We start from the raw sequence: 144,179 nt of genomic DNA on the forward strand, positions 1-144,179 counted from the left end.
TGTCAATATGTGGTAAATTAGCTCATATTTTCAACGTATTTCTGCATGTATACTATTACATTTGTTATCACATAAATTTGTATATTTTTAAATGTTCAATCATTAATCTCCTAATGTATTTATGAGTATATTCTTTTAAAATTTTTTCTTTATTCTTGAGAATTTCATACATGTATAAAGTAGAAATATGGTTATATCTATCCCATTCCCTTTGTTCCCATCTCTTTTTCAACATGCCTCTGCCCAGCTTCTAATTTCATGTCTTTTTTAATTTTTGATAGCCCACTAATTCTAGTGTTGCCCATATGTGCAAGAATGTGGGAACATCGATTGGAACATGGGAAATTTACCCGTGAACATATCTTCACTAAAGAATGATTCTCTCTTGCCAGTACTTGTCCCCAGACAGTGGCTCATCAGTAAGGGACCTGGAGATTCTCCACCCTGTATTTTTGCCAGAATTTTAGTTGCTTCGATTTTGTGCAGGTAACGACAGCTCTTGTGAGACAAGGAGTGTGTATATATGTTTTAATTTATATACATTATAGTTTTCTTCTCTTTTTCCTATGTTTGATTATGATGCAAGATTATTATGGAATAATTTCAGTGTAAAGTTTCAATACATTTTAAAACGTGCTGATTTATTTATATATCATGCATATAAATTTTCTGCCTGTAAACTATTCTGAAATTTCTTCATATAATTCACATTTCTTTAGAGTTATTTTCTGGTTTTTAATAGATAAAGTCTCATTTTCACTTTACTTTAATGTTTCTAGCTAAATTAATAATCTATTGTACTATAAAAATTGTCAATAATTATGTGTATTTATAGCATTATAATCATTGTCAAAAAGAAAACATACAGCTTTTCTGATAATGTTCATGAATGGGGGATTTTTGTCTGGGAAGTGTTATGGATATTTGTTTACATTGCAAAGATATGTCTTTGCCACGGTGCCTTTGAATTGGTTTAATAAAGAGCTGGATGGTCAATAGTTACGAAGAAGGTATAGACAGGATTTCCAGGCAGAGAGAGAGAGAGAGATAAGGAAGTGAAGAACAAATTGGAGGTACAGAATGAAAGAAAGGTTAAAAAGCCACGTGGTATAACATAGATTTAAAAATATGGGTTAATTTAAGTTATAAGGGCTAGTTAGGAACAAGCCTAAGCTATAGGCCCAATCATCCTAATTAATACATTTCCGTGTCATTATTTGGGACCTGGCTGGTGGGTCAGAGAAAGACTTGTTTTAGAAAAGTGTGTATGATTGTGATTTCTAGGATCAATTGTGGAAAATAAAGATGTTTCTAAGGGTGATAAAGAGAAAGAAGTTAGCATAGAGAGAGAACGAGATGTAAAAATCTTTGAGGAATGGGAATTCATCTTTAAAACTTTCTGTCCTGTGTGTTGGTCTTTTTCTGTGATTTCACCATTTGAAAATATTTATTTATTCTAGTGTGTGTGTGTGTGTGTGTGTATGTATGTGTGTATATGTGTGTACATGTGTGTGCCACTGTGTTTCTGTGGAGGTGAGAGTTTTCTCCTTCTACCATTCCAAGGAGTCAAACTCAGGGCATCAGTCTTGGCTACAAACACCTTTACTCACTGATCCACGTCATTAACCTGATTTCACCCTTTGTTTCAGCATTAAAATAAAGCAATTTCCATATTTGAGAAAGAAATGTCAATTCTGTGTTTACTTGATAGAAACTTGAACTTTAGATCCCAGAACAATCATAAATCACAGGACTTTCATTTGGTCAATTCCTGGGTTTCAGCCTCTCCTCTAACATAATATTTTATTTATGTAAATGTAGGCCTTTCCCCAGTGTCACCCCAATCCAGAAGAATTTATTGTGTTCAGAATAAAGTGATTTTAGCATATCCATCACCTCAAAAATTTATTTCTTTGTCACAAGAGCATTTCAACTCCTCTTTTCTAGTTATTGTGAAATACACACTATGATATTATTGACTACAGTATTGCACTTGTCCTTCTATAATATAGAATGCCTAAAATCATTCCTATGTGCCATTCTATGGCCATTGGTCATTGTTCTCATCATTCTACCCTGCTGTTCCATACAAGCCTCTGATTGCCATGACTTTACTGTGAATGCCTACAGATCAACCTTTTTAGACTTCTCAGATGTGTGAGATCATGAGGCATTTGTCTTTTTGTGCTTTGATTATAATTTCACACGCTTAAACTCTACTTTATTAAAAAAATAAATATTTGGCCTATAATTCTACCTCTGGGTATACACAGAGAATTGAAAACAGTTGTTTAAGCCAAAAGTTGTTCATGAATATTTATACAATATTATTCATAATTTTAGCCTGCAGGTGGAAACAACTAAATGTCAAGCAGTGGATAAATATCCAAACAAAGCGTGATATAGCAACACAATAGAATGGGATTCAGCTATAAAATTACTGATGTATATTATACCATGGTTAAGTCCTGAAACTCTTACTGCATGGTTCTGTTGGTATGAAATGTCCTCAGTGAATATACGAACAGGGGCTGGAGCAGTGACTCAGTGATTAAAAAGAGCACTGGCTACTCTTCCAGAGGACCCAGGTTCAATGCCCAGGACTGTGATATCTTCTTCTGGCCTCTGTAGGCACCAGGTATGCACATGATGTACAGGCATATATGCAGGCAAAACATCCATATGCATAAAATAAATATTTAAACTAGACATATAATAGATAAGTGGCTGCTTGTATTTGTAGAAGAAGCAATAAATAACTAAAAGGTAAGAGTGTTTCCTTATAGTCATGAAAGTGTTAAAAATGAACTGTATAGTTATGGTTGCACTTTTTGCAAGTATATTAAAACCTTGGATTTATACACTTTAAAGAGGTGTAATATAAAGTGAATGGTTCCAAAATATAATGTTTGAGAAAAAAGCTAGCTTTGATTCCTGACATCTTAAATACAACTTCTCGGGCCCACCATAGTAAAGTTTTCAAAATGATCACAAGGGCTACTAGAGGAGGGCAGAGATCTTTGTCCATCGCATTTACCTGTCATTTAGTGGACAGTACATCCCTATTAGGAACTCTTCAGTATTTAAAAAAAGTATCCAGTGGAATGTAAGCTTCAGGGTGATGTGAATTTCATGTTTTCTTCAATGCCATTTTCTGTTGATCTTGAGCAATGACTGTCTAGCACAAGAAAGTCACTCAGAATTTGTGAAATGAACGTACTGTTTTTTTCTGACTTAAATTCAGTAGAAACTAGTGTGTTCAGTATTCATCCACATAGAAAATGGAGGGAGAGAAAATTACTTGAAAATAAAGCAACTGATAATGAATACAACCTGACGTTTTCCAAACCGCTTAACAATGAAAGGAATTGACCGAAGGGATAGTAAGTTTGGCTCCATTCACTGAAACTAAACTGCCATCATCATGTTAAGATTTATGCTTCCCCTACAGACAGTCACACACACAGAGAAAAAGAGGCACACAGGACACTTAAAGATATCCATGCATTGTGAAGGTGGAAGTGCATTAATAGTGGTCCAGGTGACTGTTTAAACAATTCCTGAGCAATGACCAGACCAATAGATGTGCTAACATGGAAAGTGTCAATTTCAAGGAACCTCAACCCTAGATGAAGAACTCCAGGCATGTAAGGAATGCTGAGAATGGGAGAAGCAGTCTTCTGCAGGGAAGAGCTTCCAAATTGATTATCCAATGCCTGGTGATCAGCCCTGAAAACATACATATAAGCAACACCATACAGACTGAGTGTGTTTCCATATTTAGGAATGTATACATGTATATGCAAAAAGTAGGTGAAGAAATAGAGACCATGGATCTGAGAGAAAGCGGGGGGCCATATATGGGAAGTGTCGCATAGAGGAAAGGGAAGGGAAGGAATGCTATAGTTATATTTTTTAAACTGCAGTAGCTCTGTAGCTTGAGGACACAACCATGAAATAAATAAACAAATTCCTTTCCATTTCATAGCTCATGTTGCTGTGAGATTAGTGAAATGCAATAAACAAATAAGAAATAAAATATAGAGTATGAGAAACGGTTTAATTTGGAGGCCAGTGACAGTAGAAGCATGAAACTGGAATCGAAAGCAGTAGATTTCCATCAGCACTCTGCTCTCTTAAAAGCTGTGTGGGGAGGCCACAGTAGGGAAAATTAGTTGACAGGTACAAAATTACTGTCAGATAAGACGAATCATTTTTAGCATTCTATATCACAGCACGGTGACTATAGTTAATAACTTCACTGTATGCTTGAAAACAAGAAAAGGTCCTAAATGTTCTCATTACAAACAAATGCTAAATACCTGAGCCAGTGCATAACAATGATCTCTATCCGATCACTGCACATTGTATGCATGTTTAGAAATGTAACACTACAGCCTCGAAATATGAACAATTATTATGTGCCCGTTAAAAACAGAATAAAACTTGAAAACCCAAATGAGCAAAAAGACCTTTTTAAAACTGCTGTGTGTGAGCAAGGACAAGCAAGAAATATAGTCAAGCAAAACACCCATGATTTTGAGAGCAGCATTTAGCACTTAAGTTAATGCTTTCCTGTAGGCCACAAGTCAAAATTACAAATGGAGAAAACACCAGGAGTTGCTTCTGTTACCTGCAATCCAAATCCATTAAATCCATTCCCTATGCTTTTAGGCACTTAGAGTTATGTTGAATATTTCTGATATAATTCTTATAAGGGCATAAAGCAAACTGTTTTTGAAAACAGGCAAAAGCTTCCCAGACCAATCTCTCTCTCTCTCTCGCTAGTTCAATAGAAATACAGTTGGCACACCTCTCACTGAATTTGAGGAATGTACCATGCATATACTAAAAATGGCAAAAGACACAATTAACTTTAAGGATATCAGGGTGAGGTATATGAAAGGTATGGAGGGAGGAGAGGGAAGGGAGAAGTTTTGTAATTTAATTACAATCTCAAAAATATAGTGTCCCTAGGAGTCATTTTATTGCTACATTTCTTTAGCAGAACAATGAACAGTGTACTTGTTTTTCCCCTAGGTCCATGGCCTATCTAGTCTTGGGTTCTAGGCTACCCATGCAGTGTCAGACATATGAGCCTTAAATCCAATCAGTGATTGGCTACTCCCACAACTTTTCTAGCACAGTTGCACCAGTAACTCTTACAGCTAGGTCACCATTGTAGATCATAGGGTTTGTTGCTGGGTTGATGATTACCTTTCTCCCCTGACAGTGTGCTAGGTGTCTTTCAGTGCCATGAACTAATGTCGGTAGAGGTGAAGCCTCTAGCCAGACACCAGCTCAACTTCCCTGAGTTCAATGGGATATGTAAGTGTTGTCAGCAATCGGAGCTGTGCTAGCTAGTTTTATGTCAATGTGATACAAGCTAGAGTCCCTGGAGAGGAGGATGCTCCAATTGAGAAAATGCCTTTACCTACTGAGCCATCTTGCTGACCCTAAAAATTACTTTTGACAAGAACTGTTTCATCTTTTTCTTGATGATAAGGAAAGCAACAGCAGTACTAGCAGCAGTGTGTATCAGTGAAGGAGTCCTTTAGCTGGCAACGGCCACAGTCATGTTAACAGGTTGCAATGCTACTCATTTCCAGTCAGTCCTATGCTTGAGAGTATGCAAGTTTCCTGTGGTTAAGCCAAGATGTGGCAGGAAGTTGTATTTATATATGACAGTTACCAACTATTTAAAAAACAAAACCCATGGGGACAAAAACATGTTCCTCCAAATCAACACCTTTTATTTTCTGTTGTTAACCAGTATTTATTGAAGGAATTCAAGATGGAAGGCAGATAGGTTAAAAATCCAAAAATACACAAGATCCATATTTCATAATCAGTTATGTGTAACCAAAAACAAAATTGTAAGTACAAAAAAGGGGGAGCAAGATTAACAGGAGAGGCCTGAAGAAGTCTACCTACCTGTATTGTTCACATATAGGCAGTGGGAAGTGTTGTTTTACTGCACCAGTTAGAATGGTAGTTAGTGAAAATGTTTACCAAAAAGCCATAGCTGTCAAGGATAAGTATAGTATTCAATAAGAAGAAAAAAAATGGAAGCACTATGGTTAGCCTCCAAGAGTCTTCTTTAAAAAACAACAGATGTTTTAACATGCCAGTTTACTGTCCTCCTGCATTGTACGGAGATTCTCAGTTTCTTAGGATTCTGTTGGATACTTCTTTCTGGCAAGGAATGATAATCTGCATTCTATAGATCAGGAAATGAAGAACTCCAAGCACGGATTAAAAGTAAGGAACCTTTTATTCATGCAAATCTTGTCTCTTATTTTACATAGCAAAGAAGGAAATGTCAAGAGGATGTGTGAGATATACAAGGGCAGGGATAGTCTTTGCTGAGTCTTGAATAAATGCTACCTTTACAACCCCATTAATGCAAAACACTAGGGTTACTTTTAACCTCGTCTACAAACTTTGAATTTTTAATATGTGGACAGTGTTTACATAGAAATTTATCATTTGCCTCTGAAAAATATGAGTGCAAAGACCATTTTGTGAAAATTAAGAACACAGCATAAGAAAACATGATTTCTAAGCTCAATATTTAAGTTTAGTGCAATCACCAAAGCGATACTACTTTCATATAGGACAACATTTTTGCTGATGGATTATATATATCCAAACCATGCAGATTGAGAATGGTAGGTTGCCTAGTTTCCTGTTCAAGAACTATTTGATAAATTTCAGAGTCCCAGTATAAATATTCTCCACTAAGTTCTCAAAATAAACATGCCTGAAGACAAAAGGATCTTTGTTCCCTGTTGAGACAATCCATTTTCACACACTGGGAAAAGAAACGATTTGGCAGAAAGGCATGAGTACAGGCTGTTATTTTAAAGTGAAGAGGTGAGTGTGTGCATGGAAACACAATTTACTCTGTCGTTTAAAAAGATGAGAGTATACACTGAGAAAGACAGAGAGTGCTGATTTCATTACCTTTTGGCACAATGGTGCCCACGTTCTCTCACTATGCACTCAGTTATTTCAAATCCTGGAGGGCTCTATCTCTAAGTGGTCAGGTTTGGCTCACAAACTCCATCTTCATCTGCATTGTGGTTCTGTTGAGAATACCAAATTTCTCAGACAGTATAATCCACTTTGGCTTCCATCCAGTCAACCTACATCATGAGGTTCTGGGCATATGTGTGATTGTAGGGTAGGGAGACAAGGGGCAGTGGTTGCTTATACAGCGGTGGCAGGATGTTCCCTTCATTGGTGACTGCAAAAAGAGCCAATTTTGACTGTGGCCTTTCTCAGCATAGTGTTTTCATAGACTGTATATTGTATCTTTATTATTATATATGCATGTATTTAATATTTATTATATGTACGAATAAGTACTAAATTAACACACAGAAAGAGATTACTGCTAAGTAGCAAAATTCCTGCCTGAAATGATTCTAAAGGAGATTATCAGAGGAACTACACAATGTGCCCAGAAAACACTAAGCCTTTAAGAAATTTTCCTAGCTGGGCCTGGTAGTACATTTCTGTAATCCCAGAATTTGGCGGGAGGATGCCATCCTAGGCTTTGTGGGCCTCTGTCTAAAAAAATAAAGAAGGAGTGGGGGGGGGGCTGACAGAAAATAAATGCTACACTACTAAAGAAAATTTGAAAATATGCACACAAGAAATGTTGTGCACAAACATTTACATCACTTACAAGCTTTTGTGCTGTTTTTAAAGCAGTTGTTTCCTGCTGATATTTGGAAGAAGAAAGGACACTTGTACCATTTTGTTTTATTATATGAAGGATTACCTCATCTGATTCTTTTCACCTCAGTTTAGTGTTATAGAAGCACACACACATTTCATATATATGGAGAAATGTAGTTACCATGTGTGTAGGCATCCGTAAATGCGAATTTATGTTTCAAAGAGGAAAAGTGGAAGGAGCAAAGGGGTCCTTGAATACATACTGCATTCAGACCCTGGAGCCATTATTTATTAACAAGTAAAATATCATTTTCACTTCCAGTCTTCTCTGTCCATATGAAAAGTTTCAAATGTTTTTAGTGTTATTCATTACATACATACGTACGTACATACATACATACATACATACATACATACATACATACATACATACATAGGTTTACAAGATTATGGCTTTCCGTTGCAGCAAAGGCAGGGTATGGAGATCTTTGCCACCTGCTGGTCAAATCTAAAACTACATTTCTGAGTATCTGCTGTGGAAAGGTTTGGGAAGAAGGCAAAGGGGTCTGGGCCTGGCCCACCAGTTTTCTAGAAGCATGAATGTCACAGCCAGGCACTTCTACAGGGAAGGTTGCGGCCTGGATCGCTAAGCTCCTGGAAGGAAATTCCACCTGTGTTTCAGATGAAGAGAATTGGGCCAGGGCGTGTGTCTGTCAGCATTTGGATGTTCATAGTTAAGTATTTGGTGGGCTAGCTTTTCCTTCTCCTCCTCCCTTAGCTTAGGGACTATGAATTTCTTTACCAGATGGTAGTCTTGTATGAAACTGAAAGGCTCAGGGTTTAAGAACCCTTATTGCTCTTCCAGGTTCAACTCCCATCAATCACAAGAAGGCTCAGAGCCATCTCTAACTCCAGTTCCAAGGCATCTGTTACCCTCTTCCGGCATCCTTGGGTACTCTACCCACGCCAGACACTTAACTTGGACACAGGCAAAACTTACACACACTTTTAAAAAATCTTTTAAAAATGGGATAAGATCATAACAAAACCTTCCCTCCTTCCTCGCTTCTCTAAATCACGAACCTAGTACATTTTTTAAATTGAAAATTTAAAGTAGCATTCAAACTAATGGTTTTCATTATGGCATTTTCATACACAGTTTGTTTATATTTGCTCCTTCCTCCTTTTCCCTACTTTCCTCTTGCTGTTCCCCTCCCCTTAAACGTCTCTGCTCTGCTTTCATATCATATGGGTTCCTTAACCTTCTCTTTTATCCCCACTTCTTTAAGATTTCTTCCTTTCAATAACCCCCATCTCCAATGTCATGAGTGACAACCCCAATATATGCACATATATGTTAATTGAAATCTGGGATTCATATATGGGAAACAACATGTGGTGTTTGTGTTTCTGTAACAAAATGATTCCTGGTTGCATCCATTTCTGCAAAGGCCATCGCTTCAGTTTCCTTCATGACTGAGTTCAATGGCAGTGTCTATTGGTGACTTTCTAGGATGCTTCTATTTCTTAGCTATTGTGGACAGTGAAGCAGTAAGCATGGACATGCAAGTGTTTCTGTGGTAAGACTTGAAGTCCCTTGCATATTGAAATCCCTAGGAGTGGTAGAACTGGATAATATTGTAGTTCTATTTTTAGACAAAGGAAATATATGACTGTAACTGAAAAATGTCAAACAATAAAGATATCATGTGAAAAATGAAAATATCCTGTCTACTTCCTCATCCCACGCTGAGGTATGTTCTGTAAAATGTGTTTTTCTTCATAAAAGACATTTTTTTCTGAAAATATATGTGGGAATACATATGTATAGCTTTGTAAAGATATGGCAACACTAATCCTTACATGCAATTTATTGTTTTGAGAATAAAATTATTTTCAGTTTAATTTATCCTGACTTTTATCCATCTAGCATCACAGGTATACTAGCATTCTTATAGTTTTCTATGAGACGTAAAATGCTTGTTTTCTTTCTCAGTTTATATATAAAGTGCTTTCTGAAGAATATTTGAACAATGTCTTTCTATTTTCATATATCTTTTAGATTTTGTCACCAACTTTTATGATGAAGAAATCAATCCAGTTGATTGGAACAGTTCTGAAGACTTAGAGGAGGTAAACACTGCTACTTTTTGGGAAGATTTGAGCTTAAAAAAAATCCAAATACCAGCAAGACAACACAGTAGGAAATTATTGTGTTTCACAGACCTTGGTCTGCCTTTTACAGCTTAGCTCTGGGGGAAGGGCTAGCTTTCTTACTTTCTGTAGTTTTAGGCTTTCTCATTTCTAATTAAGGGACTTTATTTCTTGCCTTGCATGTTTATCATCATGATTAGAGGAAATGCAGTATAAAATTCTCCAGATACAAGGCTAGCTTAGACAAATCAATTTCCCATGTCAGTTTCCCACTATCTGAAACTAGTACTTACACTTGGATTGTCCACGGCATCAGAAAGTGAGAATATTCATGTCTCCTTGCCCAGAAGGCTGTTATTCATCGGACATGATGAATAGCCTGATGGCCTTTTGCAGTGCCTGCGCAGTTCAGAAAACACAGGGTCCACCCTAAACCCTTATCATGAGCTTGTTAATTTACAGAACCTGTATTTTTTGGGTGGCATCTCATGTAGTCAGTCTATAGAACCCATCTTTATGGGTGATGTCATGTGTAGTTTATAAAGATGTAGTCACATCTTAAGCATTGTGCACATGACATTGTGTTGCACATGGGGTTATGTTAATCATCGCTAGGAAAAATTTTCACCAAATTGTGTTGTGCTTAAATATGCCCAAAATAAACTACCTGTGGTCAGGCTTTCAAAGTTTGAATCAATGCCAGCTACTTAGCTGTGTTGAATCAAACTGCCTTCTTGCCTCCTGTAGATCGTTATTCTGCTGGCTGTGGTGGTTGCAGAGACACCACAGAACAGAACTGAGAGAATGAATAGAATATGGATTTATTAGAGTAGCCTACAGGCTGAATTCCAGGTAGTCTGACAAAGGCTGTTTCCTGACAGAAAAGTCAAGCAAGAATCCAGTAGTTGTTCAATCCATGAGACAAGTCCCAACCCGGTGCCGAGTCCCAGGCAACTTCAAGTGAGCTGCTGGGCTGCAGTCTACATTGGAATCCTGAAGAAGGAAGGCCTAACTCCAGTGAAGGAACACCTCAGCAGCAGGCTAGATGAACTTGCTGGTGAGAGCGAGGGCAAGCAGCCAAAAGCAAAAGTTTCCTTTTTTCATGTCCTTTTATGCACGTGCCACCAGAAGGTGGGGCCCAGATTTAGGCAGATCTTTACACTTCAGATGATATTTTAAAAATCCATTACATACACAGCCAGCTGCTTGTGTTTGAGTTGATTTCAGATGCAGTTAAGTTGATAACCAAGATTAATCATCACACATGGAAATAAGGGTTATTCTTTCCAAGCTTAGAACTGATTATCAATAAAATGGAAGCATAGTGTTTTCTTCACACAGCTGTCTGGGAAATGAGAAACCATGGGAAACTTCAGCAGGACTATCTCTCTCCACTCACCATTCTTTTTCTTGTAGCTGAGATGGGTGTACCAGAAAGTAACTGAGAGAGCAAGAGCAAAAGATCAAGTACAGTACGGACTGTAGCAACAGGGAGGTAAGGGTGTGCAGAATTTCTTGTTATATTAGCCACAGCAACTATCTGATCTTGTAGGATGAGTTACCTTAAGGGCTTGGGAGGAGGACAGAAAATCCACACACTATTTCCAACCATTTAATTTACTTTCCTGTCTTTGTTATTTTTGCCTTATATAATATTTTGTAAGAGAAAAAAGACTCTAAAGAAGTATAACAGAGAGATCATTTGAACCCAGGGGCAGCACAGGGGATCCAATCCTAACAGCAGATTTGCAAGACGTAAGACTGAATCAGTAATTTGTATACTGATGGTCATCTCATCATTGCCCATTGAGAAATCACTTCCTCAGAAATAGAAGTATCTACTTTTGTGTGTATATACCAAAGTACAGAAAATATAGCTTAGCAAAAATATGTCAATTAAGCATGAGATGGCAGGACTGCTGGTTAATCTTATTTTTCTTTATTGACATGCACTGTCACATCAGGTTTGTGTCTTAATTGATAAGGAGTACTAGGTTAGGGGATCGAGTGAAAAGAGTAGATGTTGAATATCAGCCAGTGCTGTGCCAGGTGATTGAACAATGTCTGTACATTTTAGATTTTTGATCCCATGGTTCCATTACACCCCATAACCTCATCATCTTTGGCCTAAGTTGCCTACCCCCACCAAGACTGTCAGCACAGCATAGCTCTCTAAGGACCTTAGAAAGGATCACCAGTGTCAGAATCATCTAGGAGCTTGCTAGAAAATGTGAATTCTTGGGCTTCATCCCCCCTGCGATTGTGATGACAGCTAAAGTCGAAGACTTAGTCTCCAGAACATAAAAATTATATAGTGAATTCAGCTAGTTAATTTTTCATTAAGAAATCAATCAGTTTTATTCCACATACTCAGATTTGGTCCCTTTAACAAGAACATTTTTTTTTTTCTTGCAAGATTGGCTGTTTGAGCCCTCTGGTGACCATATTAAGAATTGCACTATGACTGTCAAATTAGCAAGAGATTTAAAAAGGAGGGGAAGAGAGAACACTGGCCTCCCTGGAATTCCACAGGAGACTGTTTTAGCGTGTTATGCAGCAGATGAAATGCTGATTCTCACTGTCACCAGGGACATTAAATCACACGATAGAATATTTCCTTATGATTCCCTCTTAAACCAGATATGCATATGATTTATACACATACTATTTTATGTAAAGTCCTCTTTACATTACAGTATACTTAACATAGCTTAATGTACAGAAATATTTTTGGAGCATTAATTTTTGTGAGTGTGGCGAATGTGTGGTGTGTGGTGTATGCAGAGGCCATAGTGGAACATTGGTGTCTTTCTATTACTCTACATCTGTTGTCTTGAGCCAAGATCTCTCACCAAAACAAACTGGTTGATCTGGCTAGGTGGGCTCACCTGTGATGTCTCTACTTTGAAATACTGTGGTTCTGACTGTCTTTGCCCCTCCCCCAATGCTGGTGTTGCAGGTGTACCCAGACATACTTGCCTTTTTATGTGGGTGCTAGGGATTCAAACTTAAGACCTTGTGCACGAGCAACAAGAGCTCTTATCCACTGAACTATTGTGCTTTCTTCCCAGCCTCTTGCCATATTCGTTTTATAAATAAACAACAATTGGTTTGTCTTATGCTAACATAGTTTATCCTAATGATTTTGCTAATTAAGAACTTTTGACCCTTGAAAACATTAGAAAAATTAATAGAGGCATTAACTTGTGTATTCTTTCTTACTATGATCTGTCTCACAATAATCACTCCATAAGATGGAAATGTTCTCCAGCTATGTGTGGGCTTGTTAATATTTTTAAACACAACATATGTCTATTCATATGCAAATAAATATGTGTTCTTTAAAAGTCATGTTGAAAATGATGTTCTATATCTTGCTTATATAGATGCCTGGAAGCTTTTGATTATATTTCTTTAATGTTTGTTCATGCAAGCAATTTTACATATGTCAATGGCCAATCCTTTTTCTTGTTTGAATTACCTGTTGGTATATATGAACATGATTCTTTCCATCAGAAGTCTATCTATGTTGGACAGATAAATGTCTAAAGACAGTGCTTCAATGACTGGACTTAACATCGATGGTCCTTAATGCTTTCAGGGCAGAGATACAAACTAACACCTACTGCTAATTATCAGATCCCAGCTCCAGTCCTAGGAGCATTACATTTGTTCATATTGTGACCTCTTTGCCTTCACCACAGTCAGTTGCATCATCTAGCTCCTCGAGACTCTGATAAGACTGGAGGCCCTTAAATACAGCGCTTAGTTTTTGTGCATGTTTGTGTGGGTGCACATATGTGTACATTTGTGCATGGGAATGGAGACTATAGCTCAACCTCAGGTGACATTCTTTAGAAGCCATCTACTTTGTTTTGTTTGGTTGGTTTTTTAATATATGCAACATAGTTCTGTATTAATTATTTGGGAATTTCACATCATGCACCCCAATCCCACTCACCTCTCAGTCTCTCCATATCTGCCCCTCACCATTGTAGTATCCCTGCTCAAAAGAAAATCCTCTCAAAATTAATTAAAAACAAATCCAACAAACAAACAAACAACTCACCTCACTCCTTCATCTTTCTTGCCTGTCCAACCCCATCTTCACTCGTCCTAATTGCATTGGGAGCTGCAATGTGTCACATAGTAAACACTTGTGTCCAATCAGTCCCACCTGCATATGTTCATTTCAATGAGAAATTAGTCTGGTTCAAGAACTACAGCCTCACACACACCATCATCACCGGACCCTTACGGAAACTCTACTTGGATAATCTGCTCTTGTCTCAAATCACAGATATTCTGTACTTATCATCCCACATGCTCCAGCAGTTCATAAATGGGATGGATGTTATGGTGGGCCAACCCAAGGCCCAGGATGTGGGTCTGGGTGGTAGATGACCTGGTCAGTACAATACCCTGGTACTGCCCCCTTCGAGTGAGAGGCAGAGCCAACTCTCCCACACCCCTAGTGAGGGCTGGAACGAGCTCTCTTATGCCAGCTCTCCCATTCCCCTGTTAAGGGGTGTGACTGTCTCTCCCTAATGTGTGTGTGGGAAGCTCCCCCATGAAGGAGGGGACCAGCTCTCCTACTGCAGTGGCTAGTGAGGGGCAGGGCAAGCTCTCCTTTGGCCAGTGAACATGGCCTTCATATTTCAATAAAAAACGGTTTTTATGGCCCCTGTGGTAACATGGGCCATGGAGGTCAACATAGACCCTGGCTGTGATAGGACCAAGGACCCATACGTGGCCTTTGGTAAGCCACCCATCCACCTAAACCTGCAGCCACAAAAACTGAGAATAGTGGATGAGACAGAGGTGGGTCAGAAGCTCTACTTTCCACTACATCCTGTTGCCTTCTTAATTCAGTAAATGCTTATTATCTATTTCTGAGCAAATACAACTTTTGGAGAAAAACCTCATTATGATGTGAATTAAATGCTCACAAGCATTAAGGTACATGGAAACAGTAACAGCTATGTATGTTTCCTAGAGACTCAATGAAATTTGTCTGGCTTTTGATTTGCTTCCCTTCCTGCATGGTCTCCTGAAAGCACGTATTCTTAGGATAGAATGGTCTGCTCACAGCTACTTTATTATGGTATGTCATCTAGATAGCCCTTGGTCATGCCATACCTGGAAGATCTCCTTGAGTTGCAACCCACTGAAAGGGAGTAAGGTACATCTTGTCCAAGTGCTAAATTAACAGAGCATAATCATGCTTTTCTAATATTCTCTGGTTGACTTCTTAATCTTTGTGGCAGAAATCTCTCCTACATGGTGGAGACACCAGGAGATGGGGTCCTAGTCTTCCTGATTTCACTTACAGTGTTTACCATGCAATTTCCTGCTCCCTGCCCTCCATAAAAACTAAGCAGCCTTGGTATTAGGTTAATCCAGTGTCTCCTGAATTAAAATAATGGAACTTCAAATTCACTATGGTAGCATTCACTTCAATGATCTAGCAAATGGATACTCTACTTGATCTTTTAACAGTAAAAAATAATATAATAATAATGAGTTACTTATTAGATCATTGGGGAACATAAGAATACAAATATGACTTTTCAAAACCTAGTGATAGAATTTAGCTTTTCCATGAAATGGTTATCCTGAGTTAAGGGCCGAAGCCTCTAGCCACTTGTCAATAATGGATTACTCACAGCAAATAAGTGGCTGCCAGGAAGAAAATCATGCAGGCACTTGAAAATATTTTAATGAGAAAACATGCTTTGAAAACAGATTTAGCTGAACCATACTTCTCAGTTCAAGTAAGCATCAATTTAGATTCATCAGTCCTCTGTTTTGTTTTTACACTCTGTTCCATTCTACAGAGCATGATCACTAAATGATTAAAAACCCACTTCATTTGAAATGCTTTAAATAAAAATTGCAAATCAAGCCCAGACACTGAAAGCATTATGGTCTCACAAATGCATGTCAAAAACAGTGCCATGAAGGCGCATTCAAATAGTAGTGCTTTGGGGAAATGAAGCAAAAATGGCTATGGCAAACATGGCTCCTGCCACAGACTATATGGATGAGTGAAGGCTCTTCCTCACCCCCTACCCCACCTCTGGAACTCAAGGCCAAGCCAGATCCCTGCCCTACCGAGAGAAACTCAGAAAAGAGTGTCTGTGAGAATGGCTGTATTTCTGGTAAAGGCACCCCAGCGCATCTGTAACTTCTGTTATCATAACCTTTTAAAGACTAGGGTTGTTGAAGGTCAATTCAAGAGGGCAGTGGCCACTGGCACTTGTGGAACTACGGAGCCGCTTGTAGTGTTGGTCCTTAGTAACATGGTTGGACTTGCAGCATGGAGCCACCACTGCTATGGAGCTGCCCTCGGGCCCCAGGCATGATGTTCATACTGAGTGAGCAGACTAGGCTGCCTTCACTGAGAGAAGGGAGATGTGCTGTATATGATCCATATAGTCGGCCAGTGCTGGCATCTGTGGTCTAGGCTGCCATTACAGGCTGGGTTGATGCCCAAGGACCTTCCTGTTACTGGAGACCATATGGATATCTGTAATCCACCATGCTCCTGTTGGGGGGCCATTTTGATGTTAGTGGTCTGTGTTCGATTGGAGGCCATGTTGATGCCTGTGGGTCTGTGTGGGGCCCTGAGTCATGTTAGTGTCTGTAGTCCAAGATGCTGCCAGGAGCCGTGTTGATGTCCCTCCTCTAAGATGCCTCTGGGATCCATACTAATGTCCATAGTTTGTGTTACTACCAGGAGCCATGTTGACATCAATGTTCTGTGCTGCTGCTGGAGGCCATGGTGGTGTCTGTGTCCACACTACCAACAGAGGACATGTGGCTGTCTGTGGCCTGAAGCCATGTTGATGTCTGTGGTCCATGCTACCACTTGAGACCATATTAATGCTCTTGTTCTATACTATCACCAGAGGACAAGAGAATGTCAGTGACCTGGGCTGTCACCTGAGACCATGTTGCCTGTATGTAGCCTGAGTTCCCGGCTGAGACCATATTGATGTCCATGGTCTGTCCTGACACCAGGGCCCATGAATATGCCTGTGGTCTGCCCTGCCACAGGGAGTCATGCTAGTGTTTGTGGTCTGTGCTGCTACGTGGGGCCTTGTTGATGTCTATGATCTGTGCTGCTACCAAAGACCATGTGGATATCTGTGATCATGGGCTGTCATAGGAGATGATGTTGATGTCTGCCGTCTCTGAAGCTACTGGAGGCCATGTTGATGTCTGTGACTTGTGCTGCTTCCAGAGGTCATGATGAAGTGCATGGTCCATGAGGCTGCCAGTACCATGTGGATGTCTGTGACCCATGCAGCTGGAGGAAACCATGTGGAAGTCCATGATCCATGCTACCACTTGCTATTGTGGGCAAGGAAGCATCTGTTGCAGTGGTATGTATGACTGCAGACTTTTAATTGAGAATTAAACATTGAAGGCTTTTGAAACAACCTCTCCCTGCACCAAAGGGGGGAAAATCTAGACAGGAAGGCATTAAGGAGAGACCATAAACATTGTGATGCTCAAGTGTAGCTGTCCATAGTTGTTGGCTTTTGGCAGGGGCATGTGAAAGGATTCAGTTACTTTTAAGGGGCTTCCCAGTGAGAGTTTGATCATGCTCCAATGAGTACAGGGGCAACACAAATTGTACTTGATATATTTTCTTTATTCCTTTACTTTTTTGGCAGGGGGTGCACAAGGGTGGGAAGGTGGACCTGGGAGGAATGGGAAGTGAGTGTGATTGGAATGCACTGTATGAAATTGCCAAATAATCAATAAAAATATTATGTTGGAAAAATAGTAATGCTGTTTTTATATAATTTATATGTACTATGCAAATGCTTGTCCAACAAATGATATTTTAGACAGAAAAAAGTACAAGCAGTGCCACTTACTATTATTCATTCATCTGCTGCTGTAGAAATGGTTATTACGAAGTAAGGGAGATATCAGTGTAGAACATGACACCTATAATATAGGTACATTGGCTAACTGAGCTCTCCACTCCTGGTTTCCACAGTGGTACAAGAGACAGTACCTCAAGTTCTCCATCCTGGTGTATCTGGCAAACCTAGTCCATGAAACTGACCTAGAAGAGTACCTGCTTCATGTCTAGGATTTCTGCTTTTTGGGACCCCTGTTCTGTATCCACCTGCAGCACCCTGGATATGAAGTATGGGAAAATAATACAAAGGACACTGTACCCAAAGACAAAGCTGAACACCAGCAGTCATTCCTACAGGTCCACCTCAGCAAAATTCATCCTGGATTATCCTACTGTGTCAGTATAGATTCAGCACCTCCTTGAGGACCATGTTAGCTCCCTCCCCCTGCCCTAATACATGCTATTTATTATTAATGTCATATTGATGTACATTCACTTGATATTATGTGTAACAGTAAAACAAAGAGGTATTTATTTAGATGTAAAGGCAAAATTATTCTAAAAGCATGGAGTTGACCTCTATATATAATGTTGTTCTTTATCTGTTTCATGTACTATTAGAGTTCATTTAGCATTTTATCACTTATAATATCATTAGGTATGTTTTCAAACCTTTACTTGAAATTTACATTACATTTTGATTTTTGGCCAATTTCTCTGTCAAGATACATAGAAATATTAACCCAATAGCTGCAAAGCCAATTGTGAGGAGATACTTCCCCAAACCTTTTTTTTTAAAAATCTTTTCACAATACCTGTATCCTGATCTCAATAATGTTCACAATGAAAATATCTTGAATACCTGTAAAGATCAAATTAAATAAACAACCCACTGGTTACAGTCCTGTGTAAATGGCAATACACAATTTTTGTAAGTTTCTTTCCAGAGACAGCAATGTATCTGATTTTCCATGTCTTACTTTTTCATTTCAAGGATCACTTCAACTATGTGGTGCATACCAACAGGCCTCCTGGAACAAAGTTTCCTTCCTATAGTCAGTATCATGTTGAGAGTATCATTGTGGACATAATCCTAGAGAGTTGCAAACACCTGTTCTTGATTTTTGCAAGCCCATCATGTAAAAAGGGATGTTGAGTGGTGTTGTATTATTATTCCCATTTAACAGAGCATCATTGATACACAGAGCTATGTATGCTCTGTGATGCTGAAATTTCACCACTCCTGTAGCATGCAAATATATGTACATGTCTTTTATGACTGTACTTTTAGGTCTTCTTTCTGATAGAATAAGCTAAGCAGCACTAACATTAGTCATTTCTATGTTGCAAGATGAACTGAGGAGTTTTGGAAAAGAAGAAACACATTTAATTTTATTTTAGAGGGTTTCCAGGACCCTTATATCCCTTCTAGTTTCCAACAAAGCCTTTAAAAGGGGTGCAGAAAGGAAAACAAAACTGTATCCACATCTATATTGAACAAGTACAGGATCTTGGAGGAGTCCTTTTTCCTGAAATGGCCTTATCACTAACACTAGAAGACACCAAACAAAAAAAGGATAGCACATAGGCTTTAAGATGAGATCCTTGTGGATTTGATCTAGAGAGCCACAGACTAGTTGGGGGTTTCATAGTCTTAAATAATCCATTTTCCTTCTTGGAGTCTCATCAATTCTGTAAAGTAAGTATGTATTGAATTTATGATAAAGAAACCTCACCAAAACTCCATTTTGTTTTAAATAAGAATTGGAACAGTATCTGCCCTTTGAGCTTTTGGAGGAAATTGAATGATGGCATTAAAAGGATTCAGAGTGCTGCCTGGCACATATAGTGAGTAGCAACATTCACTGTGATTATTATTACACCTTGAAGCCATTCAAAGGGTGAGTCATATGGGTGAGCTTTGCATTGCCAGGCAATGTAATTATTCTGTCTGTTCTGGTGCAGTCCCTGTTTGGAACAGACTAGAAGGCATACAGATGAAAAGAAGAGCGTAGAAAGCTGTTTAGCAGACTCTGATAGCATCATTCAGTATGAACTAGATGTGGCATTTCCCTGTCAGTGCATTCAAATGCTTGGTCCAAGAAATGGGACAGGTACAGCCATGTGTTTAACAAAATGATTTAACATTAAAATAAAAAGAGGACAAGGTAGCATAATACTGCATACATATCACCACTCTTCAAAATGACCAGGTAGCAAGCACATAATATATCAGCATGCACATAATTCATGCTCATATTTAAGCAATCAAAAAAAAAAACCCAAGGGAATGAAACAGCAAAATGTTCTTCTTTTCCTCAGTTATGGTGAGATTGCTGGTTGTTGACACTTCCATATTTGCAATTAACTGCATTTCAATCATTTGGTAAAATGGGTATGCACTAGATTTATGAAATAAAGCCTTCAGTCTTTAAAATAATTGCTATCTATCAGATATACTAAAGGTACAATTGCTACAGAAATGTGTAAAATGAAGTTGCAAGTGCTCAGTACTTGGGATAATAAATTTGACAAACGCATTGAATTCACCCCTTGAATTGCGTGTTGTCATTCCTTTACCTACTGATGTAACTCAGTGGGAAAAAAATCTTGAAATTTGCAGACAAATGGATGGAACTAGAAGAAACCATTCTGAATGAGGTAACCCACTCACAAAAAGACAAACATGGTATGTACTCACTCATATACGGACTTTAGACATATAGCAAAGGATTACCAGCCTACAATCCACACCACCAGAAAAGCTAGGAAACAAGGAGGACCCTAAAAGAGACATGCATGGTCCCTCAGAGAAGGGGACAGGTACAAATTGGGAGCATGGAGGGAGGGGAGTTAGGAGGCAGAGGAGAGGTGGACATGATGGAACAGAAAGGTTGAGCCAGGGAAAGAATAGAGGAGAGCAAGAAAAGAGATACCACAATAGAGGGAGCCATTATAGGTTCTACGAGAAATCTGGCACTAGGAAAATATCCAGAGATCTACAAGGATGACCACCACTAGCAATCTAAGCAATAGTGGAGATGCTACCTTAAATGACCTTCCCCAATGAGATTGATGACTACCTCATATTCCATCCGAGCACCTTCATCCAGTAGCTGATGGAAGCAGAAGCAGACACCCACAGCTAAACAGAATCGAACTCCTGGAATCCAGTTACAGAAAGGGAGGAATGATGAGCAAAGGGGTCAAGACTAAGCTGGAGAAACCCACAGAAACAGCTGAGCTGAACAAGGGGGAGCTCATGGACTCCAGTCTGATACCTGGGAAACCAGCATAGGAACGACCCAGACCCCCTGAATGTGGGTGTTAGTTAGGAGGACTGGGCAGTCTATCGGGCCTCTGGTAGTCAATCAGTATTTATCCCTAGCCTAGGAATGGACTTTGGGAGCCTGTTACACACAGAGGGATACTCTCTCAGCCTAGACACATTGGGGAGGGCCTAGGCTCTGCTCCAAATGACATGACAGACTTTGAAGACTCCTCATGGAAGGTCTCACCCTCTCTGGGGAGCAAAAAGGGAATGGACTGGAGCTTGGTGGGGGGTGCAGTGGAGGAAGTAAGGGTGTGGGAACTTGGATTGACATGTAAAAGAAGCTTGTTTCAAATGTAAACTAAAAATTTATCAAAAAACGAGGTATTCATATTTTGATTTATATTTACACGATGAATAAAAGTATCTCCAAATAGTTTATGTGTAATTTCATACTGTATGTGCTCTGAGACAGCACTTAATGATTTAAGATTGTGCTTTCCGATTTATAGACAATTTGATTTTTATATTTAGGGCATTTGTTGTCGCTGGTACAAATAATTCCCCTGTAAGAATGTAGCATGATTCCAAACCAGGCTCAATCTTCCTGGTCGCACATGTTTTCCTTTCCTCCCCCTCTTTTTCTCCTACTTCTCTATCCATTCGCTGCCCCCCCCCACTTCCCCTGAGCTCTGGGGGACTTGTCCCTTCCTGGTTCTGTGAGGGACTTTATATGAATCTCTTAGAATACACCTTGTATCCTAGTTCCTCTGGTGGTGTGAATTATAGGCTGGTGATCCTTTGATCTAGGTTTAAAATCCATATATGAGAGAGTACATACTGTGTTCCTCCTTTTGTGACTGGGTCACTTCATTCAGGATGGTTTCTTCAAGTGCCATCCACTTGCCTGTGAATTTCAAGATACCATTATTTTTTTCTGCAGAGTAGTATTCCATTGTGTAGATGTGCCACATCTTCATTAACCATTCTTCAATTGAGGGGCATCTAGGTTGCTTCCAGGTTCTTGCTATTACAAATAGTGCTGCTATGAACATAGTTGAACAGATGATTTTGTTGCATGGATGTGAATCCTTTGGGTATATGCCTAAGAGGGGGATTGCTGGATACTGTGGTAAACTAATTCCCATTTTCCTGAGGAACTGCCATTCTGATTTCCAAAATGGCTGTATGAGTTTGCACTCCCCACTCCCACCAGCAGTGGAGGAGTGTTCCCGTTTCTCCACATCCTCTCCAACATGAGTCATCATTGGTGTTTCTAATTTTAGCCATTCTGGCAGGAATAAAAAATGCTTTGACTCCAAAATTTAAGTTCAAGGACAAGTTACTGGGGAAAAGGATTTCTATTTTTGTTTCCACAGAAAATGAAAAGATGTGGATTCCTTCCAGACTAATGTGGTTTGATCAAGCCAGACTACCTGAAACAGAGTACCAGGTGATCCTACATTCAAAACAGCTGGACAAAGCAGCCTTACAGACTACAGCCAGGATTTCTGAATCTTCTTCGAATCCCCCATGACAGCACCCCTTACCAGCAGGAAGTAGTTTGGAAAGAACGACGCCCAAATTCCCAAATATTGTCTATAAATGTTTGTTTTCATTTAAATGGACTTGGTTATATAAAATAAAAAAAGAAGAAAAAAAGAATGTACCATGATATATTTTCTAAATTCTAAGTATTTATTGCATTAATTAAATGTAAAGTTGGGGTGGCCCCACCGTAGTAGGTGTATAGAGTTCAGAGGACAGCTTGGAGGAATGAGTTCTTTTCTTCCATCATGTGGACTTAGGGAATCAAACTCAGGTAATTAGCATTGGGTAAACAATCTGCCCATGAAGCCCATCCTTTTAAAATTTATCGTTTTATTTCTTAATTCTCTATTTCTGTATCTGTCTCTCTCTCTCTATTGTGTGTGTGTGTGTGTGTGTGTGTGTGTGTGTGTGTGTGTGTGTGTGCGAGTGTGTGTTAGGGTTTTTATTGCTATAACAATACACCAGGACCAAAAAGCAAGTTTGGGAGGATGTGGTTTATTTGGCTGACACTTCCATAGCACTGAAGGAAATCAGGACAGAATGCAAACAGGAACCTGGAGGCAAGAGCTGATGCAGAGGCCATGAGTGATGCTTACTGGCTTGCTTCATGGCTGCCACAGTCAGCTTTTTTATAGAACCAAGGACCACAAGCCCAGGCATGGTACCACCACCATGGGCTGGACCCTCCCCCATTGATCGCTAATTGAGAAAATGTCTTACAGCTGGATCTCATGGAGGCATTTCCTCAACTGACCTCAACTGAAGCTCCTTTCTCTCTGATGACTCTAGTTTGTGTCAAGTTGACCCAAAACCAGATGGTTGTGTCTGTCTCTGTGTGTGTCTGTGATTTATGCATGTGTGCGCAATCACCCATGTGTGCTTATGCAGGGCCCAGAGGAAGATATAGATGTATTGGTCTTAAGAAAGGATGTCGTCATTGAAGTAGAGCTGTTTTCTTGATTGGCTGATGGCCGGCAATCCATAGTAATACTCTTGTCTCTAATTCTCCAGCCTCTATTGAGGTTATAAACAAGCACAGCTGCACCCAGCACTGCTTATGTGGATGCCAGAGCTTTGAAATGCAAAGCATGTGCTCTTACCCACTGAGCTATCTCTCCAGCCCTATGTCGTTTGACAACTGTTGCTAAAGATTTGGATTTTCACTAGTGTTTCTTTCAAGAATAATATTAAAATTAAAACATTACAGATTAGTCCATGTACTCAACATGGTATGTTCTTAAGCTTCTTGCTCCTCAGAGTGTTGGCTAAAAATTAGCAATTTAAGCATCATAGCATGGTGTTTTAGTCAGTATTTTCAAGAGCATCAAATCAATAAGAAGGACATGTGTGCATTTATACAATTATGTCTTTTAAGGAATATGTTTAGACAATAATAGAGCCTGATAAAAATCTATAGGGAAGGCTGACTGGGCAAAGATCCAACTGAGAATTGCACCTGCAATCTGAAGGTAACTTGCTAGCAGAATTCTTTCCTTAACAGAGGTCAGCCAGTTTTTACCTCTCTGACAGCCTTTAATTGGTGGGTTGGCTCATCTATATTATTGAGGCTGATATACTTAAATAAGGTCTAGAGATTTAAATGCTAATCTCATCTGAAATTACCCTTGTAGAAATATTTAAAATGTTTGATCAAATATCTTATTACTGTATCCCATCCAATTTGATGTACAAAACCATCAGGCTTTGATCCTATTATAAATGTAGGTTTTAAAAGATCATGCCACTCACCCCTTCCAAACCCCAGAAATCATTCCTTTTTACCACATGGTCACATTTCTTTGATACAGCTTAAGGTGCCCTGGTCATTGTCTCTCCACTTCATTTTTTTTTTTTTACTATTATTCAACCCTTGCCTGTGTTTGCCTCCCTCCCAGCCTAACAGCAATATGTTTCACAGGAATGTCATTTTTAAACTTCAGTAGCATCACTGAGTTAGTGAGTATGGGGAATATAAGAAGTAGATACCACATGACCCAACAGTCCTTTAGATTTACACTCAACGGAAATGAAATCAAAACCCTGAGATGATACCAACAGTACATGTTCAAAGCAACATTGCTTGTAATAGCCAGATAGGGAATCACAAATAAATGGATAAAGAAGATGTGTGTTAGCTGGGCATGGTGACTCACACCTGTAATCCCAGTTCATTTTATTTTTTTCAGTACTTTCTATGCTATGTTATATACCAAATTACATTTGCACTCACTGTAACAGGATCCTGTTGTATCCTTGGCCTTTCAAATATATGTTATCTTTCTTTTTAGACAGACATGAGTTTGTGCAAAGTGTAAAAGAAATGGACTGTCTTTTCTAAGAAAGAGTTAAATACGACAAAATTCCATTGCATTAATTTTTTTTTCTTATATAAAGAAGCTGCTTGGCAGAAATTCAAATTCACTCAGGGTCATTACTTCTTGAAATCAAAACATGTGGTTGGGTTTCAGTTCTCCCTAGAATCTGCAAATTGTATAAGAATGTGAGAATGTGACACACAGGACCCACTTTCTCTTAGAAATAAAAACCTGGCGAAGGCTCCCCTCACTGGGTATGCTTGCCTGATTGATTTGGCAGAGCTATGTACCCTTCTGCATTGGGGCCTACAAAGAGCTCTGCCTTTCAACTCTAATGTCTAACCAAAGAAAGAAAGAAAGGAAGGAAGGAAGAAAGAAAGAAAAAGAAAGAAAGAAAGAAAGGAAGAAAGAAAGAAAGAAGTAGACACATACTCATCTGTTCCTCCCCTTTCCTCCAGTGACCTAGGGAGAGGAGTGGTCCCACAGTCACTGAATTAGTTTCAGGTTCTTGTGGAACTTCTGGTGACCTCCACATAGCCCCACAGAGCCCGTACTAACAAAGATCTATGCCTCGTTGGAGGAGTCAGTTTGTCCTCAGAATCAAACAGGGTTCATGGTGGTGAAAAGGAGGAAGGGAACAGGAAGTTCAACCTGATTAGAGGGAGGAACTTGGGTCTTCCAGTGGGACAGGCAGGACCTGGTGATAACCGATTGGACACTTCTGTTTCTATGGCCTTCTAGATAGGACTGCTGGGGAATTATTAAGATGCTTTGTTGTGATGGTACAGGAGCTCCTAGGAAGTCACTGTGAGAGCAAAGTCTTTCTAAATTAAAGACACACTTGCCTGTCAGTGCATCCTCCTAACCTCATATGATTGGTCACATTTTGGGTGGAAGCTGGGGTACTAAGGACTAAGATACCATTTTTCTTCATTAGGAATGGACAGTGTCAAATTTTCGTGGTTTTTGTTTGAAGTTTGTGTTCTTGGATGTGGTCACTGAGGGGACAAAGTGTTCACATGCAGCCACAGGCTTTCTACAGAACAGGGCTTATAGAGCAGTGGCATCACAAGGGCCAGGGGATGTGATCATTCTGGGTCAAATAGAATTCACATTTGCAAAACTAGCACGGGTGTAGTGCTAAGTGAGACAGAAAAGGACACAGCATAACTGCCTCTGGAGCCTCTTCGTCATAGACATTCCTAGGTCATATTGAGGTAGGGGTTAGTCCACTTCTACCCTCACAGGAAACCTCTGTAAGACATGTCCCCCATTCAAGGTGTCCATGACCTTGATGTCTTTGTATGTGATGAGCTGAAAGGTATTGGGGTGACATAGGGGAAGTATCGTCTTGGAAACATGCCCATTTGAGTTTCATAACCCATAGCCCCAGCAATTCACACATTCTATGAACTGGTGTGTTCTCAAGCCCAGAAAATATGGCTGGACCTTCCTTGCTATGGCTGCTCTTTGCTGCTTTCAGAAGATCCTACACTCATACTATCATTACATAAATCAACAACATTGTGTCAACTAGCTTTCTGTCAAATTGAAACATGCTAGAGTCATTTTAGAAGAGGGAATATCAATTGGAGAAATGCACCCACCAAACTGGCCTATGGGGATATTTTCTTGGTGTGGGAGTGCCCTGGGCTGAGGTGCTTTAAGAAATCAAGCTGAGCAAACCATAGGAAGCAAGCCAGTAAGGCGCAATCTTCCATGGTTTCAGCTTCAATTCCTGCTTCAAGACTCCTGCCTTCACTTATGTTGGGAGATTTTCTCCATCTAATCTCAGTCCCACTGGACTGTTTGTTTTTGTTTTTGTTTTTTCTACCCAGTCGGGTCCCTGCGGTTGCTATGAAATAGCCATTCTGAGACTTATTATCTATTTCTAATTTTTGGTCATTAGCTTAGGCGTTTTACTGGTAGGTCTTTCTTAATTATTAACCCATAAATATTAATCTGTGTATCTTCATGTAGCCTTATCTTACAGCAGAAAGCCAGGGCATGCTATCTTCTCAGCAGCTACATGGCATCTGTCTGCCTCTGCCTATTGCCTCTCTCTATCCTTGTTTGGATTTCCTGCCTGCCTTAATCCTGCCGGCCCATTGGTCAAAACAACTTTACTCATCAAGCAGTAAGAGAAACATATATTCACAGCACACTGAAGGACATCCCCATCACACTTCCTTCAAAGATTGTGATGTGCAAGTGCAAGCCAGACAAACCCATTCCTTCCCAAGTGGCTTTTTGTTATGGTGTTTTATCCCAACAATAAACTATAATCAAGGCATACATGTTTAGGATGAGACAGAAATGGCCACTGAAAATCCTACCAAAAAAGTAGAGTAAGTGGTTACATACAGTTCCATTTCAATAACTGGTGCAAATGAAATGGGTATTAAAGGGTACCACCTCTACTATGGTTCAATGTATATGAAACTTATACACACAAATTAATGTATGGATCGGATAAAATGTTTCATACAGCACTAAGAAATATTTATGCATATCAATATTTATGCTGGCTCAGCAGTTAGAAGCCCTGGCTGCTCTTCCAGAAGATCTGGGTTCAATTCCCAGTACCCCGTGGATTACAACCATGTATAACTCTAGTCACAGCTTTTGGGGGCATTGCACATATGTGGCACATAGCTATACATGTAGGCAGAACACCCATATTCATAAAGTGAAAATAAAGGAAAAAACCCTGGTGTATAGAAATAGCTATTGTATCCACACCCCACCATCCACCTTCCTAGGAAAACATGCATGTTATGTCATTAAATTCTTCCAAGTAAGAACTTCTCCTATATATATATATATATACACACACACACATACATACATACATACATACATACATACATACATACATATTTCTTTTGGTGGGGGGCTCCACCCAGGTCCCAAATAAATACACAGAGGCTTATTTCTTATGAATGTCCAGCTTTAGCTTGGCTTATTTCTAGCCAGCTTTTCTTAAATTATCCAGTCTACCTTTTGCTTCTGGGCTTTTTACCTTTCTCTATTTCTGTTTACTTTTACTTCTTACTCCATGACATACTGGGTAGCCTCCTCTCTTTGTTCTCTTGCTCCTTCCTCCTTTCAGATTCTCCTCCCATTTATTCTCTCTGCCTATCCTTTCTCTTGCCTAGCTATTGGCCATTCAGCTCTTTATTAGATCAATCAGGTATTTTAGACAGGCAAATAACACAGATTCACAGAGTTAAACAAATGCAACACATTAGTTGGCATTATTCTTTATGCAATAAAAACTATCCCCTCAGATCATATTGTCTTGAAATTCATGTTCTATCACATAACTATGTAAATTCACATAAAAGCTGAAAAATGTTAACTAGTGGGTAATTACATTAAACACAATAAAGTGCTGCAAGCATAACTTGTCCATGTGTAGGACTGCATCTGTCATAATTTATAAGCATGTAAGTGGAAAACCTTGTACCACTATTAGTTGAATTCCAAAAAGTGTGCCCGTTTATTGTTTAAAGCACAAGCATTACAGAAATGGAGGAAATCAGTGAGGCAAGAAACAAATTTTTCAGATTTCTCATTTTTAACACATGCCTAGAATTTGCCTAGAAGCATTTTCTAATTGTCTCTCTTTGTGAAGGGTCCCACAGAACTTTCCAAAAAGTGAGACTATGCGCCCTGTCATTTGGTAATGAAAATCAATGTCTGAAGGCCCTCCCCTGAGAACATGGACATGAGTACCCTGAGAGCAATGCTTCTAACAGACAGGCTACCTCTCCTGATCTCCAGCAGGGCCTAATTTCATAAGCTCCTTGTACAGGTCCTTCCAGAATGCAAGGAGGAAAAAGACAAAAAGGAAACATGGAGAGAGCTGTGAAAAGATCCACTTGCCACCCACCTGCATGCAAATCAAAATGTATCATGGTGCAGTGTAGCAGGCTTTCTTGGACTACCAGGCCCCAAATCACAACATGGATACTTATGAGTGTTTGGCCACTAGCTCTTATAACTTACTCTAACCCATTTCTCTTCATCTATGTTTTGCTTTGGGGTTTATACCTTTCTTTCACTCTCTATGTCCTACTCTGTGTCTGGCTGGCTGGCAGCTGCCTGGCTGTCTGACCCTCTTTTTCTCCCTCCTCTCTTCTTCCTACTTATTCTCTCTGCTTGGCAGCTCTGCCTACCCTCTCCTGCCTAGCTATTGGCTGTTGAGCTTTTTATTACACAAATCAGGTGCCTTAGGCAGGCAAGGTGAAACAGTAACACATCTTTACACAACTAAACATATATCCTAACATCATTAAACAAATGCAGCATAAACGAATGTAACAGATCTTTGTCTAGTTAAAGTAATATTCCACAACAGTGCAGACCGTGAAGATATTCAAATGCTGGAAAGGAGATGTAAAGTGAAGTGTAACATTTCACCACAGCCTCACTATCCTAGAGGCACCTCTTCAAAACCCAGGTCACATAATGGTTCTACAGGCCAATTGACAAAGTCTCTGGACTCCAGAGCATAATCACCACAAATAGTACACATGCTTTGCATGACGATTTATTCACAAAGTTTTCACGGAAGCAAACCTTATGGATATGCTTAGGACCAGCCAGAGGTGGAAGTGGTAGAAGTTTAGGAATGAAAGTCCTTTTGGTTCTGGCACCTCTGGCTCTTGGCTGAGGCAGGAGAAAAGTAATTCAGGACACAATGTGCAACGTGAAGTAATTCTTTATTATGAAAACAAACCCATATCTTTAGAGGAAAGCAGAGAAATCATCGCTCCTGGGGTGGCTGTGTTATCTAATTTTTGTGTTAAATTTGGGTTTTTGGTCAGACAGGCCTCTAACCCAGGCATGGGAGAGGTCTTATAACCAAAGAGAAATAATGTGTATGAGGCCGAATACCATATCCACAGGAGCAGCTTAGAATATTTATTTGAAGAATTCCTTCGGGATCTTGTTCTCATTCTGCAGGGAAAAAATTAGAATGTCAAAAGAGTCCTGAAATTGATCCCCAGGCTACCCAGACTCCATCTTGCTGACAGCACAGTGACATCCATCATTTACCCACTTGATACTCAGACCCTACCTGGAGAATAGTGAAGATCTCGGCAGCTTTGGTGTAGTCCCATCCATTGTCTTCAAGACACCTGGAGTGACAGAAATAACATGATCAGCTTAATAGAGTCAGAAAATGAAATGTCTTTGACAAGATCCAACACTGCTTCTGAGAAATGCCCTATATGGAGTAGAAATCAAGGGAACATATATCAGCATAGCAAAGGCTTTAAACAATAACCTTATAGCCAACAACATACTAAACAGAGAAAAACTAAAGGCATTGTCACTAAGATCAATGGAATAAGACACGGACGTCCCCTCTTTCCACCTCATTTCAATACAGTGCTTGAATTTTTATCTGGAGCTGAAAGAGAAGGAGCTAAAGCAGATAGATACATTTAGGAAAGGAAAAATGAAAAGAGTCTATTTGTAGATGATATGATTCTATACCTAGGGGTATACCCTAATAATTTGGCCACAACATAGTTTTGAATTAATAAATACTTCCAGCAAAGAGGTAACATATCAAATCAACAAACATTCTTAGCCTTTCAACATACCAATGACAATCATTGAGATAAAAATCAGTGACATAATTTCTGAGAAACAAATCATGAAAATAATTCCATTAACAATAGCCTAAAAAATAACTTGGAGTGTAGCCAACCAAGGAAATTAAATACTTGTACAATGAAAACTTAAGAACTTAAGAACTACAGAAAACAATAGAGGAAGAAATTAGAAGTTGTAAAATCTTCCTATACTTATAGGTCATAAAAATAGTATTGTGAAACATCTATTCTGAAAAATTTTCTACCAATTCAATACAATCCCAATAAAACTTGCAACTCTATTCTTTACAGAAATAAGAAAAGCAATCCAAATATTCATATGGAGACGCAAAAGCCCCTGCATAACTAAACCAATTCTGAGCAATAAGAATACTGCTGGAGGTATTACCATACTTGATTTCAAGTTATAGTAAAAGAATCATAGTAATACCTCCATGACTGCATAGTACAGGACTAGAGCCCGCACGCAGTTCTCAGGTGATAGAGAAGAAAGCTGTGGCCCACCACCAGCTGTGTCAACATCTTCCCTGTCCCATTATCTTGAAAAATAAAATAAATTAAAAAAATAAAAGGCCACGGAGCCTGCTGGTCATAAAAAGAAAGAAAAATCCCTACAGGTGTGCTAACCAATCTTGCCTAAATAGATGACAGTTATTATTCATTTTGTACTCTGCGACTCTCTGTAACCTTAGAAATCTTGTGAACTGAGACTAGTGGTCTCAAGCCTCCCTTCCCCTGTTCCCTTTTCAAAACACTTCACAATTGTAAACAGTGGCCTTATTCTTCTGATAGAGTGAGGTCCCAACCAGTTTGGTTCTTAGCAATAAAAAACTTTTGCTTTTGCAGTTGGGGGTCACTTCCTTGGAGGTTGAGACGGTAGGCATAACAAACCTTCTAGAAGAAAAAGCAGCAGTATACTACAGGGTATAGGTATGAGTATAAGGACTTTCTGACTGGCAACAATTGACAAATGGAACTTTATAAAATTAAAAGTTTCTGTAGAGAAAGAAAGCTGTCAAATGAGTGAAGAGACAGCCTATAGAAAAAGGAGAAATTATTTGTCAGCTACATATCTGACAGAGAATTAGTAACAAAAATAAACACAGCATAGTAACAACAAAACTCAAAACCAACCAACCAAACAAACAAACAAAATACCCAAAACAAAACAAACACAAAAACCCCCTGAAATCAAGAAAACAATCCAATCCCAATAAATATGTGCTTTGGGACTGAATATAAAGTTCTCAAAATAAATACTAATGGCTAATGCATACTTTAAAAAGTGTTCCCTTACGATTAGCCACAAGGGAAATGCAAATTAAAACTATTTTCAGGGTCCATTTCACCTCAGCCAAAATAATTATTATGAATAAAATAATGAAATGACAGCAGGTTAAGTTGAAAGGGAACTTTTATTCAGTCACTGCTAGTGAGAATGTAGACTGATGTGGGCACCATAGAAATCAGTGTGGATATTTCTCACAAAATGAAAAATATAAATTCTGCATGTTCCAGTTATGCTACCCTAACCATATCATAAATCACCCTACAACAGAATACCTGTACATCCACATTCATAATAGCTCTATTCACAGTAGCTGGGAAATGGAATCATCTACTGATAATGAAAATGTGCTACATATACACAATGGTAGTTGGATGTAGAAGACTGATGTGACCCAGAAAGACAAATTCTGTATGTGTTCTCTCCTAAGTTTGAATTTGATTTCTGTATTTAATTTTGAGTACCTATAGAGACCAGAAAGACAAAAAAGGAGCCATACAGGGACACAAAATGGGGAAAAATAGTAAAACAAAATGGTTATGAAAATACAAGAGAATACTGGCTATGAAAATGCTTAAATGGGGTTGAGGTAGGGGTACTGGGGAAATACAGATAGGAAATTAATTAAAACTAGGATGCAGGGATAAAACCAGAAATCTACTACTTTATAGACTAAATATATAAGTTTTTGTTTTTTAATTTTTAATAGATTTATTATTTTATGTATATGAGTATTTTGCCTGCATGTATGCATGTACATTATATGCATGCTTGGTGCCTAAGAAGTCCAGAAGAGGACATCTGATTCCCTGGATTAGAGTTAGATAGTTTTGAAGTGTCACATGTGAAGGGTTCCAAGCAGACCCGAACATGGCAAACATGGCACTACCAAGTTTTGCCTTTTGCTTTTCTCCTTTTTGCTAAACTGCTAGATTGCCTTCCTAAAGCTAGCCACCAAGGTCTATTCTCTAATTAGCCTCTGACTCATTCCTGAGACTGATTACCAAGGTCCAGCTATCAAAACATCAAAAGATGAGTAATCAAAATCCATTATGTTGATTCACCTAATTAAAATAATCAAAACATACCAACACATTCTAGCTCATTCTAATACTGATCTCTCCATTGTCCCTCTTATATGAACACTTGCAAAGCTGTTTTGCTGCTGTTTCTGCCTGATTCATATACAGCTACATTGTCTTTTTGCCGTACTTAATAAAGGGTCTCTTTGAATTTGTTTTGTGCTTGGAAACTGGCATTTGGGTGTGGTCTGTGCCTAATTAGGGTCCTGGGGGGAGCACTCCACAGAACTCAGGTACCTTCAATGGGGTACTGTGAGCAAAATCTTGGTCCTCTGGATGAGGACTTCAACATACAACAAGTGCTCTTAACTGCTGAGTTCTTCTCTAGCCCCTCATTTCAAAATTATAAGCCAAAACACAAATATAAACCACAGGGAATGGAGACACACTTCATGGATAGTGTTGTGTAGTAGTTTCATAACAGATTAACACCTTTCATTTTGGAGGGATGCTCATTAAGACACAAAATGTTAAAAGGGAAACAAACCAATGGATGTTTTAAGACAAGGGGATCTTGTGGACTCCACCACCCCAAGTTCATGTTAGCATGTCTATTATTATTGTCCTTGTTCACCTCATGTTTAGATAGTCATGTTGGCGAGACATTATGGGCACAGCCTCTGATATTCCTGACACAATATCATAGGTAAACTCTCCATTCTGTTGGCTCTTAAAATCTTTCTGCCCCCCCCCATTCTGCAATGATCTCGGAGTCAGCTAAGTAATGCTTAGGGAGGAAGGAAGAAATAGTCTTCTCCAGGGAAAAGCATACATGAACTGTTTATGCAATACCAAATGATCACCTTTGAGATAATAAACATTCAAGTAACATACAGAATGAGCAGGTTGTATTTATGTATTAAGAACACACACGCACACACACACACACACACACACACACACACACACACACACGGCAACAGCAACAATTAATGAAAAAGAATGTCATGAATTTGAAAGAGAATAAGGAGTAGTACATGCAATGGTTTGGAGGGAAGAAAGGGAAGAAGCAATGATGTAGTTATATTATAATCTCAAAAATTAAAATAGTTTTTAAAAAATGTGAAACCTTTCATAAATGGTTCAATAGCTTCAGAAAGTCACAGAAACTGACTAGATTCACTAGCCCTCTTCCTTCCCTAGCAGTAAGGACTGCCAAGAGACTCTCAGACCAGTTGAGCTGCCTAGAAGTCTAGCTGAGGAACCTGGAAGCAGCAGAGATGAGCAAAGCTGCCCAGACGGAAGCTCACACTTACAAAGAACACTTATCAGCCTCTTAAGCTAGAGTATGCAGTACACTCTAGCTTTCCTGCTTTTGTAAACTGTCACCTATGCTGCTATGGGTTTTGTTGATGCAGCTGTCCAGTCTTTTATGCCGAGTAACCCCTTTACATGTGTTCTTGTTCTTGTTTAAGTAATGCCAATAAAACTCACCATTTAACCAAGTTGGACTTCAGTGGTATCAGTACTTTGGATTGTCGATTCCCTATCTGGGGTGAGTTGACATTTGTTTACAGCTCCCCATTAATAGTGTCACACAACAGGTAGCTCCTCCCTGAAGTCATAGGCTTTTAGATTGCAAACCCTGGTGCCAGGTGCACAATACCTCCTATAAGTTGCTCACCAGAGAAATCTTAGAAGCAGCCAAAAGAATACAGATACCTAAAACATTGTGCTGTACCCATAGATCAGTGTCATGCTCAGCAATCATCAGAGAAGCCTCCTACTGAAGTAGAAGAAATAATTACAGAGACCCGCAACTGAACAATGTGCAGATGGAGATATCTTGGAACACTTAGCCCTAAATGGGAGGGCATCCATCCAGAACACTGTGGAAGAAAAAGTGATTTTCCATATACAAGATATACCACATGAATATTACAGTGTTTTAAATCCTGTAAAGATATCAGTATAGATTAGGATATGCTTTCCTGGGCCCACTTTGGGGAGGGGAAATAAATATCCTAATTATTTTTCTAATTGCCCGCAAAGTCCCATTATTTACTTGATCTCCCACCCCACACATTTTTTTGCACACCCAGTACTTACTTCTGAGACCAGTTAAGTTTCATTCCAGACTGCATAGAGAACGACTTCACCATTTCTTGCTGCTCTTCAGAGAGTGGAGGCTTGGAAGAAGTGTCGGCTGGTGGCAATGAAATGAAGGCATTTTGGATCTCTCTGGGGCTGGCATTCCTCACAATCAGCTCGTCATTTAGGATGCATATTCTGGAGGAAAAATAGACACTCAGACAAGTCAAGAAATGGACTTGCCTACATTACCAATGCCAATCTTACAATAACGACCAATCACTAACCAGACTGTTTCCACATTCCATCTATGCCTGGTTCCCAACATCCTTGTCTGCTTTTCTCTGTCCATCCCATTTGAAGTTCAACTTTTAAAGACTAGCTTAACTAGATTTGTGAATACAACCTCAATGTATTTACCCTGCATAACAAATCAGAGATTTGTTGTTTAATCAGAGATAAGCCCAATGTCTTGGCCAATGGCATAGCATGTAAATATCCTATCATGAAAGAACATAGTATTCTGGCCTCAAAATCTACACACTCAACCAGTAAGCTAAACTATTGGCTACTTGTTGGCTTTCTATAGTACTGAGAATATGCTGAGAATGGCACCATCATATTGTCACGTTGCTGGCTTTGGGCAGGGACAGGAATTTCCAAAAGCAACACAGCACTGACCTTGAATTGCTATAATGGGTAGCGATGAAGATCCTCGTGAAGGCACGAATACAACCTTGGCATTTTCCTTCCACTTGAAGGACAAGAAACAATAATGCTTTTTTTTAGAATAGCACCTTATTTACATACTCAAACAGCATTCCCAAGCCAGGTTTTTATGCTGAAGGGGCCAGGACCAGTCAGTTGTTGTCTCTGAGTCAGGATAGTATGGCAGGAATGGGGAGAGAAGCAACAATAATAATTCACTCCCATTTGATGTGGCCCCTACCACATTTTAGACCCTGTGAAAAAAATAACTTCCAGTGTTTGATGGGTCTTTTTCATATCTGTCACAGAGATGAACTTAATTAGTCACATTTTACAAGTAGAGAACTGGAGATGTTAAGAAACTGGCCCAAAGTTACAGAGTATGGAATTGGAATGAGAATCAACAAACTCTATAGCTGGTGTCCCTTGCCTGTGAGCTATGAGAGAGAAAGGCACAGACTCAAGTCAGATTGGGATGGTTTGAGACAGCAGAACAGAGGAGGGTATGGAGGAAAAGTGCAGAATGAGAGAATCTGGAAGACTTCTCAGGGGTGCCCATCCAGGGGAGGAACCAAAGGGGACCTAGAGAGAAAGTTTTACAAACACTCACCTTCTTTGAAGAACCCATTGACAGAAAAACAGAGCATTATGTCCTGAAAGGGAAGATGGTATAAGTATGAATTCAGGCTCTTACATACCTCCATTTTTCTGGGTATGGCCTACAGAAGGCCCAGATACTCACTGTGTGTAAACACAAGTCCACCCAGAAAGAGCAGAAATCATGCTGAGTTTTGGGTAACAAACTAAGAGAGTCCACGATGTCCTGTTTTGTGTGCTTCAGCAATCGCATTCGCATATCTACAGAGGAGTGAAGAAGCAAAGATCAGGGGCATGATACAACCTGTTCATTGCCCCCCCCCCCATTTTTCTCTTTACTCCCTCACTCTGCCCAGTCTTCTCCATCACACTTACATGAGTCTTGCAGTTTCTTTATATCTCTGTTATATTTGAAATACTCTTCCAGGTTGCTCCTAGGAGAAAAGAGGAACAGAATTCTATGTTCCACCTAATATAGGAATTTCCTAGAGAGAGGCACATGACTCCAGAACAGAGTTAGAGCTGTGATACGTACATGTCTGGGTCATTGAAGTTGAAAGGGATGGCCAGGGAGAAGCAGGCCTCATCATGGTAAGCATCAAGGAGACGAAATCGATCTCCATTATCATAAAACAAGTAGTATCTAGTAAGGGTAAGGAGCATAAAATAAGGGAACAGCTTATTTCTGTGTTCTGAACCCTAAGTGAGATCTAAAATTTCCTGTTGGAAAATGTGATAAGGCAGTCCAGCATGGCTCAGCTTCCCCCCACTTTCTTGTAGTCCAAGGGGTACTTACTCCTTCAGAAACCGTAGAACTAGATTTTTTATGACTTCAGAATCTGTACGTGTTTCCTGAAATAGAAAGTAATTTCAGACTATAATCTAATGAAGTTTCTTTTGCAACATCACATATCTTTCTTTGTCCCTTTTCACCTTGCATAACTGGGGAACTTCTATGTCCATTTGTGCTGGTAATATTAGCTCCTTGCCATCCTGGGGAAAAGATGAAAAGGTTAGCAATACACTGGGTAAATGGCACTGAATGTCTAAGAAGATTCAGAGACCCAAAGGGAAAAAGGCCAGAGGCAGGGTTTTAATTGACCCTGAAATTGACCCAGGGTGATACAATGAGCCTCTGTTTGATGGAGTTGTGGAAATCTCTATTGTATGGAACATTTGTGTGACTGTGTTGCTTATGGATACTTTCACATGGAAAATATTGATTTTTTCAGGAATCCACATAATCTAAAATGAATGACAGTCTGATACAAACATGTAATCTACATGAAAAAATAGCAAGTTTTAGCGCAGGTGTGAAGATAATTTATGAGAGGAAGCTAAGACAATGTTGAAGTAGGAACTTACCAGGCGCAACAACTTGGGAAATAGGTCCCTTATCGCACTGTCCAAAAACCAAAAGAAGTGATTAGCAGTTCAAGTTTAACAAGCTTTTCTTCCTTTTGGGGCACCTATTTATTTTCATCCCTCTTTCTTTCCCAGAGTAGCCCAGGATCCATGGCCTTTTCCTCTCCTTGCCTATATTGTTTTCCTCAGAGTACCCACAGAAGAATCTGCAGGGAGCAAGGCACTGGGTAGGAGTCCAGGGCTCTGCCACCTTGTTAGGTATCCAGTTTTCTACAGGATGCTGAAACAGGGACTGAGGAAAGTAAGCTCGGGACTCAAGAAACAGGAAGGTGGGGAAGTGGCAACAGAAATGAAGTTGAAGGTGGGAGATGTCAGGGAGACATAAAAGGGTAGAGGCAAAATAGAAGATACCCAAAGGGAATGGGAGATGATCTGTCTGGCCTGGTGTTAGAGGTCAGGGAGTGGGTAGGTAGGTAGGTTAGTTTCTAGTTAAGTAGAGACAGATGGAGGGAGGATTAGAGGCCTCTGGAAGACTGTTTTTCTGTCTCTTTAACCTCTTCTGCTTTCAGCTCCCTAGTGGTATCCCACTTCTGGATCCTTGATCTAGCAAGTTCATCATATTTCCCTTCAAGGAGAGTAGCACTCCCAAAATGGCACAGAGAAAGTAATGTCCATGTCAGCATTACCCATGGTCTCAACTCTCAGTTTAGAGCAGTACAGCCTTCAGGGAAGCCTGGAACAAATCAGGGATAGTTCAGGAACAGGAACAGAAGGCTCCTCTCAGGACAGGAGAGGATTAGTGGTGTGATTTGGATGTCAAGTGGGAGGGTTCTGGAGGAGTCTGGATGCTCTGACAAGTGTAAAACCACCCAGACTAGGTGAAAGGTAGAAGGTAGGGAAGAAAGAAGGGATTTATGAGAGCACAGTCAAACATATAGAGAAGGCAGAGCCTATCTTCCTCTTAGAGGATCAGAAGTACCTACTTTTGCAGAAGTGCATATTAAGAGTAGTGCAAGCCACAAGGTGGTCACTAAAGGGAATGGTGCTTGTGATGGTTAGTTCTGGTTGTGGACTTGACCTAAAATAGAATCACCTGAGTAGGGAGTCTCAGTGAGGAACTGTCTAGACTAGGTTGACCTGTGACATGCCTTCAAGGGATGAGGTGAGAAGTCCCTCCCAGAACATAGATGGCACCATTTCACTAGCTAGGCTTTGGACTGAAGGAAAAGAAATCATGAGCTGAGCACTAGTATACATTTATGAATGCATTGCCCTCTCTTCTTGGCTGTGCATGTGATATGATTAGTTCCTTCAAGTTCTTATCACATTAACTTGGAAGCAATGATGAACCATAACCTGCAACTTAAGCCAAATAAGCTGTTTATCCCTTAAGTTGATTTTGACAGTGTATTTTATCACAGCAATGAGAAACAAAACTATGACACTAGCAATGAAGGGGGAAAAGACTCAGCAGGTATTATGTACCTTATATACTCAGATTGATCCGAGAAGTGGTTGCAGAAGGGGTTCCCTTCTAGCCACAACTCTTCCAGATTTAGTTCCTTCACCTTCTCCAACTCCAAAATTGATTTCAGCTGATAAGGATGGGAAAGAATAGGTAAAATTTTCCCAAGGAAAGAGAAACCTTGCAGCCCAGTAACTGCATCTTCCACCCTCCTTCATAAGTGTCTACCTACTGCTTTACCATAACCCCCCCAGTGTGCACTACCACATACACACAACCCAACCCACATCTGGCTCCCCTTCTCACTTTATTTTTGGAGAGGTTCAGAATCTTAACTTGAGGGGCCTTCTCTATCATATCCGACAGCCCATCCAACTGGTACAATTTGTTGTTGCGCAAGTTCAAGGCCAACAGCTTGAAGGAGGCAGAATTAAGAGACATGGTTATGAATTCTAGTGCCTTGGTAACAAAGGTTCCCTTTATCCCATCTCTTCTAACCCCCCACTTATATAAATTCACTGAGTCTACGGCCTCACTTCAGGGATATTTCTTTGAATGATCTGTAGTGTAGCCACCATGCAGCTTCTTCGATTCAGCATCATGTCAATATCATTGTCCATAAAGTCTTCAGAAAGTGGAACAAAAGGAATTAGAAGGTTGTCAGGTGTTCATTTGGATCAGCACTGGTACAGATAGACACCCTTCCCAAATTCCCATCCCCATGCTTTCTTCTTAGGAAAATTCTTATACCCTCACATGACCTAGATAGAATTTCTTGAGTTACCCATACCTTGGTCAAAGCGGAACCTCTGGAGGTCCAGAGCCTTCTGAGAGGCATTGTATCGTTTCATCACAGTCACCTGCAGACACAGAGGTAGAGAGAGTGGCTCTAAGGCTCTGGGTTCATAGCATCAGGAATGTCAGGGAGTGGGGGGAAAAAGAAGTGGGTCTGTGAAGAAGACACACAACATGCCTTGAGTCTGCATTACCTGTAGCTGTTCCATTTGTTCTGATGTGAACTTATTCTGCACAGAATAGGGTACAACAGAAGGACTGACAATGATAGATATCTGTAAGGAGGAGAGGCAGGTAAGTACTGTGACCTCTAATTCCAAAGATGATGCTCATCTCCTGGCCAGTCACCACCCCTTTCAGGGCTAACTACAGAGAATGCACACACCTTTTGGTTTGTCTCATCATAGATCTTGTTGTTGACATCCTTCAATGCAGAGGCAGTTCTAGCATTCTGGACAAAGAACCGGACCCGGTGTTTGTCATAGTGGAACTATGGGAAATAAAAGAAAAAAGAGAGACATTAGAAGGTAGCAGCTAGCTCCTGGTGAGCTTGGCCTCCCTCCTCCATTCCCTTGTGTCTATCTGGCTTCATCAGCCTTCTTACATCAACAGGGTTTAAAGGTACCCTGCAGAGGTCCTGGATTGATTTTATTAGCCATGTCTTGTCATACTTTCTTCCATTTGGAATCTATATTTACAAATAAAAACATAGGAGAGAAGAGAAAAGAGATGGCATGGAGTCAGAATGGAGAACAAACTTTACTACCAGCTTTAAAGAACTTCTAAGGGGATCTCTGACATGATTATTGTTTTTGTGTGTGTGCTAAACATAGACTTCCACAATTAATGGTTCTCAACCTGTGGGTTGTAACCCTCTGGCTGTTGAATGACCCTTTCATAGGGGTTACATATCAGATAGTCACATCATAGTTCATTACAGTTATGAAGCAGCAATGAAAATAATTTTATGGTTAGGGACAGTTACCCCAACATATATAACTGTATGAAACAGTCTTAGCATTAGGAAGGTTGAGAACCTCTGTCCTAGGTCCTTCCTCTCTTCATGCAGTAGCATTCCTCCAGGTAATTGTTTTGTTGTGATCAATATGATCATTTTTCTTTTAGGGTCCAGAAAATTCTATCTAATACCAACTTTATTAGGATACTCACTGTGACCTTGAACCAGGTGCCCTGGATTTTATTTTCAGCACCCAGACCAGTCTCACTCTCCTCTAGTGTATCTTCCCACACAGAAGGAAAGATTTGGTCATCATCATTGTATTTTCTTCTCCTCTTTTTGGGTCCCGTGGCATAAGGACCACTAGGAAAGAGAAAGAAGCAAAATGGCTATAAAATGCTAACCTTTATGAATCGTCTCGTCACTAATACTATGGTTGCAGTTAGAGCTGGTAAACTAATATTCAGTCTCTATCACTCTTTGGTTTTCCAGTGAAAGAAGGCCACAGACAGTGAAAGAGTTGCATAGTTCCAGGGGCTGCTACCTGCCAATTAAGCTACTTGGCTGTGTACTATGTTACTCTGGAATCCCTTATTGTCATCCCTTCTGAACATCCCTTAATGCTGTGCTTTTATTATTCTCTTGGAATTTTCAAGATAGAAGTACATACCCAGGATGTCCGAACTGATGGTTCTTTCTGTCAAATTTATGTCTGTTATAATTTGAATTTCTCTTTCTTCCTTGAAAAACACTGTGATTATCCATGTTGTATTCTGAAATTAGACACAATACCAGTTTGAAGACACAGCATCATGTTTAATATAATATGAACAATTGTTAACCAGATAAGTATGTTTTCCCAGGCCTAACCAACCCTACACAACCTGTGCTCTGTCCTAGCTTGGTGCCTTTGACTGACTTACCCTGCCTGTACCTTCCCCAGTACCAAAACCCAAGCCTAGTCCCAGTCTAGTAAGCCTGCACTTTTCCCAATCTTGAGTTTTGGGTTAGGGGCACCTTCTGTGTGCCAGCCAAGCTTGTTGTGTCCACATTAGACACACAACCAACAAAACAAGTACACATGTCCAAGGATCACTTTAAAAACACAAACATTATAAAGGGTCAAGACCCGATATCCTCCCCCACCAAATTTATCTGTCCTATAGAAATGTTCTCCAGAGAAAATAACGTAGATGAACCCCAGGGTACAGAATTCAGAAGAACATTCAAACTCCACCAAAACTTTCAAGAAGACACTGACAGTTAAATGAAACCAAAGAAAATGAATTTAAATAGAATGTTAATGTTTTTCAAATGGATTAATGACCCCAATTTGAAATCTAAAATACCAATACTTGTAGAAGAAAATATAGGCAGTAACCCACAGGACATATGTGTAGGGAAGAACTTTCTGAATAAGAATCCTTTTCCCCAGGAATTAAGACCAATTGTTTACAAGTTGAACTTCATAAGAATAAAAATTTCCTTCAATCAAGTGAAGAAGAAGCCCACAGAATAATTGAGAATTTTCGCCAGCCACACATCAGACAGAAATTAAGATCCAGTACATGTAAAGAACTTAAAAACGAAGAGCCAAGGAAACAAATCACTCATTTACAAAAGGCTATATACCTGAACAGAAAGTTCTCAGAAGAAGAAGAAGGAGAAGGAGGAGGAGGAGGAGAAGGAGAAGGAGAAGGAGAAGGAGAAGGAGAAGGAGAAGGAGAAGAAGAAGAAGAAGAAGAAGAAGAAGAAGAAGAAGAAGAAGAAGAAGAAGAAGAGAGCAAGCTAAGTGTTCATCTCCCTAGCAAGTAGGTAAATTCTAATTAAAACAACTTCGAGATTTCATCTTCCCCAAGTCAGAATAGCTAAGATTAAGAAAACAACTGACAACAAATACTGGCAAGGAGATAGAGATTGGTGGGATTGCAAAGTGGTGGGGCCACTCTAAACATCACAGTAGAGAATTTTTAAAAAGCTAAAAATGAATCTTCCAGATGACACAGCTATACTATTCCTTGGTATTTGCCAAGAAGAGTCTACTTCCTAGTCCACAGATGCTTGCTCAGTTGTCACAATAACTAGGAAATGGATATAACCTAAATGTTATTTAACTGATGAATAGTAATAAAATGTAGTACATATACACACTGGAATATCATTCAGCTACAAAGAAAAATGAAAATTTCAGGTAAATGACTGGAACAAGAAAATATTATGTTGAGTGAGGTAACCCAAACACAGAAAGAAATACTGTGTGTTCTCTCAAATTATGGTTCCTAGCCAAATCTTCAGGTGTGAGTATATAACCTGAAGTAATTACAAAAACAGAAAAGTAAAAAGACACCATGGCACAGGGAGAGCTAGAGAAGGGTACTGAATAGCAAAGATACAGGTGATATTAAGGACGAATGTTAAAAAATGGGGGTGGGGGCTTTAAATGGAGAGAGAGGACAGAGGAAAATACAGATAGAGAGAAAGGGATAAATAACAGTAAGAAGGTGTAGACACAATCAGTGTTTCATGTACGCATACATACTCACAGTTTAAATGAAGTTAAGTCTCTTGGGATGATGAAACTCTCCCAAGAGCCACGGACTAACAAAACCTAGAGTACAAGTCATGAGACACTTCCTTCTGAATCATTGCTCACAGGTTCATAACAATATAGACTATTGCTGTTGCCCTTGGTTACTTCTCAGAAGTTCCTATTGCTGAGGTCATCACAGAACTCAATGAACTTGAGAATGTCTGTCTCAAAAGCCTCTTCCCTGAGGACTAGGTTTTACAGTCCTGGAAGGTGCTATAAATGTTGCCAAAGGAGGGAAGAAATTAATAGTCCTACCCAGATGTGATGTCTATAAACTACAATAAAGACCAGCATGGCAAGATTCCCTTAAAGATATAATAGTGGCACATATCTTGGTAGTAAGAAACAGTTGTCTAGTTGTATTCAAGGCCTGCTGAGTCAGAGGCCATTACAGAAAGCCACAGCTGGTCAAAATGCAGCAGATTCCAACTGACTTGGGGTGCCTAGCCCTACTAATACATCTAAAACCCAATTCCTACATTTTAGGCTCAAAGAACATTTCAGAAGAAGGGGCAGAATGATTGTAAAAGACTCAGTCTACTGCATGGTTGCGATTTCTAGATACGACAAGGAAGCTACACCTAAGAAATCTCAATACAACTTTTTTAAAATACCTACACTATGACATGATCAGTTGACAGGCAGCAAGGATGGGGAAATGTTTATGGGACTATACTCTTAGCTGAAGAGCTACAGTAAATTAAAGACTGCCGAGAAAGGGACAATTAGTCTTCCCTATTCAGCAGGCAATATTTATATATTTGTTTACATACATACAACAATACTAATCTTTATAAACTTTGGATATGAGATATGAGAGAACAAGGTTGGACAGAGAAAAGGGAGGAGGAAATGATGAAATTATATTATAACTAAATAAAAATTAAAAACAGGACATTACTAGTAGTTACACACTTTGATCATATGATAAGGATTTAATTTCAGAAAGTAACTGTTGTCTGCTGACTTTTTAAAATTAATGGATTTTTAGCTAAAGGGAGCAAGGAAAATGAAAAAGATGGGTTTGAAGACCACTATGCTATGTCAAAAATACTAAATACACATAAATTTGAGAAAAACACTCTATTATCACATTCTATATTAGCAGCAATGTATAAATTCCTATAATATGAAAGTGCTTTTACCCGAATGACAGGATGGCTCCGATTTCTCGGATGATAGATCACAGTGTTGTTGCTGTAGGTCCGAGTCAGTGTTATACTGTGTGGCAGAAGGCCTGAGGTAAGAGAAGAATGTGAGTGGTGTGTTTCACCTATAAAATATCACGAACTAGAAGGTTTATACCCTTAATACAATATTTTTATCTTATTTTTAAACAGGATTCCTGGCTGGCATGGCCTTCGCTATATACACTAGCCTGGTCTCAAATTGCCAGCAATACTCCTGGTTTCTGCCTCTCGATGAGTGCAATTTACAGGCAGGGGCCATCAACCACATCCAACTTCAATACATTTGAATACCTCAAATCCTCAAAACAATAGTCCCATGATTTACTTTACTTACCTAATACTATTTTAATGCATCTCATTTGTAATTTTACTTAATATGCTTAAAATATACCGTTATTCATACATAAAGTTACAGAGAGTGTTTTCAAGAGGGAGTGAAAAAAAGTAGTGGTTAGAAACTTGGCGAAAGGAAAACAAAAGAAATGCACACCACAAAAACTTTGAAAAACAACCGAATTTCAAGCAAATACTCAGAAACAAACTGTGTATGTTTACACGATAGCTAGATTCACATTTCCAGTACTTTTCAAAGTCTTCCTCCCCGCCATGGAAGGCCTCACCCTCCCTGGGGGTCAGAAAGGAAGGGTTGGGGTTTGGTGGGGATGATAGGGGAGGATGGGAGGGTAAGGGAACTGGGATTGGCATGCAAAACAACCTTGTTTCAAATTTAAATAAATAATGAAAAAACACCCCAAAATCATAATTCGTAAGATAAAAAATGAAAATGATGGCATAAAAATTTAAAAAAAAAGAAAAAAAATTAACATGGCTGAACATGTACCTCCATAGTAGTATATAGAGATCTTTGTGTATATGCCAAGGAGCAGTGTGTTAGATCATATTCTATTTTTAGTCTTTTTGAGGAACCTCTAGACTGATATACAAACTGGTTTTGATTTTATGCATGGTGACATGTAAAGTCCTAGTTTAATTCTTCTACATGTATACATTCAGTCTCTAAGAGCACCATTCATGAAAGATGGTATATTCTCTCTAATGTGTGCCTTTTTTATCTTTGTCAAAACTTGGGTGGCTGTATTACATGGATTTTTATGTGGCTCCTTAAATCTATTCCATTGGTCAGTGTGCCTGTTTTCTACCAATACCATACTGGCTTTATTAATATGATTCTATTATAACTTGATACTACTTTCAATAAGACAAATGATGGTAAAACAAAACAAAAGCAAAGTCTTTCTTCCTCTCTTTTAAATTAGTTTAAAAAAACAAGAGGCAGAAATTAAGAATGGATTTGGAATGGTCCATAAGACCCGACATTTAAGAAATTGAGCATTTGGGAGGCAGAAGCAGCAGCATCCCTGTGGGTTTGAGGCTAGCCAGGTCAACAGAACTAGTTCCAGGACAGCCAGGTCTATGCAAAGAAAATCAAAACAAAACAAAAGGGATGAAGATAAACATTAACAAAAAGTCATAAGAGGAACCATTAGTTTTTCAAGCAAAGTTTTAAAAGGCAAATGACTCACAAACAATAAATAAAAAGGTGATAAGGAAAAGATGAGGCTTCTGGTGCAGCAAGGCCCCGAAAAGACTGCTTAGTTTGAATTGCAGCTGTGGCCTCTTGGCTTCCTACACCATTTTCCTTGCCAACACTTCTCTGCCCCACCCCCATCCCGCCCCAGACAGAGTGAGCAACTTCACCTCCCCACCCTGTTCCGTCCTGGTTCCCGAGTCTCCCCGCACTGATTCGCCTCTACTCCCCACCCCAGCACCCTGCTACCCCTTTCCCTGCTGCTCCTTCTCCTCCCTCACTAAAGATTTCCCGTGGCTACTTCTCCCCACACTGGCCGTTTTGCCTTTCCTGCCAGCATCGCCTCCCCACAATGGCTTTCCCTTGGCAGATTCTCCTCCCCAAAGAGGCTTCCCCCATTTCTGACCGCTTAGCCACCCCTCAGCACCCCCCCCCCCCCCCCCGAGCTCTGCGCGGCTCGGCTGCTTCACCTCCCCAGCACGTCTCTTACCCCACTCCCATTACTTCGTTTCCCCACTACGTCCCTAGGCCCCACGCCACTCTGCCTACCCTTGGTTGCCATGTATTCTTTAGGTGGTCTTTGCTTTCGTGCTTAGCAGCTTTGCCACCCCAAGGTTGCTTTGACACAATCGCAAGATTGCTTTGCCACCACTACTTGCTTTTTGCCTACCAACAGGCAGAAGTTTCTTGCTCACTTCACTTATCGGCTTTCAAATCCTGAGATGGTGGGTCCCAGCTGTGAGGCCACCCTGCCACCACTTTTCCTCTCCTCCCTGCTGCTTTTTTGTGACCCAATTTCTCGCCGCTTTTCCGCCATTCCCACTGCCTCTCAGCTTCCCTCCTCAGCCGGGAGCCCTCAGTGTTACCACCATAGGACCAGACCTCCGGTGGCTCCTGGATAAGATTCCTGCCCACCCCACTCACTGCTCATAGGATTTCTCTATCATAAGTGCTAAAGTTCGGCCACATTCATAAAATTTCCCTTTGCCTCCATGGCAACCTCCCACTTCATCATCTTATCAGGCTACACCTCAGCAAACCAGTAGAACAATCTAGGCCTCTTACCAGAAAACCACCTACCCCACCATCAGAGATAGAAAAATCGGTGGGAAAGCTGAGAAACGAACTGATCTGACTTCAAAACAACTTGATTCAAACTCTAGTCAGAGCCGAAGCCGGAAGGAATCATAGCTCCTAAACATTCGTTCCTTTTTAGAACTGCGGAAGCCGCCATTAGTATAATTAATAGCTGAAGCTTAGCAATTATTTTTAGAGATGCGAATAAGATTGAGAAAAACCTTGCAGCTTTGGCATCTTACCTGTCTTCCAGATTCTTGTCTGGAGAGGACCACATCATGGCAAAGACTAAAGCACCCCTGGCTCGCTCGCACGGTTGGCTCGCACGGTTGAGTTGGTCGTCTCCAGGAAACGTGCCTCGTGCGTGCTCTGGGCGTGCTCCTTGAGCACTGAATGCGCTGTTTTCAAGTGCTGGAGAAGACTGTGCATCACGTGACCACAATCGTCACTTGATGGATAGCTGAGACTCACGTGATCATAGCGTGCTACAGTAAAATCAAGAATCAGCCATAGAGTAGATTTGGCCCAGGCTGCTTTGACATTTTTGTCAGCCCTATTATAGTTTAGAGCTCCCTGGCTACAGGAAGCGGTGGATTATTAGCACAATAACTCATTTTTATTTAAGAATAAAATAGGAAGTGTGTCTTTAATTCCAGCACTCAGGAGGCAGAGGCAGGCAGATCTCTTTGAGTTCGAGTCCAGTCTGATCTTCAGGGCGAGATCCAAAACAGGCTCCAAAGCTATAGAGAAACCCTGTCTCGTAAAACCAAAAAAAAAAAAAAAAGCCAAATAATGATGATGATGATGCAGCTGAACCTGACACCATGTGTGTGTGTGGGGGGAGGGGGAAACAACATCTGCAGGACCTTACACTGGGAATGTAGAATGCTTGACATGTGACATGTGGAAGATCGATATTCTGTACCTATCACTGAGAGAGAGATTTTATATATAGATATCTATATATCTTGAGGTCTGAGGCTTCTACATGCTCATACTCTGTAATGGACATGTGACTAAATAACAATAATCACTGGGAACTGGCCTTTTGGAATCTGTTCCCCATGCAGAGATGTAGGGGGAGGAGCTTTGTCCTGCTTCAACTTGATGTACCATGCTTTGTTGATTCCCTGGGAGGCCTGTCCCTTTCTGAATGGAGGAGAAGTGGATGCAGGGGTAGATGGAAAGTGGGGGGAGGGAATGGAAAAGAGGAAGGAGGGGAGACTGTGCTTGGTATGTAAAATAAATGGAAAATTTTTAATAAAAATATAAGAGTGAGCACCCCAGTGCTATAGTGACTGAAAAAACAGATCTAACACATGACCAAATCAGCATACAAGGAGAGACAACATAACTAATAGATGGAATTTTAGTATTAACAAAATGGTAGTATCCATATCCATGGCACCTATAGACTCAGGAACCCACAATGCTCAAGGCAAAGTGTAAAGCATCTATATGTGTTTGGGCCTGAGGTATGAGAACCTGAATATGCAGACACACAAAGAGTGTCTGCAGCATATCACCTGACTTGTGCAGAGGCTTGGACTGTGTGTGTCCATGTGTGCAGCTTCCCCAGTCCATCAATAGGCATCAGTTCCCACTTGGAAGAATGGGGTAAAAAAAAAAAAAGTAGGGGAAACTTCAATATGAAACATACAATCTGTTCTCAATTTTTTTTATTTAATTTTTTTTGTGTTTTGTAGTACTGTGGATTTAATCCAGAGCCTTGCAAGCACTAGGCAAGTGGTTTTCCACAACTCTTGGTGTTTTTCCAAGCACCTCAAGCCCTCAAGTCTTATAAACACCTCCCCTCTCTCCCTACTGGTGGGCAGTACCAAATACCAATCTTCTGCGCACGCACGCGCGCGCGCGCGCGCGCACACACACACACACACACACACACACACACACACAGGGTGAGGTGTAATGGGAGAGCCTGCCTATCATTGCAACTGTTTGATTCCCAAGTGTTAGCACCTAGGCTTTGAGTTGCCCTTTGTGACTGCTCTCTTTTGTGATTGCTACCTTCTGTTTGAGGCATGTAAATCTTATCTGAATATTTCCTAAAAGGTTCAAAGCCCATGAAAAACTTGGTTGTGGGAGGATTCAGAAAACTGAAATGTGCTGTAACTGGGAAATGCTTTGGCATTTGTCTATTTGGGGGTGCTTTAGATAAGAGGCTTTGGCATGTGGAAATTGACTTGCTAAGGTATGAACTGTATAACAATAAAAATGCTTTTTGCAAAGCTACAGACAGTTCACCATAAGCTGGCTCCCCTACAGCTGCAAAGGCTAAAAGTATTCCAAGAGTGACCCTGTTCCTTCCATGGACCCATGTGAATCAAACGTCCAACACAATGGTGCTGTTTCCAGACTATGGACCCTTTAATATTAAGGTTTTATCTGGCCCCAGGCCCTTCCACTTATTGACCCTCTCTAACTCTTCCTGAGTCTTATGTTTGGTATGAGTAAAGGCCCATGATCCAACCCTCACATGGACTGAGGAAGACAGATACAAGGAGGTGATAGCTAATGTGGCTACAGACTAGTAGCCCATATTTCGTATTGACCATTGTTTATTGCTCACTGATGCCCCCTCTTAAGTATCTGGTTGTTTTGGAAAAAGGAAAAATGTGGGAGTGTATCTTTTAAGATAGCTGTACAGGTTTTACAATTCTATACATGACCTGTAAGATGTCCCCTCCAACTGCCAAAAACAAGGGAGTTTCTATTGGAAAAACTGGGGTAAACACAGGCTTGCTAGAAACACAAATACAACACACACACACACACACACACACACACACACACACACATATATAAACCCTCACAACGATAAGGATTACACAATTTAAAAAATGTAATCCAATGACCATAAAATTAAAGTTCTGGAAATTTCTTAAGAATGATTCTGACCTTTGAGAAACAGGAAGAACCTGGGGAACTAAAATCTATGCCACAGGAAGGGGACCAATGGGATAGATTTATTATCCAGGAAAAAAAAAATAACTACCCCTTCCCAAGTCCCCAGACTTTGGGTCCTAACGAAGATCTCCTACCAGTGCCAAGGTTCTGACAAACTCTCTTCTCCAAAAAACACAACTGGGGCAAGAGTTCCACCTCTTAATGTCTAGAAAGCTGAGAGACCCCTTCCATCTCTACTCTTGATAATCCAGGATAATCACCTTGTATTAAATCCTTGATTACTAACATCAATTTCATTTTTCTTTATAACTTAAAATAGTCTGAGCCCAAGTGTTTCTTAAGATGGTTTTAATGCTGATTAGGGGCACAGGAACAAGTTCATTTTTCCTGTTGTTTAAGGGATTAAAAGGTAGACAATAAGAATTACAAGAGATCTTGGGGAGTCCCAGTTTAGCTTCCATATTTTATCTGGGAAATCAGGGTTCTCTCTCGTGATTCATTCATTTGTTTCTTTGAAACAGGCTCTCTCTGTTTATGTAGCCTTGGCTGTCCTGGAATTCTCTCTGTAAGCCAGGTTGGCCTCAAATTCACAGATATCCATCTGCCTCTGTCTCCTGAGTGCTGGGATTAAAGGCATGCGCTCCCACACCCAGCTACCCCCTTGTTCTTAGTCTCATTTATGAAGAAAAATGGCTCAAATGAAGCTCTAGGACAATTTGTTAAAGTTAAAAAAAAAGGCAAGGGGTAAATCTCTCCTCCGCTCCAAGGAGAGGAGGAAGATGGAGAAAAGAAGGAAAAAAGGGCAAAAAGAAGTCATCACATTTGAGATGAGTGTGACGGTCAACCACATGGTAGAGAGGAGAGCTTTAGAAAAAGAGTCAGGTATTGGAGAGAGGGATCAGCACTGTCTGCTCATGCAGAGGACCTGGGTTTGGTTCCCAGTATCACACAATAGCTTTTAATCTTCCACAACTCCAGCTCTAGGGTATCTGATACCCTCTGAACACAGTGGGCAACAGGAACATACACACAGGCACAACACTCATGCACATGATATAAAAATATTTTTTAAAGAAAAGTAAGTAATTCAAAGTGTTGGGAAATTTGAAAGCATATGTAGACGTCGGTCAGTTCGAAAAGGAGACAACAGAAGAAAAGGAAAAGGAACAGTTGACAGTCTTCTGAGTAAAACCTTAGAAAAAACAGACAAGCCCAACCAAACCTTATAGTGGCTTCTATGGACTGCAGAAGGTGACAGGAATTCTGAGAAGAAAAACTCCACTATGCTAAGGAGAATCTGCCTTTCTAAGAGTGAACAAAGGCATGCCTCCACCTACAGGTAGATTTCGGTGTTTTGTTTGTTTGCTTGTTTACTATGACAAATTAACTGGCACAAACCTTAATATTTTTTAATAGTTTATAGAGCTGAACACACAATTTCTTTTGGGGAACAGCTGCATGTGTCTGCCAGGTACTTTCAATATCCATTCTGGTTGTAGAAAGGTTGCCTCAGGGTGGGCCATTGTGGGCTCAAGCAAAGATGTAGCAAGGATCACTTCAAGAACAAAGCTTTTTGGGTGGGTGAGGAGGGGACAGCTGGAGATGCATGACTATGTGGAGGGAAGGATCTTGCCATTGAGAAATTTCCAAGCTGAGTTCAACTAAGGCTTGTGTTTGGTATCTCCAGATACCTCCAATACCTTGGAGACACGTTTTCTTGTACAGAGATCAAGTTATGGGATGTCATACAGGAGACTTGTAGACATCCTGAGGAGGGGACTGAACACAGGGGAAAAAGCCACGACTCATCAGTGTGTCAGTGGCACAAGGTAACAAACCATCAATTATCTATCATCATTTGAATAGGTTTTGTGAGCTAAGATGTCCTCTCCTGTTATATGTCTCAAATCTGAACCAGGAAAGATGGGAAAAATTTCACCTTCTGCTGGAAATGATTAAATGTATTTGCTAGCAGGCATACCTGGAGGGCTTGGCCTGGTTTATGCTTTTTAGTCAGCATCGTGAGGCACTGCTTTACCACCTTATGGGGTAATACTGGATACTATGTCCCCTTCCTGGTGGGAGAGTGTAATCTCCATTCTGAAGAACTCTGATTCAGAAGCAGGCACACAAAACTGAATGAATAGACAAAAAATGTTCTTGAGTGGCTTCTAAGTTTCCTTAACTACAAAAGGGTTTGTTTTTCTCTTCTGTATTACTCTAAGGATTAGATGATGGAAGAAAAAAAATTTGTGCCATGTCTAAACTGCAGGAAGTGGAATTAATGCTAAGTGGAAAATAGCAAGCTTGTTTCCTTTCCCCCATCTGAAGACAAGGAAAGTGCAAGCAAGCATATGCTGCCTGGAATTGACTCTCCTAGTTTCCTACTAACCCTATGAAGCCATCACAGAGGACTATAGAGCAGAGAGGATAGAATGTCCTTGGTGAACATTCCATCAAGCCCCTCAGCCAAGATTTCTGCCCAGTGAAACTGTTAGGTCAGCTTAAGCTTGGATATCTACAAAAAGCATCAGGCCATGGGTGGAAAAATATCCCTATCTAAAATTTTATATTGAGCAGTAAAAGGCCAATATAAATAAAGGTGAATATAAAGACAGTCTCATGTGACTCGTTATCTAAAACTCTCTAAAGCCTGCTATTAACTCCACATGTAGCAACTGTCTCCACAGGGCCATGCCTCCTACATTTGGCCTCACTGTAGAAATCTGTTTCTTGTGATCACAGTAAAGAAAAAACCCATAGCCCTGGCAAGTTGCCATTGTTTCACCTGCAATAAATGTTGTTTAAAATGTGTTGCTACAGGGCCTGCACAGGTCTGCACCAGGTCCTCTGCATATGTACTACAGCTTCCAGGTAGCTTTTATGGGATCCGTGAGTGTGTGAACAAGTGAGTCTCTGGTGTTTATGTCTTCTTTTGGGTGGGCTCTTTTCCTTCTGTTTGTTTTGTCCAATTTGTTGTTAGTTTTCTTTATTCTACATAATATTTTATCTTATGTTATTCTTATCCACTTGAAGCCTGCTTGTTTTTTAATGAGAGACAAGGAGGGGGCGGATCCGGATGAGGGGAGAAGTGGGAGGAACTGGAAGGAGTAATGGTAAGGGAAACTGTAATTAGAATATGTTATGTGAGACAAAAAAAAAAAAAAAAAAAAAAAAAAACGATTTTCAATAAAAGAAAAGAATGTTGCTGAGGCTTCCGCTGATACAGAAATACCAAAGCATAGTATAGCATTCGAACAGGAGAATAACAACTGGAAAGGTAAGACTCAGAAGAGCATGTCCTACAGCAAGGGATGTTCAGCCCCTTCTGCCTGGCTGTACTTTACTTAAATTCAGATGGGAGGAAGGGAAACAAGCTTCCTATTCCCCAGTTAGAATTAATTCCACTTCCTGTAATTTAGACACAGCACAGAACTTCATTCTTCCCTTCTCATTCTCATAGAGTACTCTGGTAGGAACTCTCTAGAAGGATTTTCATAATAATGAGTAATTACTTAGTACTTGGTTATAAAATCTCAACATTTGATGGTATTTACAGATAGGTGTAGTTCTTTGTTTTGCTCGTTTGCTCTTTGAAGGATCCACCACCCAGCTCCAAAAATATCATCACACAGAGACTTATTATTACTTATGAATGCCAGGACTTAGCTTGGTTTATTTCTAGCCAGCTTTTCTAATTAAATTATCTCATCTACCTTTTGCCTCTGGGCTTTTACCTTTCCCTACTTCTGTATATCCTTTCTTTCCTTTTTATTCCACATCTGGCTATGTAGCTGGGTGGCTGGCCCCTGGCATCCTTCTCTTCTCCTTTTCTATCACTTCTCCCTCTTTTTTTCCTTCTGTTTATTCTTTGTGCCTAGAAGCCCCACATATCCCTCTCCTGTCTAGCTATTGGCCATTCATATTGTTATTAGACAATCAGGTGTTTTACACAGGAAAATAACACAGCTTCACAGAGTTAAACAAACACAACATAAAAGAATGCAAGACATCTTTGCATCATTAAACAAATGTTCCACAGTATAAACAAATGTAACATATCTTTAACTAATATTCTACAACAGATAAGTGTCCTTGGGCAATTTTATTACTAAACTCCAGTTGTTACACTTATAAAATGTGAATAAGAATAGCACCATTCCATAATGTGATTGAATACAGTAATAGAAGGAAAACTCTTTAGTATGTACACCATAATGTTAAGACCTCAACAAATAAAGCACTAATGTACTTACATACCAATGGTACTCAACAGGAATGGAAAGTCTAACAGAAAATAGGATAGTTAGCCCCTTACATATTATGGCTCCTGACATACAAGCTGCCCCTCCTGTCCAAAGTTCATTTAGAGTTCCTAAATTCTTGCCAGTATTTGACTTGAGATAATTTGGCCAGATGGCCTTCATTATAAAAAAAAACAACCTAATAAGATATTCAACTTGGTCTATTTGGGGGACAAGATTCAAGGGTTTAAACTTCCAACTTGATAGACCATAATGCATTCCCTTTGATATAGAAAATTTTGCCTATGGAAGTAGAAAAGCAAAGGCTGCCATCTGACAGGACTTCCAGTTCATGACCTGGCTATTAGAGCTCTGCTTCAGGTTCCTCAGCAGAGCACCACAGCCCAAAGGCCATGTTGGTTCACTCAGTCACACTGAAGGTGAGTTCTTAAGGGGGTGGATTCCTGATGAGGACAACAAATGCTTAAAGCCACCTGTAATGTTTTCATAACTTTTCCTTCTTTTCCTAGTCAGCAATATCCCACTGTCCAAATTGGGTTCTCATCTACTTCCATTCCATGAAGCTTCTGTCTTGCTCAATTTTCTATCAATCTCTTTCTGCAAGGTCTTTGACCTCACCTAGTCTATGCACGCCTCATCTCTGATACCTTTCTTCTTGAGCAACACTTTCAAGTCTACATCCAACTCTTCCTTTTCCCAGGGATTTCTACTACCCAGCTCTTCATCCACTGTTTACTGTCTTCCTCTTCACTGACAGTCCCTTGGCAGCTCACTACTCTACATTTTTCTTGAACTTTTTAAACCTCAGGCTGTCCCTATTGGGATATGTTCTAGAATATCATTCGAAGGCTTCTTCTTACATCCTTTCACGGGGCTGTCTTCTACAGACCTGGAGCTCTTAGAAGGCACCACACTATACTCCAGCCAGTTGTACAATTGCATTTCACCTTACTAAACACAATTCATTTTAATTTTGTTGTAAAAATTTTCCTCATTAACTTTGACTTTTAATGTTCCCCACAAGACTGTACAATTACTACCTCCTGACTTGTGTTCTGGACTTTTTATCATTTGTTGAGGTTTATAGTGGCCTCTTGGATGGGCCCTCCTCTGAGGCACTGTAACTGCTGCCCTCTTATATAGCACCCATTTTGTCAGCTGGAAGCAATTAAGAGAGACTGATGCCCCCAAATCCCTGAAGGCAGTTAGGGTTACCTGTGGAAGGGGGACTAAGTGGTTTGAGATGGGGCCCAAATACATAAGGATCAGACAAAGTTCAACCACAAGTCCTCTCTTATGTATGGACTTGTAGATCCCACCCACTCTGATTCCTCCCTTTGATCATGTCTTTACTATGTATGATCCTCATACTTAATGAATTTACTCTATTTTAAAGGTGTTTTACTTACAGAAATCCCTATACCCAAACAAAATGTTCTGTGTAAGCTTTCCAAAAGGTTCTCACCCTACAAAAGCTCCATTTGTTTCCTTTGTCCCTGATACACCTGAAAAGATAAAGATCCTTTAGATGCCTCTAGAGACTACCTGCGAGTGACTTTCATCCCTTTCACCACAGACTAGCTACAATTCCTTCCGTCAGTCCTTTATCTTCTGTTTCCTTGCTTCAGTGCTCTGCAGCTCCCTGATGTTTCTGCTAGTTCATTTTGGTTCTGCACTCCTGGTAATAAAGAGACTGGTTACTTTTACCTTGAATCAGCTCTATACCCACTTCCTCTGACCGTCTCACTCTGTCTACCTTTCCTACTCAACCCCTTCATCCACCTTCCTGGGAAATCTCCATTTTACCCTGTAACAAAATCTGCTTACAACCCTCTAAGGATTTATTTCCAAAAGTCTCTACAGGAACGCAGGATGACAATCATCTGATGCACCACGGCTAATCAAGCTACAGCTCTCCTTTTACTAAGTGATGAGAGGATACCATCTTCAGTGGGCCCTAAACTACCCCCTCTTGATGATTACCCTCCTCAGCAGGAAGCCTCTAAGAAAGGACCTATGATCATGCTGCCTCATTTTTATACTGTTTTAGGTCTTGGAATGATACAATGCCTCCAAACAGGATTTCTACAAGATTACAGTTAACCTTACTCGGTCATTCTAAACAGGAATATCTGTTGGGACAGTCTGTTTTGCCTTGGGCAAACAGCTTCAGGAAAGAGAAGCTGCAGGAGGAAAAGTGTGCTGGCTAGTGCTTCAGGCTATGTGCTGCAACAATTTGCTCATTTCTAAGCCCCTTATCCCACTCTTACCAGGGGGCTCAGGCAGCTTTTAACTTTTGCTCATCCCTCAGTTTCCCACAGGAGACACACTGCCCCTCACTGTTGGTACTAACAAGCATGGTTCCTCTGTTGAAGGTCAGACTCCAGGCTCTTTCTGCCTTGTGTTTCTTACTACTACCTTAGTAATCCAACAGAAGGCTGCCAGACCATGGCTGTTTTCTTCTTCTAATTTTGTTTGTGTGTTTGGTTTTGGCTTCTTTCCATCTCTGCTTACCTCCTCATTCCATTTGGTGTCTGGGAAGGTCTTTGTGCCTGACCCTCCAGAAGTAGCCAAGGCTAAGGACTTCCTCTGTGAGTTGGAGACCAGCCTGGGCTCCAGAGCAAGCTCCAGGACAGGCTCCAAAGCTACACAGAGAAACCCTGTCTCAAAAGAACCAGAATAAATAAATAAAAATTGTTGTTCTATTTTTATTTTTATGTGTTTTAGTGGCTGCATGTATGTTTGTGCATCACATGCATCAATGTCCTTCAAAGAGGCCTGAGCTGGAGTAACAGTGGCAAGATGCCATGTGGGTGCTGGTAACCAAAACAGGTCCTCTTGAAGAGAAGCCAGCGGTCTTAATCACTGAGCCATCTCTCCAGTACATGATTTAAGTTATATATAATCACACTTGCTTTTGCTTCTACCTGTCTTTCCTGTAACTTGGAGTGCTCAAAAAAATTTTTCACCTATTATATCTTTAATAATTTCCCCTATAGTTTTGATCATGATTTCATATCTTCAAGCCTCACAGGTAGGTCTTTAATGCACCTGAGTTGGTTTTTGTAATGGGTGAGGGAAAGAAGTCTGGTTTCATTTTTGGCAAATGAGTAACAATTTTATCAACACTATTTGTGGGAAAAATAGCATCTCTACTTCATGTTCTTAGTATTTTATATAGAAATCAATTGGCTATAGATGTGTGTATTTACTTCTAAGGTCTCTATTCTGTTTCCTTGATAGTTATATGCCCATTTTCATAACAGTACCATAATTTTTGAAACTTGGTGCTATTTAAGCTAGTCTTGAATTTCCTATGTTGCCAATGATGATTTTGAACTTCTGATCCTTCTGTCTCCACCTCATGAATACTGAGATTAAAAAATGGATTACAAATGGAGATACCATGCTCCATTTATGTGTTCTACATGTCAAATCTAGGGCTTAATGCATGCTAGGAAAGACCTTTTATCCCAACTGAACTACAGTCCCAGAACATACATAATTTTATTTAAATTATTATAGTTTTGCAGTATATTTTGAAGTTGGATAATGGAATGTTTTGTTTTGTTTATTCAAAATGGCTTTAGCTATTCAAGGTTCTTACTGGTTTCATATGAATTCAAGAATTGTTTTTCCAAGAAAACTTTGATAATTTTTAAAGAGTTTGTGCTCAAATCTGTAGATTATTTTGGATAGTATAGCTATGTTAACAATATTGAGGGGACCCATACTTGGTACTGTAAACTCAGCCAAACACCTGTTGTCAGTGATGTCACGGATTTTAGAGAACACACTACTGCCACTTTCCTCAGCCGGTATAATTTCTAATTGATTTTAAAATACTGATCCTTACATCTACAGATAAGTGTAGCTCTCATCCCTCATCAAAGATTTTTTTCAGCCAACGGTAAACTCTGAAGAAAGCCACAGTTGGTCAAAGTGATGAGAAGAAAAGATTATCAGTTGCCCAGACCTGATAGCTACATCTACAACACAACACCCATACTTAAGGTTCAAGGAACACTTCAGAAGAGGGGAAGAAAATATGGTAAAAGCTAAAGGACCAGTAATTCTATTTTAAGTCTGTGGCTTCTAGATAGGATAAGGAACCTGAACTTTCTAAATCTCACCAATGTGGCTGGCTGCTTAAACAATACCTGAACAATGACAACAGCAGTTGACACGCCAACATGGGTGGGGGAAATCTCACAGGGCTTGACTTTAGATGAATAGCTATAGGCAACAAATGACTGTGGGGAAATAGAAAATTAGAGGGATGAACCCTCTAAATGGTTTTCTAGTACCTAGGGGTCAGCCCTAAATCCATACACACACAAACACACTAAAGGGCCTTAGGTTGTATTTATGTATTTATTTGTAGGTCCCTGCATTGACCCCCGAGGTGCCTTGAGCAAGCCTGAAGCTGTTGGCCAGAACTCCTTGCCCCAAGGCTTTTGTTGTTACTCTTCTGGTTTTGATGACACACACCTCGTGACAACACACACCTCGTATGGAGAAGCTAAGCCTAAAATTCCTGTAATTTTCCACTATGCTGTAAGTCGTATTTAAGCCAGTTCTTTCCCCTCAATAAATGGCATTCGGCATTTGGCATTCCAACTTTGCCTTTGAATGAATGACCTGTTGTCTTGTCTTTATTTCAATCTCTAAGCCTTCGCCCGATTCGTGGAACAGATGGTAGCGTGGGCACTACAAGCGGGAAAGAAAGGATCACCTAAGAGATCGCCCTCGAAGGCCAGCCGGCAAAAGTAAGTGAATGAGGGTGTATTGAAGGATGGGTGCCAATAACTGTAAGGAAAAGCTCAGTGGGCAATTAGTGGCCCTATTGAAAATGCAGGGCACCAGGGTTAAAACCAAGACTGCTAAAGAATTTTTTGATATATTAGAGGAACATAGCCCCTGGTTTATGCAGTCTGGAGGCTTTAACATTCTCGATTGGGAACAAGTAAAAGGAGACCTCCAAAAGGCTTATAAAGAAGAGGGGCCTGATACTTTCCCTATTGCCACCCTTTTCCTTTGGCATCTAGTTAAAAGTGCGCTCTTGAGCAACAATTTTAAAGTAAAAGAACAGTTGGCAAAGATGAATAGGATTTTTGAGGAAGTACAAGATTTAGAGTCTGTGAAATCTGTCAGGGAACAAGAGGGATCCCAACTAGATAATGATAGTCCTACCATAACTGATGAGGAGGATACTGAAGCTGATGAGCACATATGCTATCTGCCAGGGCACAACTCCTTTTGTGATTCTGATTTCTTTAGAACCTCTAACCTCGAGGGTTAGAGGAAGAGGCCAAAGATTTAATGACCAAGGTAGAAGTGTTAGAAAAGGAAAGACAGATGTTTCCAGTGATTGAGACAGTGGCTCCTCAGGATAACAGGGTTAGAGAACCACAGCCCAATAATTTTAAGGATATAAAACAGCTTAAAGAGGCTGTCATTGCTTATGGGCCTCATGCTCCTTTTACTCAATTTTTGAGTCTTTCGCAGCGTTAAATTACACCCCTAGTGATTGGATGCAGCTCTGTAGAGCCATGCTGAGTAGGAGTGACTATTTGCTCTGGAGAGGCGAATTTCAAAAATTTTAAAAGGAAACCGGGCAAAGTAATGCTACTGGTGGATTTCCTGATAGGAATTTAGATATGCTCACGAGCGCTACAAGTGGAGGTCAATGTGCTACCATTGCAGCTCAAATTCTTTTTGACCCAGCGGTCTATGCGCAAAATGCTTTTGTTGCTACTAGGGCTTGGAAAGCCCTGCCTAATAAGGCTGCAGGAGATCAACTATCTAAGGTATTGCAGGGACCGTCTGAGCCCTATTCAGAAGTTGCAGACCGCCTCCTACAGCTGGCTGGTCGCATTTTTGGTGATGTTGAAAATGCCATGCCCATAGTTAAATGATTGGCATTCAAAAATGCAAACAAGTATTGTAAAGAGGATCTACATCCCATAAGGCCAAAGGTCTTAATGACTATATACACATATGTCGGGACATAGATGGTCATCACATTATGGGCCAGGTTATAGCTTCAGTTATGAAAAGAGGTGGAAACAATGGAGGATCCAGGCCAAAGACTTGCTTTGGGTGTGGACAACCAGGATATTTCAAAAGGAACTTCTGTGGCTCCAGAATGTAGTACTCACTGTCTTAAATGGTCAGATGATGAAGGGCATGCAGGACTTTTTCAGCCTTTTGTGTTAAGTCATATCCCTGTTAATCTTTGGAGGAGAGATGTGCTTCAGGCTGTGGGAGCTGTCCTTACTACTGAGCCTGTTAAAAAATATCCTGGCTGACCAAGGTTATGTACAAGGAAGAGGACTGGGTGAATTCCTCCAAGATGACCCTCAGTCTGATGCATCTAAAAATTTAATTACCAAAAGAGCCGGAGATCGCTCTGAGCTTGGAAATTTTCCTTAGGGGCTATTGCTGTGCAGCCTGTTCCCATTCCCAATATCTGGAAAACTGATAACCCAGTATGGCTGGAGCAATGGCCCATATCTATTGAGAAATTACAGGCTGCACATCAACTTGTAAAGGAACAATTAGAAGCAGGATATATTGTTCCTTCAACTTCCCCATGGAATACTCCAATCTTTGTTATAAAAAATAAATCTAGAAAATGGAGACTCCTACAAGATCTCCGAGCTGTTAATGATCGCATGCAAATTATGGGAGCAACACAACCTGGCTTACCTTCCCCTGTAGGTATTCTTCAAGACTATCATTTTTTAGTTATAGACCTAAAAGATTGTTTTGTTTGTTTGTTTTTTTCATGAAAAAATGCACCAAACACATTCGCATTTATTTTCTCTTTTTTTAAAAAGCAAATGACAAAGACCCAAATTACCAGCTTTTTTTAAACCTAAGCTTAACATTACATATTTAAACAATCGTCAGAACTGACGGATTTGCCAGCATCCATGCACAACTAGAAAACATCCTTAATTTACACTATACCAGAAATATATTACCATTGATGCAGTAATAGCTTTCATTACTAAATACTGAAAATAAAATTGAAGTATTTCTGAAGAAGGTTCATCTGGCAATGTTAACTTCACAGCAGGCTGACACTACTCACTCACATTTCAACACAATGGGAAGCAGATCCATGCTGGTGTTAAAGAACAATCTCATCCTAACACTACTCAAGAGTCACAGGGCTCACCTCGGATTACGTTTTGTTTTGTTTAAAGCAAAGTGCATACAGAGATACAACAATTTTAAAGACAAAAAATGGTCATATTTTGTGTTCCCAACAACAAACTCTAAAGTCTATATGACAAATAGGGGCTCCGATGAGCTGTTTTATAAATGCTTTAGATTAGGTACAGTTACACAGAAAGTCGAGTTCGTTTGAAATCTTCAAAAAAAAAAAAAAAAAAAAAAAAGTTCCTGTTATTCCTCAAATGGTGCTTGTTATGTTTAACATTTCTGTGAAATGTGGCGTTGAATTAATTGTTATCCAAGCATAGCAGGTATTCCTTACCATTTATCATCAAGGACTTTAACTGTCCATCTTCTTCAACTTCTACTCTTTTTTGACCATTCTCCACAATTCTCTTTGTAGTGATTTTTTTTGCCATTATCTTAGTTGAAGTTGACATTGATTTGAAGTTGCCCATTCCACTGCCACCAAATGATGCTGAAGAGAACGAAGTGAGACCCCCGTGCCCTAGTGACCCGAACGAAGGGAATCCTGTATCAAAAGCAGGAAATCCACCTCCAAAAGAAGGAAATCCACTGAAGGCAGAGAAAAACGAGCCTGCACCATGGCTTCTATTTCCTCGGGAACCCCTTCTGTTCCCCAAAAATGTCATCAAATGGGTCAAAGAAGTCAAATGAAAAAGGGTCCCTCCCACCAAAAAATTCCCTGAAGACATCATCTGGATTCCAGAATGTGAAGCCAAATTCAAACGGACTATCAAAATGACTTCCACCTCCTCCTCCACCACCATTTAATTCTTCTTTGCCGTATTTGTCATAGATGTCCCATTTTTTTGCATGTGATAACACCTCATATGCCTCAGCTACTTGTTTGAACTTCCGCTCTGCCTCTTCTTTGTTTTCAGGATTTTTTGTCCGGATGCCATTTAAGTGCCTGTTTCTGATACATCTTTTTAATGTCCTCAGGTGAGGCATGTCTCTGCACGCCCAGAACTTCATAGTAATCCACCATGTTTTAACAGATTGTTGGAACAACTTCGAGGCGAGGGGGGAGAAGTCGGGCAGCCGGGCTCCTTGCGGCTCTGGCACAGCTGCGCTGGCCTTGTTTGTTTGTTTGTTTTTTTGTTTGTTTTTTAGCATTCCTTTGCATCATCAGGATAGTGAGCGATTTGCATTTAGCATTCCTTCTATTAATTTTAAAGAGCCTTATAAGATATATCAATGGGTGGTGTTGCCTCAAGGAATGGCCAATGGTCCCACTATTTGTCAAATTTATGTATCATTGGCCATTGACCCCATTAGAAATTTCAATCCCTGTATATTATATATTATATGGGTGATATTCTTTTAGCCAGCCCAGATCCTAAGGAAGTGAATGATGCTTTTGGGGAACTGCAACATAATCTTCAACTAGCTGGCTTAAGAATAGCCCCAGAAAAGGTGCAACAAGAATTTCCCTATCAATACCTGGGTCATCAACTGTTATATTCTGGTATCAGTCCTCAAAAGATTTCATATATTGGCTCCCTTAGAAACTACTGCTTATATAGCTCTAGTCTCTCGTGTACAAGAACTTTTACTAGACATACAAAGCCTACTATGGAGGCGCTCTCATCCAATTTTTGTAGAACATCTCCAAGCGCATTCTGATTTGCCCGGCCCTTTGAGTGAAGGAAATTCCATTGCTGATTTTAATACTAAAACAGATAGTGCCATCATGATGATGAAAGAGTCTGGTTATGAAGCAGCCTGCAAAGCTCATACAACCTTCCACCTTAATGCAGGGTCACTTAAATTCCATTTTAAAATTACTAGAGACCACGCTATAAATATAGTTAAGAATTGTCCCCTATGTGCAGAGTTCTTACCTGTTCCACACCTTGGAGTTAACCCCTGTGGTGTCACACCTAATGATATCTGGCAGATGGATATTACCCATGTTCCTTCCTTTGGCCGAGTACAATTTGTTCATGTATCTGTGGATACCCATTCTCATCTCATATTTGCCTCTGCTCATACTGGAGAAAGGCTTAAGGATGTCAAGAGCCATTGTTTACAATCTTTTGCTTTTATGGGAATGCCCAGACAATTAAAAACTAATAATGGCCCTGCTTATACTAGTCAGGGTTTTAATTCTTTTTGCATTTTTTTTAATCTCACATAAGACAGGCATGCCTTATAATCCTCAGAGTCAGGCCATGGTGGAGAGTACACATCGCACAATTAAAGCCTATCTTCATAAAACAAAAAAGCGGGAGTTTACAGGGTCTCCTCATGATCACCTTTCTCTTGTCCTATACATTTTAATTTTTTTTTACCTATTGATGGTGCTGCTCGATCTGCGGCCGACAGGCATTGGCGCCCTCGGTCATCTGACTATGGCTCAGTTATGTGGAAGAATGTCACTACTGGAAAATGGTGCAGCCCCAACCCAGTTCTAATGGGCCCGAGGGTCAGTTTGTGTCTTTCCACAAGATGCAGATAACCCTGTTTGGGAGCCTGAGTGCCTGATTCGTCATATGTGGAGGGGCGGTGATTGTAACAGCCAGAAAGAAGGTCCGATGGGTCTTCAAGCATCTATCCATCCTGATGCCTGTGGGTCTGAGTAGCCATATGTGGCCTTTTTTTCCTGACCACTAATTATAGTTTGGATCAAGAAGCTATAAAATTACACTTTGATCCAAAGGACAAGAATTTCACCTTCATCCCAGGCACTGTATTCTGGTTCCATTCTTTTAGTTACCAATGCTACTAATTTTGGAGAAAGTTTCAATTGTTCTCAGCAGGTCTGCCGACTGGTTAGCTTCTGGACATATGGAGTAACAGCTGTCGTGGGCCATGCACCCCAGGTGTGCAGCAGAGAGGAAATGAAATTTTGGGATCACGGCTGCCAGTGCCACCTCTGCTACTGAAGCAACAGTTTCTACCATAGCCCTTTCCCAATCTGTAAATACTGCAAGCACAGTGGATCAAATAGCAGGTGATTTGGCTTAAGCCTTAGCCACCCAAAACACACTTGATTATCTAGTACAAATTGACATTTTTAAACTAAATTTACAAACTAGCCTGCTATATGAACACTTGAATTTTTTGTGAGAAGCTCATATGGCTTCTTTTTCTCTGTCTTTCACACATATCTGTGTTAAAGCATCATTTTTCTCCAGAAATCCTGCAGTGATCAGTTTTTAAGTTATACACATGCCTTAGCCATGCAGATCATTAACATCTATGAAACCTGAGTGCCACTTGCCAATGCAGAAGGCCTTTTACAAGGACTTCAACTTGTGGGCAGAACATTGGGGTTTGTAGCCCTTGCACTTGGTGCTACTTTGCCACAGCATTAGACAGGGCCAGGCCAACTTTCTAACAAGACAGATACTGATTTGGCTCAAGAGAAAATGCCTCTGCTCACGTGTGCATGACAAACTATTCACCAGTGACCAGTAAGGCAGAGGGGCAAATATCCAACCTAAGACAGGAAGGTTACGGGCCTGGGTGACCTCTCCGATGATGGGTAAGAAATTATGCTGATGTCCTCTGCCACCTTAGGCAGGTGTTAGTTTATATTAAAAGAAAGAGGGACCTGTAGGCTCCTGCATGGACCCCCGAGGTGCCTTGAGCAAGCCTGATGCTGTTGGCCAGAACTCCTTGCCCCAAGGCTTTTGTTGGTACTCTTCCAGTTTTGATGACACACACCTCATGACAACACACACCTTGTGACAACACACACCTCATAGGGAGTAACTAAGCCTAAAATTCCTGTAATTTTCCACTGTGCTGTAAGTCGGTATTTAAGCCCGTTCTTTCCCCTCAATAAACGGCATTCGGCATTTGGCGTTCCGACTTTGCCTTTGAACGAAATACCCGCTGTCTTGTCTTTATTTCAATCTCTAGGCCTTCGCTGATTCGTGGAACAGATGGTAGCACGGGCATTACATTTATTCACATATATGTGTTTAACAATAATAATTAAGGTAAAAGAGACCACTAATTTGAGAGGGAGCAGGGGACAGGTAGGCTGGGAAGAGCTAGAGAGAAGAGAGTAATGGAGGTAAATGATGTCATTATATTTTAATAAAATTTGACAAACAATGTTGATTTAGCCAATTCATTAATATGGGATTTCTTTGTGTCCTTTTCTGTTTCTTTTACCATGTTTTTAAAAATTATTTTCATTATAAAGCTATTTCCCTCCCTTGATTAAGTTTATTTCATGTTTATTACTTTTGTGTGTGTGGCTGATAGAAATGGGATTGCCCTTTCTTTTTTAGATAATTTGGTATTGGTATAAAGCAATGCTGCTGATTTTTGTATGTTGATTTTGCAAGTCACAGAATTTATTTTTCAGTTTGAAGAGTCTTTGTAATTCTCACCATATAAGATTGTGCTTTCTGCAACCAGATAGTATGACTTATTCTATTCCAATTTGGATTCCCTTTATTTCACTTGCCTGATTGCTCTGTTTAAGGCTTCTTGTAATTGGGACTGGAAAGATGGATCAGCAGCTATTAGCAGGGTTCAATTCCCAGCACTCACGTAGTGGCTCACAGACAACCTGTAACCCTAGTGCCAACTTCTGACTTCCACTGTCACCAGGCATGCATGTAGTACACAGATACACGGCCAGATAGACACCCGTACACATAAAAAACTAAAAAAACAAACAAACAAACAAACAAACAAAAAAAAACTTCCAGTAACATGTGGTATGAAACTAATGAATATGAACATATTCATCTTGTTTCCAGTTTTAGATGGAAAGCTGTCTTTTCTGTATTTAGTTCCATCCTAGTTAATTTTATCACTTGGCATGGTCTAGAGTCCTCTGAGAGGAAAGCTTCAATTGAGGAACTGCTCAGATTAGATTGATGAGTGGGTATGTCTGTGGGGGTGGTTTGCCTTGATTGTTAAGTGTTATAGATTACTGTGAGCAGCACCATCTTTGAGCAGGTAGTCCTGGACTATATAAGAAAGCTAGATAAGCAAGATCTTGTGTAGTGAGATAGTCCTTCTGTGGCACTGACCACGCCCATTGGGGGGGTGGAGCCAAGGGCGGGAGTGACCTGTGAAAGGAGGTCAGAGAGAGAGCCGGGAAAAGCGCTCTTGCTGGCGGGACTTGGATAGGAGAGCATTGGGTGGAATTTCCTGGTGTTCATCTGTCTAGGTTGTAAGTTATTTCCCCCTGAATAAACATCTATTCGACCTATTTGTTTATCCTGATCCTTATTTAACAGCGATAACCCTGACCAAGTATCATTCCTTCATGATAGCCTGTGATTTCAAGGTATAAGCTAAATAACACATTTGGTAAGAGTAAGGAATCTAGAACGAGTATTGGTTTTAGTTACTGGCCTGGTTTACACACATACAGGCCTTATTTTTATATTGAGATATGTTTACTTTACACATAATTTACTCAGGGTTTTTATAATGAAGAGCTGTTATTTTGTGCATTCATCGATGTGATCATATAGGTTTTGTCCTTCTAATTGATGTGGTGTAGCATATTTACTGAGTTGTACATGTTGTCTTACTTGGTATTAATGACTAATTTTTTAATGTGCTGCTTGATTTAGTTTGCTAGTACTCATATCTGTACTTGTCCAAGATACTGTTTAGTGGCTTTCTTTGTTAATTGTGTCCCTGTCTAGCTTTGGTTTTAGAGTAATAACAGCTTCTTAAAATGTGTCTGGAAGAATTATCTTAACTTTAGTTTGTAGAATAGGAATTATTTTTAGTTCTTTATTTATCACACTTCAGCATTAAGATTATCTGTTCTTGGACTTTCTTTTGTGGAAGATATTTCATTACTGAGTCAATAACATCACTTAAATTTTTTCTTTTCTTTTTTTTTTTTTTTTTTTTTTTTTTTTCTTTTTTTGGTTTTTCAAGACAGGTTTTCTCTGTGACTTTGGAGGATGTCCTGCTCTGTAGACCAGGCTGGTTTTGAACTTACAGAGATCTGCCTGCCTCTGCCTCCCGAGTGATGGGAGTAATGGCATGTGCCACCACCCTCTGGCCAGGTATTCTATTTCTTCATGATTTAGATTGTAAAATTATAGGTTTCTAGGGATTCTTCCATTTCTTCTAGATTGTCATATGGTTTTAGAAGACTATTTGGTTGTTCATAACATTCTATAAAAGTTCTTTGCATTTATGTGATACCAATTGTATTTCTCTGTGTTAATGAGCTTCTTCACTCTGACAGAAAGATGGCATCACCCACTTAGAAGAAGAATTTATTTGGGCGTACAGTTTAAGAGACTTGAATCTATAATCAGCAGGCTTCATCATGGCTGAGAGATGTAGTGAAACAAAGCTGATGAACTAATGGCAACACAAAGCTGCTAATGTTATAGGAGCCAGGAAACAGAGAAATCAAGCAACTAGTACTGGGATGAACTATGTTGTTTCAGGTTTTTATCTGTTTTCTATTTATCTTGTAATTTTGACCTGTGGGTATGTCTGTGGGGGTGTTTGCAGATATTTTGTATTATTTAGTTAGATTATTTATATTTGCTCTGATGTTTATCATTAATGGTGTGTTTGGTTGCTCTTCTTTTCCTCATTCCTTGGTATTTAGCAATATGATACTTTTTCTTAAATTTCTTTCATTTTATTTATTTTTGAGATTATAATATAATCACATCATTTCCCCATTCCCTTTCTTCCCTCAAACCCTTCCATATATCCCTCCTTGCTCTTATTCAAATACATGGCCTTTTTCATTAATTTTTTACATATATATGTAATTTACATATATATATATATATGGGTATACATCTATATATATTTATTTAACTGTAAATATATATGGGTATACATCTATATATATTTATTTAACTGTAATTATATATAAAGGTATAATTATATAATATGCACTTATTATCTGTCTGTATAATGTTACTTGTATGTTTTCAAGGCTGACCATTTGGTATTGGATAACCAAGTGCTATAATTCTTCCTTGGAAAATACTATTTCTCCTGCTCTCAGCATTTCTTACTTGCCTGCAGTCCTTTGTGTAGGGCTGCGGCTTCATGGATTTATCCCCCATCCACTTTAACATGTCTATTGTGCTCATTCAGGTTATGATGGTTCTGGTCTTTGGATGTTGGCATTTGTTTCTATAAGTGTCCCTATTATTCTTGCTGCACTCCATAGGTTTTGTAAGATACAATTTCTATAATTTGTTGCTTAATTGAATATTATTTTTCTGGATGTATTGGTTCAGTAAAACCAAGCTGTTACTATATGAAATTACTGGAAAATATTTCATGTTTAGTAGATAAGAATGTGTATTCAGAGTATTTTAGGAATGTCCATTTGGTCTAACATTCAATTTAACTCTGATAGCTTAGTGGCTGGATAATCTTTCCTCTGCTTCAAATAGGATGTTGAAGTACTCTACTAATATTCTAGTACTCTCTTATCTACCACTTAAGGGATTTTAATGTTTTAATTCTAATGAGTATACTTATTATTTTTTTTACTTTTGCTGAATTGATCCATTTTATCATTATGGAGATGATTGCTTTATGGAAGAGTACTTGTTGGACATGAATAAGACCCTAGGTACAATTCTAGGTACTGTAGAACCATAAAGAAGAAGAAGAAAAAAAATCCTTGTTACCATTTTATGACTTTCCTTGTTTATTCTTATCTTTTTAACTCAATTTCTGAAAGTGTATGTTATGTTTGATTCATTTTGCCTTTCATTTTGCTGGAGTATTTTATTCAATCTCTTAATTCTCAGTATATCAGTATAATTATAGGCAAAGTGATTTTTGCGTAAGAAATGTTTTCTGATTAGAAATACTCAATGATGCTGCCATATAGTCCATTTTGTTTTTATAGGAAAATACCTGAGACTAGTCATATTTACTGAATGGTATAATTCTTATTTATGAATACTGGAAGGTGCTGGTATATTTGGCATCTGGTAAGGGCCCAAACTCCATTTCCAAGATGGTGTATAGAATGCCGTATCCTGCACCATGATGAACACTCACTCCTTCCATGGCCAAAGTGGCAAAAAGTGATGTAAAGGCCACAAGGCTTCCTTTTTACACCGGCATTAATGTAACTGTGAAAACAGGCCTCTCATGGTTTAAACACATTCCAGTCGGTTCTCATCTCACAACACTATTATATTATGGATTAATTTTTAAGCACATGAATTTACAGGGGATAAAACCACAGTAAGATCTGACTAATACTATAGCCCTCTTTTACTTGCTGATATCATTCAGGTCTGACCTTACCTGACTACACCTTCCATTCTCGCATCCATTGTCATAAATGCTTCATGTGAGATGCCCCTCTTTGGATGTATACTCTCTATCCCTGATTACTCCTTTCCTTTGCAACTTATCCCAGAAGCTCCGATGACCTTGGATCTGAGGTACCACCAAATCTCTTACTAGTCCTTTTCTTCCCTTAGAACAGTGGTTCTCAACTTTCTTAATGGGCAACAATTTAATACAGTTCCTTGGGTTGTGATGACCACCAACCACAACATCATTTTCATTGCACTTACTGACTGTTATAAGTCCCACAAGAACACCCAGCTACACAATCATAATGTATATGCAGAGGACCTAGCCCAGACACTTATAGGGTCTGTGATTGTTGCTTCAGTGTCCATGATCCCTTATGAGTCCTGCTTAGTTGGTTCTGTGCCGTTTTCTAATGGTATCTTCGACACCCCCTGGCTCCTGCAATCCTCCTGCCATCTCTTCTGTAGGGTTCCCCTGCTCTGCTCAGTGCTTGGCTGTGGGTCTCTGCATCTGCTCCCATCATTTGCTGGATGATATTTCTCTGGTGACAACTGGGTTAGGAATTGATCAATGAGTATAGCAGAATATCATTAGTAGTCATTTCTGTCATATTTGGTTCTATTCTGGGTCTCTAGGCTGTCTGAAAACTGGTTCCTGGCCATCCAGGCAGTCACAGGCATGGGCTCCCTCTTGTGGCATGGGCATCAAGTTGGACTGGTAATTGGTTGGTCACCCCTACAAGTTTCTACACCACTATTACCCCAGAATATCTTGGAGTTAGAAGATTGTAGGCTGAAGGTTTGTGGCTAGTTTGGTGATCCAGTTCCGCTGCTGGAAGCCTTGCCGGGTTACGGAAAATGGCCAGTTCAGGCTCTGTATACTTCATTACTAGGAGTCCTTGCTAGGGTCTTCCTCATAGAATCCTGGGAGTTTCTACTGCACTAGGTTTCTTTATCACCCCCAAAATGCCCCCCAACTTCAGCAGTTTCTCCCAGTACTCTATCCACCCCTACCTGACCCCTCCTATTCTCACCTGGCCCATTCCCAGTTTAATTGCAAGATATGTTGCAGTTTTGAATGTCTCCAACAGATCTGACACAAAATGGATATCTAAAAAAGAGCTTACCAATTATAAAAAAAATACTATCAATCAATTTATTAATAGTATTTTCTGTGAGCACAGTGTGTGTGTGTGTGTGTGTGTGTGTGTGTGTGTGTGTGTTCAGAAGAAAATTTGCAAGCACTGTTGCTGGAAATTCAGTCTACTTTCTCTACCTGTCCTACTATTTTTTTCATCAATATACCAAATACTAAATATTTCTTTCTTTAAAGAGAGTGTTAATACATTGATATGAATTTATCTTATACTAAAAATCTCATGGAAGAGAAATTGATTTTATGACAACCTAACATTCTTTGGAATAATTCACTCATCTAACAATAAACCAAATCATGTCATAGTATCTACTTGTCATTAATTTAAATATGAGAAAAATATAAACTCACTTTCCCAAATGCAGATATATCACTATCATATTTGGCATGATTTTGATGGGATTAGCATTAATAGGGCCTATTATGTTTTATATTTTCTATCTCTGGACTGCATATTGTATTTTGGTGGTATCTTTGCAAAATCAAATAGCACCCTGATGACACAATTAAAGATAATAATCCCGGGATTTGGAAATGTTAGGTCATTACACTTCCTACTATTGTGAAATAAGGCTCAAGATCTTACATCAAGTACTGATCATAAAACACAGTGCACTAGCAGAAAAAAAACTTTATCAAACTATTTAAAGTTAACAACTTCCATAGTCATTAACCACTTTTATAACACTTTCCTCCTTCACTATCAAGTTGTTGGCCTTTTTCTAACCTAAAGATGAACTCAAAACTGAATGCTAACTTCTACTAAGGAATCTGTAACATAAATGAAATTAGTTTTACTATGTGGTCTTTCTAGAAATTAGTTGCAAACTCCATTTCTTAATCCTCACATGGGTAGAACAATCATCTTTTGAAGGAAATGATCACAAAGAAGTACTTAGAAATTAAAACACTTTAATATAAACTTTTTTTTCAGAATATAGACCGATTTCTATCAGCCCTTTGGATAACATTTTAAAAGTATATATCATCTAATTTATTATACACTAATATTCCACTTTCAGAACTAGAAAATACAAAAATACACTGCAAATTAGATTTAACAAAAAATGTTCTAAGATGCTTCATTCATTTTCATTGGAGAAAACAGAAACAGTAACTCACAACAGTAGTAAAATACCACCAATACTAACACAAATTCTAAAAGGAATGGATTCTGTGAAGTCTGGTCTCCCACAGGCCTGACCATTCTTCCAAAATCAAACAAGATGGGGAAAATTCAGGGTGGTATGGCTGTAGACTGCTGTGTAATTCACCATTTTAAGTACGTTATTTCTATGAGCAAACAACTCATTTTCATTGCAACTTGATGGACAAAGTAGAAACACCTCTACTTAAGAAAACCATATTATATATAAGCAATAGAATACATTTTCTTTTTGTAGAAAATCAGAGAAAGTAACTTTAAAAAAGCATATTGAATATTTTTACTTCATCTGGCTTTTGTTAGCAATTAACTGTACACATGTACAAATACACAAATAACACAAATTTCATGAAACCAAAACTTTTCATCCTTTCTTCATCCTTAAAGGAACAAAACTGCAAATTAGAAAACACTTAATATTCTGGATTTTCTTCAGTAGGTTTCTTCTTCTCCCATTCTTCTTAGTATTATGTTCTTGCTTCTTGAAGGCTAGGTTTAGAATTTGTGGTTCTTCTTTCCATTAAATTTTGAAAGCTGGGAGTGACAGAAAGGGGGGGGGAGAAGCATTTGAGAGAGGAGAGCAAAGCAAAGAATGCACACACACGCACACACACACACACACACACACACACACACGGTGGAGGGGGGATCTTCATGAACTGACACTGATTTTTACCACTTCTCTTCATTTGAAGTGCTTGATTTTTATATAAATTTCCTCGGATTTATTCCTACTGATTTTCTCAATTCACTCTTCTGTAAGTAAAACTAAAAGTTCAAGATCCTTAAGTAGGTTTACATCAAAACATTTCCTTAAAGGCTGGATCTAAGATGTCTTGTGTTTCTCATGTCCAATTTCCATTTTTGCAAACAAAAAACCCAAAGGTTTTTTTTGTTGTTGTTGTTTGTTTGTTTTTGTGGTTTTTTTTTTTGAGCTGATATTTTACCTGCCTTTCCTTTACTTCATCAGTTACTCCTGTCCTTATCTAAATCAGCATTATTTTCTTTTAGTCATTCTTGGGTATCCCATAAGTTCAGAACCCAAGAATTGACTCATCCCAAAGGATTTCCTCTTCTGTTCTTTCTTCAACAGATTTCTTTTTCTCCTTCTTGTGCTTACGTTCTTCCTTCTCTGAGGCTGCCTCATGTTTCCTTTTCTTTTTTCGATGCTTGATTTTCTCAGAACTGACCCCAGCTTTATCTTCCTCTCCTTTAGATTGCTCGCTACTCTTGTCTTTGTCTAAATCTTTATCCTGACAGCTCCTTTTCCTTTTATGCCTGGATTGTTCCTTCTCTAGCCTTTCTTTCCCTTCCCCTTCCTCCAGGTGTCGTCTTCTCTTCTGATGTCGTCTTTTATGACTTGTTTCATGGGCACTGGCATTGTCATACGAGGGCAGCTGCTTGTAAATGTCATACTCTACACTGTGTGAGTCAGGGTTATTTTCTTGCTGACTAAGGCTCAGGGGAACAGGATTTTCTGAGAAACAATCTCTCATGAACTGATAGTAGCTATCAGAGTCTAGGCTCTGTTGGCTCTCATAAGGTGGTAAATAATGAGGTAACTTGTTTTCTACAGCATGTGAACTGTTGTATGGATCTGTGTAAGTCTGGAAAGACTCACATGGGAATCTTTGCTCAAACATTCTATGATTGGATCTTCTGTCAACCATTTCTCTGTAATTATGGGTTTCAATAGCACTATCAATTCTTCTAAAAGAAGTCTTTGGCTTGAGTTCTCTAGACTCCTGCACCTTGTTGTAATCATCAAATTCATTTTGGAAATCATCATTTCTCCTCTTTGAATGAAGCGGTAACCAGTGAGGTAACTGGCCTTCCACTGGTGAACCATTGTATTGTTGCTGGTAGGTCTGTAGACACTCAGATGAAAATCTTTCTTCACATATCCTTTGTCTGTATCCAGGATCAACCCTTTCTCTGTACCTCGGATCCCTATACCTATAGTTTTCTGTTATCCGTCTAAAACTAGTATTGGGATCGAGTCCTCTGGCCTTCTGCCCTTTGATGTAATCTTCAAGCTCATCCTGGAAAGAATCATATATTTTTGACTGTGCTGGTAAACAATGAGGTAACTGGTCTTCTACCACTCGAGAATTATTGTATGGTCCTGGGTGTGTCCAGAAATTTTCAAGTGGAAGTTTTTGTTCAAGCATTTTATGTCTGGGTCTGGAATCAACCATATCTCTATACCCATGGACTTCCAAGTAATTATCCTCCATCTTCCTGAAGTGAGCCCTGGACTCCAGTTCTCTAGATTTCTTCACTTTGATGTAATCTGCACATTCACCTTGGTAAGACTCTTGCATCTTCTTTGAATTCTTTGCTTCACTGATAACATGAGATTCTCTACAAAGAAAAAAAATGCAAAGTTTTAATTACTCTGAATATTTTCTTTGCTCTAAAATATTAGTTTAAACAAAATCTACAAAGGTTGAAATAAAAAATTAAAACTGTAAAAAAATATAAAGCATGAGTATTCAGATATATTTCCAGAATTTCACAAGTTTTATGCAAAAACATTTCTTAGAAGATGGTGGAGTGCAGACATTGACACTTCAATTTTCTTCATGATACCGAAATAAAATCTCCTGTATTTCTCAGTTTAATTCATTGCTGCTGAAATGAAGAACTCCTTTTTTTTTTGTCCTGTTGTCCAGCCTTACTTCTGGATGTATAAATCCATCCATTTTACTGCCTCCAAAATGCCAACAGTCTCTATGATTCACTGGATATATATTGTCCAGACTAAAAAGATCAACAAAGAGACTTTAAACTGCACTGTTAGTCAAATGGCCTAAGCATACAATATTTTATTCAACAGTTGTAGAATACTTATTTTTCTCAACAACTTCTGGAACTGCACAGCCAGGGAAACATTAGAGAGAAGTGAAAAGATGCTCCCTAAAAGCATTTGAAGCTTGCTTTATAATAGGGAATCCATGCCTACTGTTGTAAATCTGCTCCAAATCCATGACTAAAGAGGTCTTAGACCCTGGGAAGGGATGGTAAGATGTTTGTTTAGTTAAATTGACAGCATCAAGCCATCCTCTTCATGTCTATGTTTACATCCACAGACAAAGGCTAGTCTCTGCCTTGAACACAGAGTTCTCTCCTTTGCAGGTAAATGCAGAGACACATGGCTGCATAAGGTGCTGAGAATAAAGGCTTGTCCTTAAACTAGACATTTACACCACCCACTTTAATACTCAAGGAATACTGGGGAAGATGGATCAGAAATAATATTAGGTTCTGGTGAATGGGGAGAGGAACTAAAATTGTATATTTTAAGCACAACACAAACAGGTTAAGTATGAACTTATAGCAGCTGCCACCAGGTCCACAGAAGTTGGGCCCTCCTAATTGTCAGCTATCAAGAGGAAAGGGATTCATGAGGTCCTACTGCATACTACTGATCTACTATCAACCAAAAGATTCTTGGATAGGGGCAATTGTATCCAGATGTTTACTCGATGGTGATTCCACAAGGTTCTGATGGGTAGTTCCCAACTCAAGACCAGGCAGGCAGCCCTCAATAAACTTGGTGGAACACTAAAAAGAACCAAAGCTAGTACACAGCAGGAAGAGAGTGAAGGTGGCTAGTAGGGTGTGTGTGTGTGTCGGTGGAGGGGGCTGATGGTAGATGTCATTCTGTAAATATGTTTCTCATACTGGTTAATGAATAAAGCACTGTTGGCCAATAGGAAATCAAGATAGGTGGGACTAGGAGACAAGGAGGATATAACAAATAGTAAGGAGGAGTCAACATGGAGAGTCTGGAGAAGGCAGAACCACCAGCTGCCTCTCATTGGTAAGACCATGTGGAAATACATAGAAATGGGTTAATAATTAAGACAGAGCTAGCCTATAAGAAACTAGTACCTGGCCAATAGCATTATATCAAATACAGAGTCTCTGTGCATTAATTGGGGCTGGCGCGGCAGCAGGACAAGACCAGCGGTGGGCGGAAAAACCTTACTCCTTACAGGGGGCTGACAGGAGAGGCAGGGAAGAGTAAAAGGAATACATATTGTACATGTACAAAATTATGAAAGAATAAAATTTACTTATTAAAGAAGAAAGGAAAACACAAGATAACAAATGTTGATGAGAATGCAGAGAAAAAAATGAATACACATTTTGGTGGGAATGTCAATTTGTGCAGCCATTATGGAAATCTGTATGGAGGTTCTTCAAAAACGAAACGTATAAATGCCATCAGATTCAATTATATTACTCCAAGGCACATAAGGACATAGGACTAAAGGATCCTATGTCACTTACAAGAGAGATGCATATACAGCAATATCATTCACAATAGCCAAGTTACACAATAGTTTAGGTGACCACCAGCAGATAAATAAAGGATATATTGTGACATGCAAAGAAATAGTGTTTAATTACAAAGAAAAATAAAATTCATTTGTTTGCTGCAAAAAAAATAGGATAGACATGGAGTGATTTCTCTTCATCTTAAAATCATGTTAATATTGACTAAAAATGGATCTGTATTCTGCATTCTAGGTATAACAGCATAACCTTCATTCTTATCCATTATATCTCAATATAAAGATGATGATTAGATCACTGAATCCTTGGAACTAAGAAAACCTTTTTGAGATGCCTTGAATTTGCATGGCTAGCCTGAAGAAAAATTTTCTTTTAGCATATCTACAAAGAAAAATAATCTTGTTTACTCAGGAGGGGGCACCAATTTGCCAGCCAGATAGATCTATTAGTTCATTATCTACTAGTCCATTACTGTGAGTAGAAAATATCCTTGGCACTAGTGTGTAATATGTTATAAATACTGCTTACCACTTCTAGGTCAGGTAATAGGAAAATGAATATCTAGAAAGTTAATAAAATATATTAAAGAGTATTTGACTAGAACCTTTAGTCATTGGTAACATGAGAATGTTTTTTAATAAAAAAAACACTTACTTAATTTGATGTTCACTTCCTTGCATGTGGGACCGGAACATATGTAAAGATGTAAAGGTGATACTGCAGATATGGCATACGTAGGTTCTCATTCTATATGCTATATATATAAAAAGAAATGAGAGCATTTAAGAAGATCAATAAGTAAAAACTTAAGAGTCATATAATGTCAGTGATGAATGATAAATTATTACTTGAAATTTCCCAAGAAAGACTGGTCCCAAGACATAAAATTCCTTGCTGATAGTCACAGATGCAAAGAGCAGAGATAGTATCTCTTAGCCCACACTTCTAAATTTAATTCCCAGAATTCTTCATACTATACACTTTATCCATATTCTTCATTGATTCCTAAGAATCTGTTATGTGCTTGCTTGCTGTTACTACATATACTTTATAGCAGGAATCTCAAACTTATAATGGCTAACAAACTTATTCTTCTTCTTCACTGATATTCAACAGCCTTTTCATTCACTATTAGTTATTCCTTTTCATTCACTATTAGTTATTTTCCTACACAACTGAACCCTGAAACGTCCAAAAATTTTAGTTAACAAATAGTTAAATTTTATTCTCTTACCTGAAATAACTGTAGTTCACTAGTTATCAAAAATAATTCCCACAAATTTTAGAAAAGATAATCATTGAGCCCCATGCATAGGATGAAAGGTGAAAGTAAAATTCTGAAAAGATGGTTGGCATTTAAAATGAGTAAAAATAAAATAAAACAAAAACAAAACCATAAAACCAAAACAAAAACTTTCTCAAAACAAACAAAAATACTGTAAAAAAATAAAAAAAGCTATATAAGAGCTAATTATTCTGCTTTCAAAGTAGAATTAGTTGCAGGAAATAAACTTATTTTCTAAATTGTACCATCCTTCCAATTTCTTCTTGGTCAAAAGATGAGCAACATTCATGAAACAAGTATAAAATCAACACTATTCTAGATATGGGGCAATAAATTGGTAGCACATAAATTTTAAGGACAACCATAATAAACATCTTATAAATCAAACAGTAGCTTAATCACTAAATAAGATAAGTTAATCATATTCAAGTTGACAAAAATTATTTACAGAAACCAGAGTAAAACAAAAATAATGATACTGAATAACATGTTCAGCAATCAACAGTTACATTAAATTTTGAATGAATGTTTTGATAAGGATACTCAGAACATCCTTTAGATATAGAACAGTCTTTCAAAAAATGGTGTTATAAAAACTGATTATCTATATAAGAATGTAGGTAGATTTCTGTCTTTCACCAGTTACTCTGATTAACTCAAAATGGACTAAAGACTTAAATAATATTGGCATAGTAGCAGAAACATATATTCAGGCAATAACAATTGATGAAAAAGAGGCCATAAGTTTCAAGGAGAGTAGGAAGGAATATATCAGAGAGCTTTGAGGGAGGAAAGGAAAGGGATAAATGCTGTAATTAAAATATAATCTCAAAACTAAACAACAAAACACAGCTATGAAAACACATGTAAAATGGTCCACGGTACTGTAATATGTGAGGAATTTTTGGAAAAAGGCTCTCAAAATTTGGGAAGCAAATGCAAAAACAAATAGGATTTTTAAAAAATATTAGAGCTCCTGAACAACAAAGGAAGCACACAATAGAACTTACGGACAAGAGGGAGAAAATACTGTGATCTGTATATATAACAAGCGAGTGAGATCCAGAATATTTAAGGAACTGCCAAACCTCAATAACAGTAACAAAAAACTTTTGGTTGTTCCTCAGAAGGAGACATCCAAATGTCCAATAAGTACATGAAAATTACAGAACATCACTAGTCATCAGGTAAATGAAAACTGAAAGAACAAGGAGATGCCACCATACCTGAAGAATAGCTAATATAAAAAAGCCTAAGGATATGAAATGTTGGTGAGGATGTGGAGAAAAATGTTGGTAGAAACCTAAATTAGAAAAGCCATTAAAACTATGGAGGGCACTTATCAAATAAGAAAAACTACCACATATTCTTGTAAATGCAAAATTAGTGTATATCCAAAGAACTAAAATCAATGTATAAGAAACATATGCATTCTCATGTTTATTACACTACTCACAGCAGGCAAGAAATAAAACAATTCAAGTACTCACTAATTGTTGATTGGATAAAGTACACACAACAGAATGTTATTCTGTCATGTAAAACAAAGCAAAACAAAACTAAACTAAAATCCTGTCTCTTGTGACAACATAGATGGAACTGAATGTAACTATTTTAGGTGATATAAGGCAGCATGGAAAGTACTATGTGAGCTTCCTTCAAATGTTATATCTATGTTAATACAATATAAGTTTAGAATAGAATTGTCATCAAGGCCAAGGATAATAGGAAGCAAGGGAATGACGTATACATGTTGGTCTATGTGTACTGTTTAGTGAGATGGGGGAAGTATGTCTGGGGTGTTACTCCATTGTATGATAATTAAAATAGATAATCAGTAAAACCTATATATTTCAAACAGCTAGGAAATGGATTTTGGAAAAATTCACTACAAAAATCCCAAAAATGCTTAACTTGTGTTACATGTTACACAAAATATACCCATATCAAGCATTATATTATACTACCACAACTACCCACAGCTTTAATGGTTTAGTGCGTTTGAAAACTCTGAATGAATGATTCCTTAAAATTATCTTCTGTCTCTATGCTCTTATTTCATGCTTATTAAATAACTTTGTTTCTAATTTGGTTTCCTGTATTCTTTGAAACCAGGAAAAATAGTATGGAATCACAGACATCCAATATCAAAAACAAGCAAACAAACAAAAACAACCAGGAACTGGAAATAATGTCTTCTGTTACTGTGAATGAATGGTAGAATGACAATTCACTAACATGAAGTACAATGTTTACCAAATTTCTCTGGTAAAAATCACCTGGAGAATTAGGTCTATATTCCTAAAACTCTTTCCTGGAGAATAGAGTTCAGTTTCTAACTGGAATTGGGAATTAGTTTTGAAAACTAGCACTGCAAGTAGATTATCAGAGATGTGATAACTATCCTGAATGGAATATTTTTACAATTCCTTGGTTATCTATTGGCCTCTTTCAAGTTTGTTTGTGAGTCATGGTTTGAAAACAATTAACTGAAGACTATGGATTCCCTACAAAATGAACCACTCAACCAGAAATTGTGGGTCTTCATAGCAACATTACCAGGAAAATATTGAGAGAGAGAGAGAGAGAGAGAGAGAGAGGGGAGAGGGAGAGGGAGAGAGAGCGCAGCTAAGTGATTCAGGATAAACAAGACTCCCTTGGCTTTTCCATACACTGATGTTTATCATTTTTTTAGAATAATTATATTGGTCAACTTCATGTGAGACCAATGAAATCAGAATCTCCAGGGGGTAGAGAAGGACTGTCCTTCTTGAGCATTCTCTACATAATTTTACTTTGCAGTCATTGTTGAAGGTCTAACTAGATTACTGAGTTTAGTGATATTCTTTGTGATTATAAAGTCTCTTGATTGTGTGTGTATATTTCTTTAGTATTTATAATGGTTACTGAACCATTTTCTGTTGAGTTCCTCTTGTGTTTTTTCCACAAATTTCATCAATATTAAGGTTCTAATAGTGGAAATACAGGAGTTTAGAAGGGTTGCTGGTCACATGTGAAAAGTCAAAGAGGCAATTCCAGAACTGTTGTAATTACTAGTATCTTAACTCTTGGATTTTCTACTATGTATCCCTTGCTGGACTGGAAATCACTATGTTGCTCAGGCTGGCCTCAAACATATAACATACAAACATATAATATACAGTAATCATCCTTCCTCTCCCTCCTGAGAACTGGACATGTACCACTATGTCCAGTTGAACTAGCTATTTTCGTAATGCTCAAATGTTTATGCTCAGGAGGCAGGAGTTATGACAGGACACATCTATTCTTTGTGCACTAGCTTCAGAAATTAGAGTAAAATGTTTTCAATATATAGACTAAATTTTGCTGATGCTACTTCATGGTCAGATAAGAACTTCAGAACTTCACCTTTTTTTTTTTTTTTTTTTTTTTTTTTTGGCTGCTTAAGGTTTTTGTAATTTTGACACAAACTAGGATCATCTGGCTTAAGGGAACCTCAATTGAAAAAACGGATCAGACAGGACTGTGAGCAAGCATGTGGGACACTTTCTTGATTAGAGTGATGTGGAAGAACCCTAGGCAAGTGGTGCTATCTGTATAAGAAAGTAGACTGAGCCAGTCATGGTGGCAAGCCAATAATCAATATTCCTCACAGTCTCTGCTTCAGTTATTGCCTCCAGGTTCCTTCCCTGAATTCCTTCCATAGCTGACTATAAATGGCAAGCTAAAATAAACCCTTTCTTTCCAACATTGCTTTTGGTCATGCCATTTTATCATAGAAAGCAAACTAAGACATCATTGTTCCCTCAGTCTAATAACCTTGACATTTCGGAGTACTAAAATGCCATTTCCCATAGCAGCAACAACAGTCCAAAAACTTCTCATTTAGACTCAGTTAAAATTTACACAGATGCTACACATTTCAGATACCCTCCATTGTTCACCAGCAGGAAAAATACTGAACAATTGGTAATTCATAATTCCTTCAAGCACCTATTTTTTAAAGTAGACTGCCACTTCTACTTTTATGCTTGCTTAAATCAACATTCTTTAAAATATTGGGTAAAACTATATGTCCCTACAAAATGTTTTAGTACTCTGAATCACACTCTGGCAGAAACAGAAATAGTACAAACAAAGGGAAAGCACATGCGGTAAAGATTCATTAATAGTTCACTGATTCACATACTAATCTCTACTAATGTAGGAATAGTTCTGTCTTTTTTTGTCTAGCAATAGAATCAGAGATAAATTACATGCCATTTCCTCCCTTAAAGACCTTAAACTGAATGGGAGAAAAAGCATGAAGAGAGATAACACAGAAGCGTTGGCAGTCTAAGGGAAGAAAAGGGCTTCCAAGTAGCAGCAGAACTTTTATGAATGAGTGTGAATTATTCAGAAGCAGGTTAAAAAATATTTAAGACAAGGGAGGAGGGGTATGAGCAGTAGTACAAAGAAAAGAAGTAAGATAATGGTAACAGCAGGTCAGTAGCAGAGGACAAGCATGGAGCTGAGGAAAATTAAAAGGAGATAGTTGTAGCATTTAGATTCCATCCTTAGAAGATGAAAAAAAAAAAACAGTAAGGAAATTTCAAGTTAGACTGTATCATGGAAATATTTGTATTTTTAACGAAACATTTCATTAATTGAATTGAGAGTGCATTCACAGAGGCAAAACCAGTGGGAGGGAAAGTATTTAGAAGACTGTGATTCTGTGTTTTCATGTTTCTTACGTATAAATTATTTATACATCTTGTTAAAGAAGTGAATTCTGAATAAGTAGGTCTATATGCAAGGCTGGATTCCTTTTCTTCTAATAAACTCTCAAATGATACCAACAATGCTGGTCTATACCTTACAGTCTAACAAAACTGAAAGACTATGTAAAGACCTATAATAGTGTAGGAAGAGTATTGATGGAGTTAAGGGGACAGTAATAAGTTAGGAGGTAAAATAATCACAACTTGGCATTTCATTAGTTTTAGAAACTTATGATGGTGTGGTATCGGGGCATTGACAGTTAACTATAGGTTTTTACTTTGGAACAGTATTGATTTAAAATGGCTTTGAGGTGTCCAAGTGCAATATTATCTACCATTTTGACATGCAGTCTAAATTTGATGGACAGGTTATGAGAATATAGATGACAGGTAAAACCAGGGGAATACAAGGAACTGTGCATGTAGAGTCAAGCCAATAATGGAACCTGGCAATACCTAAATTTAGACAGTGAACTGACAAAGATCTGATACAGAAAGCAAATAAAGAGAAATACAGGAGAAGCAGACTGTGAGGAGTTATGCAGAAAGTCTATCTAGTAAGAATAGGTGAAATACAATGGGTTGAAGAAAAGAAGGCAGAAGAAAGAATAAGAAAAGGCAGTAAGACACACTAGAAGTAAGAAGGTGCTTTTATGTAGTGGGGATCTCCATTCGGTGGGGATCTCCATTCAAGGCCAGTTTCGATGTTGTACATTAAATTTTACTAGCCTTCCTTAGCTCTAAGCCATCTGGTCCTTTTTTAACCTTTCTACTTCCATCAGTCAAAATCATAGAAATCTATGTATCATGATATTTCATTTCCTTTGTTAGCAAAATATGTGCATAAAATATATACTTGTAGTCTTTTGCAATGAGGTATTATTAACTAATTCACATATTTTCTTCTTTAGGGAAAATTGTATATTCCTATTAATACTACTAAGAATGACTATTTGAGCACCACAAATGAATATCTTTGTATCATACTAATTTGAAATATTTCTTTAAAGTAACATGAAATCACACACACAGACAGAAAGACACACACGCACACAGACACACTAGTGTATAGTTTTTGAAATTAAGAGACATAAAAGACTTTCTAGTTCACGTGTCTATAGAAAAATGAATCAAATTACATGGAATTGATTGTTTGAATACTATCAATAAAAACTAGTATGTTTTATAACAAACTTCCTGTGAAAACTTCTTCCGGATTGCCATGTACATTTGATTTTGCTGGAAGATATTTTTCTGCTATCTAGCTATAAATGTTTTCTTATGTTGTGGAGCATGAGCAGCTTATTAAAAGAAGCAGGAATGGGCTTACACTATCTTCTTGGATTATTCAGATCCAAAGCACTGCTGGAGGAAAAAGGAGTAGTTATGTCTTTATTCCTACCTGGAGGAGGCTTCACAATAACGGACTTTACAAAAGTTGGTGCTGCAGAAGTAGCATTGGGTTTATCTGTAATGAGACATTATCAACATGTGATCAGATATTAGAACTGCATTTGTTGTAAAGTATTAAAGAAATTCTCTAAAAACTACTGTCTTTCTACATTTTCAGCACAGGACTTCTGGATAAAGAAAATAAAGTTGTGAAGGCTCTCCTGTAAGATAAATGTGAATATAAGTAAAGATATGGGAAGGAAGTAATATGTTACTTCCAATATTGCTTGACCAATTTCATTTAAGGAAACAAAAGAAGTATGGGAGCCATTTCAAGATGATTCTTTTGTAGTTCACAGGATAAATCAGATGGCATGAACTTCTAAATCGACATTTTTCTCAAACAACATATCTATTCTGTCTTAATTTGTGATGTTTACACCAGAATGAACTCTTAGTAGTTAGTATCTTGAAACTATATGTTTTATTGTATGTCTCTTCGTATTTATTCTGTCTTAAGTTGTGATGTTTACACCAGAATGAACTCTCAGTAGTTAATAGCTTGAAACTATATGTGTTATTGTATGTCTCTTTCAATTGCTTTCATCCTTGAAGCAAAAATAATGTATTTGGACTTGACAGATTTTGTTGATCCCTCCTGGAAGGCATCACCCTCCCTGTAGAGTCGGGGGGAGATGGGATGGGAGGGTGGTCGGGGGGCATGGGAGGGAGGGAGAGGGAACTGGAATCGATATGTGAAATAAGAAATAAAATAAATAAAAAATAATGTATTTGGGGACTGTAGGGGAGATATTTATAAAATGGTTTCTCTTATAAGGAACAATGACTGTCCCTATTTAAATCAATAGATAAGAAAACAAGCATATAACAATTTGAGAAGCTAGAATATAAAAATTAATTTTAGTTTACCTTATTAGAAAAATAACTTATAATAATATACTGAGGTAATGACTTTTCTTTGGACAATACCTATAGGATATGCTGCACATGTATGCTGATGATTTTTTTCAGAAATCAGTTCCTTAGTGACATAGTATTAAAGCTCTTAAGAACATCCTAAATTGAGCCAGGCTGTGGTGGTGCACAACTTTAATCCCAGCACTGTGGAGGCATAGGCAGTCTGATCTCTGTGAGTTTGAGATCAGCCTGGCCTAAAGTTTGCCTTCCAGGAAGGTTGCAAAGCTACAGGAAACCTTGTCTCAAAAAAAAAAATGAATGTGCTAAATTATTTGTTGTAGCTGATCAATTGTCGTTTTTGATAACATGTAAAAATTTCAAAATATGAGCTGTTTACCTAAATATACCCTGCCAGTTCAATGGAAGCTCTTTATTATTATTATTATTATTATTATTATTGTTGTTATTATTATTATTATTATTTTACATATTGATCCCAGTTCCCTCTTCCCTCTCCTTCCCATCCTCCCATGACCCTCCCCAAATCCTCCCTCATCACATTTCCCATCCAATCTCCAGGGAGGATGAGGCCTTCCATGAGGGATCATTAAAGCCTGTCAAGTCATTTGGAGGGCCTAAGTCCTCCCTCCTGCCTCTAGGCTAAGGGAGTATCCCTCCATGGGGAATGTGCTCCCAAAGTCCTTTCCTGCACCAGGGATCCATCCTGCTTCAAGGGAAGCTCTTTCATTTGTTCATTTGAATAGTACTAGAATGAAGAGGCAATGTTCTATAATTCTCTGTACCTTTGGAAATTAGCATACTGTAATTATTCACTGGTACTTCATATTTATAGAAGTAAAAGGATGGATTATCAGTATTGGTGGAGATTCAGCAATTTAGTTTCTTTTTTACACTTTGGTAATAAGCATACTGCACAATACATATAGTATAGTATATTATAGTACAGTACAGAAGTACACTGTAGTGAGGACATTGATCTCAATAGACAAGTGAGATGAAGTTTTAGAAAGTAGTATATCAAGAGATTATACTAAGGGGGGAACATATTAAATATTCAAGATTTTTTATTTCTCCAACTGCTTATTGCTATTTATAACATATATCAGTCATTTGTTTTATATGGATTTAGTGAAACAAATAGCGGCCATAATATTTCTTAAAATTTAGGTTGCAATTATCTCCACAGACAAGGACACAGAAAGCGATTTACTAAGCAGAAGAATCAAGTTGGTTGAACTGTAGTGAAAGTTTGCTCCCCAAAACGGGTGGTACAGTGTGGGTTAGAGTACTTATCTGAGATAAAAAGATGAAGAGAATCTTACCCATCTTTGGTTGACATCCTGATGGAGATAGTGTATCTTGTTCTTCCAGTAATTGCTTTTGATTTTGTGGATGGCTCTTTCCCACATAGTGAGATTGAGCAATGGCTGAGGAGTCAAAACTCATGTTGCAGAAATCACTAAATTTGTTTCTGTTAACTTCTCCACTCTTGTACACCTGGAAAACTCACAATCAATTTTTTTGAAAGATTAAAAACCTGACAGATCAGAATTATAATATTCAACATAGACCACTCACCTGAGAATTCTCAACATGCATGCTTACTTTTGTACCAGGCACTTCGTTTTGTTCCCCATGCACTTGGAGATAGAACTTAACATTTTGAGCATGTATTTCACTCTGGAAAAAAAGATGTGACTTGATTTATTTAACAATAGATACCTAAAATGCACACCTCTCTGAATGTGAGGCCAGAAGACATCAATTATTTTTGTTTTTATTTTTCAAATAAGGTTTCTCTGTGTAACAGCTCTGGCTGGCTCTGTAGATCAGGCTGGCCTTGAACTCACAGAGATCCACTTGCCTCTGCCTCCCAAATGCTGGGATTAAAGACATGCAATACCACCACTTGGCAGGAAACATTAATTTTAGCACACTTTGCATTAATTTTTTTTTCTTTTGCAGTCAGGGCCTTGAACAGGCTAGGCAAGTGACATACTTTTGAGCTACATTCTCAAACCATGACTACAATAACTAGAGTTTCACTCCTTTTAAATCTCTAAACTTCAGTTAAAATAAATGACTCTACAACTTAGAAGTCAGTATTTTTGTGGTTTTGCTATCATGTTAGGTAAACATGATGGGTTTCATTATGACCTTTTCATGCATGTATATATTTTCATTATATTATGTATTATCTCTTTTCTTCTCTAGTGCCTGCTAATTCACTCTTCCTAACTATCCCTTCTACTGTCATGTCTTTTTATGCATGCCCCAATGATCTTGATTAGAATAACTTACACAAATTTTAATAAAAGATATTTACATGATTATGAGCCTCTTATCAGTGACTACACCACTGCAGGAAATCTCTTTCTTTCCCAGCAACCATCAATTGACAATAGATGCACAAGGAGCAATGAAGCCTCATGATCTCCTGCCTCCTAGCAACTGTTTACTGTCAATGCATCTGGGGATGGGTGGGGGGCTTATGAGCCTCTCCACCTTCATTTCAGGAAGCTGAAACAGCAAATCTATAATCTACCTTTATTATAAAGGAAGACTCTAGGAGTTCTACAGCATCGCTCAAAGTTGCTAATACCTACATTGTATTTACTACAACAACAGAGAATATAAAAGGAGACAGAAAAGAAAATGTGCAGTCAAAACCACTGACTTTAATCTAGACTCCCTAAACTTCAATTTGTATGTGACTATCTTTTCCTGAGCCAATATTCTTGTCTGTCAAATAGAAATGTTACTATATTTCAGGTTCTTAAATTAATCAAGTAAGATGACTTATATGAAGCTGACTTGCTACACTTAAAAATATGATTTCTCATCTTTATTCCCACTGCATTTAACCAACCTCATAATGTGCACTCCTTTCTGATTCAAGATGCAGTACAACTCCACATGCTTGACAAAAGTCATCTGTAAAATACGCAGATCTTTCTTGTCCATCACAGGTGGCATCTATCAATAAAGAAAACAATCTACCAATCTACCATATCAACAAAGTTTGAATTAAACAAATTTTTATGTTTCAGTCAGGGTATGTAGTAATAGCCTTTTCCTCAAATATGTCATTTAATGTGATATATTATATATATACATATATATATACACACACATATATATATATGTATATATATATGCATATGTGTGTTTATGTTTGGGTTGTGCATATATAGTTACCAATTTAGAATGGCAAGTCCAGGCAATAACATTGTAGTTGAATGGATACAAGCAACTTCATGAACTTTACAGAATGATTTAAGGAATCATTAATAGAAGGCTGAATTAAAAAGATAGCCTTGACATTTTGTTTTGCAGAAGACAATCCTAAGAAGGGTAATACAATTCTAAGGTATATGACTGTCACATAAGATATGGCTCTTGTGTTATTTAAAAAATCACAATTGTGTAAGATGGGTAAATTTCTCCAATTATTGCAAAAATACCAGGGCACTTATTTGTAAACACACAAATCTCATATGTATCCCTCCAAATATATAAAGTAACACTCATGTACTACAATCAAGAAATTTGTGCTGTAGTGCCTGTGTCCATAATAAATAGCACATACCCAATACTTTGAAATCTACACTTTAGGTCCACATTTATATCTAATGCTAACAGCTTTGGTGTATTCTTCTGTCAATGTTTATTGGTTTATCTATGGGTTATTAATCAAAATACTCATACCTTTGCTTATTATTTAGCTTTTTAAATGAGTAAGTTTGTATAATACAAACTTTAATGGATAATATACTGAATAATAATTTTACTAAAATACAATGTACTCAATTTCTAACAATGATAACATGAAATTTACATACATATACACATAGAAAGTTACAGAATGATCTAAACTAAATTGAAATGTATTTAGCTCCAGAATGTGGGGCAGACAAGAGAAGAAGATTTAACATTTTACACACTATAACTCTTGTTTTGTAAAAACCATGTAGGGCTTTCTATATATTGTGAGGATAGACATCAGCAAAATGGTAGGACCTCCATGTAAATAATTATCCATTCATAAAATACCTTTTCAGGAGTTAAGCCTTTAGAGTATAGTACTTGGGTATCTTTCAGAAATAAAATATATTGAATAATATAAGATGGAAACTTTTGTTTACCTGTATCATTCCTTACCCAATCCTGGGTAGAAGAGAATGAAGGAAGACACTTTGTGTGCGAGGAAGAAGCAGGTAATAAAAATTCTGTTTTATTTTGAACCCTAATAGTGGGAACACGTTGTTAAAACTTAGCACCTAGAAGGCACCCAAAAGCTCTAATAAAGCAGGTGTCTTCAGATTGAGTTTTCAAGCCAGCTCTGGGAACTCTTTGGATCCTGCAGTTTCAGGCTCTAGGCTGTATAATAGCTTCAGTTTCCAGGTTGCACTAATGTCTGGCCAGCCTCCTCTTAGTACCAGACTCACTCCAACAACCTTGGGTTTCAGGCTAGCCTGACAATCAGGCTGAATCCTGTAAGTCCTGCTTCATCAGACCAGCTCACATGGACCCCAACCTTAAGTGAGATACTGTGGACACAAGCTCCAGGCTTGTACTTAGATTCTATGTACTTGTACATAGAATCTTTAGCTTGCCACAGTGCCAACCAGGACATTACAGCTCTAGGCTAATATCTGCAGTGTCACCCTCCATTCTAGACACTGCAGTCTCATGCTCTAGAAGACCAGTGTTCAGGTCTATCTCACAGACCTTAGAGATGGATGTTTCCCCAAATATTCAGGTTCCAGCATCAATCTTGTGTAACCAGTTCCCATGGTGGCCCCTGGAACTTCAAGACCTAGATTAAGCCCTAGTCATTCCCCAGGAACTGAAGTCCCCATACTTCAGGATGCTCAGTGTCAGTACAAGTTCCAGAACCATTCTTGTCCACCCAAGCTCCAAGCCCTTCCTTAAAGGTCCCATCCCTAAATAACTGACTAATAAATCTACCACACTGGATTCAGATTTCAGGCCCAATCCCAAGAACGTGGGTATGCCCATTTGCTGACCTAAGGATGAAAGTGCACAAGGATACCAGCAGTGAGCATCCTATAGGATCACATAATGTGGCCTGTCACAAATTTTTGAACAGGAATTCCCTGGGTGGCAAAATAACATTACTACTGAAGGAAAATTTCTTGAAGAAGAAACTGTCATTCCTCATTTGGGAGACCCTCTCATTCCCATTCTTGGATGTTTTTTTTTTTTTTTTTTGCTTAATAACATATGTTTATGGTATTTAGAATAGTACTGTTAAGACATACTGACTTTAACTTATTTCTTTCAAACATGGTTTGGTCTATTTTTGTTTATCAAATGATATAATATGCCCAGGTTTAAGATCTCAGCCATTCTCTTCACCAAATCACTGATTCCTAACAATTCTGACTTATGATACTCTTTCTTATCACTACTTCTTTCAAATACCACATAACAATGCATGATTTACCTTCACTGATACTAATTAAGCTTAGTTTCAAACTATCATGTTACATATTCTGGGATGAAACAGACAAAAAGAAGAATACAATAGCCAATCTTTTCATGTTAAACCCTAAGGCCTTAACATAAATGTATACTTTGTGCGTTCTGAATTAGGAAAGTGGGAGCAAGTGAAATTTAAATAAACTGCCATGTTTTCTTTGATGGAGCACGTACCTAACACTTTGTTTTACTTGATTCTGTCAATTATATATACACAACTATTTTACATGTTGAAAATGACTAATGACTAACTCCAAGAGAAGACAACTGAATAAGGAAGATAGTATGTGTATGGAAAAAACTATAATCCCCAGATCAAAATGTTTCAGGGGATAAAAGATATAAGAGGGAATTAGGATGAAAATTATAGATACTAAGTCTTGTTTAAACTTTAAAATACATGTAAATAATGCTACTAAGTGATAAATAAAAATAAAATAATGGCATTTGCAAGAAAATGGATGGACTGGAAATCATGCTAGGTGAAATAAGCAAGATTCTAGAAGATAAATACTATGTGGGACCCAGATTTAAAATTATGAGTATACACTTGTGTATATGTACATGCATGCATGTATGTGTACATATCCTTGAGCTAGGAAGGGGATTGTGAAAGAGGAAGAAGAGATCTTGAGGAAGGGGTGGAGGGAAAAGACAAGGAAGCAGAAGGGGGATTATTTTCAAGAGATGGCAGAGAACCAACCATGAGAAGCACAGGCACAGAGGAGGGCAGTGGGGAAGGAGGACAAATTAGAACAATGTAAAACGATACATACAAGAAAATGCCAAGCTGTCATTGGTGTTTCTAATTTTAGCCATCTGACAGGAGTAAGATGGTATCTCAGAGTTGTTTTGATGGATGTTGAGCACTTTCTTAAGTGTCCTTCAGGATGTGCAGAAAGGGGAACACTCCTCCACCACTGCTGGGAGTGCAAACTTGTACAACCATTTTGGAGATAAGTATGGAGTTTCCTCAGGAAAATGGAAATCAGTCTACCCACAGGACCTGGAAATTCCACTCTTAGGCATATACCCAAATGATCCACACCTATGCAATAAAGGCATGTACTCAACTATGTTCATAGCAGCATTATCTGTAATAGCAAGAACATAGAAGCAACCTAGATGCCCCTCAACTGAAGAATGGATAAAGAAAATGTGGTACATTTACACAGTGGAATACTACTCAGCGGGAAAAAATGGAATCTTCAAATTCGCAGGCAAATGGATGGAACTTGAAGAAACCATCCTAAGTGAGGTAACCTAGTCACAAAAAGAGGAACAAGGTATGTACTCACTCATATATGGATTTTAGACACAGAGCAAAGAATTACCAGCCAAAGAAACTAGGATACAAGGAGGAACCTAAGAGGTTCATACAAGGTTCCCCAGAGAAGGGGAAAGGAGCAAGATCTCCTGAGCATATTGGGGCATTAGGAGAAAGAGAAGAGGAGGAGATGAGAATATGTGGGAATAGGAAGATTGAGTTGGGGTACAAATAGACAAGAGTAAAAAAAGGAGGATACTATATTAGAGAGAGTCATTATAGGTTTGAAGAGAAAACTGACTCTAGGGAAATGTCCAGAAACCTAAAGGATGACCCCATTTAACAATTTGAGCAACAGTGGAGAGGCTACCTTAAATGCCCTTCCCTGATAATGAGACTGATAACTAACTTATATGCTATCACAAAGCCCTCAGCTGGTAGGTAGCTGATGGAAACAGAAGCAAACACCCATAGCTAAACACTGAGCCCAACTCCTGGAATCCAGTTGCAGAGAGGGAGGAGTGATAGCAAAAGGGGTAAGGACCAGGCTTCAGAAACCCACACAAACAGCTGGCCTGAACAAGGGGGGGCCTAATGGACCCCCAGGCTGATAGCTGGAAAACCAGCATTGGACTGACTCAGACCCCCTGAACATGGGTCTCAGTTGGAAGGCCTGTCTAAGGAACCTCTGACAGTGGAACCAGGATGTAATCCTGGTGCACAAAAGGACTTTCGGAGCACATTCCCCATGGAGGGATCCTCCCTTAGCCTAGAGTCAGGAGGAAGGTCCCAGACCCTACTCCAAGTGACTTGACAGATTTTGATGATCCCTCCTGGAAGGTATCACCCTCCCTGTGGTGTGGGAGGGGATGGAATGGAAGGGGGGACAGGCAGTATGGTAGGGAGAGAGAGGGAACTGGGATTGATATGTAAAATAAGGAAAAATAATAAATATACCCACACACACAAAGAAAATGCCAAGATGAAACACCTTCCATTGTGCATTAACTAAAAATATCAATGCACATTTTAAAAATTAATAATAAAATATTTCAAGGCAGGCAAGAATATAAATAATAATGGAAGGCTCAGAACAGAATCAAATAATGACAAGCTACTTTAGGGTATTTGAATTTACATTAGAGAGAAATGAGTGACTCAACATGGGTATATCAGTTAGCAGTCTCTTGTAGGCTTGAGGCTTGAACCAGAAAAGTGGCCATAGGTACATAAAGAAAAAGCCCATCTCTCAAAACCAAAGGATATTAAAGGCTGAGCTTAGCATTTGCTATCAATATGGCAGACATTTAGATCCATTACATTAAAGCTTAAGTAATGCTGTTCCTGATAAGAGGTGGAGATTCAACTTTACCATCTACAATTAGCATCAGTGGCAAATTCTCTCTATTATAACATGACAGTGTTGAAGTTCTGAAATGAGTGTATACAAATTTGAAATACATAAAATGAGAAATTATAAAATCTGAGAGATGATTCACTCTTGAAGTATATTTAAAATGTCAATCCTTTGTTATATTCCCTGAGAAATTTGCACATTCTTGCTTTTAGAGGACTAGTCACAATAGTCAATAGTCACGATGCCCATCAACAGATAAATTGATAATGAAAATATAGTACTTATATGTAAGGGTTCCATTTATACCTAAGAGTAAAATTATATGAACCACAGGAAAATGAAGGGGCATGTTAAGAAAGCTAGATTCTGGAAAATACTACATTTTTCTCATATGCAGAATCTAGATTATGCTATATACTATTTTTTTTATTAAAGACCCATGTTAAATAATTTCATTCCCTCTATTTAATGTAGAATTAAATTTAAATGTCCTGATAAATCCTACCATTATTATTTACATAATTGCCTTACTTTAAGTACTTTTTTAAATTTTAGTTAACATGATATATTTAATTTTATTTATGTGACAGTCAAAGGTTGGTCATGTCAAATGAGAAAGTTGTCTAAAAGGGGAATAAGTGTAGAATAAAAGAGACTAATTGGGGAAAGAACTACAAATATTAAATATGTTTCTCAGAAAGAAAGGGACAAGAAAAGGGGAACGAAGCCAAGGAAGGCTATGAGGAGGAAGTATGAATAAATCACAATATGCTTGTATTAAAACGTTTTAGAGAGATTATTTTGTATTTCATTATTTTGTATTTAACTCAAAATACCAATATCAATAAAAACAAACAAAACATGTACTTAGGAGTTACTTTAATTTTATCTAAATATCAAGTTGCCCTAATAAATTCAAATATTATTGAATGCCAAATTTTTTTGGAAAACCTTCTTACTCAGGATTTCAAGGTTTGGGTTAGGACTCATCTGGCAACGTGTATCATGTCCTGAGTTAAATCCTAAGCACTGCATAAACCGGGGATGGGGGTAAACATCTATAATTCTAGTACTCAGAAGCTACAAAGATGTTAAGAAATAGCACCAAAACCCACACCTAGAATTTATGAATCAATAGATCTGGGGTGGGGCTCAAACTATAAACTGCTCAAAAGTTCCCTGGCAATATCAATGGTCTGGTACAGTAACGATACTACAAACACTACTTAGAGCTTCCACTAGATCTATTTGGTTTTCCTAACACATGGTAAGTATAAATCCCTTCCTTCCAGTATAGCATTCTTTTCATCTTTAGAATTCTTATGTCTTTCTTCTTTCCCTTTCTCTTTACTTGTTCTGTGAATTAATTGCAGTTCCTTTAACCACACTCCCTTTAACAATGTCATAATAATTACTAGTAAAAAGGACCATCCTTTTTTTTGTTGTTTTTATGTTATGAGATGGTGTCTCTTTATGTAATTCAGGCTGGCCTTGAATTTATATCCTCAGCCTCCTAAATGCTATTATTACATGTGTAACAACTGCACTCTGTTCCATCTTTTTTTTTAAATTCTGAAAACATAAAATTTACCATTGCAACCATTTTAAATATGTGGTTCAGCAGTGTTAAATATACTTAAGCCCTTATTTTTGTGTGTTATATATATATATCTTCGATAACGTAGCCCAAGATAACTTCACACCATATTGCTGACTCCCAATCAGCTGACTTCTAACAAATACATGATTCTATTCCACCTAGAGTTGATTAAACTGTACTCCTTGAGAACACAATTATAAAGGCAGACAGATTTCTCCACCCCAAAGCAGACCCAATATATATTTATATTTATATTACTTCTACTTACATTTTGCCTTGCTATGTTCAACTGATCATTTCAACCTTTTAAGATCACTTTTTGGCTAGTGAGATGGAACAGTGGGCAATGGGTGCTTATTGCCAGGCCTAAAGACGTGGGTTGGAGTCTCAGAACCCACACAATGGAAGGACAGAGCTTACTTCTACTAGTTATCATGACCACCACACACATGCTATGTTATATGTCAGCACGCACCACCTTCCCTCAAATTAAAAAAAAAAAAAGATTTCTTAAGTCTTAAATTTGTTATTGTGGAAGTTAGATTTCTACTGAGAACAAATTCATTGTTCTTAAGGGCCAGTCTATGCTGTCCAATTTCCACTCAAGCTGCATGTCTCTTACATTCATCCTGCACGTAATTCTATCTGCTCAAAATTGAAATGTGAAGCTTTGGGGGAGGGATTAGTGATCTTCTCAAAGTCACATACCTACTATGGATTAGAGCCAGGGTTCAAATCTCATTCTGCCCAAGTGTTCCCTGACAGCTACTTCTTTAAAAAGGTTTAGGTGTTGAATGACAGGTTATTTAGACTAGACATTTGTAAGAAACAAGTCTTACTTAGAAGAGAAGCTATTTTGGCTGAGAGGCTATTGGCATCTGATAGCTGCTGGAAAATGAAGAGACAGCTTTCTTGATGTGATCCAAGTTACAAACTCAAACTAGCTCCCACAGAACACTTGGGCCCATAAAATGAAATGTTTGTCAAAGAATTGGGATGTGGGAACTGAAGAAACTTGAGGGTTGTTATCTTTCTTTCTTTCTAATTTTTCCCTTACACTTTTCCCATGCTTTCCCCCCTCTTCTTTATTAATACAGAAAACAAACATTGTGGTAGATGGATAAATAAGAACTTGTGAATATTCTTAATTTCAAATGAAAGTAGTTGTAAGAAGTACCAGACCAAGAGAAACAGCACTACTACTACATAGTTAGTTGTTGGACAAAGGCTAACCTTTCAGAATTCTATCTCTATAGTCTATTTTGTACTTGACTCTATTTCTTAAACTTTTGTTTTGGTATCATGCATTGCCACTAAACCTCTCTTGCACAACATTTAGGAATATTATTTGAAATGAAACAGTAGTTTTGTGATTAATTATAAATGGAATCAGATAATAGAGTTCATCCATTCAATGTAATGTATATATGCTGAAGTGTGGATTCAGCTTTTGGAAGGAGAATGAATCAACACCAGTTCCTATTAATAAAAATGTTTTACTGGGGTCTAGTTGTGCATATCTTTAATACCTGCACTTAGGAGGCAGATGAAGGCAGATGTCTGTGAGTTCTCTGTGAATTTGAGGCTAGCCTGGTCTACACAGGGAGTTCTAGGCCAGCTGGGGAAGCACAGTGAGACCTCACCTCAAAAGGTGTTTTGTTATTTTATTTCCTTCCTACATGGAAGGCTCGTATAATTTGAGAAATTATCATTCATAGTAACTTGGAGTAAGGTTAGAGTTTGTTCTATAGTGCTGGGGAACAGCAAAAAAAATGTTGAGTTAGTAAAAAGACATATAGTCTTGAGTAAATCATTTAACTATTCAAAACCATTTTCCACTAAATAATATATAAATACAGTGTATAACTTCTAATTACCAGTATCTGACAAACATAAAAGATTTTTTCCCAAAATGATTAATAAATGTTCTATATCCAATAAAAGTATGATTGTTTACTTATCTAGAAACTTTGAAAATTTTATACATGAGTAGCTATAAGCACCCTACTTCAGTTTGGTGTTATTTAAGAGACTATTCCATAGTTTTCAACCTTAACACCAGTCACTTTGGGACACATAGCTCATTGATGAAAGACTGTCCTATGCAATCCAAGTATTTGGCAGCATCCCTGGCCTCTGACCAGTAAGCTGGTAGTAGCAGCCCCTAGTATGAAAACTAAATATGTCTGGAAACATTGTCAATTGTTCTTTGTGGGGGTAAAACCACCTACAGTGTAGAACCAATCCATGACTTTACTTCATAAAAGAAAAAGCTAGGGAGCATAGAAGAAATAAAGGATTGGGAGAGTTAAAATTTTAAAATTGTGATTCCAAGTTTATGGGGATTTGGTTAAAAAACACAACAGTCTAGGGAAGGACAATAATGATAACATAGGGATGCTCTTAGCTAATTTATAGCTATGAATATTTATAGTGTAAAATTCTACACTTAGGAATTAGTAGAGTTTCCTGTATTGATTAAATGCTCATTCAGTTTATATCAGAATGTATGCTCTGATGATATAAAAATTAATCCACTTAACAGAAATATACTTTGTGGTTGGATTGTGCCTCTTGCAAACAGCTTACCTGTCCTATTAGAGTAAAATAATGCAACTGCATGCGAAATCTAAATGATTATGTTTGAAACTTTCTCCTGATACTAAACACCAGGAAATTTAGGGTGAAATAGATTTCTGTAACAAAAAGTTGACACTTACAGCAGAAGTCAGAAAAGAATAATGGTTTTGGTCCAATTTCACTTATGGAATTATAAACCATAGAGTATTTCTGAAGTAAGGAAACGGAAAGTTATCATATTTCTTCAGTTCTGGGAGTGAGAATTTTCTTTGTTTACTGTAATGAAATGTTCTTTGGTTAGTCTGATAAATTTAAACTTACTTAAATTAGGTGATTCTAGGTATAATTGACTAAATATAATGAAATCATTCTCACATTCCTTAAATGATGATTTGATTTTGTTGTACAAAATATAAAATTTTATCCTTAGGAAACCTAGATGTTTATACAATTACTTAATATAAATTTTAATGCCTTCCTGAATTGTGACTTTCATTGTCTAAATGATATTGATGTAAAGAAACACAACATTGTAAAGAACTTATATAGTCCACTTTAATAGTGACAAAGTAGAGAATATCCAAGAGTGAGCTGCAGTACTATATACACAAATCTCATTATTCACAGAAAAATCTGTGGAATATTAATTTTGCTTTTGCAAAAAACATGCATGCTTTATTTTCTGTGAATAGACCTTTAGAGATAATCTTCCTTAAAAATTCTTCATTAAATAGGACTTTTTGGCAAGAGTTGACTTGACTTTTGTATTCTTTTAGTACCCTCATTGTCATAGGAAATATATCAGTATAGTCCTGAGATAGAACAGAATGGGGATGCAAGGTAAACTTGCCACAATGTTTTCAATACTCCTTTCTATCTAAAGGCTACACTCCATTTGAAGAGTACTCAAAAATATTAACTTTATTAAAACATGTATATGTATCTGACAGCATGTCAAATGCTCATAGCTATAGTGCTATTTTGCATCCTTAGATTTAAGGTGATTAAAATAGCTTCTGGCCTATGGGTTTGACAAGTTCTTGCAATTTTATGCAGGCCATCACAGTCAATGCAGGGTTTTCCATGGCACCCCAATAGAAACAAAAATAAAACAGAATTAAAATAATTGGGAAGGTTATATTTACGATTAATATTTGAGCCGTCTTTATGCACACTGAGTATTTGACCTTTGCAACAATAAGCCTTTATGGCTAGGGAGCTCAGGAGTCATGCTTATGAAGCCAGAAATACAGCTAAGGCTTTGTGTAATCTTAATTTCTTTGATTCCATGACAGCTGCTTTGTATCAGATAGCCACTAAATATATGCTAACAGTTCAATACATGTGAATGAATGTACAAGATTGTTTCAGATGGAAAATAACTAAAGTTCTATCCTAGCATTTATGTCAGGCTAGGAATATGACTAGTGATTATTTCACATACTGATTTAATTCATGGAGACAGATACCAATAAATGGTCATTCAGCTCACTCTAGACACCTTCAATCTGCCAAATGTATGAAATGGAAATTTAATCCTGTTTACTAATTATTTTTGTCAAACACTAGTATCAGACTCACAATATAGCATTCTTTGGTGTGCCTATAGTATATAACATACCACAGAATCAGAGTTATAAGAAATACTAGCACAGAACTACACTTTCCACACTGATTTGTGTTAGAATTTTACTGTGTAACACTACTGAGCGTTATTATGCATCTGTGTGTACACTGGTGCATGTGCATGTGGTGTCTTCCTCAAGAATGTCATTTGAGACATTCTTTCCCTGGCTTGGTCACCAATTAGGCTAGACTGACTGGGTATTAAGCCTCTGAGGTCCTCCTGCATTTGCCTCTCCAATGTGGAGATTGCAAGTGTGCACCATTATGCATGTTTTTGCATGGGTTCTGAGGCACAGAACTCAGAGCCTTAAGCTTTTGAGGCAAACACCAAAAGTGCTAAGATCACAGAGAATTACTGAGTTATTTTTATAGCTGTTCCCTTAGAGATTTAATTTCATTCTTTTATTTATGTGTATTTGTGTGTATGTGCATAAGTGTATGCCATGTGCATGCATTAGTAGGCATCAGATCCCCTGAAATTGGAGTTTCAGGGAGTTGTGAGCCTACTGACATGGAACAGAACTTGTGTCCTCTGGAGGAATAATAAGTGTCCTTAAAACCACTGAGTCATCCACCCAGGCCTATTACAGATGTATCTAATTCATCTGTAGGGTCTCAGCGCTAGCCAGTATGGTTCTCTCTCTCTCTCTCTCTCTCTCTCTCTCTCTCTCTCTCTCTCTCTCTCTCTCTCCCTCCCTCTCTCTCTCTCTCTCTCTCTCTCTCTCTCTCTCTCACACACACACACACACACAGAGGCACTCAATGACTACTTAGTAAATGAAGGAAAGATTTACAGGTTTTCTGATGGAGGACTTAGTGACACATGAATAAAAGCTTTACTGAACAATAGGGAGACAAAGGAAATCCTTTGTAATTGCTAGGAGAAGGTAATTGCCATGGGAACAATTTAACAACTAAATTGAAATCCGCAATGTTTTTAAATCTAAAATGCAAATTCAGAACCGTTTGTTTTGTTTTTAAGAGAAAAACAAATATGCAAGGGTTAAAAATATTACAAATACATATAGCAATTCTGTCATATTTTTAAAAAGCTCCACTTAATGAAATATGAAGTGTCCTAAAAAGCCTCCTGACTCCCTTTATCCATGTATTGAGTGTGTGTGTGTTATGTCCTTTTGCATGTTATGTTCTTGGTACATCTTTTGCTTATTTTAAGTTTGTTGTTCAATATCACAATAGAATTTTTTGAAAACTTTTAAAAGTCCCTTTATAACAGTTTTCATTTTTACTGTCATTTGCTCATTACTAAGGTAGAAAAAGTCCTTGCAAACAACGGCTACAATTGTACCTGGGTCAGTAAATACTTTTTCAAACCACTTTAAATGATCTTATCAGGAGTTATTTTGTAATAACTGGGGTTCTGACAATACTCTGACATATTTCAGACCCATATTTAGAAAAAAAGGACATTGGCACACAACTAAGCAATATTTTCCTTGTCTTTTGTACATTATAACTAGAAAAAAATAGTGTTTTATAAATATCTAAACAAGATTCTGAGGCCTAATAGTGTTTTGAATATTACAATGTAAAATATCTACCATTTTATGTGAAAACATAAGGGGTTTTTAGTTTGATCTTCAGAGTTAACGAAGGATACTTAAATGAAATGTCAAATACTTTTTAGGTAACAATTACACTTGTTTTTTTCATATACTAGCAAACTGTCTCAACAATATTTAACAGATTTGGCTACACAGGGAATCTCAAGTGGTAACTATAATCAAGGTTTCTTGTGATTTATGAATTATCATTTTCATACAAAGCTATAGAATTATCATTGTGAACTCCAAAATCATCCTTCATATTTTCATATCAGAAATTAATCTCAGAGTTTGTCTTGTCCTAATCTCTTATTTCAGAAATGGAAGCCCAAATCTCAAAAATTTGGGATTAATTCAGGATCACAAACTCTAGTGGTTTCATGAGCATCTTAATCTGTATTTACTATGCCAGACTGATTCAGATAGTGTTTCTCCTTTATTTTTTCACATTTATTCATTTTGTGTGAGCATGTGTGTGAGAGAGAGGGGGGGGAGGAGAGAGAGAGAGAGAGAGAGAGAGAGAGAGAGAGGAAGGAAGAAGAGAGAGAGTGAGAGTGGTCAGAGGACAACTTTCAGGAGTTGGTTCTCTCCTTTCATCTTGGGGGTTCCTTGAAATGAACTCAGGTCCTGAAGCTTGGCAGCAGGCTCCCTTTTCTACTGTGCCATCATGCAGGTCCTTGAAATTGTCTCTTACCAATGCTTTTATTATTTGCATATATTCAAAGACACTGCAACCAAAGCAATTACACAGTGAGGCAAAAAGCCAATTTCTTCTATGAAATATTGTTTCTAAACTTTACTATGAATAGATCAATAGAGCCAAACTGTTTATTTGATGCCTACAAAACTGCACTCACCTATTTTCTCATTATAAACAAAGTTTGTTATCCAAGTTAAAGCCAGCCACGGTGGCACAAACATGTAATCCTAGCACTCAGGGGGTGGAGAGTGAAAGATCAGTTGGTTCACTGCTACACAGTGAGTTTGAGGCCAGTGTGAACAACATGGGACTATGTCTCAAAACAAAACAGACAAAAGGGGGGAAAACAACCAATCACAAAATCCCTTTGACAATTTAAAAGCCCAGGAGTTTCCAAAGAATGGTATAATTCATGGCTGATTGATGACACTAGTCTTTCAAAGACTGTCTTCAGTAAGAGTGTTTATAAATAAAGCATGATCATATTACAGTGGATTCCCAATTTCTGTATTTAGTAGGTGGTATTTATATAATGTGCCTGTTGCAAATATTATGGGGGATTTTTTTATTGCTTTGCCATTCCACCAAAGTGAAAGGTGTGAAATATTATGGAATTTCACACACAGGTAAATAATTTATGAATGTGTCAAAATTATAAGGCCAATGTTAATGAGTGTCCTTATCCATGAAAAACGAACTTAAATTACTTCCTCTATTCACAATCTTTCACTTTGGATGTACATGAGCAAGGTAAGGTAATCCAGCAAATATTTTACAGTAATTATTAAATGTGAGAGCTTCTGCAGCAGAATCAGTCTTAACCATTTAAGAACATTTTCAAAACTGCTTTAAAACACATTGCAATGGTAAATTTCACAGTCCAATAGCAGGCTGTTTACAGATATATAGTCTGTGTGAAGATCACTTATATTCAAACAATCAAGAAATATCTTTCCGTGTTTGGCATAGTAAGTGTTGGCAGATACAACAGCACTTACTTGAAACCAAAGAAATGTTAAAGTTGGACCCTTAAATCCTTTTTACTAGGTCATAACCTCAAATACCAAAGAAAATTCTCCGAATGCTTTCTGAAATCTGTGCTTCTGCCAAAAACTGTTTCTCTTCAGTACAGGCCTTACTGCTCCAGAGGACCCTAGGACCCTATCATCCAACAAACTCTACTTGAAAGCTCAAGTACACATGTTAACCTACTAATTACTAAGTCCATCTCTCTGTAAATCTCTCATTACCGAGTTTCTACACTGACTTTCTACACTGCAATCCCTTGAATTTCAACGGGGGGGGGGGGAGGGGGCCGTGACATTTATGACAGTCCCTCTTTGCACTTTCCTTTCCCTGGCCCTGGAGAGCCACAGCACTTCTTTCCGCTCTGCCTCCTCTTCCCACATCGCGCCTCTGCGTCCTACTTCACACTAAAGCATCTGGCTAAGACAAAAATTGTTTATTTTTCTTTTCCCTCAAACTCCTGCCTTAAGACTCTCTGCCATTCCTTTGCCTGGGGGCCTTTAGGGAAGGAGAGGTTGGGGACGCCCTTCACAGCTTCACTGGCACTCTAGGGCCTAATGAGGGAGGGTGAGGTGGGGTAGGGTGGGGTGGGATGGGACCAAGCCCAGCGGAGCGGGGCGGGACGGGGCGGGGCGAGCTTGGCCTTTACTGCGCCACAGCAGGTGGGGGGTGGGGCGGTGTCGAACCGCGCCCAGCCCGGGTTTCAGGCCGGATGGAGACTGGCGGCGAAGGCGAACAGGCCGCCTTCGCGTCCCGGGACGGGAACTCACCTTCTCTGAGGCAAGGGCAGGTGTCTACTTTAAAACTACTGTCCCCCCTCCCCGCCGCCGCCATAGTGGAGCCGCCAAAGCTGCCGCCGCCTTCTCCACAGCACCGGCAAGTGAGCAGGCAGGGGTGGAGGTGGCAGAGGAGGGAGGCACCAGCAAGGCCGCCGCCGCCGCCGCTGCCGCCGCGTAGGCGGCGGCGGAGGCGACAGATTAGGGAGCTTCCCGAGGGGAAGACTTCCTCAGCTGAGCTACAGCTTTCGGCGACGCCGCCGCCGCCGCCGTCGCAGCCTGGCGCGCACAATTGCACTGGCGTCTGGATTCCGTTAGGCTTTTTTAGCACCGCCTTCCCCCTAACTCCACCTCCTGTCCCTCGCTTCCTCTTTTCCAACTCCTGCCTCGTTCTGGTTTGTGGGGTCCACCAATAGGAGAGCCATGCACCCGCAGGACGCCACCCTCTTCCCCCGTGGCCCTGCAGCACGGACCTCCCTCTGGAGAGGAAGAAAAGATGGCCAAGGGCGAAGGGCAAAAAGCGCGGGATGTCAAACAAATGTCCTTATACGGGTGGGGACTGAAACACCCCCTAAAAAAATGTGTCAGCATATCATTGATCTCACTTCTAAACTATCTGGAAAAGACCTTTTCTCCTGGTTTATAAACCTTAGTACAGAGAATTGAAAAAAGCAGAATCTGTTACTACAGTCTTCATGGCCCCTTAAACAACACCTTAGTCATCTAAATTACGGTAATTCTGTTACTCATTGGAAGAACTGAAATATTACTATCGTCACTTTTATCCCAAACTCTCAGAACTCCGATATTTTATATTTATTTCCTTACCTTTAATACATACTAATATCACAGGGATATATACCTAGTGTTACTTTGTTATAATCACGAATATATATATTTAAAACCCAGTATTACTAAACAAGGTAAGATTTTTATTTTGGACATTGAATGTAATTATGCATTTAATGGAAATAATCAAATTAGCTGGTCTGGAGTGAAGCATTACTTGTAATTTAGAATTCCCCAACTATAATATTTCAGTTTGTTGATCCCAAGTAAGGTTTTGCAAAATCATCACGTATACAGTCATACCTGTATTTAGAAGTAAGCGCTATTTACAATTATTTTCTAAAGAAATTGTTTTGAAGCTAGAAAGTTTTATAAGTAACTAAATTTAAATTTTTTTCATTTTTTAACACAAAAAATTCTTATTATCATACCCAAATTAAATAAGGTTCCAAGCTGTTTTCCAGCAATGAGATTTTTTTAAATTTGAAAATATTTAATTTTATGTATGCAGGTACATCAGCTTCATTCTGGAGCTCAAGGAGATCAGACAAGACCCGCTGGAAATGAAACAGCCAGTTGTGAACTGCCATGCAGGTGCTGGAAACCAAAATCAGGTGTTCTGCAAGAGCAGTCAGTGCTCTTAACAGCTGAGCCATCTCTCCAGACCCCCAAAATGAAATTTAAAGGAAATACTTTCATCCTTGGTATTAGACTCTTTCAAGTAAATTACTGCTAAAGGGTCAATGCATTAAAAAAAAAGGCAACACATACCAGGTATTATAAATCTGCCCAGGGACTCATGGCTGGGGAGTTCACAGGCCCTACAGGTGGACCTACCACTGTTTTGCTAAGTGGACATAATAGTGTATTGCCTTCTAAATTCCTATCACTATACCCATGGATTAGTGCAGCTCTCAGACATGGCAGAAGTTTCTTTGTGCAGTGAGTGCCTGGATATTAGTGTAGAAACTCACAAGTAGTCAAAAAGTGCAGAGTTAAGTGTCTGTGGAGAGCTCAGCCACAAATGGGACACGTATACCCTCTTGGCAAGGCTCAGGAATCATCAAAAAAGAGCCAGAGGTTAGAGAAGACTAGTAAAATTGTCTTCTGCTGAGACAGGGCCATTTCGTACAGTAATCACAGCTCTCACAGCATCTGTACAAGATCGCATTCCAGCATTGGGGAGGGGGCTTATTTAAGAGTCCCAAACACTAACTGAAGTGCTATTGACAAGTTGAAGGCTTTTGGGGTCAAAAGGGTCAGTTTTCTTTAAGGCTGTGGGCCACAGTGCTTCAGCCGATGGCCCCACAACCATGAATGTATGATTAGCACAAACTGGACTCATTGGGTTGTTTAAAAAACAAAAATAACCAAAAAGGACATGAAAGTGGAAGGACTTAGAGGAGGAGTAAAAGATGAATATGATTAAAATATACATTGAGGCTATGTATGAAATTCTCATAGAATTAAAAAATATACTATATTTTAAAACTTTTGAGTCTTATTAACATGAAGGAAACAGATTTTTACAGGGTTATCCAGAGAAATGCAAATTCTATTTTCTTGCTAGTCCTTGTGCCCTTGCTTGGAAAATGGCATCAATGTCATGTTTTAACATTATCCTCAGCTATAGAAATGGAACAGGAAATTTGAGCAGCAGAAAGGGCAAACTACTTTATGTCAAGTGCTGCATAGAGTTTAGTGTCTAACACTAACACCCTCTTACCATGTGTGATTTGTTTTATTTCTGACACTAACCTCTGTTCTCTCCTGGTTTGATTGATTGGTTGATTGATTGATTGATTGATGTATTTTAGTCCTGGAACAATTCTAGTAACAAAAGTAAAGATCATTTTCTACCATAAAGGAAAAAAACCTTTTGAGTCTTTTTGATAATATTAAAGTTTGCCTGTAATTTTAAAATTACTTGGCAAAAATAAATAAATATACAACCATGTTCACATTGTGAATAAATAGTATTCTTTAGTTTTGAATGCTTACAAAACTCACCAAAATTTGGAACTTTCTTTGGATAGTATTCAAGGACTTAGTTCATTTGTTTAAAAGTTTGCTTGTAAGTTACATCCATGTTGCTACTTAAAGATGTAGTTATTCCGTGATAACGGGACAAACGCATTTCTTTCTGTGTTAATAGACAGACCCAGCAGACTTGCACAGTGTTTATTTTGTATCTACTCTCCTTTCTAGTCTTTCATTGCTTATTTCCTTGGGATGTCTTTTCGGAGCTATGTTATCTGTCCCACTGATCATTTTCCTCTGTGTCTATCCCTCCAGCCTATTTCCATATTGCTGTCATGCGCGCATCACTAGTTTTCCTTGTTTGGTTACACAAAGTTAGAGACGTGGTTTTTTAATTACTGATGTTCCTATTTCTTTGATCTCATCCCTTCATTGCTCTTACCTCTTATCTTTTTTTTCCCTAAAAGAATCAACAATACTAAATCTTACAAACTCCTGTAAAAACCATGGTATTTCATGGTGTCCTGTATTTTATCTGTTCTTTCACTTGTTGAAATGACCTGGGTCTTACCATATTAGACAAGTGCCTAATAAGGTCCAAATACTCCTTGAAACCTAAATAATAGTGCATTTCTTTCAGGGAACCTATTCTATTTCTCTTTAATTAATGCTGCCCTCTTGTACACAACACCTGCTGCTTTTGCTGAGAACCAGGCTTCAGATCCCAGGCCCCACATGATGGTTCACAACAGTCTATAACTGCCAGGAGATTAACACTCTCTTCTGGCCTCTGTGGGAGCCAGACATACATTTAGTGTACAGAAAAACATGCAAGCAAAACACTCATACACATAAAAAAAAATAGAGCTGGAGAGATGACTCAGCCATTAAAGGCTATAGAAGGCTATAGTTCACAACTGAAAAAAAAGTGAATTTTTCTGGATAGAACAGAAATGATTAATTTTATCAATCAATGATTCAAAGGTGGTAAGTGATGGAAGCATCGAAAGTTGTTTAATAACACTAGAAGCAAGTCAAATAGACATAATAAGTTACACAAGTTAAATGCATAAAATGGCATATGTTTTTAATGCTGCAAAATAACTTATAAAACAAACTTATAAACTGAATGTGGTGACTCATGATGAAATCCTCAAATTTGGGAGTCTGAGGCAGGAGGATTGCTAACACATATAGTGTAATACCTTGCCTCAAAAAAAGGAAACAAAGAAGGGAAAAGGCAAGAATTTATTTTCTTATTGTTCCAAAGGCTGGGGTGGGGGTTCTAGATTAAGACACTGGTATTTGGTGCCTGGCCAGGCAGAAACATTGAAAGTGGGTTAAAGGATGAATACTGTGCCTTCATAGTAGAAGAACAGAAATGAATGAACTCTCTCAAGGCCTTTTTAAAAATAATTCTTTACATCAGTTACAAGAAAACTGTGTGTGCACATGTGTATATGCACTCATGCACAAGCACACGAGTGCACTATTTGTTAGTATGTATCTTCAAGCCATGCTACTGCTATTGTTGTCATAATTTAATTACGTTCTAAAGGTGCCACTTCTTTTACTTAAATTAAAAATTTTATGTATATAGGACTTTTGCCTGAGTGCATGTCTGTACACATTTTGCACAGTACCTATAGAAATCAGAGGAGAACATTGGATCTCCAGGAACTAGAATTACAGGTGGTTGTGAAGCTGGGAATTAACCTAGGTCCTCTGCAACAGCAGCTAGTACTCCTAACTGCCGAGCCATCTCTCCAGCCCAGGGTATCACTTCTCAATACTATCATACTGGAAATTAAGTTTCAACATGGGCAGCACTGAGCAAAAAGAAAAAGAACTACAGATACAGCATTTGAATTATATGCACAAAAATATATCTAAAATAAAGAAAATATGTGGTAAGCTAAGGTATGGAGGAAAATTAATTCCTTTCTCCCCCCCCCCCCGCCTTCTTTTTGGTTTTTCAAGACAGGATTTCTCTGTGTAGCTTTATAGATCAGGCTGGGCTTGAACTCACAGAGACCTGCTTGCTCTGCCTCCCGAGTGCTGGAATTAAAGGCATATGGCTCCACTGCCAGGCTGAAAATTAATTTTTATCTTTCTTCATTTTAAAAATAATTTAATACTAATATATAAAATTGTGGTGTTATAGAATTTACTTGAATAGGAGTAGATGTTATAGATAGGAAATCAAATGTACATTTACTGACACTGGCAGTTTTGAATATATACTTCAATAAAAATTAGTAATATAGAGGGTTCCCTGAACCCACACTGGCTCACAGACATCTGCACCTTCCATTCCAAGATATCCAACATTCTGTTTGGTCCCTGCACACACACACGATACACAGGAATACCTGTAAGCACACAGAATACTGATGCACACAGAATAATAAATAATAAATATTATTTTATAAACTAGGAGGTTAGCTGGAGAGGTGACTTAGCAGTTAAGAGCACTTGCCAATCTTCTAAAGACCTGAGCAGTAGGCAAATGGCAGCTCACAATCATCTGTAATTCCAGTTCCTAGGGATCAGACACCCTCTTCTGGCTGGCACAAGCATAAGGCACACATGTGGTGCACAGACATGCATGCAGGAAAACATTTTTAAAAAGAAAAATCCAAGTTATATTGTGTTGTTTTTTTTTTTTGTATGTGAACATGTGTGCACACATGTATAGAGGCCAAAGGACAACTTCAGATGTTTATCCTCAGGCATATTCACCATTTTTTTCTCTCTCTTTTTTATTTAATTTATTATTTTACATGTCGATCCCAGTTCTGTCTCCCTCTCTCCCTCCTTCCCTCCTTCCCTCCCTTTTACCCTCTCTGCCCTCTCACATGCACTCTAACCACCCTCCCCTCCCATCCCCCCACCCCAATTCCATATGTAGGGGAATGCCATCCAGTTGGGGTCATGTAGATCTGACAGGTCATGTGAAGTAGGGACTAGGGCTTCTCTCCTGTCTCTAGGTTAAGGCAGTTATCCCTCCATGGAGGATGTGTTCTCAAGGTCCTTTTTGTGCACCAGGGATACATCCTGGCTCCACTGTCTGAGGTCCCTTAGACTGCTCAGTCTTTCTGGCTGAGACCCATATTCAGGGGGGCCTGAGTCAGTCCCATGCTGGCTTACCAGCTTTCAGTCTGGTAGCCTGTTAGCTACTCCTTGTTCAGGTAAGCTCTCTCTATGTGTTTCTGCAGCCTGGTCTTGTCCTATCCATCTGCATCTGGGTTCTAGTTCGACTCAGTGTTTATGTATGGGTGTTTGATCCTGTTTTCAACAGGCATTAGTTGAGGGCTCCATGGATAAATTAGTTGTTGATCTCACTCTCTGGGAAGGGCATTTATGGTAGCCTTTCCACGGAAGCTCAAATTGTTAGTGGGCAGCAGTCTTGTAGTTCTCTGGACCTTTCTTTGTGTTCTATTTTCTCTTCAAACTAATATTGGCTCCCTCTTTTATGTTCTCTCTCTCTCTCTCTCTCTCTCTCTCTCTCTCTCTCTCTCTCTCTCTCTCTCTCTCTGTCTGTCTGTCTCTCTCTCCCTCCTGTCTTCTATTCCTACCTGGACTGTCTTCCTAGTTGCATGTTTTTTCCTCTCCTCACCCTCACTTTCTCCTACTTCTCTTTCCATGCACTGCCCCCCACTTCCACTGTGCTCTATTTGTAATAGCAAGAACCTGGAAGCAACCTAGATGCCCCTCAATTGAAGAATGGTTAATGAAGATGTGACACATCTACACAATGGAATACTACTCTGCAGAAAAAAATAATGGTATCTTGAAATTCGCAGGCAAGTGGATGGCACTTGAAGAAACCATCCTGAATGAGGTAACCCAGTCACAAAAAGAGGAACACAGTATGTACTCACTCATATATGGATTTTAGACGTAGAGCAAAGGATCACCAGCCTATAATTCACACCACCAGAGGAACTAGGATACAAGGTGTATTCTAAGAGATTCATATAAAGTCCCTCACAGAAGTGTGAACGGACAAGTCCCCCATATTCACCAATTTTTAAAGGCACAGTGTCTCCCTAGCCAGGAGGTCCGTGAGAAGGGTAGGCTTGTCGAACCATATGGATCTCTACCTCCTTACTGCTGAAATTACAAATAGATACCACCATGCCCAATGTTTTTATGTGGATTATGGAGCTCAAACTCAGGTTCTCATGATTGCATGGCAAGCACTTTACCAACTGAACTATCTCACTAGAGAGCATCAACTGAAGCCTCAAGCCTATAGAGAACTTTTTATAAAGTTTATATATATATATATATATCTTCATGTGACTAAATAGTCTCATAGTATAAATTTTATATAATCTCATGTTTTCTGCTACTCACCCCCCCACACACACACTTTTCTTGTTAGATTAGAGTCTAAAAGAAATATCTTAAATACAAAAATCTGTTCCAAAACCATGCTTAGTACTTATCACGTTTATAAATACCAGAAAATTTAAAGGAAACTCTACTGGTTAACTTCAAGTATAGATAAATGATTTCCTTTAACTTAAGCTTACCTGTGCTGAGAATCTGATTTTATCGTACAGTGTTCTTCAATTTCTGTTGCAGTGACAAATACTCTGATGAAAGGACTTATTTGGCTTACAATTCCAGGTTATAGTCCATTATGGTGTGGAAGTCAAGAAAGAAAATTAAGGATCATATCCAGTGTCAAGACCAGGGAAAGAACAAATACATGGGCCCTTGCTTGCCTATTTGCTACAGTTCAGAGCCCAGCCTAGGAAATAGTGCTGCCCATAGTGCACTGGGTCTACCCATATCAGATAATAATGACATCAGTCCACTAGAGACATGCCCACAGGCAAACCTGATCTAGATAATACCTCATTAAGACTCTTCCCAGGTGAATCTAGGTTGTATCAAGTTGTCAGTTAATGCTAACCAAAACATCCTTACACTGTGAAGAAAAAGTCGTTCTGACTCTGGGAATATCTATAAGTGAAAACTCTGAAGATGCTACTATATCCAGAACATTAAAATACATAGCAACAACAAATGTCTATACAAAATTTTGTAGAGAACAACCGAAATTCATGCTATGCTTAAAGACTTGATGATGCATAGGGAATGATGCCAGTCGTTTTCCTATTTAGTTAGCCAGTCTATACCATTAAAAGAAATCCCAAGCTATTATGAAAAAGGAGAACATTACCAAAAATTTAATACAACTACTTTGTCTGTACTAGATATGGTATATGTGCTAGGAGAGACTAGCAGGAATTCAGATACATGGTATGCAGCCATCAATCTAATGAAATTATTTTCCATGAAAAACAAACAGGAGTAAATTGAATTCACATTATTCAGGCAACATAAATAATTGATGGCTTTGCCTCAGTGATATATTGACACTCCCACTTTGTTATAAAGGTGTGGAGCATATGGATATTCTGGAGGACAGCATTTGATCTGCTATGTGGATAACACCAATAACTGGACTAAGTGAAAAAGAATTGATAGATACATTCGAGTACTGGCTCACGTGAGGAGTACAACTATCTGACACTTATGTCAATGAAGTTTGAGGGATCCAGTAGTTTTGAAACTACATTAGAATAATGTGTTATAACATTTTTTTGTGTGTTAACTGCCACTAAGTAGAAAACACCACACCTAGACCTCTTTTTGTGAAGGTATAACACTCTGAAGTTAGAATTGTTGCTCTGAAACATTTACTGAGTGATATTCAAATGTACCAACTTTGAGTAGGACCAAAATCAGGAAAAGATCCTTTAGCAGGTCCAAATTGGGATGAAGGTAGCTCTGCTATTTGAGCCATATGACCTAATACAGTGGTTCTCAACCTTTCTAATGCTGGAACACTTTAATACAGTTCCTCATGATATGACCCCTAACCACAAAATTATTTCATTGTTACTTCAGAACTGAAATTTTGCTACTGTTATGAATCATAATGTAAACATCTGAAATATAGGATAACTGATATATGACAAGGAGGTTGTTACCCACAGGTTGAGAACCACTGAATTTATGGCTTTTAATGGTATTAGAGTATATGTGGAGGGATTAGAGTCCACATAAAACGTAATAACTATCACAGGGAATTTATAGTATAATATTTATGGCCTGGAACAGTGGCATGCTATCTGCAGTGAAAAATCAGATATGAGTTCAATAGGAGTCTCTGGCATATTATCAGGCCTCAGTAGAAACAGAACATCTGATCCTTTAGCAAAGAATTAGTATAGAGGAGAAACTTCCCACCGTAAATGGAATACTTTTAAATCTACAGTATTATCTGTTTGAATGGGCCATTGTATGGTGAAAGTGGTTTCTCTAAGGTTGTCTTATGCAGCTCTAGAATGTGCAAGGAAGGTGCTGGAGCAGGGTGTCCCAGATTTCCACATTCTTAATACTTGCACTGGTTTTGGTGACTGACTAGAGAAGGAAAATGGCCAAACCTGATTTATGGATGGTTTTGTTTAACAGAGGGCACAAGGTGAAGGGCAGATCATCTGGCCATTTATTTTGTTTCAAGGCAAGGGTAACATGTTTGTAAATTTATATGTAGTGGAAGATGACTTATCAAAATGATCTGATAGAGGGAATGACTGGAGTGTCAGGTACAAGGTGTGTGTGGGGGAGGGGGAAGGCATGGAACTGGACAACGGGGGGGGGTCAGTAAACAGGGAAAATCTTCGGATTGTGTACTATTCCTTACTAGAGAACATCTACTGCAAAAGAGATAGTAAGCAGTGAAAAGAAAGAATAATGCAATCAGTTGACACCATCCAGTTCTTAGCAGTCTATTAAAGTGAAAAATAAAAACCCAAGTGCACAAAGCAGTTGCCAGTAACAGTCACTATGGAGGTCACAGCTCAGTAAAACAGCATGAGTTTTCTGAATACATTTATCTGCCTAGCAATTCTAGCACTGTGTTACGGTCTTTTGTACTATCATCTTTTACTTTTGGAACACAACAGGACATTTTCTCCTACTTGACAATTTACCCAGAGTTTTAACAACACAAGGAAAAATGTTAAAATATATTATTTTCTTCTTTACCAACTCTACTGAATTTTGAAAATGTGACATGCAACTCTTTCTCCCTTGCTATGCACACCTGCATATGTACCAAGAGGATTTCTCTGAAAGGTGAGATGGGGCACAGCAAAGAACAGGTATTTTGACTGCTAGAGAGGCCACTAGAGTGAATTCGGGACACCTTTCTGATAGGCCTAACCAAGGGACTTTAATAGCCTTTTATAAAACTGACCTATCTCCTTTACCTCACATACATACTTTGTTCCTCAAATATCCACAGTTGCACAGGAAGGTAATGTGCATTGTAGGCGAATTGTCTTAACTAAATACCCCCTAGTTCATGTAACTAAAATATATTGGCATCAAGAAGCACCTGGTGTTAATTACTAGCAAGAGTTGAGGTCTTCTTTCAGTAGCTATGATACTGGTTTTACCTTTATGAGATGCTTGTTAAAGTAGTCAATGCATGCTGAATTGAAGTTAATAATCACTTCGTTACAAGATGGAATCCAAATTAACATATGGGAGTTAACTCAATGAGAGTTAATCCAAGTCTCCATCAAACCAACATGTATCTATTGCTTAAAGGCACTAATTTCTTTCCTATTATACATAAATGTATGTGTACTTATTCATATACTCACAACCAGAGGCCCCTTTTCTACACTTAGATAACGATGAAGTAATGAGCTGTATTTCTCTCCTTCTTCACAGTACTAGAATTTAAAATGCAATCCAACTGAATTTCCAAATAGACCTCCACATCCAAGAGACCTGTTTAGAAGGTTATAATTGAGACTAGTGTCACAAAAGCTCAGCTGTTTAACACAAAATCAAGCCATGTTTTCATTTTCTAGAATCCACATGACTTAAAGGGCTTAAAAACACTACATAACTTTCTATATTTCTTTGTGTGCTTCATTTGTTTGTTTGTTTGTTTGTTTTGAGACAGGGCCTCTTTTTGTAGCCCTGGCTGTTCTGGAAATATCTGTGTACACCAGGCTGGCCTCAAACTCACAGAGATCCACCTGCCTCTGCCTCATGAGTGCTGGGATTAAAGGTGATGCTACAATGCCCATCTTATATCTCTAACTCAGGCTGGCCTCAAACTGTGATCCTCTTGCCTCCCCCTCCTTTAGCAAATTCTCCTAGCATACACCACCCTCTTTATTTATTAATAGCCCTCCCTATTAAACATTCAAATACATGATATAGATGATGTCAGTACATGATGTTGATGAGCAATTCTAAAGGCTATGTAACAAGGGCATGGATTACAATGTAAATCTATAGTTACTATATTACCCAAGACTGCCATCTAGTGAAGAGAAATGATAATACCATACATCAAAGTTGTAGGGAATAACTGGAGTTTTTCAAGGAACAAGCCTGGAACTTGGCACAGAGTCAGACAGCATTCCCCTGGAGTTCCCATAGCACAATCTGCATACTTTATTCAATCCTTATAAATACCAAAGGAAACTTACTGATGTCAATGAACAATTTTAAGGTAACATGACTTGTTTGTAATTTCCTATGGGAAGTGAGATAAAAGAGTAGAATATATATATATATATATATATATATATATATATATATATATCATGATGACAAAATTATGTCCACAAATTATTCACCATTGGCTTTGTTCTGAAAGTTGTGTCTCTCAAAATCCACATACTGAAACTGAATTTTCATTGGTATTCAAAGGAGGGACTTTTTTTGCAAGTGACTAGATGACATTAGTATCTTTATAAAAGTAGCTTGATAGAGCATTGGTTTTTGTTCCCTTTGCCCTTCTGCCATGTGAAGATACATCTGAAAGGTGGAATCTGTGATGGATGAGCCTTTATTAAGTACCAAATTTCCTAGCATCTCCATCTCAGGATTTCCGAGTCTATGGACATTACGTTTCTTTGTTTATTAATTATGTAGGCCATGGAATTAGTTCAAACAGATCAAGACACAAATTCATACACTGAATAAATACTTCAAAATATGAAAGTGGTTTGGAAATTGGGTCACGGGTATAAGATGGAATCATTTGAAGTAGCATGATTTTTTTTTTAACAAAACAACAAAAAACTACATTGCTGCCAGGCATGGTACAGTACACAGGAGACAGAGGCAGTCAGATCTCCTGTGAGCTCCAGCCCAGCCTGGTCTATATAGTGATTTCTAGGTCAGCTAGAACAAATGCTGTGACCCTGTCTCAAACAAAATAAAACAAAACAAAAACAATATAACCAAAAACAAATAAACAAAACAACAACAAAAAACTGCTTTACTGTTAACACAGCATTAAGAACAACTCTGTGCTCACAGAGGAAAGCTATAGATTAAGCCTCAATATCTTCCTCCTGAGTGCAAAAATGCCAATATGTCAATCACTTACCACCAGAGCTGACCAGTCAAATTCCTAGGCTCATTTTAAGCAGAAGCAGAAAATCTATATAGTGTTCATTCATATGATGGCACAAGAGAGAGGGCACTGAGTGAGACAGAATGCATGTCATTTCCTCAACCTCTTCTCATTGTCATTCTTCTGAGTGGCAAGGAGGAATAATGATATATGCAAACAACATGTGCTGAGAATTTGAGAACTTAAGTGCCAAGAACAATACCCCTTAGTACATGGGTATTTTTTACATTTCTTTTAAATATTTTATCTGTGTACATTTTAATTTCTACTTTATAGATTAAGAAATAAGAAAATAGGATTTCATTACATGTTTTTATGTAGTAGATTTCTTTTGAACTTGAATTTTTGTGCTTAACCTTTTGTCATCATTTTCCCTTGCTATGAGAGGGCTACTTTCTACTAATGAGTCTAGCTATACAACAGGCAAATGTAACACTACCTTCCCAATACTTACATCTCCCCCATTCTATCATACATCATCTAACCTTTTACGCATTATGCCAGGTTGACACATGGATTGAGGACAGATAATAGAATGAATGAGGCATCCTGAAATTCCAGAACCTCCTCCAGCCCCAAGAAACTATTGTCTATGGCACCATAAAAAGTTTCAGTTTAAGCAGGTTGTCGTTCTCTAGGATAATGATTTCAAAGTTCAGTTAGCTGAAAGTTCCTAGGAAAGCACCCCATATGTTCAAGTGTTGCATTTTTGAGAGAAGAAAGGTATTTCTAAATTATTTTTCACTAATATATTATTAAATAGGTTATTTTTGGCTACACAATTACAGATGTGGAATGAGGAGGTGCTACCAGATCTGGGATGACAATACTTAACCAGAGCACAGAATAAACTATAAGACATTGTATGTGTATGGGGGGGGCATATAGGGTTAAACTAACATTCACAAGTTTTTATCAGGTAAGAAAAATGAAGCACAGAGAGTCTGAGTATTTTGCCTATGAGGAATAAATGACAGAGACAATATGCAACTTCAAGTAGTTTGGTTTTCTTTTGTGTGTTCTTGGCGGATTCTCTGTGTGCATATTAGACTCACCTGGAATATTTGTAAGATATATATTTATGTCCATACCTGCCATGATCAATTAAAAGAAAACTTCCATAACTTTTAAAGTACCTGGATAGTTCTAATGCACTGTAAGATTTGAGAATCATTTGCTTATACCCCGAGGTAAGGGGCAACATGGATTAGCTCTTTTTTTTTCCATTTTATTGTTATTGTAGTTTTTTTTTAAAGGACAATAAAACATATTTCTAGACCATGCAGGAGTGAGAGATACCACAGCTAGATCTTCGGTGAACATTTTCTACATAACTATTGGGAAGAAGATATTGAAAATATTTTATAATAGGTATAAGACAGAAAATCAACAGAACAAACACACAGGTCATATACAAATATGGTATAGGCTTACCTATATGTACTAGTTAAAATTTTAAAATTATGTACAATAAATATTTTCTGTGTAAAAATTTGAATTTATTGTTTAAAATAGCTGCATCATTTTTTTCACCATATAAATTTAACATATTTTAACAAGATCCCTGCTTATGTAACTTTTAAAAAGTAGAATTAAGTAAGCTATAGTTATTTTCAGATTTGGGGCAAATGTTGCTTGGTGAGATTACTCATCCTAAAGTTACCTAAATGGAGAGTTGGAATTAGTTTTAATATACTAGAATTGCTGTCACATAGTTGATAGAAATCACCACTTTCCTTTATGTTCCTTCTAGTGCTCTTGGCCAGCCCCATGATTTGTCACAGAATATACATGAATCCTCTGGCCAGCACAATGTTGTACATATTGTTATGTACACATAGGAAATGATGTATTTGCTTTTTGCTTTTCCTCATCCACTTTGACTGTAGAAGAAATGCTGCCTATACTTGAATATGTGACTGCTATATTTTCCTTGTCTTTCAGTGTTTATTCTCCTCTGAATGTCCTTGACATAGCTATCTGTGCTTGGTGCCAGGGATGTTCCATTCCACATACCTTACAATTCTATGGCTTCTGCTTGCAGGCATAGTTTCTAGTTTGGTGTTTTACCTAGGATTTGATTTGTTTGTGTGAATTCAGGTTTCTAGCTGCTTTCAAGTCTAGATGAGTAGGTATTACATACATTGCTTGGACTCTTGACTTCTAATATTTTTCATCCTGTTTCATATCTGTGGGCATCCATGGCATTCAGGAAGTAAAAATGCTACCAACACAGGATACTCTCTACAGAGCATAGAAAATAATTGTGTTTGATTATGTAATAAGCATACTCAAGTTATACTCATAGGCAATCTGAACGAGACTGCTGTCAAAAGGCAAAATACAACAAATTTATCTTAAACTTCTCTAAGTCGCTTTGAGGTGCTGGGATTAGGCAGCATTTCATTTCATAAAACAGAAAAAAAAAATCTTCCAATGAAGTAAGCAGAAGATTTACAAACAACGAGAAGCTGAAGAAAGAGTACACAAATAACAAACATGGATTAGTTGTTTCAAGGTTCCTTTGCAGAGGGTATATACAGAGAGCAAAGGAAAAGGCACTGAATTGTTAACCTTAGGCTATTTCAGGTTACTTTTTGGGAGACAGGGAGAACTTCATTTTCATGCCGACTATAACTGGCCTGTTTGAGAAACTGCATTATTATCTCTCATTCTTGGAAGTTCAGATAACTTGCTTCAGTATGAGCAACAATGTTTCGATATTTATTATGCTTTTGTTGGGGCTTCCTACAGGAAGTTAGAATCCCAAATAATGGCCTCCTATAATTTTTATCTATTTAAAGTAGGACATTTGCCACAGGTTATACGGGAGTTTTAAACTATACAAAACATGGTTTTTTTTTGGCACAAAGTTAATGTTTCTTTTTTCACTTCAGCTCATCCTAAATTCATCTGCAAATAGAGGTAGTTGTAGTCCATGGGATTCACAAAGAAGTAATGGAACTTCTTAGCTCCCCTTTAAGCAAATGATTACAGTTTGAGACGATACCTTGGTCAGGTTCTTAAGGTGCTAAGGATACTTTTCCTGGAAATTTATATTTTATAAGTCCATGGCCTTATAAAGAGTTACTTACATTACAAATGTGAAGCTTAGTTATCTTCGTTAATTAGGCTTTACAAAGAAAGACTCTTGGAAGGAAAAAAAAATGTTTATCTTTTATAAATAGAAGCCTTACAGTAGCTCTGTTATTACCAACCATAGGACCTTAGACACAAATAGAAGTTATAGAAGCTGTCTGAAATGCATCTGTGAAATCACCCATAGAGCTGCAAAGTCTCCGAAGACCTTATCTCCCTGCCTGGTCATAGCTACAGAGTACTAGCAGAATTGAAATTATTCTTAAGCTATCTACCAATAAAATGGGGAGCAAATGTTTAAAAGCTTTCTACTTTCTGCCAATACTAGAGAATCAGATCATCTATAAATCACAAATGTTGGTGATCATATATTAGAAACGGGCTAGCATCCATATTGATTATCTTTTCACCATGAGAATACCTGATAGAAACACCCAAGGGAGGAAAGGTTTTAGTTTGGCTTACAGTTTGAGGAGATACAGTTGATCTTGGGAGGGAAGGCATGGCAGCGGGGGCTCCATCCTTGGCAGCTGGGATTCCATCCATGGCAGCGGGGACTCCATCCATGACAGCAGCGACAGTGCATAGCAGCTTGTTGGTGCATGGCTTGGGCCAGGAAGCAGAGATAAAACTGGAAGCAGGTCCAGGCTATAACTCTCAAGACCTGCCTCCAGTGACAGACTTCCTTGGCTCAGCTCCACCTTCTCAGGGTTTTGAAACCTCCCCAAACAGCACCACCAGCTGAGGACCAAGTGTTCAAACACATGAGCCTTATATTCAGACTGTAGTGTTCCACCATAGACTCGAGACTATCTCATAATACAAATGTATTCAGTCCAACTTCAAAAAATGCCCATAGTCTTAATATTCTCAACACCAGTATGAGAAGACCCAAATCTTTAAAGTCCAAAGTTTCAGGTAAACTCTTAGCTGTAAGCTGTAGTTTTAAGAAGAAAAAAAAAATCCAGGGGCTGGAGAGATGGCTCAGTGTTTAAGAGCACTTGCTGCTTTTGCAGAGGACCCAGGTTCAGTTCCTGGCACCCACCTGGCAGCTCATAACCATCTGTAACTCCAGCTGCGGTGCATGCACCTGGTACATTTACATGCAGGCAAATGCCTATACACACGGAATAAAAATAAAGAAAATAAAAGATCCAAGTTACATACTTTCAATACACAAAGTATGGCAAAAGTAAGGGGTGGAAGAACAGCAAGGTAAGAGCAGAAATAAACAAGACCAGAACCCTCAGAACAACCAGTCTCTGCAGCGCTGTGATGCATGATGGCACAATGTAGGTTCTGTTAGGCTTGGCTCTCCAGCCTTGCTTCCTGCAACATATATGTTGTCTCTGTTGGTGTGACTCTACTCAATGTTTTCAACTTTCCTCAGTAGATGTTTGACATTTCTGGCATCTCCTTTATCTTAGTGTCTTCATTGCAGCCTTAGGATTCACTTTAACAGCTGCATACAGCAGCCTATCCAGGCCTCTCTTCAGGGTGTATAACCCTGTTAAACACCGCCTAGACTCACAGGCTTCCCCTCTGATGTTTTGGGTCAAACCTTCATAATTACATAACTAATGCATTTTGTATGCTTGTAAAACTAGCACCACATGGTGCACAATGGCTCTTGTGGCCTCCACATGTTTGAGTGGGAAAACTAGGGAAATCATTTCCCTGTTTGAGCAAGGAACTCTGGGGGGGGGCTTCTTTGGTTTTCAAAAATTCTACTTCTATTTATTACTTTTATGTATTTTTAATTTGTGTATGGGGAGGCATTGGGTCCAGTCGTGTGTGTGTGTGTGTGTGTGTGTGTGTGTGTGTGTGTGCGCGCGTGTGCGTGTGTCCGTGTCCATGGAGATCAGAAGAGGGCATTGGAATTGTAACTGGAGGTATAGACAGTTGTGAGCCACCCAACCTAAATATTGGGAAGTGAACTCAGATCCTTTGCAAGAATAGTATGTGATCTTAGCTACTGAGACATCTCTTCAGTTCCAGCACGCTAGTTTTAAATCAAGGTTTCAAAATGAGTTTGTATTATATCTTAGAACTTTGGGTTGTTGGGGTCTTACCCTTAAGACACCATTCTCACTGTTCCAGTGCAAATTTTGTTGATACCAAGCTCTTTAAGAATTAGAGTCATTGTCTACACATGACATGTCTACCATTTTAAATATATTCACACTGCTTTTGTTACCAAATGGTGCATTTTTACATCTTTCTGCTCTGTTGTTTTCTCTCCATTCTCATTGTAAACCTGGGTAAAAGTACCTAAAATGTTATGCAATCTTAAAATTTCCTCCTCCAAATAAATTGGTGTAGTCTCTTTGAATTTAGCCTCACTCAAATTTTCAGGACATGTAGATATTATACCCATAGTTATTTGCCAGAATGTAACATGAGTGATATGAAGACCACTACCAGTGAAGTCCTTATTCCTTCCTGAAACCTCAGGTGTCAGACCTTCACTTCCACTGTTATATCTGGATTTTGGTTTTCTAAACTTTTACCAGAATGGCTCTTTGAGTTCTGCTGACTATATTTTGGGGCTTCTCTAGTTTGTAGTTCCAAACTCTTCCATATCCTTCTCCTGAACAATTTCTGAAGGTTGTGAGTCACATGGCTAGGTTAATCGTAGCAGTGACCCCTCTTGCAGTACAAATTTTCTACATTATTTACTTTTAGCCTCATCGTAACAGAACAGTTGACAGAAGCAACTTAAGGGAAGAAGGATTTAATTGAGCTCAAAAGGTTTAAGGGTATATAGCCCATAATAGCACGGAAGGTACAGAGCCTTGGGGTTTACCCAAAATGGCAAGAGCATATAGCATCTGTTTGTAGTATAGTCCTGAGAGCCAAATATAAGGACACGAAGCAAGATTGGATTAAAATCCTCAAGGCCTGTCCCCAGTTGTGCACCTCTTTGAGCTAACCTCTAACTCCAAATAGAGTACTACCAGCAGAGGATCAAGTGTTCAAATACATAGCCTTCTGGGGACAGTTTACATCCAAGCCACAACAGAATTTAAAGAAGAAAAATGTAACTTTACTCTTGACAATTCTATTTAGCCTTCTACTAACTTATGCCAACTGATTTTGGAAAGTATGTCTGCCTTCCTCACTATATCGGTATTGAGACCAGTTGCCACAAGAGATTCCTGTATCTATAAGTGGATCATGCATAACATTGTGTTTGTTACCACAGATATATTCTACACATCGGTTTATCTTCATTTTAGGTCACTATTTCTTTGTTATTCAACTGTTAGATCTCATGAATTGCCCCTCTTTATGATTACTAATCTCCAGTGAATTCAAATTTTTTTCTTTTTGGTTTTTTGAGTCAGGGTTTCAATGGGATGTGTAGATGTGGCCATCCTGGATCTCATTCTGTAAACCTGGTTGGCTTTGAACTCACAGACATCTGTCTGACTCTGTCTCCTGAGTGCTGGAATTAAAGGTATGTGCTACCACTGCCAGGCAAGATTTTGAAATCTTAAAATTATTTTGTTATAAACTAAAATCACTTTATTGTGATAAAACCATTACACAGCTTAATTAAGGTGGCCACACAAATAAATATTTGCCTAGTCCAAACTCTGTACACATCAGTGAACTTCTGCCCTGTTAACCCGGCCATTCTGAAGTCATGGAACTTCCCTTAGGGTTTTACATTTCAGCTATCTGTTACATTTTTGGACACATATCCTCCACAAAAAAAGAAAAAAGTAACTATGCAGGGTTGAAACTAGAAAAAATAACATTATATCCTTATTCATGACTTGTGTGGTTTTTTGTTTGTTTGTTTGTTTGTTTTGCCTGCATTCCCTCTTTCCTCATCACTGAATATTACCCTGTCTTGGTCTCCTTTCTAAATGTTATGCTCTATATGCACTTACAACACACACTCTCTCTCTCTCTCTCTCTCTCTCTCTCTCTCTCTCTCACACACACACACACACACACACACACACACACACACAAGCGTAATATAACCTAGTATCCACATAGGAAGGAGAACATGCAGTTTTTCTCTCTGAATTTTGTCATCTCACTTAATATACTTTCCAGGTCCATTCACTTCCCTGAAATGTTCATGATTTCATTTTTCTTTATAGCTAAACAATGTTCTATTTTGTAAATGTACCACATCTTCATTATTCATTCATTTAGTAATGGTCATCTAGGCTGGTTCCATTTCTTTGTTATGGTATGTAGAATAGCAATCAATATGGATATGAAAGTCTCTATGGTAGGATATTTAGCAAACCAAACCAGTCAGAATAGCTATCATTAAAGAAACTGACAAAGTAAAAATATGAGGAAAAAGAGGGATCCTTATTGTCACTGGTGGGAGCACAATTAATATATTATTGGGATCAGTATGGAAGTTTCTCCAAAAATTAAAACTAAGGGTTGGAGTGATGGCTCAACATTTAAGAGTACTGGCTGCTTTTCTAGAGGACCTGGGTTTGATTCCCAGCACCCAGTTGGTGGCTCACAGCTGTTTGTCACTCCATTTCCAGGGGATGTGACGCCTTTTCTGGTCTCTGCAGGAAACAATTAGAACCAGTTGCTTAGGGCTACTTTCAGAAGTGTGCATGCTGTGTATATACAAGTGCATTTGCTCATTGTGTTAAGACCATGTTCTAATAACTATTTTCTTTGCTGTGGCAAAACCTGACAAAATAACTTCAAAGAATGTCTTAGCCACAATACATATCCTGTAGCCAGCACAGGGACCCCTAATACCACCTGGACATTTCACACTCACAATGTCACATCCAGACTCTCTGCCAAGCCAGGTCCTGCACATCTTGCATTAGGGCCCAACCTGGTGAATCCAACTGAATCTCCCATCCAGGCACCTTTCCAAATTCCCAGATCTAACCCGTGCCCTGCACACAGTACCAGGCCTACTCTGGTCAGCTCTGACTGAGCTGCCCCCCAACCTCCAGGCTTTGTCTCTGATGCAAATCTTGTGTGCCAGCAAAGCTCCCTGTGTCCACTTGACTTCATCCCACCCAAACCATATCACCCATTTAGTCCCAACCAGGTCCACCAATCATGTGTTCTGTCCCAGCCTGCTTTGTCCGTATCAGACATAGAATAACAAAAGACATTCACATGCCCTGTTTTCATAACAAAAATACAAACAATATCATTTTAATCTATAATGGACCAAGATGAGGAATATTTGTTGTTTCTTTACTACATATCAATAATTTTACCTACATTATCTTTTTTCAATTCTCATAACAATATTTAATATATTTAATTCCCAGTTTATATATGATGAAGTTAAGTAACATTAAACTCAAATATATAGTACATGGAAAAACCAGGACTACAGATGAGGTCTTTTCAGAGCAAACTCCTGTACTCTGTACATTATTATACAGTATTATTCCAAGAATAAGAGACACTTGTTTTAGAAATAAATTACTATTAACTGCAAAATAAGTGATTTTCTTAATACTGGAAAAGATGGCTGCAAAAACCAAGGCAGAAAAAAAGACACATACCTTTAAGCTGCCATTTACCTCAAGAAGAGGTTGTACTTTGGTATATTTCCTGGTAGTTCACATGTGTGGCCATATGAGTACAGCTTTTCTGGTTGATTTTCCTCCAGTCTTTATCGACTTTGAAGAAGCTGATATAAGATACTGTTAGCTGCTTTCCCTCTTGATCTTGCCTAGGGCATAGAGCTCAATTCTGTAGAAAGGTAAGAAAAAAAAGAGAAATTCAAGATTTTAGAATTAAATAACTCTCCCAGATTTCAGAGAGTAATGCCAAAGACAATGATTTGCTACTAGGCCCCAAAATGAATTGTAACAGATAATATTCATGGTTAATGATGCGTTTACTTATTTCAGCAAGAATCTATGCCAATCATTCAGTTATTATGGAATCAGCTTAACCAGATTTCCAATAAAGGAATGAATGGTTTAGTCATGATTACATGTACTTTCTATGTTGCCCTTAAACATTTAACAAGTGATTATCTTTAAGGAATAAAAGGAGAAATAACAGAATGAAATATTTCAAATAACACACAGTAAGAATATTTTCTGATTCATATTAAGACAAGTCTTTCAGAAACATATAATTACCAAAAATTATATAACTTTTAATTTGAGAACTCCTTAGTTTAGGTCCAAGTGAAATGTATTTGTTTAATGGAAATGAATAAATGAAATCGAAGACCAGTATATTAGCACATTAGATTATTCAGTTAGTTTAGTATATGTTGGGAAACAACTTTTGGTTCATCATGGCTTCTAAGCGCAAATAGATTTTAGTTACTTATAAGTTAGGTCCTAACTCCAAGTACCTATCTAACTGTGTATTAAAACTTAAAAGGACACATGCTAAGGCTTAATGAAATAGGTTTGTAATCCCCATTACTCAAGATGCTAAGGCAAGAAGATCAGAAAGTCAAGGTGTACCTGAGCTCAGAGTGTGTTGAAAGTCCATCCAACTACCTTAATGAGATCCATCTCAAAATAAAAAGTGAAAAGAGGCCTGAGGAAATAGCTAAGTGGCAGAACACCTGAGGATAGTGTCTGATGATTTAGGTTCAATCCCCAGTATTGCAAAAATAAAATAAATACAGGAAATATTGAAGACTATTCAAATCCATTTCAGAATTAATATCAAGTTAAGCCAAACAAGATAGAACTTAGTCTGTGGTCCTTCTACTTTTGCATCTTCTTAGAAGTTTATTTTAAAAGTACAGTCAGCCAAATTAAACCAGCAGTGAGCTACCACCTCTTGATTCTCAGGTCCTATGTTAGGATACTGAGGCCTTGCTGACTAGGGGTGAATGATCACACAGTGAGTGATAGCATGCCAAGGACTGGTAAAAGCAATTGCAGAGATAGAGACATTTTAAAAATAAACAGAAAGGATATTAAGACACAGTGTGAAACACAAAGCATGATTACCTTAGTCAAAGGCATCACCCTTCTAAGGACATTGAGCAAAAAACCAAGTAACTGGGAAATAGCAGTAAAATCCCTGACCAGGAAACTTAAGTGATGAGTTTCAGTAATCAAACTAATACAAACCAATGTCCAGTCAGTATCGCTTCTTTTAAAATCACATCAAATAAGGGGATGAACTTTCTTATGCTCGTGTGATCCTTTGCTAGCAAATACAAGGTTAGAATTCATATTTTCTTTACGTTTCAGCATATCACACCATCTTCACTGGATTTGTTTTTCAGTTTACAATGCATAGAAAAAAATGAAAAATCAGAGTAATAACAAAGGAACCAAAGTTGAAATGTTTCATAATATTACCATTTCTCCATTTAAACTGATTCTAGTTTTTAATGAAATTTTAACCTTGAATACAAAAATATTTTTGATCTTATAGGAAAAAACTCAAAATTTGAATGTACCTCCTTTCTTTCTACTCTCTTTGAAGACTGCAACAGACTGCAAATTAATGGCTCTGAAGAATCTATTTGTGCCCTTAGAAATGATTCTCTTCCCATGAGGAACCCATCTAGCCCAGGCAAATAGTCACATTAGAAATGAGTCTTGCTTTTCCAGGCTGAAATGGAGTGTGGTCAGGACCATCTTAGAAACAAACAGATATTCAGAGCCAGGCAGATGAGAGTCAGGATTTTGCTGTGGGGCCCTCCACTGGAGCCTGAATGCAATATCATTGCTTACATTGTACATAATGAACAAGATGTATAAAAGTGACCTTTAATATATAGCAATGGTTCTCTTCATGTGACTAGGACAGGGATTTCATTCTGAATGTCATCAACTACAGGGTGACTGTTATAACAAAAATATTTTTTAGTAGTTATGCATTCTTTACCATGTGTCACTGATTCCTATATTATCTAGTTTAAATTTTATGTCAGCTCATTATGGCAGTTTTAATATTTCCGCTTAAGAGAATAGAAAGTAGAATTTCAAGAAGTTTAATTATTTGCCAAAAGTCACACAATTACCTGGTAAGAGAAGTTGAACCTGGTGCCTGGTGACAAAAATTACTATTAAAGCATCACTTATTCAACACAATTATTAATTAATAAAATAAAATAACCCTAGAATTTCCAAAGAGGTTTGTGTTAATGCTGATGACCTGTATCAGATAATTTTCCTGTGGTTATTAGAGATGCCACAATTTGGAAAATCTATGGGAAATACATATAATTATATGTGCTATTTTTCAGTTTTGTAATAAATTTGTTGAAACAAATGTTTTTAAAACTTGGAAGTAAAACTATTATTGTAACATAGTTTTAGATGGTTGCAGAAGGTATGGGAGATATACGTTGAGCAAGCCTCTGGATTCCAGTCTCCCTTTATGAATGATAGAATGAATATCATGGAAGGAGTATAGTCTCTGAAGTCAGATTGATGTTCAATTCCTTCAGTTTCCACTAGCCTCAAAAAATGACCTAGGAATAAGCAAGGAAATTTCTGAAAGACCTCTGCAGTAAAAACTTTGTGGTTAAAAGCACATACTGCTTTTGCAGAGGTTCTGAGTTCAGTTCCCAGCACCCATGTTGTGCAGCTAACATCAGCCTGTTAACTCCAGTTCCAGGAGGATCACTTGCCTCTGACATCTACGGGCACCTGTATCCACATGCACATACTCACATGTAGACCACATACACACAGTCAAAATAAAGACTAGCAAACTTCTTAAAAATAAAAAATTATATATCCTAGAGTTAGCTACGACTGTAGCCTTCAATGCATTTCACAGCTGTAGAAATGTGGGATTATGTACTCTTACATAACTGAAATACATTTATATATGTAATATTTCCTCCACTAAAATAACTTTGATATTTCAACACTTCAAATGTAAAATATATGTTGAAGTTAGCATGAAAATCTAATATATATATATATATATATATATTTCTTATACTGTCCCACAAACAATATACAAGGAGATCTGTGATAGATACTACATTTACATAAAAATAGAAAGTTTGGGCACAAAATGACATTTTCACTAAATGAAAAATTCGGAGTGTTTAAAGTATTTTGTTTTACTTATGTCTATTTAATATTTTTCTACAACAGGATAAACAATATCACAGATCTCTACATTTGCCTTATACTTTGCAGAAGCAAGCAACAACAAATTTCAAATTAAGGTAGCCCCAGAAGTTTTATTCATTTCCCTTTCAAAGTCAGTAGATCCTGGGTTGGGATCTCAGAGTGAGTAACAAGAGAAGGCACCAGAAGTAATATTTTCTCTCCCCTGGCTATTTTGCTTCTAACCCCTTCTGACTCCAAATGAACGAAGGATGATACCTAGAAACAATGGAAAAAAAGGTGTATCTGCATTGTTAATTGAGTGGTTGGTTGAGACTCCTAAAGCCACTCCAATTGGCAAAGAGCCTAAGGTCAAGCAAAAGTTCACCAAAAAAGACAGGTGTTAGTGGTACATGCCTTTAATCCCAGCATTTTGGAGGCAGGGGCAGGCAGATCTCTCAGAGTTCCAGGCCAGCCTGGTTTACAGAACAAGTTCCAGGACAGCCAAAGCTATACAGAGAGACCTGTCTTATAAAACAAAACAACAACAACAACAACAATAATAGCTCTCCAAATAAGACGACTGTAATTAGCCATACCCATCCAAAGCAGGCTAACGCAATGCCCAGAATAGTCTAAACTCATGCTCTTAAATTTTACACATGTCACATTTCCCCTAATCCCCTTCCTTTCTTGTTATGGTTCTTGCTGATTTAAACATCTTATATACCCCAGGCTAGGCTCCAAATCCCCATCTTCCTGGCTCAGTATCCTGAAAGTTGGAATCACAGTTGTGTGCCACCACGCCCATCTTGTCTTTACCTCAAACTTAAATCTGAAATTCTTCACTTAATGCAGTTGGAATGTTTGGCGGTAACTGGCTGAAAACAAAATCAAGTGTGCGGCAAACAAGTTGTATGAAGAACCTTTCTCCTTTCTGGAAACTAAGCAATGCTGTAGAGTAAAACTGCCTGCTCTAGTCGTCTGGCTGAAGTGACAAATTCAAGCTTCTGTTAGGGTCATGACAGCAAAGATCTGACTGACCCTACCCACAAGGACACTAGTACATAGTCCAGTGGAGGATCATTGTGACTCCAGTGATCTGTTTCCAGATACCACACAGTGCCTGGCACTTAACACTGGCACAGGTAAAGGTGGAAAGCTTATAATTTTACAAATGCAATTATATGTGTTTATTTGTGTGCCAGGGGCACGTGATGGAGGTCAGAGAACAATCTGTGGGAGGTTTTTGGTTTTTGTTTTTTATTTTTTTTTTCCTTCCACCTTCTGGGTTTCAGGGATGGCATTCAAGTCCTGGGCTTTGGCAGCAAACACTCTTACCTGCTGAGCCACCTCATCTGCTCAAGTGTGGGAAGCTTTGATAGCGCTGCAAGATTCTCTGATCCACCTGCTTCAGTCCTGTAGGGTCCGCAAATGCATTACTCCAGTCTCTCTCTCTCTCTCTCTCTCTCTCTCTCTCTCTCTCTCTCTCTCTCTCTCTCTCTCTCTCTGTGTGTGTGTGTGTGTGTGTGTGTGTGTGTTTCTGTCATGAAACTAGAAAACATCATAAGAGCAGAAAAAAGAGGTGTTAAGGGAGGGTTATGGAGTGCGTAGAAGAAAGAAAAAAGAGGGTAACAAAATATGAAAGCAGAAGAGAGGCTAATGGGAAGGAATGGTGGGAGGGTCAAGGAACTGAAGGGGACAGGGAGAGAGAATCAGCAAAAAATTAAGTATGTATGAAAAGCCCATAATGAAAATCCATTACTTTGTATACTAATTATATACAACTAAAAGGGGGTTGCTACACACAAATATACAAACACACCCCTCAGGAACATGAATAAAGACTAGGCCAGTCATCAGAGGCTTTCTTCCAAACCAATTTGCTTGTGGGGAAGGGAGGAGGGGGCTACAACAGGATCCTGTACCTAGCCACAACTGAACTTTAGGCATAGGTGATTAAAATTTGGGAAGGCCTTACACTAATGTTGGTCATCAATAGGGCCTCTAGTCTTTGGATTAGGCCCATGGTTGAGCTGCCCAGTGCCAGCATTAAATGCAGCCTCAGAGGGTTCCTGACTCAGTTAAACTCTTAGGCTTTTTTCAGGTTGGAAATGGTTTGTCTCCTGGACCTTGGGGGCTGGGCAAAAGGGATTACAGAAGCTCCTTCCACGAGCCAGCTCCGCAAGCCAAGGGTCTTCAGCCAGTCCAGCCAGGGTGTTTCCCAGAAGACCCTAAAAGCTGCTGACCTTACATAGTGGCAGAGCCAGAGTAGGTGGTTCCGGAATTTGGCAGCGAAGGAGGTCTCATCGCCTGGTACGTGGCACTTACATCTCCTGTATGTAACCAGGTGGCAAGGATTTCCCTAGATTCTGCCCTTAGCCTTTTCTGCTCTCACCCGAAAATAAGAGATCGAAAGCAATGCTCCGCGCACCACGAGCAGCTATTGCTACCTCCCGCCCAACATTGGGACAGACGAGGCCAGCGCTGCACTGCTTGAGCCAGCTGAGGAAATGCACTCACGACCACTGGCAGGCTCCAGTGGCCTGTTCCCCTGCGGGTACGCGGTGCGGCTACTCACCGCGCGCGCCATCAGCTCCAGCACCTCCGAGTGGTCCAGCTTGGTCTGCGTATGTGCAGATGGAGAAAGGCAACGATCCGGGACGAGCGCTCCCGGAACCACCCCCTAGTAGCCCCACGTGGCGTCCATCCAGTCGCTTGCCGCATCTCAGCGGCCTCGGGCAACAGCCCAAACTCCCGCAGGCTCTCGATCCTTGCGCGCAGTTTCTTCACAGGGGCCTTCCGGGCGTCTGGGAAGCATATCCCTGAGCCCTGGACTCTTACAGCTTTCCACATTCCCTCCTACAGGCAAGCACCTTTAGGTATCCCTGCGCCACCCAGTGGTCCTAGATTTTCTAGTCCGCAAGGTATTGGCCCTATGCCATGGGTGGATTTCATGCCAGTTAGTTACTACCAGGAACCCTAGCAAAGGTGCTGTCAACTCTCTTTGCTATACCACCCACTTAAGTATTTCAAACATAAAATTAAAAAATTCTAAGTAGCTTAAAGGCTTTAATGAGCTCCTGGATTATTATTAATGCTCAACTAAATCTATTCTAGAAAGGCCATAATTAAAATTTTAAAGTCTAGGGGACAGCGAGGTAGTGAGCTCCTGGATTATTATTAATGCTCAACTAAATCTATTGTAGAAACGCCATAATTAAAATTTAAAAATCTAGGGAACAGCGATATGGCTTAACAGGTAAAGGTGCTTTTCATATAAACTTAATGGCTTGAGTTTGATCCCTCAAATTCATGTAAAGGTGGAATGAGAGAACCAGCTACACACACACACGCTTTAAATTTTATTTTGAGACAGAGTATCACTAAGTGGCCTAGGTTGACCTTGAGCTAATACTACAACCCCGAATGCCTTTGAAGTTGCAAATCTCTTGTCCTAGCCTGTCCAGCAGAACTGCTCTTTAAAAGATTGGTAGTGAAATCCAGAATAACACAGATAATTTGAGGGATGTGGAAGAAGCTGAAACATATTGAAAGGTTTTAGTGGAACTGGACGTTAGATTCTGAGGTGTTCATTTTTGAGTTGTGTCTCATAATTATATAATCACAAAATATTTATGAGTACTATATTGCTCTATTGTATAGCAAACAATTAAATAAGTTATCTTAAGTAGCTGTTTCATCGTTTAAAGCTTCCTGTGAATACATTTTTATTTGCATTATATAAATTGTAGGAGTAAATTACTGGATCTTAAGGTATATATGTATGTGTATATACATATACACATGTATAATTATAATAAAATTATTTGAAGTACTGGAGGTGGAGACTAGGGTCTCATGCATGGCCATCCAATTTATACTACCTTATTTTAAATGTAATTTTACATGAAATGCTAAAATCTTAAAGTATACCTATGTTTTGGCAAAGGCATGCACACCTATCGCTATCTGCTTATCATCAAAAGAAGAGAACATTTGCATCCTCTGCAAAAGAAGAGAACATTTGCATCCTCTGCAAAAGCACTCTCACTGCTCTCTGCCGTCATCTTGTTACTCCCAACCCTAGTGGACATCGTGTGTGCGATCTGTCATAAAGTTTGTTTTAAATCTTCTCTAATACCACACACAGTGAATCATACGGCATTGGTGTGTGTGTGTGTGTGTGTGTGTGTACTTTAAGTCAGAATAATGCTATTGAGACAGATAAATCATAACTGGAATACTGTTACACTATCAACATTTAGCTCTTTAACCATATCTGAGTAGGATTCCATTATTTAATAGATCATAGTAGGTAACCCATTTCCAGTGTGGTACTATTATGATGAAATTTGCTATGGGCATTTTGTGGATATGTTTTTATTTGTCTTATGTAAATATTGGAGAGTGAATTACTGGACCCTAAGGTACATTCATGTTTAATTTTTACTCTGTGGTGCTGGGAAATAAAATAAGGACCTCATTTTAAAAACCCAGGAAAGTGTTCTTTCTCTAAGCTATAACCCTGCTGGCTTTTAATTTTCTAACAGGGTTTCACTAAGTTGCCCAAACTGTCAAGCTGGCTTTTAACTCACTCTACAGCACAGGTGGGCAGGTCTTGAGCTTGTAATCCACTTGGCTCAGCCTCTGAAGTAACTGGGATTGGGTCAGATGCTTTTTAAGTGACAGCTCCAGTACCATTTATTAAACAGCCCTTCATACCCCAGTGTCCTGAGTCGCTTGGTGTATCCTTTAGCATTTATAGAATTCCTGTGCATGAGGCCTTGGTTCAGGGGCTCCGTTTAGTGCCATTGCCTCCACAGTACACACCGATGCCAGTACTGCTTCTCTATTTTTATTCAGTGGAGTTTTTCCTACATATTAAAAAAATAAAATTAATTGATCTACCTGAACAGTGGTGGTGCGCACGCCTTTAATCCCAGTACTCAGGAGGCAGAGGCAGGCGATCTCTGTGAGTTTGAGGCCAGTTTGGTCTATAGGGCTAGTTCCAGGACAGCTAGGGCTGTTACACAGAGAAATCCTGTCTTGAGAAACAAACGAAAAATAATTGATCAAAAAGGAAATCTTGATACTCTATTTAAAATCATGCTAGCTGTATTTGTTTGTTTGTGAAGAACTTGTGCCTTTATGTGGAATCACTGCACACTAGAATATATGTTCTTTCAGTTGTTCAAAGTGTCCTCACTTTTATTTCAGAAGTTTCCAAGTGTTTTCCTCTAGTTAGGCAATATGGACCAGAGGCCACTGTTTGGGGCTGAACCCTTGCAGGAGGCTTCAGCAGACAAGGTCGATGAATCAGGTTTCTCTTGGCAAACTGTATGTTGAATGACCCCATTTTTCCTAAAAGTAGAAAGTTCCAGTCATCCTGAATCAAGGTAACTAGGAAATTCCTCTGCTTTGGCATTTACAAACAAAGTAACCTTGAAGCACTAGTGTTTTCTCCAGTCCTTCTGTCTCTAATGCCAGTCCCTTGCTCAGCCCATGAAAGCATACATTTAACTTTATAGAAAGAGATATTGCCAGATTTTAGGATTTTGCCTTTCATATCTCCTGACACACTTCTTGTTATCATTCTTCCCTAGTAACTATAAGTACTTGAGTGTGTGTGTGTGTGTGTGTGTGTGTGTGTGTGTGTGTGTGTGTGTGTGTGGTTTGTGTGTTGAGACAGCATCTCTCACTATGTAGTGCTACCTGGCTTGGAACTCACTGTGTACATAAGCTGGTCTCTTACCCACAGAGATCCGCCTGTCTCTAGAGCACAGAGATTTAAGCCCTGTGGCACCACACCCAGCCAATGATTGATTATTGAGTGCTTGATTGTTTTTATTAAGCTTTCATATGTTTACATAAAGAATTTTAGTTATTTTTACCCCATATTCCTTTCTTGTCCCCTTCCTCTCCCTTTGAAATCTTTCTTACCAACAAGTCTCCCCCACCCACTTCCATATATTCTTTTGATGTACTATCTTTTTTATTTATTTTTCACAGAATCCTTTTATTTTCTTCCAGAGAGTCATGAGACATTCTTGGGTCCCAGCAAATTAATTTAGGTGGATGGCCACCAGCTACCTGCAGGAAGCCAGCAGAGCTTACACAATAGAAATGAAGGCCAGGTGTCCTGCTCAAACATGTCCCAAGATCCACTTATCAACACTAGAAATCTGTGACAGGGTGACGGCCTGAGAGCATGTGTCTGTGAGAGGTTGCTGAGGACACTGCTCAGAGATGAAATTGGTGACACTGATGCTTGTCATTTTCCACAAGTTGTGGTATGGAATTGAGGAGCTGAAGAGTGCACGCAATTCCCACAGAGGGGAGTGTGTGTGTGTGTGCGTGCGTGCGTGCGTGCGTGTGTGTGTGTGTGCGCGCGCGCGCGTGTGTGCATGTGTGAGCATTATGGGTACATGATTTTTAGACACACCTGTTAGTAGGACGACCCCAGGCATGTTGGGGCTTCTTTTCCAATGGGTAGGTCATGGGAAGCAAGAAGATAGTTCAGATATGAAGACTAGTAGGGCTCAGGTTTCACATATCAGTGACAAGAGCAGCTGGTCAAAGACGAAGATTTTGGGTGCAGCTTTCCTTACACTCAGAAGCACTCTGCATTTAGCATGGGTCAGCAGCAACTGCAAGGCCTCCCTGATGTCATACTTTCCATATCACAACCCCTGCTTTCTTTTAGTCCAGGGCTAGATCCTCAGTAGGGTGATCACAAAAAACTACCCTACATGGTTTTTTCAGAGCTCATAAAAAGCTATATGGGGAGGCTAGCCCTTTTTGGGGTCTCCCAAGAAGCCTGACATGATAAGGACCCAGAAAAGAGCAAGGGTACACACTGTCCCTCAGCCAATACAACTTGGTTTTATTTTTAGCCTTGGTGACTGAACCCAGAGCCTTCTGCACATCATACAAGCACTCTAACACAAAGGTATAAGCTCTTCCCCTTTAGTTTTTTGACATAAAGTTTCACTGTTTAGCCCTGGCTCTCCTGGAACTTGATCTACAGACCAGTCTGTCCTCTAACTCAGAGATCCTCCTACCTCTGTCTTCCAAGTGCTTGGAGTAAAGGAGTGTACCACCATGCTGTTTTTTTTTTTTCACTACTTGGTCTGATCATAAGGTGTTACTAGGTTGCCAAAGGTGGATTTGAACTTTCTCTGTAGCCCAAGCTAACCTTGAACTTGTAACCTTCTGACTACCTGGGATTTCAGGCCTACAGAATTATGACTAACTTCCTTATCAACTAATTAATTAATTTCTGTCTATTGTGCTGGGGATTGAACCTAGGGTCATGAACAATCCAGGTAAGTGCTGTGCCACACACACACACACACACACACACACACACACACACACACACACACACATATATATATATATATCCATCCCCAGGATAAAGGAGCCTTTAATTTACAACATGTACTCCCTACTAAGCTGGATAAATCCATGTTTCTTTAAGTACACACTCATCAGTTCAACTCCCTCTTCCGACTCTATTCTCTCAGTGATTTGCACCTGCTTTCTTGTGGGTGTCTATGTTACTTGAGCCAAGAGTTGAGAGAATAGAGACCAAGCTGTTTGCCACATGTGACCTCATATATGTCCCTGCATCCAACAAATTGCAGCACTCCTACTGATCCTGAAGGAGCCCCAGGGAGGAGGCTGGGGGATTGTATCCTTGGGCTGCCTCATTCTTATATGTCACATGGTTCAAGAGTTCTGCCTCAAGGAGCAGCAGAAAGGTTTAGAGTAAGCAATGGTGTCATCTGGTCAAAGTTCGTTAGTAATCATCATCAGTGAGTAAGGAAGCCAGTAGGGGATGAGGGTACACCCAGACCAGTGTCATCACCTGCTGTGGACCTGGAAACGCAAGAATATTCCAGAATCTAATAGTCACTGGCCATTGGAACCAATGGCCCCTTCATGGAGGAACCCAGGCTGTTTTGCATGGCCTTTTGGACAGGAGCCCTAGAGTGTCTGTCATCCTTCTTGTCAACATATCCATATAGATAATAGGACAAAGACTTGAGGCACAGTCCAGTTAACGATGAAGCCTTAACCACTTAGCCACCCTCACCTGTTGCTATGTTGTACCTAAGAACATTGTTCTTGTTTACAAATATCCTTTCTTAATTTTTAGACATTGAAACCCCTACTTCGTTTATAAAATGTCTTAGACACAGCCATGTCAGCACTGAGAAATCACATCTGGTCATCCCCAAGTCAAGACTCAGGACTGGCAGGTATTTCCAGGAAAGGCCTGGAACCACAAGCCTAGATGCTCCTAGGCCAAGAAAAATGCAGTGACTTCTTCAGGCATTTGGTGCAGGGTTTCAGTTCCATGGAAGATGTGGACTGGCAAAGATGGACTACAGTAGGAACTACATTTTTCTCAGCTCACTGGCTGCACTGAGTAGCCAGACCGCAGATCACATCAGGGGAACTCTGAAGCTGGCTTTTATGCATGGATGAAAGCAAAGGGCATAGGCAGCTCTGTACTTAGCACTGAACCACAACCTTTCATTCCCTCTCCTTTTAAGAGCTCTTCCCCAAGTGCCCTTAGTAGATAGTGCAGGTAGTCATGGCAGACTGTAGTCATCTAAGAGCACCTCACAAGTAGGATGTGATTGCAGTTGTTCAGTACCACCAGAGGTCTGACACCTTACATACAAGTTCCCCTTAAACTTTTTATTCTTTAGTGTTCCTTGGAATACTTGCAGCAAAAGGGGGCACGAAGGACTTCCTGCGGTGCAGAATCAGAAACTGGATATGGAATGAGTGGAAGAAGCCCAGAGCCCTCTGGATAGTGAGAGGTGGGAAGCAGATGATACTTGGGTGATCAAGTCAATGGGGCAGGGAGATCCAGGTGGATCTAGAGCTCCTATGGCTCAACCAGGCTGGCATTCAGGAGCCATTGGTCTGGACATCTCCAGCTCATGGCTGGATACCTCTAAGGCCAACCAGGCTGAAGCTGCCCATATCCACACAGTGAAACATTTGTCTCCAGCCTTCCTGTTTTCCTTTGTCCTTGGTGGCTGCATTGCCCTCATTCCACAGGAGGTTAGACTGGGCTGGTATCAGGAGCTTTTGTTTCTCCAGTCATGCAAGTCTTATAGCTTTGTTTGAAGGGGAACCTGGGACTTTCTGAGTCACAGTTATGGTGTGTGAACCTTGGAGAACTCTAGAGTTTTGGTTCAGAGAGGACAGAAAAGTCTGATAGCTACTAGTCAGCTTTCAGGATGCTAGAAAGACACATACTTCCTGATTTTAGACTCTTTTCTGAGGCTCTCTCAGACTTCAGCTTCTGTATATCTGATGTCTGGAACCTCTCAGTGAGGTAAATTTGCCTCTATCCCAATTGAGCATTTTTGTCTTCCTAGTTCAGTGAGACCAGGGTATGCAGCCATTTTCTATTCCCCAGTGGCCTTGGCTGTGAGATATGTTTCCATAGCCCTGCCAGGCTCAGGTGGATCCTACTCTGTGTCTATCTTCTGGCCTCTGGGGCTGAGTGTCAGCATAGACTCAGGTGCTACCTGGGACAGGAAAGCTTTTGAGGCCTTTGTACCATTATTACACATGTCTCTTTTCCGTCATGTCAGATGGCCTCCTCCATTTGCAGCTAAGGTTATAGAGATGGATGTGTTCTGTAGTATCCTGGGGATACTAGGAGCGGAAATAGAACCAGTGACCTTAAAGGGGAAGAATCTGGCCATCCCACTCAGGAGTAGAGTGTCCTGTGAGCCCTGCCCACAAGAGAGTCCTCCTCTAGGCTTGGTCACTTCTGGGTTTCCCTCCCAATTGTATCTGTCTGTTTTTCCTGCTTGAGGACAACACTGATTTATCACTGTGTCTTATGCTAGACTCAGGGGAATAGATTTAGCTAGGCTGTCATAAGTGAGTCATACAGAGAGAGTAAATGGGTTGAGTTGGTAAATGATAAATGAATGGGCAAGTGAATGAAAATTCAGTGAGAGACATGAGGGAAAATATGCTGAAATTGGTGATAATGAGTGGTCTGTACAGAAGAGTCTGTTAATGCACAAGTGAGTTAATAAGCAACTGGGCACATTGAGATTTGCTGTTTAGATAGATCCTGGTTTGTCTCTGGGCAATGCCCAGTGCTGCAATGTCATCCCAACACCAACATCCAGGAAAGTCACTGCTCATGGGAAATAAAGCCATGGTTCATGGTGAGCGAAGCAATAAATCTGGAATCAGCCTTCCTGCTCTTCCTTTGACCAATTGTGTGGTTCTAAACAGCTTACATCTCCTACATATGCTTCCACTTATTTACCTGAAAATTGGTTTGTGGAGGAAATTGTGTAAAGGTTGCACACATCTCTCTTTGAAACCTTTCTGAAAAGCTCTAACGAAGGGACCTTTGCATTTGTTACCTAGGGCACAATCCCCATAGCCACGTGATTTACTCTTTAGCCTACCTTGAGTCTCTACCCACCGCTCATTTGAACTATTGCAGTTGCCCTTAACAACTCTCTCCAGCAAGTGAAGTTCCAATCTCCTTCCTGCATCACTTCTCCACCCCTGTCCATTCTCTTGCCTGCAGCCAGCTTGCCCTTTCTCTTATTTTATCTGTTTGTTGCTCTTGCAGGCTATGCTGCCTGTGGCTCCTCCCACTCCATGTTCGGTTATTTCTTTTTTGTTTGTTTATTTGTTTGTTTTCAGACAAACAAATTTCTCTGTATTGCTTTGGAGCCTTCCCTGGAACTCATTCTGTAGACTAGGCTGGCTTTGAACTCACAGATTTCGAAGGCCTGCCTCTGCCTCCTGAACATTAATTCTTCTGGATAGGTGTTGACCATTTAAAATGTGTGTATGGAAAAGGGGAATAAATATAAGCTGTTCTATCCAAAGATGGACTGAACTGTGATCATAGACAATCAGGGGACATCCAAGGTGGAAAAAACACCCCTAAAGGCCTTAGAGCCTTTCTTGAAGATGGAGGAGGGATGGGCAGAGAGGGTAGAACCAGCATAGAGCGTTTGTGCTCTCTATGCTTTTGAGGACAGTGGAGAGCCATAGATGGCTATAGGCAGGACAAATGGGTTCATACACATAATGGAGAGTATAGTCAGTGTAGAAGGCATGGTTAGACAATAGGAACAGCAAGGAGGATGACACTAGCCTGGCCAAGGTAGCAAGGATGATAACTAAGCATGTGTAAACGGTAAGGCATGTTGTGAGTGGGAAAGACTGTAATATATTGCACCTTGCCATGCTGGATGTAGAGGAAGGAGGTAAGCTTCCTTCATCTGTGCAGACACTTCAGCCACCATTTCCCAAACCTATTGCTTGAGGATAAGAGCCTGATGTCTCCCTTTTAAGGATGAAGCCTGTTCCTGACCTCTGAAGGCTGCCCTGGATAGAGGAGCAAAGAACTATGCACTTCATTACCATGACAAATATGGAAGAAAGGGGAGAAGAGGAGAAGTAAATCAAATCCAGGGCCATTTAACCAAGCTGAGGTACTCTGAAGGGCTAGTATTCTCACTACAAAGTCAGGTGCAGCAGGAAATTGATCCCACTTGGTGTAGACCACATAAACACAGGATTCAACCCGGGGAAGGGCTATTGCTTATGAACATATACCTGTGGGATCATGTCTCCTTCCTGGGTCTGTGGCATAGTGCCATGAAGCAACAAACATTGGTGCAATTTGGGTGATCTTCATGAAAGTTGGGATGCAACACCATCTCTGTACTGTCAACATGCGCCCTTGCATAGGGTAAGAAAAAATTCAGTTTTTAGACTAGATGAGTAAACAGCATCACCTACCACACCAGGATCCTCTGTGCCCAACATAAGGGCAGTTCCAGGGATGTCTGATAGTGAGTGGCTTGTGGAGCAGGGAGGGCTTCCTGGAGGGGTTGAGGAAGGAAGATATGGCAGTCCTTCTATGCTTAAGAAGCAGGATGAACACCAAGGATCTTAGGGAGCCTCCCAGCCCCTTTCCAGAATGGCCATGTTCTGCCTCTTTGCACTCACACAGAATCGTATATAGCAGCAGAGCAGATAGTCCTAGACAGGGTTATCCAGGCTGGCTCATGACTGCACAGTCACTTGGTGACCCAGGTTACCTGAATTGCTCCTTGGGTCAAGAAACAGGTAGAATTGGATGGCAGGAGTTTTGACAGTGAAGACTCAATCTCTAGGGCAAGGCCTTCTATGGCCAGCTAGTACAAACTCTGACAAGTTGCTATTGCACATGTGTCTCTGACCTGGACTGGTGTCAGGGATGGCAAAGCAGAAAACTTCCAGGGTGGTTTTGCTCCACAAATATGTCAAAATATTAAAAACTTTTCCTCAGAGCTATTTAATGAATGTCTAACAATCTCTGCCATGGCAGGGAGTAGCGAGGAAACAAGGAAGGGGGTAGTCCCAGCCACAATATATGAAAGACACACACAACACACACAGACACACAACCAAATACTTCACAGACATCCAGACAAGTAGACTCATGCACAATCCTACATGACCCGAGCATAAACATGCTCCCCAAACATGGATATACTCATGCACAAACACATACACCAACACAGCAACATATTCACAAATAGATTAAGAGTTGGAGACACAAATAGACTCATATTCACCTGTTCCATGCCCCTCCTTCCACGTGAACAAAAAGGAGTGAGATTCAGCTTTCCTATCTTTTCTTCTTTCTCCTGCCTCTCTCAGCTTCTAGTAGCTGATCAGCCACACCCAAACTATGTGATCTTGCCCTTGCTCTTTGGTCACATTATTCTTTTTGTTGTTGTTTTTTAAGACAGGGTTTCTCTGGGTAGTTTTGTAGACAAGGCTGGCCTCGAACTCACAGAGATCTGCCTGACTCTGCCTCCAGAGTGCTGGTGCAAACACAACCCATCTTGGTCACACTATTCTTAGATGTACAAACAGAATTTAACGCCATTTTTTCCATTGACAAACCCATTGCCAGGTGTCTCCTTGATGAACAAACATTTGTCATTTATTCTCTAGCCATTTAGCACCACCCACAAGCTCCCATCTCTTCCATCAACCCATCCCCCAATCCATCCATCCACACATTCACACACGCCACCCATAACCTACTCAGATACCCTAACTGTGGGAGCCTGTGTAATAAAGCTGTGAATTTTGGATGGGACACAGTGCAGAACGTTCTTCCCACAAGGTAGCCTCCTAGAAAGAATTGCATAAGTTAGGATAAGTGAATGTGCTTGAATTCAAGAACATGAAGAGAATGTCTTGGCATATCCACATTTTTTCTGTAGGAAAGACAAAGGCTTGAGAGGAATAATTTTGGCTTTCTTTACATGACCAAGGATAAGACCCAACATCAGGTGTATACCCTCATTGTACTTGTATTTATCACAAACATCACCTCATGTTTTACTTGCTTTAATAATACAAGTGAGAAGTACTTTGTTCACACTATTCTTGATCTCAAATGCCTGGAGTCTTCTGGTTACTCATGCAGGTCTTTGGCATATCATTCAATCTGTGAAAACTTAGTCTCACTGATCATGGAGCATGTTGAACCCCATCCATCTAGTCATCTATGTATGTGTGCATCTATTCCTCCATCTACCCCACCAATTAAGCCATTTACCCAGCTATGAACTCATTACACATCTATGCATCCACCAACACATTTATTCAGTTACACAGTAGTCATCCATCCACTTGTCCATCCACCCACCATCTACCTATGCAGCCTGCCATGTTCCTATCCATTTATATAGCCACCCATCTTTCTATCTATCCATCCACCAGTCCATCCATCCATTCATGTAAATGTATATTTACTCCTCCTTTATACTTAACTTGTAAATTTATCCATTTTTGTTCTAGGAACTCTTTTGTCAGGGACATGGTTGTTTGGGGGCTGGCTTGAGTATAAACAGATTGAGTGGAGAGGAAACAGTTGGGGATTTCTTAGGTGAAGCTTGATCTGAAGGTGAATTCCGAATATTATTGTCCCTCAGAGAATAAGAGGCTATACTGATATGGGATGTCCCTCTGTATGCTGCAAATATGTGTTACTTTTATTGGTTGTTGAATAAAGCTGTTTTGACCAATGGCCAGGCAGAATATAGGTAGGCAAGAAATCCAAACAGAGTTACGAAGAGAAACAAAGTATAGTCAGGGAGATGCCATATAGTTGTCAAAGGATTTACATGCCAGAGCATCATTGGTAAGCCACAGCCTCATGGCAATACATAGATTAATAGAAATTTGTTAATTTATAAGAGACAGCCAGCCAGTAATATGTCTGAGACATTGACCAAACAGTTGTAATTGATATTAAGCCTCAGAGTGTTACTTCTTAAGTGGATGTGGTAACCCAGGAGGAGGGAGAGAAACTGGTCCAGTGGGACCAGGTGAGAGAGAGAAAAACATCCAAACATTCTCTACCTGCCTATGCATATTGCTTGTTTGAGATTTGTGTTGTGTGTCTAAAACTTGTGTATGTGCTGTGTGTTCTGTCTGTTCTATGTGCTGTATATGTATATGTTATATATGTGTATGACTGAGTGTCGTGAGTGTCCTATTTGTTGAGTGGTGGTATGATAAGTGTATGTATTTATGTACTAAATGCACTGTCTGCTGTATGTGTATGTGATGTGTTGACTAGTGTGGTGGTTGAATATTGTATTGTATTATGGTGTGTGTGATGGTTTGTGCCCATGCTGTGTGTGGTGTGTCTGTGTTATTAAACAGAGGTCTCTAGAAGTGTCAACAAGTAAGGAGGGGGATTTATTACCCTCTTCTCTGTTTTGTGCCACCTTTCTTCCTCCTGATCTTCTTCTTGCACCTGCAAAGGAGGTAACTCCTGGGGACCATTATGAAAATCCACCCTTCCACTTACTCATCCATCATCCCAGTAGATGACTCCTACAGTCATGCTCTCTGCCTTAGTGCAAGGCCCTGGACTTCAATCCCCAAGCAGACAGGGCCTTTGATAGGGCAGCAATGGTAAGAAGTTGGTAGCTAGGTGTCCTATGTTTATTCTAATTTGATGCTTATGGAATGTTCAGCTGGGCAAGACAGGGAAGGCTCCATCTCTCTGGTTCATTAAAGCACCCCTGCAGCTCTTTTACCTCTGGGCCCCCTATACCCAGGATTGAGCTTGGATTGGTGTAAGGGTATGTTCTAAAGATGGAAGCCCTGGCATTTGTGAAAACTAGGGAGAAAATGGGAGAGTCATTTTTATTGGGGGTGGTTTCTTAAAGAAAGTACTCAGTCAGCACACTAAGGGGCTAGAGAGGCAAGCCAGCGTAGAGATGACAGAAACTGAAGCTGGGACAGAGGAAGGGCTCCTTAGAGAGTGCTGTCACTCCGTGGGCACAACGCTGTATTTCCTAACCAAGGATCTTGTAATTCTGTGGGAGAAGATTCTATGAGATTTGGGGAGATGCGCAAGTGATAGGGTCAAAGAGAGTGGTTCCTCCGCACAACTCCAGATGTCATTTTTCCAGAAATAACTTTGTCACTGTGTTCTTTTTAAAGCAGGGGATATGGGGGCTGTTGGAAGGTTGCTATAAGGTATGGAGAGCAGGACCCAGGGTTTGTTCCTGCTGTGTGAGGACAGGGGACTCTGTGTGATAGACACGGGGTGCAGAGGACCATGCTTCCTCTGGGATAAGTTAATTGCACATACCCTGGTGACCTAATAGTGAAGCAACAGACACTCACAGCAGCCATGGAACGAGATCTGTAAGTTTCTAGGTGACAGTGAGCTCCTCTCACTGCCCACCTGGGAACTAGACTTGGGACTAACATTTAGATTTCCACAGAAACCCATTACCAGTTTCCCTTTTTGGTCCACTAAGGAAAGGGCAAGACTGATACTTCTTTGTAGACCTGCAATGCTTCGTGGTCCTGTTGTGGGTAGGTATATACCCACCACTAAACACACTCACAACCCATCAGAAGGTACAGTCCATCATAGATTCAGCTTATCAATCCAGTGTTGGAAGTGGACTTACATTTATCCTTCCTTTTGTACCATCCGCCACTTGTGCCACCATGTGGCCTTTAGCCGGCCTCCAGTACAGGACTTTCCAGGACCTCCCTCTGTTATTCTTCAACTCTTCTCTGCAACCCAGATCCAGGCCTGACTTATTTCCTTCCAGGATAATAACTTATTTTAGCTTTCAGAGGATGCTTCCTATACTCCATAGTGCTTGCTGACAGTTCCTTACTCCCCTAGGATGAGCCCCAACTTTCTCTTTCTGTTGTGAGGTGGCATGATTATCAACAATTCTCTCTCTCCCATGCATGGAGGCCTTCTGCCAAGTTATTGCTCATGACCTTGAACAAGAAGACCCGTCCTGGAGCTTGAACTGGCTCAGTCACATGGAACAAGGGAGAGCAAATGAGTAAGTCCTGGTCTTGGCTGTGGTCCAAAGTTATAAGCTGCTTGGAAAACCAAAGCCTGGAATGCATAGCCTTCTATCAGTCAGCTCTGGGTGCATTTCACAGAAGAACACCCGTTGTGCGGCCTTCCTAGGGATGGACTCAGAGTGGAGGCTGGCTGGCTCCAGTATGTGGGAACGAGTAGCCACATAGTTTTTCTTTGTGTACTGGATAGTGGGTTTGTGTGGCAGGCTTCATTTCAGAAGATGGGAGTGTTGCTGGCAGGGGAGGCAGACAAAAGCCCAGGTGTAGTGATTTTTATTTATTTATTCTTTGGCAGCTATTTACTTTGAAGACTTTAAAATCATATCACTTCCTCTTTCCCTGATTTAGGATTGTTCGTGAGAGATCTGATGTTATTTGGATATATGTTTTTCCCTCTTCCCTCTTTCCCAACTCTTTTATGTGTCTGTTTCATTTTATGTGAGTCCCCCTGGTGAGTGGCCTTCATTTGGACTGTGTCTTCCACTATTATTTAGGCATGAAGCAGACTGAAATCTGATACAGAAGTCTGACAGCAGGCCAGTGTTGTGTTGCAGAAGACATGTGTATGCT

At 39.0% G+C, this 144,179-nt stretch overlaps 2 protein-coding genes and 1 pseudogene across 2 annotated transcripts; all 3 read right to left on the minus strand.

Annotated features, from left to right (window-relative positions):
• Positions 1–29,666: 29,666 nt before the first annotated feature.
• LOC127218304 (nuclear RNA export factor 2) lies at positions 29,667–52,129 on the minus strand. Its single transcript, XM_051179345.1, has 21 exons — positions 52,091–52,129; positions 47,424–47,602; positions 40,988–41,138; positions 40,422–40,505; positions 40,203–40,307; positions 40,012–40,092; positions 39,813–39,882; positions 39,559–39,647; positions 39,329–39,436; positions 39,043–39,152; positions 37,558–37,594; positions 37,126–37,185; positions 36,989–37,044; positions 36,728–36,835; positions 36,568–36,626; positions 36,338–36,453; positions 36,206–36,248; positions 35,569–35,641; positions 34,906–35,085; positions 29,943–30,003; positions 29,667–29,821 (listed from the first exon to the last, which is right to left on the minus strand). The coding sequence occupies exons 1-21, from the start codon at positions 52,127–52,129 to the stop codon at positions 29,786–29,788; spliced, it is 1,845 nt and encodes a 614-aa protein (XP_051035302.1). The 3' UTR covers positions 29,667–29,785.
• Positions 52,130–61,846: 9,717 nt separating this feature from the next.
• On the minus strand, positions 61,847–62,599 carry LOC127218305 (dnaJ homolog subfamily B member 6-like; annotated as a pseudogene).
• Positions 62,600–72,812: 10,213 nt separating this feature from the next.
• Zmat1 (zinc finger matrin-type 1) lies at positions 72,813–103,165 on the minus strand. Its single transcript, XM_051179343.1, has 7 exons — positions 102,816–103,165; positions 87,689–87,795; positions 86,398–86,499; positions 86,142–86,316; positions 83,891–83,956; positions 77,116–77,215; positions 72,813–74,520 (listed from the first exon to the last, which is right to left on the minus strand). Exons 1-7 carry the CDS (start codon positions 102,877–102,879, stop codon positions 73,191–73,193), a joined length of 1,944 nt encoding a protein of 647 aa, XP_051035300.1. The 5' UTR covers positions 102,880–103,165; the 3' UTR covers positions 72,813–73,190.
• Between the last annotated feature and the right edge of the window lie 41,014 nt (positions 103,166–144,179).

Source organism: Phodopus roborovskii, unplaced genomic scaffold (assembly GCF_943737965.1).
Source record: "Phodopus roborovskii unplaced genomic scaffold, PHOROB, whole genome shotgun sequence".
Lineage (NCBI taxonomy): Eukaryota > Metazoa > Chordata > Mammalia > Rodentia > Cricetidae > Phodopus > Phodopus roborovskii.

Coding starts and splice junctions, on each gene's coding strand:
- LOC127218304 (XM_051179345.1), bottom strand. CDS start 52,129: ATGCTGACTAAAAAGCATAAACCAGGCCAAGCCCTCCAG. Junction 37,595..39,042: donor GATCAATCTGAGTATATAAG/GTACATAATACC, acceptor GTTTTTGGACAG/TGCGATAAGGGACCTATTTC. Junction 37,186..37,557: donor TTCCCAAGTTGTTGCGCCTG/GTAAGTTCCTAC, acceptor TCTTTTCCCCAG/GATGGCAAGGAGCTAATATT.
- Zmat1 (XM_051179343.1), bottom strand. CDS start 102,879: ATGGCGGCGGCGGGGAGGGGGGACAGTAGTTTTAAAGTAGACACCTGC. Junction 86,317..86,397: donor TGCATGTTGAGAATTCTCAG/GTGAGTGGTCTA, acceptor TGAGTTTTCCAG/GTGTACAAGAGTGGAGAAGT. Junction 83,957..86,141: donor AGGATGTCAACCAAAGATGG/GTAAGATTCTCT, acceptor GTCTCATTACAG/ATAAACCCAATGCTACTTCT.